The sequence below is a fragment of the Cucurbita maxima genome, unplaced genomic scaffold, assembly GCF_002738345.1.
Source record: "Cucurbita maxima cultivar Rimu unplaced genomic scaffold, Cmax_1.0 Cma_Scf00003, whole genome shotgun sequence".
Lineage (NCBI taxonomy): Eukaryota > Viridiplantae > Streptophyta > Magnoliopsida > Cucurbitales > Cucurbitaceae > Cucurbita > Cucurbita maxima.
In genome coordinates, this window is record NW_019272019.1 from 4,740,414 (window position 1) to 4,862,309 (window position 121,896).

Here is a 121,896-nt window from a genome sequence, read left to right on the forward strand (position 1 = left end):
ATGCAAACTCCAACTGGATGTGGAAGCTACAATACATGGTTTGAGCAGTTAGAACTAAAAACAGCTAACAGGTACTTTAATCAGAAAACAGTCATATTCAAACATTCCTTGCCAATATCTGTTTAAGAGCTAATATGCACGTAAGATCAAAAAATGAAAACAGAAAGATGTGTTTGAGAGAGAGAGACAACTAACTACTATATTAAGGCAAGGTAATCTAAAAAACAAGACAAATCATTGAACACCCTTCTCGTCCCATCAATCTCATACATACTGCAACCTTATGCCAAAGGGCTTTCCTTACAAGATGGAAACTCCAAAAACATTTTTCTGATAGAAATATTTTGTGACGTTCTTAATGCCCAGCCACCCAACTCACTGGGAGGAAGGGCTACTTCCAATCATCCAGACAACTCTCTCTTCCATGGACCTTCCAAAGAAAACCCCTAAGTATCTAAATAACTTAATCTATCATTATCTTAAATATTTATAGAAAATTGACAGAAAAGTCAGACAAGATTGATTGAATTGAGTGATAGAACCCAAATACAGAGAAATATAAAAGAGAACACAACTACAAGATTAACCATGTGTTTTGAAGTACGTAAACCCTTCCTTCTTGAGATCATTCTCGAGCCTTAATTCACTAACCAAAATAATTTTTATATCTTCTGTTGAAGATCCCACAAATATGGGGGACTTCACAGTCCTTATAAGATACATGGTTTACTACTCTCAATGTCAATTGATTTTGAGATGGTACCTCAAGTTTATCTAATATGGTATCTTAGTATATAAAGCTCAAACGGTATTTGATCCAAAAAAAAATATTGGGATCCGATAAAAGAATGGTGAATCAAAAGAGAGCATCTAGAAGGGCATGTTGAGAATTCCACATTGGAAAAATGGGAGACCTCACAATTTTAAATATACATGGTTTACTATTCTCATTGTCAACTGATTTTGAGATAGTGCAACATGTTTATCTAATATGGTATCATGGTCCATAAAGCCCAAACGGGTATTTGATCCAAAAAAAATTGGGATCTGATCCAAGAGTGGTGAACCCAAAGAGACACCATCTCGTGGGGCATGTTGAGAATACCACATTGGAAAGACGGGGAAATTTCACAATTTTATAAGATACACGGGTTACTCCTCTCTTTGCCAATTGGTATTGAGATGGAGCCCCATGTTTATCTAATATCTCCTTCCCCTCCCTCTATTTGTAACCTACCCCCATAATAAACTCCCAATCTAATTACTAATGTACCCATAATAACATTCATATCATTAAAGTGATCTTCGAGAGAAGGATGCAATTCCATTCATTAAATTTTAGCCATCATCCTAACGGATAACCAAAAAACTTCATAAGAGTTTTTTACAAAAATTAAAACTAAATTAAAAAAAAAAAAAAAAAAAAAAAAAGAATTAATGTAGATAAGCATCCGTTACATGCAAGTAAACAAAATAATCACAATCTCTCTCAAGAATACTTAGCATGACTATCATACCTCAAAAACTTCTTGAAAGCCACGAAATTGAACTCTTGAGCATGTAGATCGGAAAATGATGGACTCATCCGCAAGTCCACTGTCAATTTGAATCTGGTAACATATATAAACAAAAAAGAAAATTGCAGATGTGCAACCAAAATTGAAGTTCACTATAATTTACAAATAAAAGTAGATAAATACATGCCATGAAAGAGAAGTTGTGAACTCATAGTCCGCTCTAATAAACAACCAGAAATTACTTCATTTTTTACCCCCCAAAAAAAAAAAAAAAAAAAAAAAAAAAGATACACGAACTGTCATCAACATTTGAAAAGTTATGCACAATCTTTCTTGATTTAAAAGCCCACTCTAAGCCAAAATAAGCGCCTTTTCAAGTCAGGGTGGCTCTTGCCCCAAGTATCTCTACCAGAACTTCTGAACTTGGTAAAATGTCTTATATTATTGTTAATTCTCTCGGTTAGGATTTGGTTGTCCTCAGTATCAACCCATTTGCCTCTTCTGTATCATGACCTTGGGAATCAGTAGATTCCTTAAATATTTTTCTTAAAAAAAAGTGCATCTTGAGTTTTTTCATAAGAAACAAGAACTTGAATAAAATAGAGCCTTTATGTTTTTTTTTATAATAAACAAGAACTTGTATGATATAGGGTCATGATAGTATCTTCTTAATAAGAAAACTAATAAAATTTTGGAATCAATAATGCAAGTTTTATTATACAAGCCTCCTGTGTTAAAATTTATCAATTACAAACTGAAATATGCAAAATATTGAAAAAGAGAAGAGAAATATTGTAATGGGAATGCATTCTGACCTGTTCAGTGATAGAAGGTTCCATTTGACATGCCATCGTTCTGAGCCAAATAAGAGAGTATAGTTTGTGAGAATCTTCGTCAAGTGTTCCCACTAGCATTGCTGAAAGTGAATTCAATGAAATAAAACGAACACTAATTGGTTATAATGTTTTCACCAAAATGGGAAGGCTAAAGCAATAATCTTACAAGTGAACATAGTTGGAGTAGGTAACTAGAACAGAACAACTCAAATATATTCCCTAATCAAGTATTATTTAGCCAGAAAATTATATAATTACAGGGTAATCGTTGCACATCAGTGGGTCTGATTGCTTCATGAGCCTCTTGAGCATTCTTGACCTTTTTAAAATATTTGCGTGCACTTTCTGAGACGAAGTTATCCCCGTATCTGCAAACAGTAAGTTTTTTGAAGAATAAAAAAATTAGAAGCCTAAAACCTTATAGGATGGAGGGAATTCAAATTGCACCTTGAAATTTCAAATAAAGATTATCCCCAAGTGAAAGAACGCTACAGCTATAGTAAAGTTACAAACATAAAGAGCCTTCTTGTAAATCATTTGCCTAAAAAAGCTGTCACATAACTTTTCGTGCTTACAAAGAAAAGAGAAGTTGAATTTTGAACTTTCACCTTTGCTTAATCAAGGAGCGAATGTCCTTAACAGCTTCATCAGAGATCTGAAATAGGAAGTAGTTCAAGCAAAAATGTTTAGACCAGATGCACCTAAGATTTTTTAATATGACAAAACAGCATGAACCAGGACAAAAATGAAATGGAATGTCAACCAAATAACTAAGAATGAATAACCGATTGATATGAAGAATTATACAGGTAACATCAAAGAATGAATAAAAATCCCAAAACAATTAATAGGAAAAAAGAGACTACTGGCAACAAGATAAACCAAGCTGCCTTGCCAAAGAAATAACAAGAAATAGTAGGGAGGTATAGTTGAAGGCAAAAAAGTTCTTACATGTAGCCCATCTGTTCTTGGATAAGTTATTAAGCCAGCTGCCTTTCCATCAGCAAGTTGAATTCCCTCGTAAAGTTTCTGGGCAAGCTGCATAGAAAGTTATATAAGTGACAGGAGCATAAAATGCCCCCCTATATTTCTAAGTTGTAAGAAGTAAAGGAAAAGGAAAATATTAAAAATAAAATAAAAAACTACAGCGTTATAGTCTTAAATCATGCATGAAACCCCTCATACATTCATAAAAAAGGTGAAAGCAAAAGGCATCATACCAGGAAAACAATCAGAAAGTAAATTAAGGTCAAACTAATTCTAATAACATAAAATCGTAGTGGGAAAAAGTTAAAAGAAAATAGGTATATATATTCCACAATACGCACCATTTATAAAAGAAAATGGATTTAGATAAGAATAAGAGTAAAAATATGTCGGACAAGAATAATTCTATTATTATATTAATCTATTTGATATTGAACTTTTGGAGTGTCCTTCAAGTAACCTTTTTTGTTGCCACGGCACTTTTCCCCTCAACCTCAATTGGAGGTGTTTCTTGCAATAGTTTCCCTTCACAAGGGGTCTCATCTACCCCAAACCTTTAGTTCAAATTGTACACTTTCTATTTATGGCTTGATATGTTTTGAAGGGCACAAAAAGGAAGCCACCAGAAAGAACAGAATAAGAACAGATTATTTAATTGTTTCAACTTCATCCATTCCCTATCAAAAACAGAAACAAGCAATAAACAAGATTTCTAATTTGAATCCACTAGCGCAAGAAACCAGCAAAAGATTTTGACTTTCACAATAATGATATTTCCAAATCACATTAAAAATATCATTAAGGTCCAACGAAGATAACTCCTAGAAGATAGATGTGAAGGAAAACACTCCCAAAATCTAATATTAGAACAATTGCCCACTTTATAAATAACTCTCTGAATAAAACATCAATATCCAGTAACACATTAGCAGATACCATGTTATTAATAGGGGGAAATAATTATTTGGGGCAGACTGCTGATTAGAAGTAAAATTTTAACTCAACATGACTGAATTATCTTATATCATGGGGAACTTCAAGAGTCAAAACAAAATTACCATGTACCTTCATTGTGTAACTTGCAGGAAAATTATGTTTGTTTGCTGCATCTTGCTGAAGTGTAGATGTTATATATGGCATTGGAGGGTTTCTCCGCACTTTATTCTTTTTAGAGCTAAGAACTTGAAAATTTACTGACTTTAGTGCAGTTTCTATATTCTTTGCCTCTGTGGTGGAGCTAATTGCAAACTGATTTAACTTCTTAGAATCAAAATGGGTCAAATGTGCAGGGACTGTAAATTCTTCCACTGAAGAACAAGGATCTTTTTGGTTCAACTCAATGTCAATAGTCCAATATTCTTGTGGTTGAAATTCTTCAATTTCCAATTCTCTATCACATATTAGGGCGAGTGCAGCTGACTGAACACGCCCAGCTGATTGACAACCTGGTAATTTCCTCCATAATAATGGTGAAATATTAAATCCAATCAAATAATCTAAAGCACGCCGTGCAAGGTAAGCCTGAACCAAGTTTGCATCAATTCCTCTAGGAGATTGCAGGGCACTTTTGATAGAAGCCTCAGTTATTTCATGAAAAACAACCCTCGCTATGCTAATACCTTCATGTAGAGCATCCTGCTGCTGCAACATCTCAATTATATGCCAAGCAATAGCCTCGCCTTCACGATCAGGATCAGATGCAAGAATAAGGTTCTCTGCTCTGAGGAATAATACCACAGCAAAAGAAAAGAAAATTAAAACTTTCGGAATTGGAGGTAAGAGAAAAGAAGCATATTAGACATCACAAAATAAATGACAGAGATGCACAACAATGTCAACCATATACAAGAAGCAAACAAAACTTAATAAAGAAATACAAATGTGTGTGTGCGCGTGTAAACTTAACAATCCTTATCAAGTTAGCCAAAAATACAGTTGCATGCAGGCCAAGCTAGAAACAAAAGCCAGATACAGACCCATTTAAGGAAACTTTCATGCTCTTGAGATGAGTCCAGGCAGCAGAAGGAACCTCCCACACCATACTGAAGTCATCATCAGGTCTAACAGATCCTGACCTTGCAGCCAAGTCTCTAACATGGCCATGACTAGGTAGCACCTCAAACATATCACCAAGATAATTCTGAATAACCTTTGCCTTTGTAACAGATTCCACCACCATAACAGACTTCCCCATTGGGGGATATAGCTGCTTCAAAGTTGTTATTCCCTGAGATTTCCCCCTTGCATCCACTACAAGGTTTGGCTTCTGTGGCAACTTACTAGCATCTTTCTGAGCTTCTTTTTTTCTGCTAGAGTTACCTTTTTTCTTGTTAGATTGTTGTGTAGTTGAAACAGAACCTTTGGCAGTACCCCCCGATGATTTTTTCTGAAAAATTGCACTGTTAGTTAAAATAATGCAATGAGAAGGGAAAAAAGGATTAAAAACATCCATCAATTACTATTTGCTAACCTTCGGATTTTGTACAACATTCTTATCAACATTACTACTATCTAAGCTCTTTGACTGACTATCCTTGCATACTGCTTCAACATCTGAAGAATTGGTTGGAGATATAGCTTCCTTCTTTTTCTTGCTCCCAGAGTTCTTTTCTTTCAAACCCTTGGATGCTTTCCTAACGGATGAAGAAGAATTAGATGAAACTAGACCTGCCTCCTTGGTAACTCCAACCAACTGATCGCTTGAATTTGTTCCAACAACACTAGTGGAGCCTGTGGACCCTGAAGCACTAATTTGCTTTTTCCTGGATGTAGCAACAGGCTTGGCACCCTTCCATTTTTTATTCAATCCTTCAAATGGGAATGTACTTGTTCCATTACTTGCATATTTAACATTCTCATTCTCAGTTTTATTCAATGCTTCTGTAGATTGAGAAAAGAACTTCTTTTCAAAAGCTCTATAATTAGGAAATGTAGGTGTAAAAGTGCCATTTAACACCTGTCGCTTAGAAGCATTTGGGGATGCAACAGAATGATGAAATCCCAATGGTAAGCGGGAATGTAGAGTGAAAACACAACTTGGCCCATCACATGTACGACACTGCCCAGCCTTTGCACGTTCAGTCTTGACAGCAAATGTTACTCTGCTTTTTCTAAAAACAAGCTGAGAACATTTGGCGTAATTACAAACAGTGGAAAAAGGTAAAACGGGTATGCATTTGCTAGTATTATTTTGAGAAGTCCTACTCTGCAACTGTAACGCAAACACCAAACAAAATAACACATTATCACCATGATAAAAGAATGCTGGGCTGTTCCACAATATTTCGAAATAGAAGGTCAACAGAAGTAACTAAAAATTGTCAAATGGCAGAAATTTGCATGGCATTGAAAACATTAGAGCATACATGGCGTTGCAACTTTTCGAACGTTTTTTTTTTCTTAGGAGACATTAAATTTTAAAATTGTTCATAATAGTCCATTTCTAATATTTGCTGCAAGACAAATCCACAAATGGGAGTGAATGAATCTAAAAATTAAAAACTCAAATACGCGGGATGAAACTAAAAATAGAGATTGGCAGAAAACACATTATCTCACAGCCATAAAAACATAAATTCACTAGGCAACTCAAACACATTCAGAAAAAGAACAAGTAAGCGAAAGTAGCCAAAAAATCAAATGCCAGAAGTTTACGCTCGGCAACAAAAATTGTATTGACCGTTCAAGCATGTATAAAAATTGCAACTTTTCCAACATTTTCTCTAGCAAGATTGTATTGACTGTTGTCACTTAGTTTCTAAAAAAATTATACCGTTATCATTTTCTCTAGCAAGTTATATCTTGGTGTAAACGGTCTTACTTCCTATAGTTATACCTCTCTCATTGCAAATTGAGAAGAAGGTCTTTTGTAAACACCATGGGTATATCCCTTTTGTAAATTTCAATCATCAATGAAATTGTCTTTTATCAGAAGAAAAAAAAATTATACTGTTCATCTCTGATATTTACTGCGAACAGATGTCTAATCTGAATGTAAGAGTACGAAATAAACAATTCCAAAACAACATACTAAACAGCAAAGAAAAACTTGATGGCAAACATACTACCGCCGCGATAAAGATATAAATTCACTAGGCCACTCCAAAACAATTAGAAAACGAACAAAAGAGCGAACCAAAATGTCCAACACCAGAAGTTCGATTGGCGTTAAAAAAAAAAAAAAGACTTCAAGCCAGTATAAAATTGCAACTCTTCAAACGCCATAGAGATACATTACTGATCATTATGAAACAAGTTTTCATAAATTTCATAAAATTATGGTCTAATAAAATACTTGCTGCCAGACAATTCTCTAGACAAAAACGCAAGAGTTTAAATGTTTTTTTCTTTAAATCAGAAAAAAAAAAAAAAAAAACTGCATAGAGCAATTGGTAGAATATGAGAACCTTAGCCATCAAAGGACGGAGTCGCGAGAACGAAGCAGACGGAGTTGTTGAAAATACAGAGGAAGAAACAGCGTTGCTGGAAGTAGTGGCCATGAACAAGCTCCTCTGAAGCTGCCTCATTAACTCAGCAGAATCAAATGGCGAGCACGCTCGCTTCCAAGCTTCTCTCGGTTACGCTCTCACCTCCAAGTACAGAGAGAGAGAGAGAGAGAGAGACAGAAAAGGAAGTTTCAGAAACAACCGAGGCGCCAAGAAAGGGGTTTTTGGGTGAGAGAGGTTTTGGGATGAAGTAAAGCAGTCGCTCTCGCGCCACTGCATTAGGGTTTTAGGGCCATGTCATTTTACCTTTTTTTTTTTTTTTTTTTTTTTTTCTTCCTGACAATTTATTACTAAACAAAATTTCAAAAATTTTATTTTTTTATAAATACTTCTTCTATGACCAATATTAACATAAATATAATTCAATTAATATATGGTTATTTTAATAATATTTTACATATTCTACATTTTTTTTAATATTGAAATCAAGTTTTAAAAATTAATTTTTTTTTAAATTTGACTAACCATTTTAAATATTTATTAAAAAGTGCAATTGTAAGAAACAAATTAATTATTAAAGGGCAGATATATATTTGGATAAAATCTAAAATAAATTAATAAAGAAATCATAGAAGTTTAATTAAAGTTTAATTAAATTAAAATAACAAACAGTAAATAGAAAAATAAAGAAAATAATGCATCAATTCCCTAGTTCGATTTCAGAGTCGGGACCCGGGCGAATGCGTTTATCGCAGGTTCGCTTGAAGCCCTAAGGATCCATTTCGAAGACCGGAAATTACAGCGGCGACCGGCGCCGAGCTCGTCGGAGTCGTCGTGGAATCGCAAGAACGAAGAAAGAGTGCGAAGCAGCTCGGAAGCTTGTGTGAAAGACGACGCTGGTTAGTGTCGATATGTTCTGGCACTAAGCAATTTTTCCTTTTTTCTTTTTCTGTTATGGACGAATTTCCGTTATGTAGCTGAGATTTTGATGAAAAAGGTACAGAGAAATTATAGGATTTTTGTTCACAATGTTCTATAAATGATGTGCGAAAGTACTGCAAGCTAAGCGGTTTGTGTATGCTTGTTTTTGAGGATTTTACTTTTGAACTCTGAGGAGTAAGTCAAATGTAGTTTATTAATACTTACTTTCAATTTGGAGTTGTTTGATGATAAGAAATGGGGATGGGACGAAATTATAGCTTTTGATTGTTTCGAGGATGATTAATGATCTGTTTCTTTGCGAAATTATAGCTTTTGATTGCTTGGAGCATGATTAATTATCTGTTTCTTTGCGAAATTTGTGCCTGCAGACTGAAGATTTTGTGGAGATTGTTATCCAGCTGATAACTGATAGAGAATTCTCGATAGCTAATGGATCGGCAGTCTCAAGATTATGCAGCTGCTTCTGCTATGGCTTATGCCCAACAGCAGAGACAGGCAACTAATCTGCAACAGCAGCAGCCATTTGGATTTCATGGCCAACATCAACAATTTCCTCCATCTGTTCCGGGTCCTCCTTTCCTACCGCCGCATCCTGCTATGCAACAGTTCCCTTATCACCACCCTATGCAGCAGCAGCAGCCACAGCCCCACCCACATCATCCACCCCACCCCCACCTTCTTCATCTTCAACAGCAGCAGCCACCACCAGCTTTTGCTCCTCATTTACCCCCTCCCATGGGTCATTCACCTTTCCATGGTCCATATGATTCTGCTCCTCCACCAGTTCCACCTCCTTTAGACCCTGAGCTCCAAAAACGGATAGACAAACTTGTGGAGTATATCATAAAGAATGGCCCTGAATTTGAATCCATGATACGTGAAAAGCAACAGGACAACCCAGCATATGGCTTTCTCTTTGGTGGGGAGGGGCACGGTTACTACCGTTATAAGCTTTGGCTAATGACTCGCCCCCACCTTGGAGGACCCTTCAACCCTCCCTTTCCATCTTCATCCATGCCCATGTTGCACCCTCATCCAAATCCTATGACAAGTCCATCTCCCCTTAATGCTCCTCCATTGAATGCTTCTGCATCAATAATTGGGGGTCCTCAAATGCATCAAACTTCTTTTGCTTCTTTCTACGAGCAGCAGCACCATCAACAGGCTTTTGGAGTTCCTGGTCGGTCAGATTATGATCAATCTTCAAAATCTTTTAAAGGGCTTTCTGGACCTCTTCCTTCTGATGTTGCTTTGGAGCTCAACAATGTGCTTAGTAATCTCACTGGTGCTAAAGAATCAATTAAAGGTGCTAAAACTTGGTTCATGCAGCGGTCTCCTTTTGCTCCAGCCATGGCCGAGGCACTTAGAGACATGGTATTTAACATAGATGATTCCGAGAAGCAACTTCATATAATATACCTTGTCAATGACATTCTTTTTGAGAGGTACGCTATCATATGATTGCTTTCGTTATTGTTATTTCAAATCTATCATTTCTTGGTTTAGAGCATTTAGCATGCTGCAGTTCATGATTGTTGTTGAATACCATGTACAGCTTTCTTTGTTTTCTTAAACTTTTGTAAAGTAACTGCTCCTCAACTGAGGGATGTTCTCTCCTTTCTTGCTCCTTAATAGAATCACTTTGTTCTATGTTCTTCTTCAATGGTTCTTGAATGAGTGCGTCAATATTAATGAAGTGCATTGATTGTATTCAAGTTAATTACTTCGTTTCCTGATCACATTCAGTTGATGGTTCTGTTTGTTCTGATAGAAGTTCTATTCAATAAATCATCATTCGTGTTGACAAACTAATCTGATAGCAGTACTACAACATAACTATTTGAAGGGTGAGCTTTTTCCCCATTAAATTTTCTTCCAAATTTTGCAGCATGATGCGAAGAATCAACGCAAAGGACCTTGATAATGAAGCTCTAGCATTCGAACCAGTTTTAGGTTCCATGCTTGCAAGAGTATATCACAACCCTCAAATGAAGGAGGAAAGCCAGTTGAAATTACAGAAGTTGGTACAGTTCTGGGCGTCCAAGGAGATTTATGATCAGAATACTATTAACACACTCGAGGGTGAAATGATTAATGGGATACCAACTAAGGCTTTGCCGGGGCATCCAAAAGAGACACCAGCTTCAGTAGATTCAGCTGCCGGTAGGCCTATCTCGCATTTTTGTCTCTTGTTTTCTCTGTGCATTTGCAGAGTACTATTGTGAGATAATGATGTTTTCAGGTAAAATGGCTATAATCTTTGTTAAACTTCTTCTTGGTGCCACACAGGATTGACGTCGCATACAAATAACCTTACCGTGCACCAGTGGCAACCTGACAGGCAAGGTGCCATTCCAAGTTTTCCCGATCAAGAGCACCCCGATAAGACTGTTCCTGCAGGCCAAACGCTGCCAAGATCCGTGACGCCACAGCAATTTCTACCAAGTGCAATACCCACTGCTGCTTTTGTAAGCTCCATTCCCTTGCCAACTTCTGTACAACCACCAATCCAACAGCCCAATGCCCAATTAATGCCACCTCAGCCTGCTGCTGTGGGTGAAAAACTGCCACCATATCCTTTGTTCCCACCTGGTTTTATCCCTGGAATGGTGAGAAAAATGCAGATTGGAAGTGGAGTCCCATATTCTCCCATGAGCCCTTTGGATATCCCAACGATGATTCCTCCATCCAATATATCTCCCTCTGAAGTTCTTGAGAGAGTGTCTAAGTTCTTTAAAGAGATTGGCGAGGTTAATCCCTCAGAAGGGCCCATGAGTTCTGATTCCAAAGATGACGATTATGAGTACGAGAGAGAACCGCCCGTGCGTAAGGGTGGAGCTTGCATTCCTCCTCCTCCCAACCTTCAGGTTGACCCAGAGACGGGTGCTTATGCTGATGGAAGCGTAGATCGAAAAGGCTCAGGAAGGTTAGGACTCGGAGCATCGTCCAATCCAAACGAGGATAGTCAATATGATGATGTTTATACTTCTTACAGGAAGCAAAGAAGTACCAATTACCATACTTCTATGAGTGCAAGGGCCACAACAAAGTGAAAAGAAACGGATCAATTTATTACTAGGAGTGACCCCATAGTTTGAAACATGTAAGATACCAACTTTTTTCTGTTTACTTCTAAGTTTTGCTGAATTTATTCACCATGCTTAGTTCATTAGCCATCGGACTCGACCCGTTGAATTGTGTATTTAAGTTTTGATCTTAAGAATTGTTTTCTGAGCGGATAAGTCGATATGAAACTAGATTTGTTTCTTTAAGATTGATTCCTCTGGTAAATTGGATAGTGAATTTCGTCCTACAACAGTTGGCTCACTCCATTATTCGTGGAATTTCTTCTTAAATCTGTACTTGATAGAACTCAAAGGCATATCTTGTTTGGCAAAAGCAGATTCAATGTGACATTTCCTTGTCTTCGTTATCACACATTTGTATCTAAGTTTATAAGCATAACATGTGCATGTATTACCATTTTTTACAAAAAAATAAATAAATAAATAAATAGAAATATGTAAAAGTTGACAAATATGAAAAGAAGAAAAAAAAAAAAAAAAGTAGGAAACCATAAACAAGAGAATCAAGTTCATGATATGAACGGATATTGGTAGATATTTTCTTTGTTTGAATAATCAACTCTTCGGACATTATTTAGTATCTCTATCTATTAAGTCGTGCTCGAATCAGCTATTGATCAATTTTTACAGGTATATCGATAAAAATAGAATAAATCGATTGGGTCCATAACTTTAATTAAAAAAAAAAATATGGTGAGAGATATGATGCAAAATATATATTTTCACCTAATATTTGTTACCAAAACTGAGGAGTTTCGTGTAGAGCCGTTTGTGTCTAATTATATTTCTTTTACTTCTTATAAACAAAGAGTACAAAAATATCATATATCTCACCGACAATTATTTACTTTATATTAATTTTCAACATCTATTTAATATTTTGTGTTAAGGAGTTCATAATTTTTAATTATGTATTTAATAAATTATTAACTTATTCATTAGAATTTATTGATTTACAAAACACAAAATTATAAGTCTAAGAGTCCGTTTTATATAGGGTAGTCAGAGTTATTTTAAAAAATTCAAATTGATGACACGTTAAATTAGAAATAAAACCAATTATTTATAAAATTTTAAAATACGTCAAAGATGTATGGACGCAAAATTGAAAATTGATGGATAAATTAGACACAAAAAGAAAAATTAATGATATTCAATTATTAAATATACACAAATTTAAACCTTTAGACCCCCAATTGGTAACTAATCTATTTATAATTTTTTATTTTTAAAAATTATTTTTCAAATTTTACTAAAAAATAAATATTTAGTTTAAAAAATGTAAAATCTAAAAAATAAAATACAGTATAAAAATAAGAATAAAATTTATATTCAACACTTCTAGACAGAACTTGAAATTAGGAGGCTCTATGTTTCACTTTCAACTGCCAAAGTGAAATCCTGTCGGTTGAGATTCCAAACCCATTGACAGTAAAAGTTTTCCAATTCCTCGCCGTGTTTTTTTTTTTAATCGCTCCAAGGTAAGAATCACTATATTATTATGTCCAAGATTGGGACAGTCTTATGGGTAAAAGCTTTCCAATTCCTCGCCGTGTTCTTTTTAATCGCTCAAGGCAAGAATCATTACATTATTTAAATTTAAATAAACTGCCATCTGATTTTCTAAAACATTATTTTAAAAAACTGATAAAAATATTTTTTAAATTTTAAAATAAAATATTAATGTTTTCCTTCGGATTATTTTTTATTTTTATGAAAGTTAATAAAAAAAATTTAAAGATATTTTTATTAATTTAATTTAATAAATAATACGAGCGTAACCGAGTGGGACCCACTCCGTGCAAAGATCTTTAGAAATGCCCTAAACAATGGCAACAAAGCCACTCGTTATGGATCAAACTTTGAGATGGGAATCATGTGGCGATGTTGGGGACGATCGATCGCCTACGTTAAGTCTTAAAAGGCACGTGCTGTGTGTGTACTATTTGCATTTGTTATTTCGCTGTCACGTGCGTCATTTCTTTTATTAACCCGATATTGCCCCTACCATCTCTTAGACCTTAGACCCCTAGCTATAATTATTTACCCATAAATGCCTAAACAACAGAAATTATTAAACTATTTTCCATATTAAACTCTCCTTTGGTACATATATCGTCTAGTCCTGTCCTGTAATTAATAATCACCACCAGAAAAAACGCTGTCGTATTTAAAAGCTTTATTGGCTAAGAAATTGTAGAGTTCAACAAAAAAAAAAATTAATTAATTAAATTACTATTTTAACCCTGTAAATTATTAAAAATATTCATAAAATTTTATATTTTATTTCAAAAATATATATCTAAACTTTCAAATTTGGAATAATATATTTTTTATTCATACACAAAATACGTGTAAGAAACTTACGACATCCTCGCACGTGAATAGACTTATCTATCCTTTATAGATTTACCAAAAAAAATCATTTTTGTTTTTCAAGTATACCATTTTCTTAAATTCACGAATGATTTAAATTAATGACAACTCGAAATTATTTAAATTAATTCATTCCTGCTTTATAATTTTTTAAACCTTTTGAAATTATACTAACAAAAAAATTAATTAAATATTTACAAACCGTTGTCACATGCTATTAATGTTTCAATATTTTATAGAATAGAGTTGATACGTTTCTTGTGCGAGAATTTGCAAGGTTCGTATAGCTCAGGTAAAGATTTTAAGTTTGACTTGATAACCATTTTGTTTCGGTTTCTATTTTTTAAATCATACTTAATTTAATTTAACTTAAGTTTAAAAAAAATGAATGAATAAGAAAAAGAAAACGAGTTTATAAACGAGAACAATTTAAAATGTTAAATTCTTTATATTTATAATTTTATTGAATTAAAATAATATTACAATATTAAAAAAAAGGTATCGCATAGTTGTCCGGCTAAGTGTTGGGTGTGAGTGTGCACTCCAACCCTATGTGGGATGTTTCTAATCACATGTCGTGGAAGTACAGATCTCCTCCCATACCTAAAAAAAAAAAAAAAAAAAAATTACTCAATCACATTCATGTCGATTGGAGAGTAGAACAAAACATTTCTTATAAGGATGTGGAAATCTCTTTCTAATAGATGCGTTTTAAAACATTTCTTATAAAACTGTGGATAAAGCGAACAATATCTACTAGTAGTAGAATTTGATTGTTATAGTGGTATCAGAGTCATATACAAAACGTTGTGTCAACGATAACATTGAGCCTCTAATGGGGTGGATTATGATATCTCATATTGAGTAGAGATTGGAACGAAATATTATAAAAGTGTGGAAATTCCTCATTATCAAACGCGTATTAAAATTGTGAAACTGATGGTGATACGTATCAGGCCAACACATACCATATTTGTTAGAGGTGGGTCTATACTATTACAAATGGGGTATTAGAGCCAAACATTGAGTACCAACGGGGACGCTAGATCATAAAATGGTGGATTGTGAGATCCCACATCGATTGTGATGAATACGAGTGGAAGGTATTTATATGAAATATTAAATATTTTTCTAATTTGATGGGAAACATTTAAGGTAATTAATGTTTTATTTTTTAAAAATTTAAATTTTAGTTTGAGTATTATTTTTTTAAAAGTACACAAATTTGAATAAATTTTTGTTTAAAAAAATTAAATAAGTATATAAAGAATTGACAATTTAATTTGGGATATGGATTTCTTTTTCTTTGGATAACCACTTAAATTCAAAATTATTTTAATACTTTCGCATTTATAGTTTACAAAAAAAAAAAAAAAAAAAAAAAAAAAAAAAAAAAAGAACGAATATTCATTAAGATTCTGTACGTTTAAAACCAAATATAAAAATTTTTATTTAAAAATAAATAAATAAATAAAAAATGTCTCCCCTCATTTTCATTAAGCTATAGTAATAGAAAATTAAGAAGCTAAATAAACAATTTTCTCAAATTTAAAGATAAAATCTCGAGTTTAAGAAGTTAAATCCTTTTATGGGTGCTTTCGAGCATTGGAAAATGAAAGCACTTCGGTGAATATCGTCGTCCGTTTCATAATTTTAAAATGTGTCTATTACGGAGAGGATTTTACACTTTTTTAAGAATGTTTCAGCAAATATTGTCACCACTGACGAGTTACTTATTACCATCAGCCTCACGATTTTAAAATGTTTTACTAGAGAGAGCTTTTCATCCCTGTAACTAATGTTTTGTTTCCTTCTTCAATAGATGTGAGAACTCACCATCCATCTTTAGAGGTTAGTGTTCTCGTTGGCACACTATCCGATGATTGACTCTAATACAATTCGTAATAATTTAAGCTCACTGGCCGTCTTGATCCATCACTTATCAACTCACAATTTTAAAACAATTCTATTTAAAAGAAGTTTATATCCATATAAATAACATTTCTTTTCCTTCTCCAATTATAGTGACATCTTTCATTGGGATTAAAGAAGTGCGGTGGAAGAGAGAGAAATCTGAATCGGCCCCATGATCGAATCCGTCTGGACGTTGGATTAACAGGTGAGACCTGATTTTGACAGTCGGGTTCTTCACGTTCTGTAAATCAAAGGAGAAGATCCCTGTTTTTCGCCTTCCAATTCAAGAATCCAAGTAGGTCAATTCTTATTGACCATATTTCGTCTTCGTTTAGTCAAATTTTCTTCATCTTCTCCACTGTTTCGCTTAGTTAATCCATACGCTTCCTTTCCATTTCACTGTGATATCAAAGTTCTTGAGCTGTTAAAAAAGGCTATTACGTGACCAATACCCCACATGAAGCTGCTGATACCTTTCCTCATAATGTGGTTTCTTCCCCCACGTTGGGTTTTAGAGCGTTCAATTAATTACAAATGAGCCTCTCACTCTCTCTTCTTATTCTCTGCTACATTGATGGAATGATCATCGATTGAACGTTTTTTTGGCTTCGAAATGAGGTTTTGCTAGGAGCTTCTGTGATTTTTGTTTTTGTTTTTGTTTTTCTCGTCTTGGAGATTTGGATTCGTTTGTTTTTCTTTAGATCGTTTAGGGAATGGCTCCTAGATTGGGGTTTCTGTGTCGGTGGGGAAAAGAGAAAGATCCTCAAAAAGGAACTCCGGTGGTTGTGACGATGGAGAAGCCTAACTTCTCCGTCGTGGAGATCGACGGTCCCGACGCCGCATTCCGGCCGGTGGAGAAAAGTAGAGGCAAAAATACCAAACAGGTCACGTGGATTCTTCTTCTAAAGGCCAATCGAGCCGTCGGTTGCATAGCTTGGCTTGTTACAGTTCTCTGGACATTGTTGGGAACAATCAAGAAGAGGCTGATCTACCGGCAAGGAATCGCCATTGAAGGCGGGAAGCTGGGAAGAGGGAAGTTACTGTTTGGAGTTATTAGAGTTTTCTTAGTAACTTCCATTGGGATTCTTGCTTTTGAAATGCTTGCTTATTTCAAAGGCTGGCATTATTTTCAGCATTCTAATCTGCATATTCCTCAGGCTTCTGAGTTGCAAGGATTGCTTCATTCACTCTATGTTGCTTGGTTAACTTGTAGAGCAGAGTACATTGCTCCTCTCATTCAAACACTCTCTAAATTTTGCATTGTTCTGTTCCTTATCCAATCGGTGGATCGTATGATCCTTTGTTTTGGTTGCCTATGGATAAAGTACAAAAGAATTGAACCCAAGATTGAAGGGGATCCCTTCAGGTCGGATGATGTGGAGGGAGGTGGATACAAGTATCCAATGGTTCTTGTTCAAATTCCCATGTGCAACGAACGGGAGGTAATATTCGTTTCGATCGATTTCCTCTTTGTTTCTCTGTTTTAGTATGCCATGATTCTGAGTTCAGGATACTTCATAATTGTTTAGGTTTTCAGAGATTTGATTATCGTAGGAGAGAGGGAAAGTGAACATAGCATGTGAAACAAACAGGCATAGAAAACAAGTGAGATTATAATACATGACGCAATTATGTTGATGTGAGATCCCACGTCGCCTGGAGAGGGGAACAAAGCATTCCTTGTAAGGGTATGGAAACCTCTCCCTAACAAACGGGTTTTAAAACCGTGAGGTTGACGGCGATACTTAGCGATCCAAAGTGGACAATATATGCTAGTGGTGGGCTTGGGCGGTTACAAATGGTATTAGAGCCAGACACCGGGTGGCCCCAGTGAGGACGCTGGGCACTCAAGGGGGTGGGTTGTGAGATCCCATATCGGTTGGAAATGGAACAAAGCACTGCTTGTAAGGGTGTGAAAATCTCTCCCTAACAGACACGTTTTAAAACTGTGAGGCTGACGACGATACATAACGGACGAGAGTAGACAATATCTGATAGCGGTTGAATTGGGCTGCTACAATTGAAGTCGCTATTATAAGTTTTATAATTGGAAATTGAAGTTTCAGAAGATTAAGTTAGATTCCAAATATAACTGGTTTTGTGATCATTTCATGCAGGTCTATGAGCAGTCTATCTCTGCAGTCTGTCAGATTGACTGGCCAAGGGACCATTTACTCATTCAAGTTCTTGATGATTCTGATGATGAGAACATCCAACTGTTAATTAAGGCTGAGGTTGCTAAATGGAGCCATAAGGGGGTGAACATAGTCTATCGCCATCGATTAGTAAGAACGGGATATAAAGCTGGGAATCTGAAATCTGCAATGAGTTGTGATTATGTTAGAGACTATGAGTTTGTTGCAATTTTCGACGCTGACTTTCAACCTAATCCGGATTTTCTAAAGCTGACCGTCCCCCATTTCAAGGTCGAAATAACGAAAAACAGTTTTTCTCCCTGTTCTTTGTTTTTGTAATTTTTGTTAATTTTCCTGTCCCTTTCGTTTTTCTTTGCAGGATAACCCAGAGCTAGGTTTGGTCCAGGCCAGATGGTCGTTTGTGAACCGGGACGAGAACTTGTTGACACGCCTTCAAAACATTAACTTGTGTTTCCACTTTGAGGTCGAACAGCAGGTTAATGGGGTGTTCCTTAATTTCTTTGGTTTCAATGGCACTGCTGGTGTTTGGAGGATTAAGGCACTCGAGGAGTCCGGAGGGTGGCTTGAAAGAACGACAGTAGAGGATATGGACATAGCTGTGAGAGCCCATCTTAACGGCTGGAAATTCGTATTTCTAAATGACGTTAAGGTAATTGAATCTGTCACTTCATTAGCTTGAAGAAACTTCAATTATCAAAAGTTGATCGATCTGTATTAAGACAGTCGATTATGCTTGTTTTCGTATAATCTAAACATTAAGAACTTTTTGAATGTAAAATTCAGGTCCTTTGTGAAGTTCCCGAGTCCTATGAAGCTTATAGGAAGCAGCAACATCGTTGGCATTCTGGTCCTATGCAACTATTCAGATTGTCCCTTCCAGCAGTCATAAGTTCTAAGGTACGGTCTTTACGTTCGGGTTCAGATACTTTAACTATTAGTTGCATTCTGAAGAGACGATGCCTCAAATCTTCAATAATGCAGATATCAGCATGGAAGAAGGCAAATTTGATACTATTGTTCTTTCTATTAAGGAAGCTTATCCTCCCATTCTATTCCTTCACGTTGTTCTGCATAATTCTTCCTCTAACCATGTTCGTACCAGAAGCCGAGCTTCCTGTATGGGTGATCTGTTACGTGCCCATCTTCATGTCGTTACTCAACATTCTTCCATCTCCAAAATCATTTCCTTTTATTGTCCCCTACCTTCTTTTTGAAAACACCATGTCCGTAACCAAATTCAATGCCATGGTGTCTGGCTTATTCCAGTTAGGTAGCTCTTATGAGTGGATTGTGACCAAAAAGGCTGGCAGATCCTCCGAATCCGACTTACTGGCTGCTGCTGAAAGGGACTCTAAGATAACGAATCAAGCGCAGATATATAGAGGCGCTTCGGAGAGCGAGATTTCCGAGTTGACCCACTTAAAGGAGGGCAAAGAAGTCGTCTCTGCACCTGTCAAAAAAGTAAACAAGTTATATCGAAAAGAGCTAGCGCTCGCGTGTCTTTTACTTTTAGCCTCACTCAGGAGTCTCTTGGCTGCACAAGGAGTCCACTTCTACTTCTTGATGTTCCAAGGTGTGACATTCCTCCTTGTAGGCCTTGATCTAATTGGAGAGCAAATGAGCTGACTTTTCACACAAATGAATCCAAGATCAAGGTGGATAAACAGACGGAGGGAATTTAATCCTTGGCAATCAAAGATGCTGAGCCCGACCGACCTCAAATTGAACAAAACAGTCAATATCGGAGTCTTCTTTCTTTTGCACCACCTTTCATCATACTCACTAGTCACCACTTTCATTCTTCCCTTGCATACTCTCATACAGCATCTGTGATTGTTATATCATTCATAAGCCTTTTCAGCAGTTTCTTATTAAGTGTTTGTTATGCAAATAAGTTATCGTTTAGTATCCCAGTCACCATTAATTCTTTCTTGGGTGTAGTTTTGGAATTTCCAATACCCCGTTGTCCACAGGAACCGAACCGAACCAAACTATCCAGTTTGAATCAAGCTGCCTTTGTTGTTGTAGCCTCCTGATTTTGAGGACATGTAAGACAACAAAGTTCACTGTAAATGTACTGTTTCATCCAATTTATTAATATATATATATCATATTTTTTCTCTTCTACATGTACTAGAATTTAGTTGTGGTAGCACAAAGGACAAAGGTAGCGTCAGCAGGGCAAAGATGATGAGAAGAAGGCTAAATGCTTTGGGTGGCTAAGAATTTTGGTTCAGATACACCTTATAAATCCTTATTAGGATCTGATTCTTTTTTCTTAAATTTTTCTTTTCAATGTTGTACTGATTGTGGATGGTGCTTGCTACTGCTATTGTCACTGGTTGGTGGATTGTCACTGTATGGCCCTTTTTCATTTAAAACCTTTGTCCTTTGCCTCTATCTATTGACTTCAAGTCGGCAAGTTGGGACATACCTTGGATTCTCAGGTCAAAAGCGGCTTGTTTGTTCTAACTTCCTAGAGAATATCCATCTGGGAAAACCCTCATACATCATTACATCCTACGAAGTTAAAGAACATTTACACGACATTTAAAAGTAACAAATATATTCTTAAATTTTTATTTTTGTATTAACAATAGATTGAATTTTGTGTATAATAAAATGTTTATGTGAAATAGATTAATAAATTCTAAGAAATGTCAGACAAAATATTGAAGATCCATAAAATAATTAATACCCTGTTTAACACGAACTTTAAAAGATAATAATCCCTATTTTCTCCTGTCCAATAAATTACCATACAAATTTGTACATTATTATCGTAAACACTGCAAAATCAAATAACTACCTTTTAATAATGCCTGTATGAGCTCCATAAATAGAATGGGCTTATCTATCAATATCAACATGTCGGAATATATCAAAATAAATATTTTCATATAAGATGGACATTCAAAAACAGCCCTACCAATCTGAGTCCAAATTACCCGATAGGAACGATTTCAGCGCGCCCCTCTCCCTATCGGTCGAGAGCTATTCCAACAAACCTACAAGTTCAATTGTGATCCATATTCGGCGAAGCAAGATACAAATCTCAATTACATAGACCGTGCATAATTATGTAGGCAGAAAGACCTAGCAAGCTGCAAACTAAGATGAAGGATCAATTGGCAGGCATGGCGACTTCTGATGACAACCCACGGGAACTTATATGTTTCTCTTTGAGAGAAGTGGGGCTTTCAAGCAGATGAGAAATGAACACCAACGTAATAATATAAAGAATCATGGAAAATGGTATTCACCAACAGCAGGAAAATACCACTTACGTGCACGGAAGAGAACTCCCACTAGCATTCAGCTGGGAAGAAGTTGCTCATCTTGAGACAGTTCACTTAAAGACTTCGCCAAGAGAGCACGGCGTAGCAACCGACCCACCGTACAAGCAATTGCAATCAAGGGAGAAGAAAATTAACACGTATAAAAAAAAAAAAAAATTAAAATTTCAAAAGAATGACTCCTAGGCTTAATCACACCCCTCACCTAACCATACTTTGTAAATGCAAACGTCCTAAACCACACCATTATATATACAGAGAAAAAGATATGGTAATAATTGATATGGAATAACATCCTCCTAATGTGATGCAAATGCCATGAAGAAAAGAATGGAATGCTATGCAGATATGCCTAAAAAAGCAGATTTTCTGAAACAATCCCAACCCAAACTTCTGTAGAACAGTTTCATGTACCTGCCAGAAGCATTTGACGTCGTTCCTCATGCTTCAAGTTAATTAAAAAGGAATCCCATAAACATTATGAGAGCATGCAACACAACCGCAGAGTTTCAATCAAATAGTAGCATCTACAGTTGTAGCCGGCTGGGACCTACAACCTTTGAAATTGAAGATCCCAGAGCTGGGCAGTGTAGAACGAAATCCCAGGATAGGGCAGAAGCACAAAAGCAGTGAAGCAGAAGCAGACGACTAGAAGCAGAAAAGCAGTGAAGCAGAAGCAGACGACTAGAAGCAGAAAAGCAGTGAAGCAGTACGAGACGACACCTCAACAAGGAAAAAAAAAAACATACATCTTTAGCAGTGCCCTTCAAGACATTTGCTTTAATAACATTATCAAAAATAAATATGAACTAATGACATTTTAGCATATAGATTCCTACAACTATACTGAAGGGCAAAAAGAAAAACAATTCAAACAGTAGATAGAAAGGACTTATCCAAACTCAAAAGTAGAGGCTGAGGGCGTCGCCCGATTTAAAATGGTCTGTTACGAAGTCCAAGCACTAAAAACACATAGAACCGGAGTAATCCTTTAAACATCCTGTGTAAACTAAGGCAGGTTGAGAAGTCAGTGGTCCTCAGCTCCTGCTCCGACGACGATCCTTTATGCCATTTCTGTAAAAAATTTAAACAGTGTACAAATCAGAACAATGAATATAATTAAAACAAGTTAATGTTTGGAAAAGAGAACATCTGGATGAGCATGCAGAAGACTTACTGCAGATTTGGTGCACAATGAAGGTCCTTCACACAATTATGTAACAAAGAAGAACTAACTAAATCATCTACAACCGCTAGGGAAACAAAAGGAAAAAGAAACTGACAATACAGTATAGCAAACAAATTCTCAGTTAAAACCCACACCAAAAAACCTGCATCCTAAATATTACAGAACAAAGAATGCCTAAAGCTGGAGACATATTTTGCTGTAGCTATAGCAAGCAGACTAGACAGACAAGTTCATGGAGAAGGAATTAAATCTACCAAAGAAAATATATTAAAGAGCCTTACCCATTGGCATAAGGTAGCTCCTCTCTACCACGGTAGGGAGGTGATTTGCTATAGCTACGCCCACGAGGTGACAAGCTGCGGCGTCTTGGAGATCTTCCATGGGGACTGTAACTCCTGAAAAGGAATTAAAAGAGGTCAAAAACCCCAGAGCATATATAATACCAAAGGGAACTATTAACAAAATCCAAATGCAGACACAACTGGGAATAAAAACTAATTTGATACGTTCTAAAAACAAATAAAATAAAAGCTATAAATGCAAGATTTGGCCTCCATGTTCAAACCTGCGACCATAACTTGGACTCCGGCGGTATCGAGGACTGCGGCTACGTCTTCTACCAGCACCACCACCTCCACCGCCACCGCCACCACGTAAACGGCACTCACGAGCAAAATGGCCAGGCTCACCACACTCATAGCATTTCAGATCAGAACCGCCGCCAGAACGACCACGGCCCCCTCCACGGCCTCCACCACCACCTCTAGAATTGTGAGAAAGCTCAACTCTCCAGCCATTCTTCCCTGATTCAGAATTGACAATGTTAGTTACAAATGAATCAGAACAAAACCATAGTTTAGTGTAAATGCATGAACAAAAAACTAAAATAATATCAACCATCATTCAGCAAAATCATGGAAATCACAATGAACAAAATAGTTTGATTGTTATGAATTGTCATTCAACAGGGAAATATTAGCAATACATTGCTAAACAAGTTCGAGCACAAATATGAAGGCAAAGCTAACAAACCATTAACATATCATAAAAAAGAAAGTTGCTTTTACAATAGACTGAAGAACAAAGATCAATAAAATCATAGGAGATCCAGCTAAATGTATATACTAAAGTGAAGGGGTGCCAAAAGTTTGTAAATAAAAAATTAGACATAAAACCATGGAAGATCTCATCAGTGAATAAAGAAACAATAGTGGATAAGATGGCTTGTTTGAAGCTGAAAAGGCATTATGAGCTTAAAGTTGGTTCTCACTTATTCAAAGGACACACATGATTAACTAGTTGTAAGAGAAAGCGGGGAGGAGAAACAGAATGAATCAGTTACTGAAACCATTATTTAATATCATAGTTAAGAAGTGTGTGAAACAATGCACCAATGACTATAAAAATGATGAGTGCATCCAAATACAACACCATATACCAATATAAAAAAAGCAATACAAAAACCAGAAAGGCCCATACATACCATCCAATTCATGGATTGCATCCCGTGCATCTCTGGTATCATCAAAATCTATAAACGCATAACCTGGGGGTCTCCGTGCAACCCATACGCTGAAACACAACATTTGAAAATTGAATAACCAAATGATTAAAATAGATAAAAAAAAAAATGTTTAACTCGTCCTAACACCCAGAAAGTGGGATTTCCTTTTCCCCTATGAATGGTTTAACCCTGAATGAAAATCAGATTATGAATAAGGTAGTGTCAACAAACTTATAAAACTTGGTAAGATAAAATGGCAGAGAAATCAAATATACTTATCGATTAACCACGGTCCTGTGAAATAGGACTTAAGTTAATACTAGGAATTCTTTAACTCATAAAATTAATGGCGCCAAGCCAAATATAGGGGCTGGTAAGAATTTATACCAAGAGTTTAAGTTTTTAAATTTGCCACATATAGCTATGAACTTAGGCTAGATTTCAATAATTAACCAAATAATACGTATTGTCTTGTCTGGCAGATGATGTCTAACAATTAGCAATCGTCTTCAGAATCCAGCAGAAACAGATTGCAGGAAGAAGAACCAAACAGTTGGCCACGAAGTTAAATATACCACACCTTCGAATAACTCCAAACACGCGAAATTCATCTTCAAGCTCGCGCTCAGAGACCCTTGGATCCAAATTCCCAACATATACACGAGACATTGCTTTTCAAGAAACCTGAATCAAACAAGTTACCGAAAAAGAAATGCACAATCATTAACAGAACATCGTCCATTAAAGAACATAAAGACACTTCTATACACTAATTCACATATTATACTCCTAAAAATATTTAAAAACAAACAAACAAACAAGTATAACTTCTCCCGAGAAACCGTTCAACAAATGCCGACTCCCAGAATTCAATTACATAAAATCGAGCATTGATAATCCGATCTACTGACAATCAAACGCTTGGAATCTACAAGCAAACATAAAAATGATAAGAAAACGAATTCAGAAGAACATACCAACAGATCAGAACGAACGATGCACGTATCGAAAAAACCCTAGCAGGCCGAAGGGTTTGTGTAGGTGGGAATATTTTGGGTTTCGGGTACTAGAAAGCTTTTATATCCCTGCCAAATTTAGGTCGGACTTATTGAACTCTTCCTAATAATAGCCTGTATTTTTTTTTGTTTTATCCTATTTTCAAGTAGGATGAGATTATAAATTTACATTTTTATTAGTTATTAATGAATTGCATACCAAATTTAATTAATAACGGAGTTTGAAGATTTAATTTGTTAAGAAAAAAAATATATGATATAATTTTTACTTTATTTTAAAAATATAAAAGGATATTTTATTAAAAGTTTTTATTTTTTTTGGTAAATAAGTTTACATATTTTATTGTCATATTCCAAAATCTAATTAAAACGCAATGTTAAAATCTCATTAAAATATATAAATATTATATAAGTTTATCTTATTTTAATGACTTCATATTAAATAAAATCTTTCGAATCTAAAATAAGTTTTAAGTATCGTATGTCGACCTAATACTAATCTCAAAACTTTAAAATATTTAGGGTACAATGAGGAAGAAGTCAGGGACAACGAGGTCACCGAAATCATCGGGATAATCTATCATTGATTTGAAGGAGATGTTGAAAAGGTTTTGAGTTATCGTTTAATAATTATTAGTGTCGGAAGGGTATAAGATTTTAATTTATGATATTTGAGTTAATTATTTTATTTTTGATTAGTCATATTTTTCTTTATCGAAAAATCGAATAGGCTAAGATTTTGTCGGACCTGCCCATACGCACCTAGTAATTATATAACAGCGGTGTGAATTTTGTTTCGTTCAACTAGAATTATAGGATTGAATGGAGACTTTCATGGAATTAAATATGAGTAAATCTTATAAAATTTTGACAGAAAAGAATATATATATTACAACGTGACACACAATAAATTATTATATTATTATTATTATACGAATTTGGATAAAGTTGAACCTTATTATTATTATTATTATTATTATTATTATTTCATATTAGAAGACAGAAAGTAAATGAGCATAAATGGTCATACAATAAAGAGAGATGGGTATTTTCGTCATTTCATTAAAACATGAGCTTCCTACACGAAGGTGCAGTAGCACACTTCAATTCAACTTCAATAACTCTCTTCCATTACTCTACACGCAAATTCCCCTCATCGGAGACTCGGAGGAGAGGAAAAAAAGTTCCAAACAAATTGGAGGAGAAGAAATGGCCGATTCCGGCACTCAATATGATGTAATCGTCGTCGGCGCCGGCGTAATGGGCAGTTCGACGGCATACCATCTCGCTAAAACAGGGAACAAAGTTCTGATTCTGGAGCAGTTCGATTTTCTTCACCATAGAGGCTCTTCTCATGGAGAATCTCGCACCATACGCGCCACCTATCCGGAGGATTATTATCACAGTCTCGTTATGGAATCTTACGAGCTCTGGCGGACGGCGGAGGCAGAAATTGGTTACAGGGTATATTTTCCGGCGGAGCAGCTCGATATCGGCCATTCCGACGATAAAAGTCTCGCCGCCGCCGTCGATACCTGCAAGAAGCATTCGATCCCGCATCTGGTTCTGGATCGGGAGCAACTGGCGGAGAAGTACTCTGGCAGGGTGGAGATCCCGGCGGACTGGGTGGCGGTGTGGAGCAAGTACGGTGGCGTAATTAAGCCGACGAAGGCGGTTTCGATGTTCCAAACTCTGGCGTTCAAAAACGGCGCTGATTTGAAGGACAACGCGGAAGTGGTGGAGATAAAGAGAGATGGGAGTAGTGGAGGAGTAGTTGTTTCAGTAGCCAATGGGGAGAGATTTAGGGGAAAGAAATGTGTGGTGACAGTTGGAGCTTGGGCTAGAAAGTTAGTTAAATCAGTTGGTGGGATTGAATTGCCAATTCAACCATTGGAGGCTACTGTGTCCTACTGGAGGATCAAGGAGGGAGCTGAGGGGGAGTATGCAATCGGCGGGAACTTTCCGACGTTTGCTAGCTACGGTGACACATATATCTACGGAACGCCATCGTTGGAGTTTCCGGGATTGATTAAGGTAGCCGTGCATGGCGGGCATCGGTGCGACCCGGACAAACGGTCATGGGGGAGTGGGGGGCAGCTGCCGATAACTGCATTAAAGAAGTGGATAGAGGGGAGGTTTGGGGGGAGGGTGGATTCAAGTGAGCCAGTGTCGACACAACTGTGTATGTACTCAATGACGCCAGATGAAGACTTTGTGATTGATTTTTTGGGAGGAGAATTTGGGAAGGATGTGGTAATCGGCGGTGGGTTTTCGGGGCACGGGTTCAAAATGTCGCCAGCGATCGGGAGGATACTGGCAGATCTTGCATTGAAGGGGGTGGCGGAGGGGTTGGAGCTGAAGTATTTCAGGATAGCAAGGTTTGAGGAGAATCCAAAAGGTAATGTCAAGGGCTTTGCAGATCAAGTAAGGCTTCACTAGCACAGCTCCTCTGCAGTTTGTTGTTTCGTTCTTCTTTCTCTCTTGATTTAGAACATTGAATAACTCTTTCTCCTACTTGGCTTACAATAACAATATCCATCTATTTGTGATTCAAACATTTGAATTCTTGATCGATGATTCTGTCATTTATTTTTGACATTTTGTATGTTAAAAAGCTTGTCCTGCCAGAATGTCAAAAAAAACTTGCCCAACTACGTCAAGTAGAAGATTTAATACAGTTGTAAAATATAACACGGACACAACCATCCAGTTTACATGGAACCTAAAGTTCGTATTCACGAACAGTTGAACAAACCGAATTGTGAGCGCATGCAGATACAAATAGATAACTCAAGCCTAAGATAAATTGAGAAGAATGAAAAAGCTGGAAAGCCTTTTTTTTAGGCTTTGTAGCAAAATTTTGTGACAAGAATAGGCGTCTGGTACAATCTGAAAGTAAGGTTCTTCTGAGTGAACAAATTGATGATCTATACTTTGTAATAGACAAGAACTCTGATCTTTATTTGATGCAGCCAAGCACTGTGGGATTTGCTAGGAAAAAATGGGGGAAATCCCAGTTTCTTGGATGAACAAAACAAGGAAAAAGAAAGAAAAAAAAAATCATATGTCCACTCTAATGGTAGTAAACATGTACAAACGAATGAGGATCCTAATTATCAATTGAAAGGAAGGCCGAAGAGGGAACCCGTTACACGAACTCCGTGCTTTAATTCAAATCGAATATGGACCTGGAAAAGGGAGAAGGAAAAAGAGGACTAAGAATCTGCAGTGATATGCTATACAGTGTTTGTATAATTACAAACCGCCAAAAAAAAGATGAAAGCTAAATTACAAAAGTCACTTGCTACGAAAGGTGCAAAATTACCCTACACCTTTTATAATACATTTTAAAACTACTCTTAGATGGAAATTCGTTAGAATTTTAGACAAAAATTGGGATTTGAAACGTGTATGGCAATGACCTAGAACAGTGTGGTGATGTTCGGGTCCTGATTTCTACATTAACGGTAATTTAGAAACACTTACGAAAGGTATATAAAGTTGATGAGTAACTAACCAACTTGACTGCTCAAACTACAAATGTTGCAAGAAGTGCATGTAATATGGCCCAGTAGAATATAATCCCGAGTCGTAATGCAGGTTGCCGCATCAGTGCTCGATCACATGAAACCCTAGCAAAATTGTACACAAAAGCATGTTACACACTTGTTCGAATTTACATAAAGTGACTGAAAAGAATATCTGAATGCCTACCAAAGACCATCAATCATGTCTGTTGCACGTCTTGAAAATTTCGGAACAATTCTCGATGAAGCTAACGACTTGAAACCATGCACTACAATGGACGAGGATCAAAGCAACAGTAAGTTTAAGCTATCTGGGAAAGGAAAAGGTTGAAAGCAAGGAGATCGAAACCACACTAGTTTAGAATTTTACCTTTATCATCATCTTCATCCTCTAATCTATTACTACTGCTAGCAGGATCCATATCTATGGCAATTGCAACTTGATCGGTATTGCCTTTGCGCAAGCTTGGAACTTGTGGTGTAACAGAAGTACTGCTTGCAGCCCATTTGTTAATCTGCGCAAGAGTGCACAAGGTAGAATTTACCACAAGGTGCTTCAACACAAAAACGACAATAACAATGAATGAATAACTAAACCCTAAACCCTGAACCCTAAATAAAAGTAACTTAACATTACCATCCACGTGCAAACTAAACAAACGTGTAACTACAGTTAATTGAGGGGAAAACGAAATAGATGAACATGCACGAGCTATTTCAACAAATTCGTGCAACATAAAAAATTGCAAGAAATTATATTTGAAAGTACAAGCGACAAGGCAGGTCCTATTTATTAACTCACTTTCATGAGCCAACTTCACTCAACAGGATGTAAGAAACAGTATATACAACTCACCAATGGTTCGGATTCAAAGATTTCAGGGGCCGCACTGCTAGCTCTATTACCATCTCCAACATCTTCAAGCAAGTTTAGTTGCAATTCCTTACGTTTCAATTCTTCTACCTTATTCTTTTCAGCCAGCAACAATGCGTCCTTCCTCTGAGATACTGCTTGAAGATCCTCGATTTCTTTTAAGATTGATGTAATCTTCTTCTTGAGTACTTCCTTGCATTCACGTATGTCATTTTCCTGATCATCATGACCTATATGAGACAACCCCACCCGAGCTTCCATCATGTCAACCCATGTTATGACCTCATTGATATCCTCTGTACTTCTGTTGCTTGTTTGGGTTGCAACAAGAGCATCATTGGTACATCTTGTTACCTCTTGTCTCAAAAAGGAGACTTCAGCATCCCGATCTTGCAACTGTGCTTGAAGTTTTTCAACCTCGGTTAAGAGACTTTCTGATAGATGATGCAGCTCATCAAATTTCGTCACTGTCAAAGAGAGTTTTTTCGTGAGCTTCCCCCGGGAAGTTTCAATGCTCTCAAGTTCCTGATTCTTTTGCTTCAAGACTTTTTCCTTCTCCTCAATCTTGTTGGTCAAACCTTCCATCTGCTCCTCCTCCTCATCAAGTGCATGCATTAGGGCTTCAATTTCTGTGTCCATCAAGCAAAGGTAGCCTAAGTATTGATAATCGTGTGATCAGAGGATAAATCAAGGATTTAAGCACAATTTAACATACCTTGGTCTTTTGCTGCAAGCGAATCTGTGAGTGATCTGACCGTCTCCCTTAACTCATCTGAGATAGACAAACCATCTCGCATCTCCCTTAATCTCTGCTCCAGGATCTTCCTCTCACTCTCCATCTGTTCCGTTACTTTCTGCAACTCACGCATCTCATCTTTTGAAGCTTGAAGATCAAGTGAATATCTAGTTGCAGTTGCTTCTGCTTCCTTAATTTGACCAACAAGCTCCATGCAAACCCTTTCATTCTGGATGTCCTTTTCCTGAAGCTCTTTCTGCAGATTTGCTATTGCAACCTTCATTTCCTTTACATGACCATCGAACATTTCAGCTTTCAGACCGATAAATTCCCTCACTGTGATCAGCAACCTGTCGGCAATCCTCCCGACATATTCCTCAGACAACAAATGAGTTTTACCAATGTGTGAAAGTTGATCAGGTGTTGGGGAGTTTATATCCATTCCCAAATTTTCACTAGTCAAGTCATTTCCCATTAGTTCCCCTTTTCTTTGGTTAATTTCCTTAATCGTAGATGTGCATGCTTCAGAAAGAACCGCAATGTTTCTACATAAAATATCACCTTCCTTTTCCTTATCTTTTGCAACTGATTCCCTCTGTTGCACATCCAATTCTAATGCTTGTACCAACTCCTTTTGTGAAAGAACTTCTTGATAAAGTGACCCCAGTACCTTAGATAGAGAGTCGGATCGTTTATGGAATGACACAGAATGACCGCCTATCATTTCTTTCAGAGCCCCAATTTCCTTTATCGATTCTTCTAGATGCTGCATAATTTGACTATGTATTTCCGTTTCAACATTTTCATCCACAGGAGAATTAGCGTAGGAGTTCAACAAGGCATCCAGAGCAAAAAAGCTCCCCTAAAAGAAAAGGTGTCCTCGTCAATAAGCCCAATTAAACCTTTACTGTGTACAATTTACATTTCTAACTAACATTATTTATTGCAAAAACTACCATTAACTAGTTTTTATTTAACTAATATGTTTACAAAAGAATTGAGTGCATTCTGGAAGAAAGAGGCTAGAGACGACTACAGATGTAATGAAGCAAAACTTTAAGAGTTATCCTAAACCTATGTTGCTAAGTTGAGAAAACTAGATTTAACAATTTCAACAACTCGATTTATAGAACTAGCAACCAAACATGGATTGGTGTTACTAACCCAAACCCACACCTTAAAAACACAAGCCAAGAGGTTCCAAAAGAGAAAATCAAGTTTTAATTGTCGGAAACTTCGAAACAACACTGGACCCAAGGGGTGCTGACCTGGGGGTCAGGTAATGAAGATTATAAAACGGCTATTAAGGGGGGAACAGGTAAGTTGACAGAAGAACCAACGTACCTTGTCCTTCTTAACAACGCCAGACACAGTGGATGGAGAAGGATTGACCTCAGCAAGATCATTAGCTTTAGTACATGACTCAATAGCAACTTCCAGATTATAGAAAGCATCCAAATCCCTGGAGAAAGCATCTGCAAGTAAGCAATTGATCTCACGCAAAGCCTCCTTCAATTGATCAAGGCCAGACTTAAATCCCATAAATTTAGAAAATTGGTTCTTTCTTTCCTTCAAGTGCAGAGTAGATAACTTTTCCAGTTCTGAAAGAGCTTCAAGCTTGGAAGTCTCTGCTAAGTCCCTTTCCTTGGTCAATTCAGCAATCTCGTCGGAAGCTTTTGCTAGCTCTTCTTGGAAAGCATCATTTCTTTCCTGAACTTCATTCAGTTCTGCAAGAAGTAATTCTGCTGCTCTTCTGGATTTCGCAGATTCTTGTTCAGAAGAAACCATAGCTTCACGCAGATCAGAACACAGTTTTCCAAGTTGTTTCAGTTTCTCAATAGGATCGGTTTCATAAACATCCACATTAACTTCCATGTGAACTAAAGTGTTGATAATTGAGCTCAATTTAAATTCTTTTTCCTGCAAATTGTTTTTTGTTTCAGTCAACTGGTTCTTCAAAGACAGATTCTCTGATTCCAAGGCCTCCACCCGTCCTGTGTAAACAGAGAAATCCTTCAACTTCTGCTCATAACTAGCAAGAATATTTTCCTGAGACTTCATCTCAGATCTCAGATTTTTCAACTCAGTGGTCATCTCTTCAATGGCTTGTTTCAGACTGTCGCGTTGTTGAACCAAAGACTTCCCCTTCCGAACAGCAACGTTTAGCTTCTCTCTTATAGACGTTGACTTTTGCTCCTCCAGATTAAGCAGTTCCTGCAATTCATCTTTCTTTTTATCTATACTTTCAACCTTGACAACTAAATATTCATGCATCTCCATATATCGATCCCTCTCCTTTGTCACAACCATCAATTGATGCATTGCATCCTCTAGATCTTTCTTGAGAACGTTTATATCATTTTGCCAAGCAACATGAGCATCTACGCTTCTGGCAAGCATTTCTTCAGTATTAGAACCATTCGTAGTGCTCTCAGGCACAGCGTCCCGTAAAGAAAATGTTGTGTAATTTTGAACTAGCTTCATCACCATCAATTCAAAAAATTCAATACTGTTACCAGAAACCAAATCGTGCACGTCATTGTCTTGCAATACGTTACCTACTAAAGCCTCCAATTTCAGTATTTTACGTTCAGTAGAAATTAATTTCTCCTGCATATTGCTTAATTCATTTTGTAATACTATGTTCTCAATTTCATTCTCAAAACTTCCAAATGATAAATGGTCATTATGATGATCGATTATTTCCAACTTTTCAGAAAGCTTCTCCCTCTCAAGCAAGACTAACTGAAGCTCTGACTCAATGTCAGAAATTTTCTTCCGTGAATCATCCAGATCTGCAGTTAACGACCCACAATAGTTCTCTAAGTAGTTCACCCTTTGATGGAGAGAATCCCTATCATGACAAGCCTCTGAAAGGGATCTGTGTAGCCATTCAATTTTATCTTCTGGCTCCATGGACCGCAAGTGTGAATGAATATCAATCTTTTCTAGAAGCTCTTCCCATCGCTGCACTGCGTTATTCCTCTCCATTAATGACTGTTCAAGCATTTCATTTTGTTCAGCTAACCCATAAAACTTTGATTGGAGTTCCTCATATTTTCTTCTCAAATCATCCCCGACATTTGCATCTGGCTGCACTTCATCTTTCCAGGCATCTGTAATGACAAAATTAGCATCAGAGCCTGAGCCTCCTGCAACCGAACTTCTCTGATCCCAATCCGTATGGGGTATATTCTCACCAGCACTTGACTTGGCTAACCAATCAATCTTCTCAATAATGTCTCTTGAATGAAAATTCTCTGGCAAATCTAGTTCATCAAGAATCTCCTCAATCCTCTGAAGAACTGAGTCTTTAAGAAGGAACGATTCTCTTAGTGCAGTAGCAGAATTTCGAATGTAAGAAAGCTCAGATTCCAGTGCTTCAACACGCTCTCCTGCCTCTGAATAGGTATTAAGTTTTGTTTCAACCTCGTGAAGCCTAGTGTCTTTCATCTGTAACTCCTGCAAGCACCTCTCCAGTTCACTGGAAGTCTGTGCTAGTAACTGCTTGAGATTATCTCGTTGTACAATCAAACCTTTTCCCTTGGCAACAGCTATGCTTAGCTTATCCCTGATTGCAGACACTCGCTGCTCTGACTGTTCTAGTTCATCCACTTTATCCTTCAATTCAGACCGTAAAGCCATTAAGGCTTCTTGTGCCTGGCTTAAGCTTTCTTTGAGAAGAACAATTTCACATTCATGATCGAGAATCAAGGTGCTTAAGTCATGCACACTTTCCTGCAGCTCAGTCAATTTTATCATTACAGATCCACACTCTTCTCGAGATAAGCCTAATTGCAACTCAGATTCCCTGTATTTCTGTAAAACCAATGATACCATAGTTTCCAAATGAAAAGCAGGCATTTCAGCACGATCCTTCTCAGTATCTTCTAATAATAACACACTTTGAACATTTTTAATCAATTTCTGGATGCCAATAGGATCAAGGCATCTCTCCCTAAACTGAACAAATTCTACAGTCCTGTGTTCCAAGTCTAAGCGAAGTTTATCATTTAAAGATTCAAGTCGCAGTCTCTCGGTAATGCAGTCCTCCAGTGGTTTGATTAAGGCCTCAAAGTTGCTGTAATCTAAGGGATCACCCAGCATCTTCATTTGCATGTTCATGTCACTTCCACTGACAGATCCACAAGAAGCAATATAAAGATTTTGCAACTTACCATATATCCTATGCAGCATATCAACAGACAATTCAGTGCTTCTAAACAAATTATCATATTTTTCATTTACTTCTTCATATAACATCCTAAATGCTTCACCATGGGAGGCAGTCGCTTGAAGTCTCTCTCTCAGATCGTCGATCATGTTGACAGCATTTTTGACAGAAGTAGCAATGCAGCTAGGCAATTGGTCATTGGTGCAAAATTTGATGGCTGAAGTATTAGAATTCCCTAATGATTCATCAAGCTTGGCAATTGTTTCAGCAAGCTCCAATAAGAAAGAGTGCCAATCCTTCTCAAGTGTCATTCCCCTTTCAATTTCTCCCTCCTGCAGATTGTCTAACTGATTACATATCAAAGAAACCGTCTCATTTGAGCCTTGATGAAAATCACATAATTGAGACTCCAACTCAGTCAGTTTTAATTTATACCCACATAATCTTTCAGCAAGCTCACAATTAGAATTTTTATGGTGCACACCTTGTTGCTTTAAAGACTCTTTAAGAATCTCAAGTTCATAGATCTTATCACCAGCACCATAAACATGATGTTTTAAGCATTCAAATAAAATCGAGTGCTCAATGTTGGCCATCACCAAATCATTACTATGGTTCTCCAAATCTTCAAATTGATCCTTGAATTTGTTCAATGTTGATATAGCAACTTTTCGATGATCACGCTCTCCCTTGAGCAATACACTGGCCTTCTCGCTGTCCACAACCACTTGACGAAGTAGTACTCTCAAATTGTCCACAAGTTCATTTGATAACTTATATGGATCGTTAGATAACTGAGTTTCCGCATCCACCTCCTGTTCTTCAACATTTACCTTTGACTCAAAGGCTTGAATCAGTTTAGAAATAGCAGGGGCAGCCATTTTACTACCTGAGCTGCTAAAGGAGGCAGAATTGGACTGCAACCCTGTGATTTCCCTCTCAAGTTTCTGTAACATAAGATCTGCTTCCTCCAAGTGTTGACCCAAGGTTACAAGCTCAAGAGAATCATCAAAAATTTCCTGTTCAGTTACAATGACGGGTTTCCCACCAGCAAGAACTGATGAAGTTTCGTGCAAATTTTCCTTGAAAGTAATCTGAGAAGAATCATTTCCTTGGGACTTATTTCCGTGACGCCGGCCAGAGTCTGTATTTTCAGCCTGATCCTCATCATCTACGGATCTTGTTTGTAGAGACAGTATTTCACCGCAAAGTTCTTCAATTTTAAATATGTGTATATCGAGATTGTTGCTGAGAAATATGTTTTCCTCAGTGAGTTGGTCAAGCTGCGCTAATGCATCTTTTAAGTCACTCTCAAGCTTAACACGTTCCACATGTTCAGTTGACAGTCTCTCATCAAGAACAAGCAGCTCAGATGCAATTCTCTCATTCTCATGAAACAAACGGTTTTTATCTTCTTCAAGCTTAGTTCTATCCTCTGTTGCCAGTGCAAGGTTCTTGATTAAGTCCGTAATTTCTTCTTGTTGAGTAGCTACCAAGTTTTTACAATTGGAAAGTTCGACTGACAGTGTCCCATTCACCTGACACAAATGCTCTCTTTCTTCTTCAAGCTTTGTTTTTTCCTCTACTACTGAAGAAAAACTCCCCATTAACTTAGAATTTTCAACCTCCAGAGCCATCTTCAAACTCTTGAAGCTACTTATTTCTAATAATATCTTTTCATTCTCATTGATATACAACTCCTTTTCCTCAGCTAGTTTCCTTTTATTTTCGTTTTCAGAGGTGATAATACCATTTAATCTTTCATTCTCCTCTTCTAACACTGTTACCAAATGTTTGCAGTCATCCAACTCATTTCCCAGTCTGAACATATCTCCATGGAACTTTTCCAAGCTATTCTCTGTCTCACTAGTTCTAGTAGAAAGCTTTTCTATCTCAGCCTCTGCATTTAGCAGGTGATTTCTGAGCTCCTCCTTCGTTGTTGAAACATCCTTAAGTTCCGATCTGCAATGTGAAAGTTCATTCACGAGGCTCTGATTCCTCTCAAGAACTTCATTGAGTGAGGTATTAAGACGAGTCATGTCATTGGTTGATTTATGAAGATGGTTATCAAGCTCCAATTGTAGTTCATTCTGTTCATAAATTTGCAAGTTAAAGATATCTTTTGAGAAACTTGTTACAATCAACTCTTCTTTCATTCTCTCCAGTAAATCAAGAAATTTACTATCTTGTCCAAATGAAGAAAATGTCCCTGACGCATCCAAAGTTGAGGTCATATGTGCATTATGGGAGATAGCATTGGCATCTCCCGCATCAGATGTTTGTGAAGCCATATCATGGCCCTCGGACTGATCAGCAAAATTATCTTCTGGCATATATTGCACTTCACACCTGCTTGATTGTATCATATCTTCTGCATGAGCTTGACTTTCTTCTTTCCAGTCATCTCTACTACTACTTGAACTATTCTTCATACCTAATTTTTCTCCCGGACTAGAAATTAAATAACTGTTTGATTCAGTATCAGCACCAGATACAGATTTCACATCTACTGCAATAATCTCCTCTTTATCGCAGTATCTATCTTTAAAAGTAGTCTCAGCTGCTGACTCATTCATACCACCAGTCTCTAGCTTCTTGTCTCCTGAAAACTCTGTTTCATGGACTTGAACAGATTGCACCAATGCATCCTCCATGCCTATCAATTAAGAAACAAGAATATATTTAATTATAATGGATTTGTACTTGGTTTCCCGGACCCAGTTTATCTGAACAAATCACAACTAAAATACATTAGCAAATAAGTACCAAAGAATAAGAGGACAACCTACATCTTCCCTTGCTTGCAACAAAGATGCAGACTGTGAAGGCAATAGCTCTTCTTCCCTACAACCACCCCATACTTCAGCTATTCTTCCCTGCTGCTCCACAGAGGGAGAAGAAATTTGGGGAGAGGATTCGGTGGAAGACAAATTACAAATATGATTATCATTCTCTTCAGCATCAGTAGGAAGGGAAAGTCCAAACGGCATAAATCCAGCAGCCTCTGTATTTTGGATTGGATGTTCACAATCCTCCCTATACGCTATTTCCTGCATCGGAACCTCTGCCTGGTCAATGGCTGATGTTTCGGCTAAATCCATCTCTTGCTTAACAGAATCAGTGGAATGATCAATCTCTGCAGCCAAAGAATGTTCCATAGAAGGTGATGCTGAAGAATCTACAGTATCTGGATTACGATAAACACTAGGTGAAAGTGCTTCATCAGTGGAACAACTCCCAGATGGGGATTTAGCAGCAGCAGTCACAATGTCTGCATCTACATCATGCTGTTCTAGTTTACTAGTATTTTTTGATGAATTTCCTTGACTACCACCGCCTCGATTATCCTTCTTCTTGCGGAATTGCTGGAGCTGATAAATCGAGAAAAATAAAGGGGGAACATAAATTTCAGTCTTGTACAGTCAAGTGGTAAAGTGACTGGTGCACAAAAACCATTTTCCATCTAAGGAGACAAAGGTCCATTCCAGGTTAAAAATGATAAATCTCAGTCAAATCAATCTTTAGAGAGAGAGAGAGAACCCAAGTATCAGAATTTTTAAACCCAAGAATCTCCCAATCCATGTTTTTCGCCATTGAATTAGAAACTATAGCCCAAACCTAAAATAATTAATAATCTGGAACATTAAGGAGCCTACCAACTGAAAGTCACTGGAAACCCAAGAAAGGAAAAGAATGGGGTAAAGGAGAAAATAGAGCAAGCAGCAAAATTTTGCTTCCCAACTCAATTTACATTGAACACTTATGTGAAATTATGGGATACAGTAATGGAATACTATCACATCTTCCCATTCGACTTAATAAGGCGACACCTAACATTTAATTTAAAAAATGAAATAAAAGAAGCATGAACTTACCTTCTTCCTGCCTGCGGCGAGCAGATCGGAACGACTCTTGTTCTTGTCCATACGATCCACTCCGTTTTTTGCCCCCACACTTACTTAAATGTTAATCGTCAGTGAATCATTCATCTTTTCAAAGGCAGAGAAACTCTACAGAAACAATATTTCCTCATCAGAAACTCCCAGTTCATAAGCGCTGCATTCATGCTTCCACGCCAATAAAATAAAGCAAAGTGAAAGAAAAAAAAATTTAAAAATTTTAAAAAAACACGAACTAGTTTCAAACGCTAGATATCACCGCTTCGATTCAAACACAAATAACAGACCTCCTCCTAAACTATTCCACGAGTCGCACATCCCATTTCGCTTAATATTCTACACTATTCTCAACCAGAAACCACACAGAAGAAATCAGAAGCACCAATCCCACGGAATTGAAGCGCAAAACACGAAAAAATCAACAAAAGTAATAAGGAAAAAAACGAATTGGATGAAAGAAGGAACAGACCTTGATTGGAATCTCGCCAAGATCAACTCCAGAAGTTGGAGATGGCTTTGGATTGAAAAAAAATCGTCGTCTCCGTTCCACTCTCCCCTTCGTAATGCTTCGCTTTTTGCTTTCCAGATCTCACGCAAGCTTCGCTTTCGCGGGTGAAACGTAGAGCCGATGAACCAAATAAATTGTAATGAAAAAAAAAAAAAAAAAAAAAAAAAAAAAAAAAAAAAAAAAAAAAAAAAAAAAAAAAAAAAAAGAAAAAAGAAAAAAGAAAAAAGAAAGAAAAATATGTTGGTCTGTTTTTGCCTGTTTGGTATGCCTAATTCCTGTACTATACGACGTCGGATTTGCAGTATTGAGTCGTGATGAACCGGACCCGGCCGTCGGTGCGAACCCGTTTGTTTTGTATTTTAACAATTAAGTTTCCCAACCAGATACAAGATGCCCAAACTCTATTTTTTTCTATTTGTTGTTAATTGGGCCAAGACCACGATGACTAAAATCAGGCCTGTCTCGGCCCAATAAAGAGAACTGGCACACTAAGGAATTGGCCCAATTGGGCCGCTTGATTTTGCATCGGCCTTGAGATTATGGGCTCTGATTCCGTGGCCCAACTTGCACAAATCATTTTAAAATATTAAACTTTAACATTTTAAAGCTAAAAATTTATTTATTTTCTGATAAATATTATTATTGTTTTTTTTTTCTATGAAATTAAATCATAATTTAATTTTGTCTTAAATTCAGCTGAAAACTCGTCATAATTTATTGTCTTTTAATATCCAAATTCCAACGTATTTCACATTCCATATTTATATTTATTTTGTATTTTGGTGTGTGGTTATTTTATTCCTTTGTTTGTATTCACGCTTTGTTGGCACTGTGTAGGGGTATTTGTGACTTTTCACGCTCTTTTTGGCGGCTCATTTTGAGTTCTTTAATTATACTTGTTTTTATTTTTTATTTTTTAATAAAATATTCGAATTTATAATGAAATATTAAAATTAAAAACTTTGAATTTTAAAAAAATTATCTAAATTTACCAAATTTACCAAATATTTAATATATCTAAAAATCCACAGATGTTTTTTTTTTTTTTTTTTTTTCAGTACACAGATTTGAAAGTTGAACGTGTACCAAATATACACCAACTTTCAAATTTAACGACAAAAGTTTGAATCACTTTTAACTTGTTTTAAGGGAGCGTTTGTATTCTCAATTGGTAAGTTGTTCCGAGTTATTTCTTATAATTTCGAGATATCGCCTTTAATTTATTTACCTTGTCGTTTCTATATATATTTGACAATGGTATGATTTCACATATAGTCGGCATGTATTTCCTTTTGAAAGACGGTTACAACGGTTACTAAAATATCAATAAAAAATTAATGCCAAAAATTAAAAATATCTGTCAATACAGCGTTATCAACCAAAATATCTCCTCATGACATGCTTGTGACCCATAATAAAATTAACCTTAATATACGCTTAAAATCACAATTAAATTGAAAAGTATATATTATTATTCTCTAATTATATAATTAAAAAAAATTATAATTATTAAAAACATAAATTTTATAAGGACCTATAAGAAATTACAGCCTAAAATTTGGTCCATTTAAATTGTTTTAAAATAACGAAAAAGCCACGCAACTATTACATTTGTTGGTTTTGGCCCAAATCCCGTGCTTGCTTGACTATTTTATGACGAGTCAAACTTGGACACTTGTTGACCAAGTCCTCTCCGTTTCTCTTCTCCTCTCATTTATTATTTCGATTATTAAGTTACTTTTATTTTTATAAATTTAGTTATTTACTGATTAAAAAATATTTATTAGCATTTTTAATGTAATTTTGGAAATATATTCTATTTCACGATAAAAATCCTTATTATTTAATGAATTTGGATGAAAATTAACTTTAAAATTTTAATTTAACGTTTGTTGAAAATATTACATGCCAAAAAAAATTAAAATGTTAAGGATTAATGAAACAAATTAATTTTACTGTAAATGAATAAATAAATATATTCGAATTAATTAAATAAATATTATGATGATTAAGCTTAATCCCTCAATTAATTCAAAAGGTTTAGAGAAATTTATCACTTACTTTATTAAAAGTTGAGCTGCATCACAAAATAATTAATTATTAAATTAAAAAGAAAAAACCCGAAGTATTTTAGTTAATTAGCACCAGCTAATTTCCGGACATCTTTTAATGCTTTGTACACGTGGCAGAAAATCTTCAAATGCTTCACCAATTATTAAATAAGGGAATGGGAAAAAGTCGTCGTCAACTCTTTAGGAGAATCTCCACTGTCGGATCATCGCGAATAAATAAATATTCTAGTTCGATTTATGAATTTCTAAAATATTTATTTATTTTTATTTTAGTGCATTTTGTAGTAATTTTGCAATTTTAGATAAATAGTGTAATTAAATTTATAAATCTCATATTTAATTGTAAAAAAATAAATTAATTATCAAACTTTATTAAATTATTTGGTCTTAATAAATTTAAAAAGTTTAAATGTATAGTAAAATTAAATTATAAATCTTAATTTAATTTGTAAAAAAAGTAAATTAATTATTTTAAAAAAGTGGTTTGAATTTTTTTTAATCAAATCTAGAAAAATGTCTTCGGTGGACTCATGAACTTCAATCGGTCTCTTTTATTCTCTGTTCCGTTCTTATTTTCTTCCACGGTATGACCCACTGTTTATGTCTATGAACGGATCCCCACCGTTGGATCGTGAATCCACTTTCACTGCCAACCTGCTTAGCCGGTCACCTCTAGGGCTATTAAATCATCCCCAACCTCCACAATCATCTTACTTTCTCCGCAAACTAATCTCTTCTCTTCAATCTCAGTCTCGTAGTTCAGTCTTTTCGTCTCTGTTTCTATTATCGTTGCTTTAAGCTCTCAACCATGGCGGTCGATCTTGTGAGTTTTCCTAAGATTGATGATCAGATGGTTATACAGGAAGCTGCATCGCAAGGATTGAAGAGTATGGAGCATCTGATTCGTCTTCTTTCTCACAAGAAAACTTCAAACCATGGCGATTGCTCTGACCTAACCGATGCAACTGTTCTGAAGCTTAAGAAAGCGATCTCTCTCCTTAATCGGACTGGTCACGCTAGGTTCCGGCGAGGTCCGGTTTCTTCTGCCTTCTCATCGCCGATATCCGGTTCATTTCCTCATCTCTCTGTTCCTCAAGATCAGACGATGAATCTCGCTCCTTCTCTGTTTACTTCGCCGGCAACGATTTCTGCTCCGCCGCAGGCGAATATCATCTCGGCAGCGGCGAACTTGCCTCAGTCGCAGCCTCAGAGTTTGACTCTTGATTTCACCAGGCCGAATATTTTGAACCCTAACCCTAAGGGAACCGATTTGGAATTTTCTAAGGAAACCTTCAGCGTCTCTTCCAGTTCCTCTTTTAAGTCCTCTGCCATTACCGGAGACGGAAGCGTATCCAACGGAAAAGTAGGAACGGCCTTGTTTCTGGCACCGGCACCGACTGCTTCCGGTGGAAAACTGCCGCTCTCTGCGGAGGCGTGCAAGAAGAAGTGTCACGAACAAGATCATTCCGAAGATTTGTCCGGGATAATCTCTGGATCGAAATCTGGTTCCGGCAAGTGCCATTGCTCAAAGAAAAGGTAACGAACTGATTTCATCTTCTTCACACTTGATCTAACAAAATAATCGACGATTTCTGAGTGATATTAGGAAGAACAATGACCATAAGGTTTCTAACTAAGAACAGAGTCGATGGAGAACGAGTTGACTCGTCTGAGTCATTATAAGGAACGGTTAGCGAATTGGCACAGCACGCATGACACTGACACGATTAGGTTGTGGTTTAGTAATTTAGAAAAAAAATAATAATAATATTGAAAATCGATTTTGTTTTTGAACTTGGCAATAAAGCAATTTTGTCTCGTTCTTTTAGCCTTAATTGTTGACCGCTGACTTTTACTCACGTAGTGGGCCCTACCGCCGCTCTCATTTTACAACAGTTAAAAAAAAAAAAAAAAACTTAAATATTGACTGCCGTCTTTTTCTACAGAAAAAATCGTATGAAGAAGACGATTCAGATCCCGGCTATTAGTTCGAAAATCGCCGACATTCCAACGGACGAGTTCTCGTGGAGGAAATACGGCCAGAAGCCGATAAAGGGATCTCCATACCCGCGGTTAGTAGACGCTAAAAACTGCAACTCCACGCCGTGTCCGGCGGCGATTTATTGTAATTTACCGATTTTACTGAACGATTTTTCTTTTAATGATTTCAGAGCATATTATAAGTGTAGCACGATGAGGGGATGTCCGGCAAGGAAGCACGTGGAGAGAAATCCGAAGGATCCAGCGATGTTGATTATTACGTATGAAGGGGAGCACCGCCATACGCCGAGCTCGTTTCTGGAAAATAGGGCCGCCGGAGTGTCTTTAGCCTTGGACTCAACTTGAAGCTAGAAAAAAAAAAAAAAAAAAAAAAAAAAAAGGAAGGAAATGTTACTTTTGACTCTGTTATTATCTTTTCGTGGTGGTTGTACATTCAAAAAACTCAGAATGTAAAAAAAAAAATAAAAAAAAGTTTTTTTTTACACAGGGAAATTAGTAAAATGGCAAATTTGAGAGAATGAGTTTAATTTTTTTACCCATATATATATATTGATAGTTAAAATATTCTTAGTTTTTATTTAAAAAAAAAAAAAACTTCAAAATAAATATAATAACATTTCATAAAAATAATTTTTAATATTCAACTTAATTTTAAAAAATAATATTACATCATACTTTTTTTAATTTTAAAAATGGTTTAAATGTTTATATATTATTGAAGCAAAGGAATATAATCTCTATTTTCGTCAAATTCCTTTTTATTTTTTATTGAAACTAAGATTGTGTGTCGGGTTTGAGCGGATTGACGCATATCCCCCATGTTAATTGATTTATTTTAATAGGGTAGGAAATATAAATTGTTGGGGTGAAAATGGAAATATGAAAACATTGGGGGTTGATTTTTGAGGTATGAAAAGTCAAGAAAAAGGGGTTCTTTTGTGTTCTAGGATAATTAATTATAAACTAAGAATTAAATGATATATCTTTTTGATTGAATACTTTATTTCGCTTATTCCGAAATTGACTTTTTCTCCCAATTAAATATACCATTTTAGGCATATATTCAATATTTTAAAGACTATATATATATAATAAAAGAACCCTCCGATTTGTCTTTTCCACGTGGAGAGTTTGAATTAATTATTTTCCAACCGAGTTTTGGAATAAAAAAATTATAATTTATTTAAAAAATAAAAGCACATGAAGGGTAAATTGGGCTTTTGACTTAGTTGGACCATGGGCCATTTTTCTCGCCCAAGTGTTTGAATAAAAGGAGACCATAATTCCAAAACTAGCCGCAATTTTACTCTCTTGGGTTTCAATATTTGCACAATTTAACCTTTTTACCCTTGGTGGGGCAGAAACCAAAAGGAAATAATTATTATAAATAAATATGATTTAATTTAGTTAAAATATGGTAAAAATTATATTATAGATTTCATTAGTCACTAATTTGATGCAAATGGGGGCTTACATTTTTAGAGGGGGATTTAATTAAATAAAAGTATTTATAATAATATTTTTTGGGGCTTAGAATTGGACAAATTGATATTCTTTTATTTATTTATTTCCCATTAATAATTTTAGTATTGATTTTGTTATTAAATAATGTTCTAGTTGAGGGTAACCAGAAAATTCGATGATTTATTTTTGTTTTTATTGGATTTTGATTTGTTCACGCTACATCACTTGACTTTTATACCCCTCTTATTAATGTGTATTTTCCCCCCTTAAAATTCTTTTAGTGAGCTAATAGATTAAAGGTGGGAACCAAGTATTTGTATAAGAGTGTAGAAACCTCTCTCTAATAGACGCGTATCAAAATCGTGAGATTGATGGTGGTACGCAATGGACCAAAGCGGGCAATATTTTCTAATGGTGGGCTTGGGCTGTTACAAATGATATCATAGCTAGACATCGAGCGGTTTACCTACGAGGACACTGGGTCTCGAAGGGGTAGATTGTGAAATCCCATATTGATTGGAGAGGGGAATAAAACATGTCTTTTATAAGAGTGTGAAAACCTGAGAGTGATACGTAATAAACTAAATTGGACAATATTTACTAGCGGTGAACTTGGGTCGTTACATAAGGTGTATTAATTTGTATCATTAATCTTAAATTAGCGTTACCAACCTTTATATTAAAGAATTACCTTTTCAAAAGCATTCAGTTGAAAAACGGTAGAATAAAATTTCAGGCATATTTGACTGTACTTTAGAGAAAATGACAGTAAAATTAGTTTCTTTTATTAAAACTTTATTGACGTGTGGGAGTTTTTGAAACAAACTTTTTTGAACGGGTTACTTTCAATGTTTGTTAAGAGTAGTAGGTAAACTTGCACAAAAAAGGAAGCATTACTTTGAAGGTGTGAAAATCTCTCCCTAATAGACGCGTTTTAAAATCATGAGATTGACGACGTTATGTAATAGACCAAAATGAATACTATCTGCTAACGGTAGGATTGGGATGAGCTATTACAAATGATATCAAAGTCATACACCAGGCTGTGTGCCAACAAGAACGTTGGGCCCACAAGAAGGTAGATTATGAGATCCTTGTCGGAGAGTAGAGTTCTTATAAGGGTGTGAAAGCCTCCCCTTAAAGGAGATACATAACGGGTTAAAACGGACAATATTTACGATCGAAAAAACAATAAAAAATTACAAAAATGAACTAATTATTCTCTAGAGATTCTCAAAAGACATTTTGAAACCCAATCAAATTGAAAAGGAAACAAAGAAAGTAAAAGCAAATAATAGCAAAGTTTAAAGGAAAAAATTAATACATTGGTATATACCAACAAATATGCCTTGACCATTTAGGCAGTATCTCCAGAAAGGATAAGGAAATTTACATGGTGAATTTGGACTTCCTCGATTATTTATTTATTTTAAAAATAAATAAAACCACTTGATTATTAAATATTATCATACTATTTAATTACTCAATCATTATACTAACTTTAATCTGATTTAATTAAATATTATCATACTATTTAATAACGATTTAATCTACCAAATTTACAGCGGTAAAAGAAAATTACAGTTACGTACAAATACCATAATTTCAAAAAAGAAGGGGTAAAAGAGGAAAAGACAATCAGTAAGAAATGTTATTAATAGATTTTATTTTTAAATAGTTGAATTTCCACGTCATGGCGTAGATACCTAATAAACCGCAAGTGGACTCCACTATCCCGTCTCCCAAACACCACCCTTATTATTAGTTTTTTAATTTTAATTTATTTATTTTAAGGTTGCATTAATTTGTTATGTTTGAGGGTGCAAAATGTCTGCTCGTCCCTATCCATATTTTGTACCTATGTTTTATTTTGTTTAAGTTAAATTACAAAATAAATAATATTAGTAGAAATGTTGAGTCCCAAACAAAAAAATTGTGAACTTTAAAAAATGTAATTACATATGATCGTTAGACAATAAAATGTATTAGTTTTATTATTATTTTTTAATTATTGAGAAAAAAAAAAACTAATAAAATTATAATTAAAAATTTCGTTAATTTACGATTTTCTGGAGGAAAAAAAAAAAAAAAAAATCAAATTCCAAACGAAATCCTCCCTCAAAACTCTTAAAATATCCCTTTCTCTGAAAAGTTCACAGAGACCCCCTTATCCCCTACTAATCTCTCTCTCTCTACCAGAGAAGTCAGTACCAATCAGGCAACCGCCGCCGGTTGATGACAGCGAGCCCTAGTCCTTGGGCGTAGTCGGCGAGGAGAAGCAGAGCGGAGGAAGGTCGGAAGTCCGCCTCGCCTCACTAGTTAGACGGAGTCGATCTCCCGCTGTTAACTGATGGAGGTTATGTTCGGTCCTCCGACGTTCAACGTCGAGGTGGCGGCGGCCACGGCGTTTGACGGCGTCTCTCTTACGCCGGAGAATCCAGCCGCCGTAGTCGAGACTCAGAACCGAGGCCGGACGGGTTTTCGCGGCTCCGGATCTGATAGCTCGATTGGGGAAAATTCGTCGGGGAGTTCGTCGTCGATTGGAGTTCCTGACGGCGATTCTGATGACGACGGAGGCAGCGGTGAGGTTCAGAGCAAGTCGAAGGAAGGAGGATTATGCAGATTAGATTCTCTCGAAGACGCTCTTCCGATCAAGTGAGTTTCTCTATCTCTTAAATTTTTCCTCTCTTATAAACCAGAAACCAAAAATCGAAGTCGAGTCAGCGATTGAAATTTTAAACTTCCGATTAATCAAGTAATTTCGACGCTAATTAGCGATTTACAACTCTTTAATTTGATAAAATTTCTCCCGGAGGGGAAAATGGAATTGCAGAAGAGGATTATCGAGCCATTTCTCGGGGAAATCGAAGTCGTTTGCGAATCTATCAGAGGTGATTCAAGTGAAAGATTTAGAGAAGCCGGAGAATCCTTTCAACAAGAGGAAAAGGATTTTAATGGCGTCGAAATGGTCTAGAAAAGCTTCGTTCTACAACTGGCCAAACCCTAAATCGATGCCTCTGTTAGCCCTGGACGAAGACGAAGAAGAAAAGTATCACAAAGAAGCAGCTGCAGGTTCCGATTCAGAGGACAGAGATCGAGGAAGCGATGAAGAAGATGAAGAAGATGAAGAAGATGAAGAGAACGAACGACGAAGACGAACCCTAGGGCACAGGTTCCATGATCAGAAGCTCGTTAATGGCTTCAAATCCAAGAGCTGCTTTGATCTGCAGAATATGAACAGCGATAACTCGCTATGAAATGAAACCCTTAAGCCCTTGTTCTCGACTTTAAAAAATAATTCCTATGAACAAAATTAAATGAAAAAAAAAAAAAAAAACTTTTATTTTACTTTTTATTTTTATTTTATTTTAATGTTTCAGAAGTCCATGTAGATAAATTAATAAGTTAGGTTTTATCTAATTATCAGTAGTAATATATAATTATATTTAAGTGTCTGTAATTATCTTCTTCATGTTTTTTTTTTATTTTATTATTTTTGGGTGATATAAAATAATGGTCATTAAATTTTACCGACAAATTATTAAAATTTAAACTTTTAATTTCGTATTAAATAAATGTCTCTAATTAAATTAGCTAAACACGTTTAATATTATTAAATTTATTATTTTAATCTCTATTAATTTTGAGTAATCGTGTTTTTTTTATCGATTAAGTTTAATAATTTTACCAATTTTATTAAACTACTTCTATCTATATAGCTACCTATATATATTTGGGCTATTCTACTAACTCAATTAGCCATGTTATATGTATGCTTCCACGAGCCAATTCTATTGTTTACCAACCACAGGGGTATAATTGTAATTGTCCCCAAATTTCTACTAGACTAACAATTTCAATGTGGACGACTAAATTAAAAACAATCGATGCATTAAAAGCATACTTTTGGCCTAATATTTTACATAGGTCGATTGATAAGTAAATAGTTAGATTTGAGATCGTCTGAGGTGAATAGTAAAAAAAAAATAAAAATATACTAAAATAAAAAATTAATGCTAAATAGAGAGGGTCTAGCTTTACTTCGACAAAGTTTTGCACTGCCCAGTGACGGTTTATGGTACCATACTATTTGTAACAACCCAAGTTAACCACTAATTGATATTGTCCGCTTGGCTTGTTAAGTATCACGAACACGCGTCTATTAGAGAGAGATTTCCACATTTTTATAATGAATGTTTTGTAATTTTAAAAGACACATTTTAAAACCGTTATACTAGACAATACGTAACAGACTAAAGCAGACAATATCTACTACGATGGACTTAACTATTACACAATTATACCTATGACTAACAAAAAAAAAAAAAAAAAAAAAAAAAAAAAAAACTTAATTGACGAAGTGATATGAATTTGAAAAGGAAATTTTAAATTTTGTATTACCTATTTCTAAAAAAATCCGTAAATAATTAGAAATTTCTTCCTTTAAATTATGTTAAGTTACTAAATACTGTTTAAAATCGATCAATTTTAATATTTTAACATAAAATTAAAAACAAAAGCGATTGGGTTTTAATATTTTTTATTTATGGATTAAAACATGTATTTAGTAAAAAAAAAAAACGAACAATTTGTTTAGAATGTATGCTTTCCAATTGGGCTGGGCCTCGTATTACCCACAGAGTTGCTGTAAACCAGGCCCAGGGCTTATCCTACAAGATTCGGCCCAAGGGCCCAACCCAATGACACCGTACATTTACCGCCAAATTTTACATATCGTCGTTATCCACTTCCGTGCTCTCTCTCTCGCTCCATGGCCGATGGTTAGCTTCTCCTGTATCTTATCGGCACTTACAACCACCATTGGAGAAGATGCTATGGATCGTGTCATTCTCCTCTCGTCATTTGGTATGGAATCCATCCGACTCAATGAACGTATTTTCTTGTTCACTTCCTTCTCGCACGGCCGACGCTCGGCGTCGGATAGACTCTCCTCGGAGTCCCAATCTCAAACGGCTGACCTCTCGTGTCGTCAGACTCACCCGTCGGAAGCAGCTCCACCAGGTTTTGCTCGTTTCTGTTCTTTATTCACCTCAATCTACACTCATCTCGACTATTTGTTCGTAAGAATGTCAGAATAAATAAAAAAGGATTCCGAGTTTTGGTCATGTTATTGCTTGCTGTTGTATTCGAAGTTTCATTCTCACGCCGCTCCTTGATTAAGGCGAATTTGATAGTTTTCACTGTCATCTTCATTTTAAGTATCGGTAGTTCATGCGTTCTTATTGATTAAAACTATATAGTCTCACGTAACGGATTTGTGTGGAATAATATTTTCGACGTTAGAAATTAGTAGTTGCACGATAAGTGATGGTTTCCTTCGAAGTGTACATTCTCGGCATTTCGTGTTGGAGTTCATATTGTCATTTGCTTTCTTAGATATTTGAGGAAATCGAAATTGCCAAGAGACGTTATGGAAAGCTGAATACAATTGTTATGAATGCGGTCCTGGAAGCTTGTGTTCACTGCGGTGATATTGATTTAGCTCTGAGTACTTTTAATGAAATGTCAAAGCCAGGCAATTGTGGTTTAGACAACGTCAGTTATGGCACGCTATTAAAGGTACTTTATTGTAGCTAAACTATTATGAGTTTTGGATTCCTAATTGAGCTGTGTGGGAAATCCGTATTTGTGAGAATTATGTGGGAGAGTCGTGATTAGTTCTTGTTCCAGTTACGTCTTGGTCTTTTATTTGCCAGGGTTTGGGTGAAGCTCGCAAGATTGATGAAGCATTTCTATTACTTGAATCTGTGGAAGAAGGTACTGCTATTGGAAGTCCAACATTGTCCGCACCACTTATTTATGGTGTTCTAAATGCTTTAACCGAAGCAGGTCAGTTTCTACGATAGGTCACTTGTTAAACAGTTTTCTGTGCCGTTACTGTGCTTATCTAGGCTTCATGGATTAGAATAATGTCTTCAGTGTTTGAGGACTTAGTTTATGGTCAATTGATTTGTATTTACTTGAGATTAGTTAAGCTTTCTGGTGTAATATTTTTTCTTTTACTTATTTCGTCTACTGCTATTACTTATTCATTATCATTATAAATATGACCGTCCTCCACCTTAATTGATGGTAGTGAGCATTACACCTTCCTTTGTGTACTAGTTCTGATTCATTCATTCAAGTCTTGTTTTTTTAGTTAAGTCATTCAGCCTTAAATATTTGATACAAGTATATTAGTAGAATAAGTTTTATGTCAGCCACATTTTGTTGGAAATATGGAACACTTATAATCAGCATGCAATGAACGTAGCAGGTTGGGTTGGATGTCAGATTTGATCATGATATCTATGCCATTTATTCATATTTAAATATATTGCAGTGCAGTACAAAAGACTTCTAAATTCTTATAATTTTAATTTATGAGTTTGAACTGATCCCATATACATGGGCATGAATCAGACTAATATTCCTACTGTTTTTATTTTTAATTTTTAATTAAAACATATTGATTATCTCCAGAGGTCACTGTGTCGACTTGTGCAGATTTTTTTTAGGGTATATTTCTCTTTAACTTTTAATGATTGTATGATGCTTAATGATACCTTACAGAAGCTCAACTAGTTTTATCATAGTTTCTTTGATGATTGTTGAAGTTAAATGTTATGGAAGCAATGTTAGAATCAGATTTCGGGAATGGTTCAGCTCAAATGTTTATTATTATTATTATTATTATTTTGTTCGATGCATTTATTCTATCATGTTGATTTTTGTAGTGCAGGAGACATGCGCCGTGCCAATGGTCTAATAGCACGATATGGATTCTTACTTCATGAAGGAGGCAATCTCTCTATATCAGTTTACAACTTATTGATGAAGGTGTGCACACAGTTGTAGTTCTGCAAGATTATTACTAATGAGAAATAAAAATATTTGTTGCAATGTTTCAAATTATCAAAGTCTGACCTGGTGCTGCAATTGGAGATCCAGGATCCGGATTACACTGCTTAATAATTTTCTTCTCTTGGATTTTCAGGGGTACATAAGCTCAGGTGTTCCTCAAGCTGCTTTAGCTCTGTACAATGAGATGCTAAATCTGGAGTTGAAACCTGATAAGCTCACATATAATACATTAATCTCTGCTTGTGGGAAGATTAACAAACTGGACGCAGCAATGTATTTCTTTGAGGAAATGAAGGTCACGAACATGTGTTGAAAGGCCACTTTAGAGCCTCCAAATGTTTTTATTAGTTGGTTGAGGAATCAACCAGTGCTTATATTTTGTTCCTCACAATTTCATTCTTTACAGGAACGAGCTGGTAAGTATAATCAGGAAGATATTTTTCCTGATGTTGTGACGTACACTACTTTACTTAAGGTCGGTGAACTTTTCACCTGTTTTGCTTATCATGTAAATAGATTTATATTTTTCAAGTTGAATATGCTTAGGATTTATGGGTTTTGAATTATTTGAATAAAACTTTTAGGAGTGGACTCCTCTGAGTTAATTTTTTTGTGCCATATTTTTGCATCTCTGGGAAATGTTGTTGATTCTGGTAATATATAGTTTATGGGTGTATATATTGAAGTTTCCAGTCAAAGTGTCGGCTTGATGGATTTGGAAGCTTTTCTATGAACGATATTATTGATATGCAATCACTTTGACGAAGAGAAGCTCAGTCTTCGTAGAGGAAAATATAATCTCGAACAAGTTACTGCGAGAGTGATGCATAGACCTTCTTTGTTTTACCATATGACACTTTATCTGGAAATCTTCTTTAGTTACAATGGAAGCATGCAGTTCTTGTCCACGGAAAACATGCATCCAAATCAATTACTTTCTCATAGCCATAGGAGAATATTTACTCCCCCTCCCCCCATTCTGGTCTGACCCACAATAATTCTTGCATGTTCTAAAATTTCCTCGTGGGGTTCTAGGTTCTAGCTCATGTCAATAACTAGAGCTACAAGCTTGTGCATCTTGATTCACTTTTCTGACATAAACTTTCCACTCATTAATTAGTTTTTTTTTTTTTTTTTTTTTTTTTAGGGTTTTGGGATTCTGAAAGATGTCCGTCTTGTTCACAAAATTGTGCTGGAAATGAAGTCTTGTCATGATTTGTTGATTGATCGAACAGCATACACTGCAATGATTGATGCTTTGGTTAACTGTGGCTCTATAAACGGTATGATTTATACCCAACTAGTAATTGATGGGAAATTTTGGGATTGAATTGTACTGAGTAGACAATTTATCCATGGTAGCAGGTGCTCTTTCTTTATTTGGGGAATTATTGAAGCTTTCTGGATGGAATTTGGACTTGCGGCCAAAACCACATCTCTATCTCACTTTTATGAGATTTTTTTCCAGTAGAGGAGATTATAGGATGGTCAAATGTTTGCATAGACGCATGTGGCTGGACTCCTCTGGAAGTATTTCTCCTGGATTTCAAGAAGAGGCAGATCATCTTCTCATGGAGGCAGCTTTACATGACAATCAGGTACTACCGTTTACTTTTGAGTTTTAAATGTTTTTGGTGAACGTATGGTTTGTTGTTCCTTTTCTTCTTTTAGTGCTAAAAGTTTGCTACCTTTAAATTGTAGACCACAGCACATACATCCGAGTAGATAGAGATGGACTGTTGGTTGTTGTATAAGTTAATGAGCTAATACAATATTAGTTTGTCTAATTTACAATAGTTTATGCCACAATGAGATACAATATTAGTGTGTCTAATTTACAATAGTTTATGCCACAATGAGAGTCTGAATGGTAAAAAAAACAAGTACTTTACCTTATGTACTTGGTAAGATTTTAAGTGGCAAGTTATCAAAAGCCACCTGGAAGCAAAAATCTTCCTTTCATGAATTGTTTTTTGGTTGTTGGTGAATGCACAGTACATATATGGTCCTAATAAGAGTTTCCCTCTTGCCATTTCTCCAAATTGGTGTTTTATGTTCAGCTGTAAGGAAGAGTGGGAAAGTCTAGGCTGTCCGTCCGTTAATATTTTATGGAAGATCATAGACATTTTTGGTCCTTGTGCTTTCCATGGAATATAAGGAAGATTATTTGGAATCCTCTGGTGAGAACACGTTGGAGCTAACTAGTTCTTTGTGCTCTTTGTGGGCTTCTATTACCAACTTATTATTATTGTTATTATTTAGCATAATGGTTCCTTGCTTTAGTCAATCCAATTTGTTACTTTTTTGGTTGGCTCCATTGGATTTTCCATGAGTGGGAGGATATTTTATCTTTGCCACCTCTGAAATGTTTCTTTACAATCTTGATAAGATCCTGTTATTTTTAGAATCTGCAAACTTCCAAAATTGGTTAAATCTTCTTTCTTTTCTATAAAAATTTTATGGACTTTGTGATCTATGCTTGTCCTTTTCAGATTGATGTGGCAACAGAGAAATTATCAACAATTATTAAGAGATGGAAGGGAATCTCGTGGTCTAGCAGAGGAGGCAGTGTAAGTAGATATACCCTACTATCCTTAATTGTTGGGATAAAAAGTTTGCAATTTTGCAGCATGTACTTCCATTGTGAATGAATTTGAGGATATTTTCTCAATTCACCGTTTTTTCCACTCTCCGGAAAAAAATTATTTTATTTTATTTAGATCTGTGTGAACAATTATTACAAACTTCATTCTGGTTCTATTTTTTCATGTTTTGTTGGTGATAATCCCAAGGCCTTCTAAAGGCGTGACTCAGGGTAATTTATTTGGTCTCTCATAAACAAAAGAAGCCTAAGTTTCTTTTTAGTTCACCAGTTCAAAATTCATTTATGCACTTCTTCGGCTCTTCTATGCATATTAGCTTCTTGATGGACTTGACTTGAAGCTGATTATATGCTGTCTTAGAATTCAGACAATTTATAATACTATCTTATACTTTTAGAACTTCCAAGACGTCTATGGCCATGAGAAAATTTGCTTTTGAGCGGTCCAATGCTTGAAATGCTCGAACCTTTTTCCCTTCTCTGCATTTAAGCTTTGAAGCGCTAGTGTCTTTTATGAAACCCATTTTTATTCTATTAAGATAATATCTAATATTTATGTTTATTCTGACCCAGGTTGCTCTGCGTATTGAAGCATTGCTTGGACTCACCAAATCTTTCTTTAGTCCTTGCATATTTCCTCGGGTTTGAATTCTCTGATTTTACAGTGGTCTAGTTTATTTCATATCTTAAAGATGTCAAAGAAATGGATGCCGGTGATATAAATGCTAGGAATATTATTAGGGTATAGGGTTATTAGTAATTAGTTGGGAAGTTGTTATGGTGATTTGTTATAAATAGAGTGGGTAGGAAAGGTTGAAGGCATGCTTTGGTTTAGATGGTTTAGGCTTATGCGAACACGAGAGAGAGAGGATCAAACTACCTCGAATTACTTGGGTTATCTTTGGGATCTTTATCTTTCATATTTCAATACCATTTCAACTGTTTGGGTACTATCAGTGTTCTTATGCTAGTAAAGATGTTTGCATGCTTAACTGTGGACATTGTAAATGCTTAGCAGAAGCGTTTAATCATTCACTTCTGTAACTGTTAATGGATGTATTTAAACTTATAGTGGCAGGATGAGTTTTATTATGAAATTTCTAAATTGTAGAAAAGAGTAAACATGTTTTAGGACTTGAGTCCTAGATGTCTGCTATTACCATACATTTCAGTTAATTATTTAATCATATGGTAGTCTTCTCTTTAGTTTAATTGTACACATTCGTTCCAGGTAAATCCGGGTGCTCCTATTGAGAGTGTCATGATGCCATTTAAAGCCGTTCAGCCATTAAATGGAAGCTTACAGTTGAAGGAAGTGGTCATGCGTTTCTTTGACAAATCAGTTGTGCCTATCATAGACGACTGGGGTAGATGCATTGGACTATTGCACCGAGAAGACTGCTCTGAGGTGAGTGAGAATTTTTGTTGTCCATGTCGTTGGAGACAAATTACACCGTAGTGATAAAACTTTCTCTATAACTACACATGTTATGCTTATGTAATGACTATGTAATGACCCAAACTCACCGCTGGCAGATATTGTTCTCTTTGGGGTTTTCCTTTCAAGCTTCATCTAAAGGTTAATAAAACGTGTCTGCTAGGGAGAAGTTTCCACACCCTTATAAAAATTGTTTCGTTCCCTCCCCAACCAATGTGGAATCTCACAATCCCACCCCCTTTGGGGTCCAGCATCCTCGTTGCCACTCATTCCCTTCTCCAATCGATGTGGGATCTCCCAATCCACACCCCTTTAGAGCCCATCATCCTTGCTGGCACACCGCCTCGTGTCCACCCCCTTCAGGGCTTAACCTCCTCATTGGTACATCACCCGATGTCTGACTCTAATACCATTTGTAACGACCCAAACCCACCATTAATAGATATTGTCCTCTCTTCGGGCTTTCCCTCAAGGTTTTTAAAACGCATCTGCTAGGGAGAAATTTCCACACCCTTCCAAAGAAGGCTTCGTTGTCCTCCCCAACCGATGTGGAATCTCACGTTATAAATCAAAATGGCAGGAAAATTATACTCATTGTTTGACATGAAATCTTACAACATCTGTGTGCAATCACAATGGATGCTTGATTGAATAAGGCAGGCTTCCCAAGGAATATTTATGGATCATAGATCCTGTTTTTCACTCTCCGAAAATTCCTACAAATTGTAAAATTTTGTCAAAAAACCTTGTTAGTTAAGTTTATGAAGCTTATAACAAAACCTTCCGTGATAATGAAACCCAAGCTTTGATGGGCATGTGCAGCCTTCTAGTTATTGTGATCACGGGCTATTTGTTTGATTTTGATTAAGTGAAAGGCAAAGTTTTATACCATATACTACCTTGTATCTATTCTACGATCATTTAGCTGAATGATTGTGGATGTATATAAAAATTAGATACTTAATATTTGTTTATGGTGCAGTTGGAGGCTCCCCTTTGGACAATGATGAGAAGCCCTCCTCCCGGTGTTACGACTACAACATCGATCGGACATGTTGTGAATCTAATTCTACGAAAGAGGTACAAAATGATTATTATTGTAAGACATAGCAAGTTTAGCACATACGATAGCTCGAGTTCAAGGGCTGTAGGTGTTTTTACTATCGAGCAATTGTATGGCTTTATTTCTCCCATTCCCATGCAGCTTCAGCCAAACATTCCACATAGGACGTAGATGACAATAACACTCCACTTTTTAACTTAGCTTTACAGTAAATGTCTTTATGCGTATCTCTCCTTAGTTTTAGGTGCTGTGAGATAGTTTGAATGAACTTTTGAGCATTGTGTCTATTTTTTTCTTACCTTTAAAATGCTTCGACTTTGATGATAATATCCGTCCGTAACGGGCTAAAATAGACAATATCTACTAGTAGTGGGCTTGAGCTGTTACAAATGGTATCTAAGCTAGATTTCGAGCGGGGTGCTAGTGAGAACACTGGGCTCCTAAGGGGGTGGATTGTGAGATCCCACATCGGTTGGGGAGGGGAACGAAGCATCTTTATAAGAGTGTGGAAACCTCTCTCTAGTAGACTTGTTTTAAAACTGTGAGGCTGATTGACGGTAATACGTAACGGGCCAAAACGGACAATATCTACTAGCGGTGAGCTTGGGCTATTAGAGTAACCCCATACCATAGGGATGGACATCGGTTGCGTATAAATTTGATCATTCTTTTCAATCATGCCCGATCTCCATTTCCTCATCCTCGGTCTCATTTTCCTTTAGTGATTAGATCAATCAAAATCTCCCTTCTGCCTCGGTCTCATTCCTTTAGTGATTAGATCAATCAAAATCTCCCTTCTGCCTAATTCCATCTCTCTGATTATCATTTCAAGATGTTCAACTTTCATCTTCCTCACCTTCGATTTTCAAAAGTTACATTTTTGGAACTTATCACCCTAATTGTCATCAGATTTCGATAAACTCGATCTCGGTTTCTATTAATGGGATCTTGCAACTTACCTCATGTCTACCCATTCCTTCTCATAACTTCTTTGGTTTCAAGAATTAAACCCTCTGTGGGCTTCAGTTCTTGAAATGGTGACCTTTTCTTCACTTTCTTCTAGTCTTGCATTTGCTTTGGCAGGTTTAGGTCCACTTGCAGGCCACATTATTTACAACCAATAAATAATGTTGGTTGCCCCACCAACTGAAACCTTCAAACTTAATGAGCCATACAACCCAATCGAGAAAAAAAAAAAAAAAAAAAAAACTATAAACCCCAAAAGTCAACAAAAAAAATTGTTTAAATTCAAAAGTTATTAATGAGATAAATTACCAAATTTGGAAGTAAGTTAAAGCTCAATGGAAAGAGCTAAGCTTGGTGTTGAAGGGCATATAATATTGGACATCACTTTCCTCAAAGATAGTGGCAAAAAAATTATTGTGTTTTGAGAAATTCATTGTGAACATCTTTCCTCTCCTAACCCTTTCCCTCTCCATTGGGTAATATAAATCATGCTCAAGTGGACCATCACCCCTCCAAAAAAATTATGAATAAATGCTTTAAAATGGCAACAAAGTATGGTACAAGTAAGGTTGACATGTTCTTTGGTTCCATTTCCTTTATTTAATTAATGATATATTGTTTGTACAATTGTTTTACTTATTATGTTTCTTACCAAAAAAAAAAAAAAAAAAAAAAAAAAAAAAAAAAAAAAAAAAAAAAAAAAAAAAAAAGAAAAAAAAAGAAAAAAAAGTGAGTTTTAAAATCCAACCTTTCCTTACATACAGAGTTATATTACTCTTACTTACTAGTACGAGCATAGTCGAATTATAATTGATATGTTTTTTTTTTCCTTGAGATTTGAGGTTTAAATTATCATTCGTTGAATTAAACCATCTTTTTAAAAAAACTATAGTTTATATTAAGACATAAAAAGAGAAAACAAAACGAAAACTCCCTATGAGGGATTATATTAAAATCAAATGCTATTTAATCCAAAAATTTAAAGGGCCAGATGTGTTTTTTAAACCATTAAAAAAATATTAACATGTGGGATTCTCTATAAGCCATATTTTTTAATTTTAACAATATCCAAATTCCTAATAAAATATGGCCCACACGGAGCGGGATACTGGGCCCTCTAGACCACTCGCTAAACGGGCCGCTGGGAGCCCATTATCGAGGCACCGAAATGACGCTTATGCCCCCAGTGGTGACAAAAACATCCTTCCGTTTCGTACACCTTTAAATTCCTACAATAATTCAACTGACACTGATACTGACACCGTACTGGAATCGCGTAATCAATGATGGTTGAAACTTGAACAACGTTCCTCAGCCGTCGATCATCAACTGTACAGAACACTCCGATCCGACGGCCGATATCGCAGAAGCCGCCATTTTCTTTGTTCTTGCTGCTGCAGAACGGCAACATTCCCGAGTCTTCCGCTGAGCTTCCAAGTATCCCTCAGTATATTTACACACTCGAAGTCTCCACCTGTTTTCCATTTCGGATCTTCTGTTCTTCCTTTCCTTCTCTCTTTCACCGCCATTCTTGCTCCGAAGTTGAAGAAAAGCGTCTTCAAAAAGATATCATTCGTTCTTTTGTCCCTAATTTTCTCGGAAGAAGGTGAAGTTCTTCTATTCTTCTTTACTTCTTTCGGTTTATTCTAATGTTCAATCTGGTTTGGTTTCTGAAGTTTTTCGAATTTTGTGAAGTTCTTTTGGTGTCTTCCTGATGGATTCTGTTATGCACTCTTCATTTTCCTTAAGAAGCCAACTACGAAAGATCCGAATGCTTTTTAGACGTCTAAATGAATTTTGGCTACTTCCTTTTGTTTGGTTTAATCATTTTAACTTTTTCCCGCCCTTCCATTTCTGTTGATTGAGATACATTGTAACTGGATTGCTGTTCATGTCTTTAGCTTGGAACAGGAACATTTCGTAGAAAACAATCGAGCAAAACAATACACTGAGATCCACCTATGAGGATCGATTATTGCGTATGTCCTTTGGATTCTTTTGCTCTATTCTTTTAATGGTCCTCTTTTCAGAAATGTTCCTTGAAGATCAGATATTCGGTTCCTTTTGTGCATTATTGATTTTGTATCTGAGATATTCAATTGTGCGTTCTTTACATTTACTTGTCCTAAATGATTCAGGGTTTCTTCCTTTTTTTCTTTCTTTTTGTAGTATTTTGATTGTTTATCTTCTTTGGAGTATTATCCAATATCCATTTTGTACTGTTAGATACAATGTTTTGGTGTTAATCAGCTAATTATTCTTTCTTACTCAATAATTCCAAAAGCCTGCAGTTCTAGATTGTGACACAAGTACTGTAGGATCTTTTAAAATGTTGATTTTCTCTAGTTTACGGTGTATTATCCAATATCCATCTTGTTTATGTTTGTTTAACATCAAAAGAATTCATGTTAAACTAGGACGAGTCGATATCATGAACAGAAAACAGAAAAGGAAATAAGGAAGACAAAGAAGATTTGTGTTCTAAACTGATTAACGAGTGATACTTACCTTGTGTAATCACTGCTTTGTTCCCCTTGAGACAGAGCGTTTGAACACGATTCATCAGGAGGGTTCTAATATATAAATGTAATCATGGGTGCAGATTTGATCAAGTGCCAAAGTAAAAGCGCTTCTTGCAAATTTCCAAGTTGAGATCAACAGTTGTTTGGTTCAGTGCTGAAGATATTTCAGGTAATCTTTATATCTTCTCCACAAGTTTTTTTTGGATGTGAATTTGTGGTTTTTAGAGGTTGCTTTTCTTTTATCTCTTCATTTGGTATCTTCACTGTATTCTGTTTTTGTTAGTAGGGGCACTGATGACTGACCATTGGTCCAATGGAAGTTTTTCCACTTATAGAAACTCCTCATATGTTTCTTAATTGTTGCAGATTGGTTTATAGGTTGCGAAGAGTTTCTGATGGATGAGTATTGTAGTAAAAGAGTTCATGTGGGAATTGTTTCTAGGAAGGGACCTGGTGTAGTTTTGAGGGATAACACGAAGCAGAGGGATCAAAGTAATCGACACGGCGACCGACTTGGCTGCACTGGCAGGATATGCTCCAGTAGTGGTGCACAAGTTGGCTGTTCGAGTAAAGCCAGCTCAAAAGGACTATTCTGCAGCTCAAGTGGTAAAGAAGTTGTTGGAAGTTCCAGGAAATCTTTTCCAGAGCGTTTCGGAAGGCTATCATCTAAGCTTGAAACAGATTCATCTGAAAATGATAGCATTCAAGATGAGTTGGAAGAACTGGAATTCACCTCACCTCCTGGATTGCTCCATACAGGGGTTCATGTAAAATCCAACCGTTCGGTGCCTGCTGATGCCATGTTGATGGAAAGGGGAAGCTGCAGTATGAACTCTAACAATAAATCTAAGAGAAACACCATTCAAAGATATAAAGTGGACAATCAAGAAACTCATGCATCAATGTGGCCTAGAAGTCTTTGCCAGATATCAAACGGTGGTTCCAGTAGGTTCAATTCGAGAAACCTCGCATGTGATTCAGTATCTGAAGTAGTTTCATTAGATAGTTCTTTGCTGGATCAAAACCTTGTGAGAAGGAAGAATGTAACAAAGAAAATGATATATGATGGTGAGAACAGTTCCAATTCTAAAGAAAAGATAGTGAGTGGAACTTACCGAGGACAGAAGTGTAGTTATAGGCATGGCATCTCTATTTCTGATCAAAGACCGGGTCGAAATGTGTTTCACAAGCGAAATGTTCTTTCATCACATGGGACTCGAAGTTGGACGAGTGGATGTGGTGGGGCGAGGCATTCTCAAGGCATTAGTGATAATCTGTTGGTGCACGATTCACTAACGATGACTTCATGGACGCCTCGGACTAGTGTCTCCAGTTCCTCAAATGCTTATAGTTCACTTCAGTTATCTTCAGAATCACACTCCAGACACCGCATGACTTACCCTGAACCAGAGGGCTATGGTCAAAGTCTACATGCTGCAGAAGCTGGTATTTCGAGCACTTCAACAAATGTAAACAGTTTTCGATGTCGCAATGTCAATGGCATTGCCGAGGTATTCGACTTGTTTAGACTCCGCATCACTTTTTTATGGTCTGGGGAAAGAGTTATCACTGAATTATAAAAATTGCAGGTATTATTGGCATTGGAGAGAATCGAGCGGGAGGAGCGAACTTACGAGGCGTGTAATCTATTGCTTCCTTACGTTTTTTTTTTTTTTTTTTTTTTTTATCTCCTTAAGAAAGAAACGAGTTGTTGACATGTCTTCATTTTTGTCTTGCAGCAGGCCATTCTTCTCGAGATGAGTACGTTCCTTAATCGCCTGAACATCTATGATCAGCACAGAGACATGAGACTTGACATTGACAACATGACATATGAGGTAAGCTGAATACTTCTGCAATCTGCACTTATCATATGCAATAGTTTTGACAGCAACTTTTCTCTTAAACAGCAACTTTTAGATTTAGAAGAGGGAATGGGGACAGTAAGCACAGCACTGTCTGAAAAAGAACTGACTGAATGCCTTCATAGAAGCATCTATCAGTCTGAACCTGAAGGAGGAGGAATGGCCACGGGTTCGGTCGAGGATTTGAGCGACGTCAAATGTTGTATTTGTCAGGTTACCTTTCCGATCCTTCCTTTACTACTATTAACTCAGTCGATTCTAGCACCAGGATGCCGGTTGAGTTTCTAGATTGAATGAAGGTGAATAAAATTTCATTCTGGATTGAGAATAGCTTAGGCAACATATATATGCATATTCAACAAGGTTCAAGAAACTCAAATTATAGCTTTGGTCTCTATTTTCTTTGATCTTTACTGGAACAATCGGTCGAATCACCTGGTTTTCGGTCAAGCTACCGACCCGGGCGAGATTATTAACCATGGAACATACCCATAAGTCATATTTTTCAACTTTTTTTTCAGGATAATTTCTCTCATAGGAACTTGGGTAGTTTTTTTTGGTTTCTCAATTATAATTTAGATGTTTCTGTCAAAAAAAAAAAAAAAAAACATTTTGCAGGAAGAATATGTGAGGGGAGATGAAGTTGGAAGACTGCAATGTGAGCACAAGTATCATGTAGCATGCATTCAACAGTGGTTGAGGATGAAGAACTGGTGCCCCATTTGCAAATCAACAGCTTCATCACCCTTTCAGATGAATTAAAGCCATTTAACTTTATGTTTCTTTGTTCAAATTACATCTGTTTATTGGAAATTACTGATTTTATTATTCATATTAATTAATAAAATTAATGTAGTTAAAACTATTGTAAACTTTTATACCTTGTTTCAATTTTCATCGAAATTAGTTGATTACTCCATTTTAAAATACAATATCACGTATTGAGATTTCCGTTTAGATGGAGAATGGAAGAGAGAGTGGAGAGAAATTTCTCTCCGCTAGATGAACAAGACTGGAATAGGAATTATAACTGATGTGAGATCTCACAATCCCTTTGATTGGAGAAGAGAACGGAGAAGGGAACGAGTGTCAGCGAGGATATTAGACTCCAAAGGGAGTTGGATTGCAAGATCCCACATTGGTTGGAAAGGAGAACAAAATATTCTTTATAAGGGTGTGGAAACCTCTCTATAGTAGAGACGTTTTAAAAACCTTGAAGGGAAGCCCAAAAAGGACAATATCTGCTAGCGGCAGACTTGAGCCGTTACATTATAGCTGTTGAACTCGAGAAAACTATTAACTACCTCATTTGTACTTCATTGATGCATCAAAGTCTAAGCCTAAAACACCGGATTTGCTTATAGAATAAATGTGTACTCCTTCCTTTGACTAGCTCACAAACAAAAGGAGACACATTGACATCAGATATTGCCTTACATGAAGCAGAAAGAGAAAGTCTAGACACAGCTGAGTGAGTAAAATGAAACCAGAATTAGTTGACCATGCTGAACAACAAAAACGAACAATAAATATAAATGGAAACTAAGAATAGGATAGCACAGCACAGCAGGTCAATATCGGAATTTTCAAAGAATTCTGCATGCCACTGTTGGTATGGACAACATGGAACAAAGACTGCAGTTTGATCATCTCTAAGCTCAGGATAACAAAGTTTTCAAACATATTATACCAAATATAGGATCATTCGGCACGATAATAGAAATTCGATTTAAGAAGATATAAATTAGATGAGAGAACCATCTCGTCAAAACCCGAAAGTATGTTCTTCCTCGATCAGAAGTGTTCCTAAGCCAACGGAAGATTAAGGCTTTCTTTTTTCTTGTTCAACATCATGTAAATAATGTAGTTTCAGAAGTATTGACAGAAATAGAATACTTTTAATCAATAACTTGATTTTTTTTTTTTTCAAAAACAAACCTTACATCAAAGATAGGAGCCAAAATAAAACTTGTGACGTGATATGTAAGAAGAAAAGATAGTGTGTCATGTTGACATGCTGTAATAGCTCAAGCCCACTGCTAGCAAATATTTTCTTCTTTGGGCTTTCCCTTCTAGGCTTCCCCTCAAGGTTTTAAAACGCGTCTGCTTGAGAGAGGCTTCCATTCCCTTATAAAGAATGCGTTGTTCCTCTCTTCAACTGATATGGGATCTCACAATCCACCTCCCTTGGGAGCCCAACGTCCTCGTTGGCACACTTCTCGGTGTCTGGCTCTTATACCATTTGTAACAGCTCAAGCCTACCGCTAGCAGATATTGCCCTATTTGGGTTTTCCCTTCTAGGCTTCCCCTCAAGGTTTTAAAACATGTCTGCTAGAGAGAGATTTCCACACCCTTATAAGGAATGCTTCGTTCCCCTCTCCAACAGACGTGGAATGTCACACATGTACTTTGCCACTTCACCTGGATTGCTTCATAAATTCCTTCCTTTGTACATTACAGACTCTGAAGTTCATATTGTTCAAAGCAATAGATACTTTTCATAACATGACTACAATACAGCTAAAAATGAAGAAATTTTTTTTACTGACAAGCAAGCTATATATCATAAGAAAAAAAATGGCAAACCTCTTAGAAGAAAACTAAATCAATAGTATGATGATAAAACAGCAGACATCACAAGAACAGATTAGTACAATGCTTAATAGTACTTTAGATGCAAATATGCTTTGCAATCAACGCACTAGAGCCCACAGAAGTTTAAATTATTTGAGCAGGAAAGAAAAATAGTTATTTCTAGAAGGAGAAGATACCTTTCCGTGGTATTATGACCTTGAGCCTTGTCTACTCCAAACTTCAATCATTACGTTAGCTTTTAGTAAGAATTATCTGCATCCAATTGGGCATAGTATCTGTAGAACATTGATTTGTTCAGTAGCAAGCTGGATATCGATCTCGTTGCAAACATCTTGAAATCAGGCTGTGCTGCTCCTGAGATGAACTTCTCACACGCATACGTTCACATTTATCTGGAGGGGGCAGCTGGCACTATTCACATCGTGAAAGTGGGATTAAAGACAAGAGCAACATGATTATATATTGGATAATCATATAGTTGAACAGGGGACCAAACTACAAAGCGCATTGAAATGGATGTTAATTTGTTATTGATATTGAAATTCCAATAAATTCTCAGATTCTAAAGATACATACAGAGCACCTGAAGCTCTCACCCAGGTGATTCATCTTTCACCAAGCTAAACGACAGTATTCCTGCAAAACTTTTTTGATTCTCTCAAAAATAAGTTACATGAAAAGCTAAGTTACATGGTAGTGGCAAATGGGGCCAATATGAATGCTAAAAATGCAACAGAACAACCTTTTACGGGCATTCTGGCTGAAAGCTCCCCCTTTCTTAGTCGAGTTAATTCAACTTCCTCGATGCAGCAGGCAATGATGTCACAATATTTTAGCATGAAAGCTTGGAGCCTGAACCAAATGGGAGCGATCAAGTACACCCCAGGAAGAAGGGAAGAACGGGAAGACATCCCAGGTGCGTTTAAAAGCCCGAAGGAACAGAGATCAGCCTTGGATGGCAGAAGAATAAATAAAACCTTTGCAACCGCTTATTCCTCAAAGGCACGCATACTAATTTTCTCCAACAGCAAAGGCCAATCTTCCCCAAGCTGCTTTGGATTGAGCTCCATAGCAACTTTGAAATCCAGCAATGACACTGAGCATTCAAAACTCTTTTCCTCCAAAACTTCAGATCGCCCGTTGCTATTCTGTACACGTAGGTGGTTAGTAGGCCACATACCATTTATAACCTTCCCTTGATTTTGTTGCTTCTGGATCGGGTGCCCTGTATGTTCAAATGTAGACCTTGTTCTCACCAACTCAAGGCAAGACTTTATCAATTGCTTCAGGTACACATCAAGAGTATTATTCAGGATGTTAGGACATTCCAAAGAAACACCTTCAAGCCCTTGTGCAGTTGCAATTTGTTCCATGCGTTTTCTCACTGTCTCTGAATCAGACAATCCAATACTGTCATAACAACTCAGAAAATCGACACAACTGCCACTACTGCTGACTGGCAAGGCCTTGCGTGCCCCACCCACACTCGCTGAACAAAATGGAATACCAAGAGGTGGAAGTAGAGGACCTCTAAGGAAGCTTAAGGGATCTGATTGTTCCACCTCCTCTCCTTCTTCAAGAATGGATGCTTCTGTTGGACGTATTCTTGGTTTTCCTGACGGCCGCTGAACTGATCCATCTATGTCATTCTCAGGTAGCTCAGCTACTGCTTGAAGTTGCTGTACAGGCCTCTGATAGTCACACATGGTTACATTACCATTCTCTGTAATAACTTTCCTATCTTCAGTACCAGTTGATTGATACGAAAGACATGCTGTTTTTCCATTTGGACCAAGCGGACTCGGCCTATCCCTAAACTTCCCGCGTAAGACAGATCTACCCTTCCGTGGGGACACAGGCAGAACCCCATTTGTCCAAATTGGTATACTCTGATTCTGATTTGGAAAGGCAGATCCAGTTTGTTCAGGGGCATCTTCTCTGCAAGGAGTATTGTTCGAAGCTTGTAGCACAGATTGTGCATGTCCTGATACATTTATAAGTGGTGGGGTCTTGGCTACACATGCATTCTTCAAAATTGACCTTATCAATTGATTGTGGAGCTGAATATTCTCCCTTCCAAGCACACGAACGCACAGCTTATCAAACTCAACCTTGCTCAGCTTCTGACCCAAGAATTTACTCAAGTAGAAGAAGTACCGCTTGGACTTGTCATTTCCAAGTTTTTTAACTATCTGAGCTTTCAAGTCGCCTAAATCAATTCTGGAGCTTTGCTGAGATTGCATTTCTCCAGAGGCCGGTTGGGTTCATACACCGTAAACTGCAGCTCCAACCCCAGAATTGTCACTCGAATTGAAGCTGAATTGCGGTACTGTACCAATACAAAATCCCCCAGAATTTATACTTCCTCGTCATTCAGGACAAATCAAGTCTGAAAGGCCGCACCATTTGGTAAAAAACAAAATATACACAAACATATATATAGTACGTGCACCAAGCAAAAAAGAGCGGGTTTACAGCAGCCTGAAATCATAATTCCAGCAATGACTGAGTAACATTTAATTCGGAAGGATTCCGCAATCAACAACAGAAGCAACAAGCAGTAGAATGCAAACCCAGATCTATACTCCCAAAACCAAAACCCTAAAGATCAAAGCAGCTAAAGTCACTAAACCCCACAGCGAAACACGAGAAAAATCAAGGCAAGAAACTTGTATTTATCATGGCGCAAAATCAAAGCCCTAAGTTGAAATTGAAAAAAGAAAACCAAAACCCGGATCGGTCGAAAAACAAAAAGAAACACCACCTACCTCGAAGGCGAACGCAAGAGGCGCGAATTGCAGCAGAGCAGCAATAGAGGAAACCCTCGTCCGTTAGGCGCAATTGAGGATGTGAGGAAGTTGGAAGTAGGAAATTGGAAGTATAATGATGGAGATCAGTAAAGTGTATGAGAAAAAGCGGAAGTTGGGGGTTCGAAAACGAGATTGAAGAACAAGAACACGGATGAATGATGAAGAACAAGAAGAAGAAGCAGAAAGGAAGCTGAAAATCATGGAAATGGAAGGATGGTTTGTGGGTTTAGAAGGAGATTGTATGAACAAGCTCTGACCTCAACGAAAAAAACTATGAAAGATTTGCAGCGAAAAACCAAACTTCACTCACTGGGTCCCAATCCCCCCCTCCTACCTTCGCCTTCTTGCCTCTCTCTCTCTCTCTCTCTCTCTCTCTCTCTCTCTCTCTTTTTTTTTTCTTTTCAATTTTACTAAACAAAATACCCTAATTTTCCTTTATTTTTGGATTTTCATCAAATTTCTTCCAACAATTTAATTTCCCTAACTTTTAAATTTACAATAATTAATCTTATTATTTTAACATTTATTACACTTTAATTTTTACTCGGTGGAAGTCTGAGTTGTATCGTAGTCCCAATGTTGGCTGATTATTCGAAAAACCGATGAAATATCATTGGCTTATCGAGCACTTATCTTATCGACGCATAAATTATTTATTTATTTATTAAAATTAAACATCAATTTTTACATATATAACTTATAAAATACTATAATAAAATTTAAAGGAAAAGAAATATTTTTTTACCTATTATTTGTTTCTTTCACTTAATTTGTTTTAAAATTTGTAATTAATATTTTTAAAAGTCTAATTTTGTGTCATGAATTAATTTTTTTTAATATAGATTTTTTTGGAAATAAAATTAAAATTTTAAAATACTATTACTCCAAAATTTTAGAGATTATGAGACAATTTAAAATAAAATTTTGAGATAATATTGAAGTAGAAATCATTGAAAGACGTCGAATGAAAATTAGGATTTAAATCGATGTGATGGTGACTCAAAAGAAAAAATTTATGTCATAGCGTTTTAGGTCATCCCCACACCGACCTTTTAACAAAATTTTCCTGACTTTAAAGGTACTTTTTAAGGGACGTTATTTAATTATTTTATATTATGATCTAATTTAAGCATATTGTAATTGGTTCAAAAATATATATTATGGAGCGGAATGTCACACGCCACGTAATAATTTTTAAGTTAGGATTGATGCAATATCATTCTAACCAAAATAATAATAATGATAATAATAATAATTATAATGATTTAAATTTATCACATGTATTCAATGGATCTATCTTTATTAATTAATCACTCTTCCCAACCGTAATAACTGCCGAGCTGCAAAAGGGACAAAAAAAAACTGTCCCATTTTGGTAGTTAATTTCTTTATTTCTCATTTATAGTTTATTTTCTCACACTGTTTTTCACGTAAGAGTAAGGAAGGTAGTTGATTGATTGGATTTTAATTAGTTTTGTTAGTTATTGCTTTGCTTTTTTAACTTCATTTGGTTGGAGATCGTCGAACAGAAACCAAATTAGCTGGTTTAATAGTCTTTCTATATTTTATCGAACAACACTTTATTTTTTAACTATCCTTGCTGGCACACCGCCCGGTATCCATTCCCTTTGGGACTCAGCGTCCTCACTGGCACACCACTTGGTATTTAGTTTTGATACTATTTATAATAGCTCAAACTCACCACTAACAGATATTGTCATCTTGGTGCTTTCCCTTTTAGACTTCCCCTCGAGATTTTAATACGCGTCTGCTAGTAAGAAGTTTCCACTTTTAACGATCTTAAAATGAAATTCTAACGAACGGTCTAAATTGATACCACGATATAACCCATAAACGAAAAGCCTTGATTTTAAACATTCCTCTCAGAAATTTTCCATAACTTTAATACACAAAGCATCTTCGGTGTGGCTTATTCAAGCTGATTCTATGATCTAGCTCTATACAAAATCCATACAACTAATCAAACTACTAATGATACAACAACCTTGCTTTTTAGCTATGGTCAAAAGTTTTATGTTCAATGTTTGGTTCCACACAAAAATTCAACACAAACTACACTCTCGTTTCCTCCCACGTCAGTTTCTTCGTCTTCCTCGTCGTTGATGCGTCATTCTGCCGCCCGTCTTCCCTGCTGCTACGCTGCTTTGTGAACTCGGCTTCTCTACTGTATTAACATTACCAGCACCATTTTTTCCCTCGCTAGAGGAGATTTTACAGTTCTCATTGCCTTCTGATACAACTTCACCGATATCACTTCCACCCGATAGAGCTTTATCGCTATCATTTTCGTTCACGTCTGGGACCTCCATGGACACTTCACTTAATAGTTTGCATCGTATCTCTACAGACGACCCTTTCATCTCATGGTCGCAACCTGATGAATTGTTTTCTTCCACTACATTGTCGATATCGTTCTGTTCTACAACAAGCTCCCGCGAAGAACTGCAACGCAAGAAAAGAAACTCAGCTATTGCATAATATTTACTTGGATAGAGCGTCAGGAGAGACGAGATGCACGGGTACCTAGGTACCGAAGGAGAACCATTGGGCAGCCCTGCAACTTCGTGCAACGCAGAGCGTTCTCTCTCATTTAAACTTGAACTTGATGCTGCACGGAAAAACAAATACAGTTCACCACCTAATTGTTAGCGAAGCATATTCTGCAGTAGGAGCTGATCAAAGGTTCATTTTTTCAATTTTCGTTATAATTTTTTCTCTCTTACCAACGGGAAAACAATAAACATTACAGTTTGACAATCATGTAAACCAGCTTGTTAGCACTCTGATAAATCCAGTGCAACTACTGCTTAATCCTACAACTGTCAGAAAAACGAAGAATGTAAAACATTTCGATAAATTTATCACGTACCTTTTCTCTCGGCGGGAGGATCAGTTTCCAAATCCTGCAAGCAAAGGAAACAATTGAACTGTATCAAATATCTAGTGGGATCGATACCACTCCACTAAGAGATGAGGTGATACCAAAATTTTCATAGAACAGACACTAAGTTCATTTGCAAAAGTCTGATAGATATCTAGTCTTATTTACGTATATCGATATCGAAAAGGGGTGAAGATCACCCGACAAAAAACCCGGGCAATTTAAGAGGACGGGTCACTCAAACTCACGTCACTGCTCATAGATACCAAATACAAAATTTAACTGTCAGATATGCAATTTTTCCATTTTGCTCCTCCTAGAATATAGGTTCAGTGTTGGAGATCCAACAAGGCCCTTCAGGGAGTCTGTTACCTTATCCTGTTGCAGAACGATGCTGGTTGTACCAAGTAGGCAAGTTTTGTTTTCCGACACATCTCGAGTGGTCTTTGACTCTGTGAGGGTGCGAATAAGGTTCACGATGTTTATGGAGTTCCAAATTACAGATAGAGAATTAAGACATTTTTCATTATTTTTTGACAAATGTAAGTACATTGTTGGACTCATAGAAATGCGTACCTAATAAGTTTTGAATGACAGTATTGTCGGGCGACCGATTCATTGATTTATCTATCGACCTTACAGCATGCTGCATTTTATCTCCACTAGCAATTTTCGGGTAGTCATAACGTGCAGAACTCGAATTACTTTTGTGGTCTGAGGCAAATGAAGACCAATCAAGCTTGGCAGATGGAGTTCTTAGCAGTTCCTCAGTTGCTTTTAATCGTATGCGTCGTATTTCCTCCTGGATTTTCCATGATCCACTGGCAGGAGATTCCCTTTTCACCTGCACTCCAATATCGACAAACAAAATGACGAGTTGTGTTGTAGAAAATTACATGATCATGTTCCTACAAGCATACACAAATTATACTACCAGCCAATGTTGGTCGGTCCTCTAGGTGCTATATTTACTACACGATTTCGAAAAACTTGAAAAAGTATCTATCAATTGAACTTTCAACTGGTAGTGACTCGAAATGACAACCATACTAAAAAGTTGTAGCATAGAGAAATGTTCTGGAGAAGCATAGTGAGTGTAGTTTAATAGATAAAATGGTACCTTAGACGAAGATAGTGGATTTCCACTAATTAAATATGATGTTTCTTCTTTGAAAAGTTGTAACCCTAATGGTGAAGGAGACTTGAAGTCAAAATTATTCGTCGAGGGAGATGCCCATGGAGGACGTGCCCGCATGTATGATTTGGCTACATCTACAGGTGAGCCCATCTCTTCATCATTAACCTGTAGTTACATAAAAAAAATATCTCTTCATCATTAACCTGTAGTTACATAAAAAAAAATATCCAGTTTACATCAAGTACTAAATAAACTATATGATCCCGCAAAAAAATGACTAGTAGAATAACTATTATACACAAGTTAATAAACACGTGCAATGTGATCGAATCGAGAACAAAGTGTAATTAAAAAATTTATTCTCTCTACCCTCATTCACACTTTAGAAGCAAGTCGTTCCTAGGAAAATTTTGATATTCCAACCACAAGGACACTATTATGTTTTCTTTCACTTGTTCTATTTACTTTCATATCAGTCTAACCTAATTTTCAATTGATTGAAAATATCGGCTGAAATTTAGCTCGATCAGCCAAAAGCAAATCCAATGTAAGAAACCATTGAAAAGACATTGAGTAACAACTAGAAAGAAATATGCCACATTCAAGAATAACAAAAGAAAGAATCACCAACCACTGGCAAATTTGTGGAATTCAAGGTGCATGACCTGTGATCCAATTTCAACGTCGAAGTAGACCCCAGTCCTAATCGTTTTTCGTTCAACCATTTTTTTGCCTCGAGAATCGCTGTGCTGCAGATTGCAGGCCTGCCATCATCTGTGTTTATTTTTACACATCTTAGTCTGGTAATAAAGTTTAAATTTCTCATTAGGAAAATATACTCCCTAACATTTTTTTTTTTCTAAATGTTGACACAACTAATTATTTGTATAAAATTAAAATTCTGGTTCAAAGGAGATTGGAAGATAAGTACCACTATCAACGGCTCTGTTTGATATCTCAGTCACCCTCCCTGCAGCCTCACCTTTGATGGTTTGACATTCTACAACCCTTGATTCAATTATCTGAAATAACTTGTCACGCTCCGCCCTGCTTGAATGAAAGTGAGAATGATATGATCCAAAAGGCACAAGTAACAAATAATCGAAGTGTATCATAAAGTGGTAGTTGAAAAAACCAAGCTCATTATACTGTCATTTGTCAAGCATGACCTAAACTATTTAACAACGAGACCATCATCACCGAACATATAGGACTATAGTTTCCTGAGAGCCAGAAGGATTAAAGGAATGGCCACAGGGAACGAGTGCATAACTTATTTCAGTATTGTTGATCACAAAAACAAAATGGAGATTGTTTTTTTCAGATTTCAGACAATTACATAAGAGATGTTGAGAGCAATTTATATGTCGAACCAACAGTATGGCTTGATGATAGTGAAAAAATGGATAGAACTACGGCATGAAACAATGAACAAGTTCATACAAAACTCCTCGAAAAAATTATTATCGTACCTAGAGAAGGTCTCCTGCATCAGTAGCTGTTCAATTATATGTTTGCTATCTTTCTTCTCTGGTGGGAAGTCCTTTCTTAATAAATTGTCCATCGCCAATGTCTCATTCTTCCAACATAAAAATGTCAATCAGACACAATGCTGAAGTCTATAAATCAAATACCAAATAATCCATTGTCTTACACTTCAATTTTTTCACATATATTTTATTCATATAGCTATCGTGTTGACTTAAGAATCTATTTCCCATTCATATATTATGTTAAGTTATATACCCACATAGCACTAGCTGACCCTCAAACCATAAGCTCCAGTATAATGTTGCATCACTTAATCATGAAAATTCTTTCTTCCAACATAAAAAAGTGTTAAAAGAATATAATACTGCAACACTCAAATCACGTATCAAATTCGATAGCAGGGTCTGCTAGAAAAATATTGAGATATTTGTTATATTGGCCAATAGTGAGACAAACACCCATGCAAGTTCATGATTTAAGGTCTATATTTTTTACCTTCTTCACTCTTTCAGCTCGATTTTCATCATGAACATCATCTTCAACATCATCCCCTGTTAAAATAGGATATAATAAGTCTTTAAAAGAGCCACATAAGCAAAACTAAAAGCTGAGACCTTGCCACTCAAATGAATAATCAAACAATACAACTCCTATTCATAGAACCATGCAAGGCCCATATGAATGTAATATACAACATAAAAGATGTATGATTAGTCATCAATTTAGTCCAAGTTTCAATTGCAAATGAAATCACATATTTTCTGAACGTCCTAAGCAGAAATATGTCTATGATAAACGATATCACTGAAGAAATAAGTCTGAATGTAGATGGCTAACATGTATGGGTGATGTATTTCACTTTCTAACTTTTCAACATTTTTCAACGGAAAATCAAGAGAAATAGTGGTGGCAGCAAGGAGTTTAAGATAAGGGAACCAAATTCCTCCCTTCCTCTTTGTCATTGTAAGAGCCGTTCTTCGTAGCATGATCAGTCAAAGAATGAAACGGAATTCTGGGAAGATTTTTGAGTCGGTAATAAAAGGGTTCGTACAATTCACTTATAAGTCAATGATGATATAATTATCTTTTAGGAAGATGGCCGTCAGGTATATATTTAATGTAAAGTGATTTGAGATGGCCTCGGTGCTAAACACCAAATTGAAAAGGTCATGCCTGAGAATCTTGAGTATGCAGCTTCACCGGTGTTTGCTCCTACATGCCTAAATGTCATGGCTTGCTCGGAAAATGAAGAAAGACTTGTCAAAAATCGCCGGTTGGGTTGACTTCTGTATTTATTATTGCCTTCATTGCTGCTCCTCTGGTAGATATTGATAGTATTCGCGAACCTGTTTCTAGATCTCTACTTTACGAAAACAATATTATCTAATGCCATTATCCCTACTTCTGCAGCTATCGGTCGTTAGTTATTCTTTCAGGTCTGTAACTTGTCACATGAGTTTGAATTTCATATTTCCGTACGTAGAAAGAAGTACAAATATCTTCATATTGGTCAACCCACGGTACATCTTCCTTTCCAGGACTTCGAAAAGGTACTTTTAGAATACCAACAACAATATTGATCCAGGCTCTAATATCGGCCTTATTACTTTTAAGGAAAAAATGCAGCATTCTCCAATCAAACCAATGGAAAAATGGTTCTAGCCAAGCAAACTAGGAGTTAAGGACTCCTTCAGATCGTCTTGGACTTCCAAATTTGTGCCCTGAAGTAAACCCTAATTGAATCTCACCAACTCTTACAAATGCCAGGGCACTAGAAAGTTTCACTGCTCTTCAGTCATCAAAAGATTTCCTAAGGCATTTTCTATACTTTTTCGTAGCTGGTTCTAATTGTGGTGTATTCAAATAAGCTCCCAGAAGAGAATCTAGATCCTTGATTGTAACTTGTCTCAAAAACAATGAAAATGCTGTTTCTTGTTCTAAAATAGATCAAACTGAGTTCAATTCCCCTTTTACTTTTCATTTCCTTAAAATGAGCTTACAGTTCGAAGCACATCATCAGCCACTCCTAACCCTAAATACGACAACTAATCCATCAGCATAGTTCGAAAGAAAATACACCAAAATTCGGTTTAAATTAAGCCAACCTGAATCACTGTCCGAAGAGGAGGACGAGGAGTCGGAAACGAAGGCGGAAGATAGCAACTTTCCGGCGCCGGAAGCAACGGTACGAGTAGGCGATAAAATGAACTTGGAGATCCAACTAGGGTTTCCTCCAGAGCCCAAATTCGAAAGCCCCGGACGCTCATAAGGAGTCTTTCTAGTTCCAGCTCGCCTAGCTCGAACAATTTTCCCGCCGGATCTTGACCCTGCTGCTTCGCTATATCCACGAAAAGACGCCATGGAAGTTCACAGTGAGGAATACCTTGCTCGCTCAGGCGAGAATGGGACTTTTCCAGTTACGGAGGGAGAAATGGCCAAACCCGGGAGAGTAATTGAAATTTGACAATAATAACCTTTGTTAAATTACGATCTTGTGCTACACGAAGGGGCTATATGGTAAATTACATTTTGACCAATGAATTTTTTCGAACATTCAACCGCCTTCCTTTTTTTTTTTTTTTTTTTTTTTTTTTTTTTTGTTTCTCTGCGTCGCCGTGAATGGTAACATGATAATATTTGCAAAAGGGGCTTAACGTTCGACGTTTTTACAATAATTTCTAAATGAGGGAGTGAATAATAAATTTTAGGTTAAATTAATTTTAAAAAATATTTTTATTATTATAGTTTTAATGGAAATAATTGATTTCAAAAATATATTTAAAATTTTAAAATGGTTTAAAAAATACATTTTGATTTTTAAAAATATTTTAAAAATACTTCTAAATTTCAATAATACTATTGAGCATTATTAAAAGAAAAAAAAAATTAAAAACACCTTTAACCATTTTTAAAAACTTTTTAAAAAATATATTTACGTTAATACCACATTTTAAAAATAATCATCAAATTTGTAAAATAATATTAAAATATTTATAGATAATAGTTTTAAATAATTTAAATTTGGCGATAAAGAGTTGTAATTAAATAATTGTTTAGGGCAGTTAATGTACTTTGTGGTCTCTTTGAGGACTAGTTGCAATAAATCCTAAATTTTAGGGTTCTTTTTGCAAAATTTTATTTACTTTAATAAACTAATGATAATCTTTTTTTTTCAAGTTCTCAAAATAGGGACAGAGCCCTTGTACCAAATCGGACTCGAACTCGAACCAGAGCTCATTTGCTCGGAATCCATGGCGACGGTGACGGCGGTGACGGCGCTTGTATCTGTGGAAATCGGATACATATATTGAAACGGCTTCGGCGGCGGCATTATTTCAGCGCTCCCTTCCAACATCTTTACGACCGCCGACATTGGAGGTCGATCCTCCGGCGTGTCCTGTACGCACCAGAGAGCCACCATACACATTCTTTCAATCGCCATTTTCCTCTCTCCATCCTCTTCAACATTACATTCACCGCTCATATTCACTAGTTCGCCCTTATCAAACCGCTCCCATATCTGAATCGGAAACCAATCGATGCTCCCGGACGGACTGACTTCGGCGTTCTTCCTCCTTCCGATCATCTCAAACAGCACCATTCCGAAACTGTATACATCGCACTTGAAAGTCACCGGAAAATTGAATCTCAAGAGCTCCGGTGCTGAATATCCCGGAGTTCCTCGATATTCTGTGAGAGATACGTGTGTGTTGTCTCTGTTGCAGAGATTCGAAAGTCCGAAATCGCCGATTTTCGGTGAGAAATCCACATCTAATAGAATGTTCGCAGGTTTGATATCGTAATGGATGATTCTTCTATGGCATTCTTCATGCAAATACGCGATTCCTCTAGCGGTTCCGGTCGCGATTTCCTGCAATTTCTCCCAATCGATTTCGTTCCTGGTTTTTCCGTACAAGAATCTGTCGAGCGATCCGTTCTCCATGTACTCCAAAACCAGCGCGCTCATGAATTCGTCGTAACAGAATCCGTACATCCTGAGAAGATTTCGATGCCGCGTTCTGCCGATTGTTCCGATTTCCGCCATGAACTGATTTTCAGCTTTTTTGTCGGAGTTTCTCTTGAGAATCTTCACTGCGATCTTCAATCCGTTAGGGAACTGGCCTTTGTAAACATCACCGAAGCCGCCGGATCCTAGCCGCGTTGCGTAGTTGTTCGTGAAGACGTTGAGTTGCTGAGCGGTGAATCTAATCGGATATTCGTCGGCGATTTCTCGGAGGAATTTATCCATTTCCGGTGCATCTTTTTCCAAAATCTCTTCCGGCGCCGATTCCAGATCCGTCGGTGGAGTCGATGTGTTTCTCCATTCTCTTACAACTTTCTTGGCAAATTTGTAAGAGAATATGCCAATCACCACGAGAATGAGCAATCCAACCACAGAGCCAACCACCGCTGCAGGCCAAACAATTAACCTCGGCTTTTAATCTCAGGAGTATATCGATATTCTGGCAAGAAAGACGACGATTACAGAGTACTCACAGAAAGCGATTACGATGGACATTGGATTTCCGCCGCCGCCGCCCTGCGCCGATGGCGTGGAGACTCTGAGATACATCAAACAAATCCATAAAACCTAATTAGCTAAAGCATTGTTTCATCAAGCTTTCCAGTAAGATCGAAAAATTGAAGTGAAAAAGATGAAGAGATTATTGCAGAGTACTCACTGGCAGACTACGATTATTATTCCGATCAACCACGCCGCCATTGAAGCCATGGAGGGAGAATTTTGAAGATGAACTTACGGAAAGAGAACAGATAAAAGAAGAAATAAGTACACGCGGCTTGGACTAATTCTCACAGATTGAAGAACTTGGAAGGCGTAGATTATTCTCCGGTGGATTTTTCCACTGCAACCGAAAGATCGGACGCCGCCATTCAATAATTCTTCGGGAAAAGAGTTTCCGGGAAGGTACCTTAAAAATTGAGGGACTAAAATGTCTTTTTCTTAAATCTGACGGGTACATGAATGCAATTTCAAAAACTTAGGGGCTAGAAATGTAATTATAACTAAATTTTATAACTAAAATGTAATTATAACTAAATTTTATTTATTTACATGTTATACGAAATTTAGCAAATGAATTTGGCTGAGAAATTAAGAAGTCCAAATTGTCGTTTTTTAAAAGTACAAGGATCAAAACATAAATTTTCAAATGTATATATACTAAAATGAATAAAATTAAAAGTATATGGATCAAAATATAAAATATCAGGTTAGGAACTTTTAAAGAGAGTTTGTGATTTTTTGAATCGAGTTATATTGAACCGTGTTTAAATGAGACCTCGAGAAGTCAAAAACGTACCTTAAACGAGCCAAGAGAAGAAAATGAGATACCCATTTACCTCGTGCAAAATAATTAATATAAAAAATAGTTTAAATGATAAAAATCATATATAATTTAATTAGAGGAGACTTTTTCCTACAATGTATAGTTTAATTTTAGCTATATACTCCAAAATTTAAAAATAGTAAAAATAAAAATAATATATATATATATATATATATAAGGACTGCAATGTTCTGGAAGAAGGCCCATTAGCACAATCTACGGCCCAATGAAGGCCCAAAATGATGGCCCATAATTGCCAATTGGTCACACTAGAGCATTCGTCTGTTTAGAGTCGCGAGCCGTCGGCAGTCGGCGCCATATTACTTCTCTTTGATTTTTCTCCCTCTCTTCATCGGTTGCTTCGTTTCTCAGAATCGGGTGATTGAAGTTCGAATCAGAACTGCAGAGAGGAGTTAGCGTCAGAGATTGGGAAGAGAAAAGATGACGGGGCTAACATGTAATGCTTGTAACAAAGAATTTCTAGACGCCGAGGAGCAAAAGCTTCACTACAAGTCCGAATGGCATCGATACAATCTTAAGCGCAAGGTCCTCTTTCTATCTCTATCTGTAAGACTTGTGTTATGCTGATAATTGAGCGCAATCGGTTTGGCTTTCTGTTGGCGCAGGGGGTTTATGTCTTTTGTTCTTGAGATAGAATCGTTTTTTTCTTTTGTTGCTGATTTCATGTTCCTTTCTGTTCGGGTGTTGGTATTGGCTTCCGGCGCATCGTTGCCGGATTCTTCTGAGTCGGACGTCAGTATTTGCTTTCTTTGTTAAAAATCTTGGTGTGAATGTTTGATATCTTGGTATGAATATATAGAAATGCCGATGATTACGCGTTTTAAAATTTTTTATAATAAGATCAACTCAAGCGATTGTTCTAAAGCATTATTCGTATTGTGAGATGGTTAGTCTTCGAATTCTAGTGACTCTAGTTGCTGTCTTAATCAGTTTTAGGGAATTGGTCTAAATATGGCGTGCATTCAAGGGGTTAATTATCCTTTGCTACTTACCATAGTATGTACTTGTTCATATGGAGCATAATATTCTTTCCAGACTTGCAATATATCCAATAGATACCCGAAGTTTTTAGGGACTCTAATTTGTCTCCTTGGTGGTTGTTAAGCAGTAACATTCATTAGATTTCATCTTGTTGTAGATACTTATAAGGCCATAGGCGTTCCAAGGGATAACGGTTTTGTTGATAATTGATGTTTCTGTAGTATTTCAGTGTTTTGGAATATACAGGATGTATAGCATTTCTTTGAAAATTTACCCTTTCTTATATCATTTATCTGATGAATAAATCAGGTAGCTAATGTTCCTGGGGTGACAGAGGCATTATTTTTAGCTAGACAATCTGCTGCTGCTGCACAAGAGAATGCCAAATCAAGAGAGACCTCGATGTTATACTCTTGTGGTCTTTGTAGCAAAGCTTATAGGAGTGCGCAGGCTCATGCCCAACATCTTAAATCTAGGAGTCACATTACCCGGGTTTCGCAAGGAAGACATGATCAAGAAGTTGAAAAACCAATAATTAAGCCCCTTCCTCAGCGGATTTCCAATAAGGAACCCCAACAGAGTGAGGAGGAAGAGAGTGAGGAGGAGGAGTGGGAAGAAGTTAATCCTGACGAAGACATGATCGATGAGGGTGAGGGTGAGGATGAGGACGATGATATTGATGCCATTGAAGTGGACTTCGATCCATCATGCTGCTTCATGTGTGATCTAAAGCACGACACCATTGATAATTGCATGGTCCACATGCATAAGCAACATGGATTCTTTATTCCTGATGTTGAATATTTGAAGGATCCGAAAGGCTTCCTTACATACCTCGGGCTGAAGGTGTCGAATTGAGTTGCCTTTTTCATTGGTTCTTTTTTGCTCAATAAAAACCAGAAGTTGATGTACTACTTTGCATTTTTCCAGGTGATGAGGGATTTCAGGTGTCTGTACTGCAATGATAATCGTCTTCCTTTTAGCTGCTTGGAAGCTGTTAGGAAGCACATGGAAGCAAAAAGCCATTGCAAAGTGCATTATGGCGATGGAGACGAGAACGAAGAAGTAGAATTGGAGGAATTTTATGATTACAGCAGCAGGTGCTGCTTATCCTTCTATTTATTGAATTTGCAGTTCTTACAGCTCTAAATAAAACATGATTTCTGAATTGCTGCTTTTCATTTTCTATGGTTTGCATGTAGTTATGTGGATGGAAGCAACCAGCTGGTACCATCAGGGGCTGGGGACAATTCTGTAAAACTTGGTAGTGGTGGAGCTGAGCTCATCTTAGTTCAAAGAACTAACGACCGACAATCGACCAAAACACTTGGTTCTAGACAATTTCTACGTTATTATCGTCAAAAGCCACGACCGTCTCCTGCAAATGATGCGCTCTTAACTGCTGTATTGGCAGCAAGGTATGTTCTGCTCTTTTACCATGAGGGCCTGTAGCTATTATAAATTATATTTGTTTTAAAACCAACCGAAGGATTTCAAATGAGGCTATGAAAAGAAAATCACCGAGGGCAATTACAAAAATCCTTAGAAATTAACTACTTGACACCCTTAAAAAGGCTCTACAAAACAAGGAAAAAAATAGTACCTGCCATCCAAAGAGATCTTCCCTTGTCTCAATCATGGTGGGTGAAGTGAAAAAAGACTTCCTCAATCATCGAGGAGCTCGAAACAATACGTTCTTTTTACTGAATCAAGTAAGTTAATGGGCGAACAAAATATTGACGAGAGATCGTCGTTTGAGTTGCAGGTACAGGAGCATGGGATTGGCAACTGTCCAGTCAAGAGAAACGATGATCAGGATGAAGGTGATGAAAGAAATGAATCGAACCGGGTTGGAAGCTATGCGTACCAAGATCGGTTTGAAGAACAACGTAATCCGAAACCTGCCAAAGAATGTACCACACTAGAGTGTGGTATTTTAGTAGCCTTACATTACATCTTTTTAATTTAAAATGCTTATGATAGAAAGAACAGTCTGCTGTGCAGCTTAAGTGTGCTGAAATCTTGGGATTTTTTGTGCTTGTATTCTCTTGACACCACAAAATTTTGATGATCTGCCATTTTTTTTTTATATTTTGCAAATTAAGAATTGTTTTTTCCTACACGTTTGGAAGAAGGATCAGGTAGGTTGTATTTGCTTCATAATAGCGAATCTGTAATGAATTTATTCTGAAGGCCATCAGTGGAAAATTTCAAATCTGTGTAGAAAATTTTATTTAGTATCTCAAATCTGTTAAATTTGTAATTTAACTAACTTATTCAACTAAAATTTTAACCTCGATTCCTTTTTAAAGTGAATCAATTTAAACTCCCAACTTTTTATAACTTTTTATAATTGAATCAATCGTCCTCCTCTCCTCTAAACTTTTTATAACTTTTTATAATTGAATCAATCGTCCTCCTCTCCTGCCATTGTTGGGCATTGGCCAGAAATGTCATGTATTAGTGAAAATGATATACGGACAATGGGTATCTTACCATCAGATAACGATACTCATCTTCTAACATTATCGACCTTAATAAAAGGGTTTGAATCAATATGACTTCTGGACTAATAAAAACTTATTCCAACTAAATAAGCACGTTGCAATCTAAAACAATCTAAAATTCCTCAAAAGCGCTATTTTAAGAAAGTCGTTCTAAAACACTGAAGGTAAGTAACCAATAATTTGATATGCATACACGCAAAATCCCTTAGAAATTATTATTATATGTACTCCAACTCTAATTTCCACTACTATAGATGCTCATACGGCACCATCTTCTGCAGTGAAGCTACTCTACTACGAATAGCACATAACTCATTCAAAATTATGCCAAGAAGTTTACCTCAAATACAACACATGATCATTCAGGGTCTCCAATTAGTTGGGTTACAATGCCGACAGCTATGGTTCTGCCCATTGCTCTCAGAAATACTCGCCCGAGAGCTCGACTAGTTGAGAATGTTTCAACACAAACTGGGCTTTGTAAAATAACCTAATAACAAAGAAAATCGAAAACGTGTTGCTGCAAGTGTAATGGAGAAAACAATCTGGCAAGTTTTGATAGAAACAGAAAGTGATACGTAAACTTGGTTTTCACCTCAATCACTGCACTCTGTTTAGCACTTAGAACACGCGGTGCCTTCTTCGTGACCTTTCCCGTCTTCGAATCAAGCAACGACACTATCCTTGCAACTCTAGCAGCCTCCTTTACATGTTGTATATGAACTTCCAACTGTTGATTGAAAGAACTGGGATCAATACCCAATAATAAAAGGGAAAAAACAGTATCGAAAAAGAATCCAAGAATATGCACCTGAGATCCTATTAATATTGGAGTTGCAAGTTCCAAGGTTAGAATCTTCAATTCCAAATGTTTTGCAATAGCAACAGGAAAATCAGGATGACATAGGACACCCCCAGCCATCACGCTACTTGCATCAACTCCTTGTAGACTAACAGTCACATTGTCCCCCGCTCTTGCAATTTTGCAAGCCTGAGAATTGCGTTCTAAAGTGCGCACAGTGCCTTTATCTCCAGATGGCATGATTAGAACCTACACGACACCGAAAAACAGACAAACATGACATTTGAACTTCTAGAAGTTTGAAAAATGTTAAAAGGAAATTACTATTGTATTAATAACAGCCAACTTTGGACCTTGCAGGTAACAACTGGAAAATTTTACTTCTCCATAAACTCAGCTTAGAAGTAGAAGCATGTACCTTAGATCCAGACTGGAGAGCTCCAGCTTCCAGCTTGCCAATGGCAGACACTTGTCCTAGTGAAAGCGATCTAACTACATCACATATCGGCATAAGCAGCGGCTTAGAGAAATCTCTAGCGGGTGGTTGAAGGGAATCGATTGCCTCCAATAGATTAGGTCCACGATACCTGCATACAAATTATTGTTTGTGAAACCAATAGAACAAGCAAAGACATCTGAAACGTAGGAATGTAGTTTAACCCCCGAACCAACCGGAGCAACAAGATAGATTGGTTCAGTTACTTCCCAATAGCCTTCAGTTAGAGTGTCAGTTTTACTCGTTTGGTAATTAGCACATTGGTTGGTCAGGAAACCAAACTGACCAACCGAGTATTTCACCTAGTATTTGGCAATAGTAGTGACCGACTGTTATTGAAGGAAGCTAGGTTTAGGGGAGCTCTAGAATAAAAAAAGGATAATCTTCCTCCAGATAGCATAGAGTAGAAAAAGCTCCCCAATTTGTTTTTATCAAAATAAATGGAAGAAACGTCCTTTTAAGAAAATTATAGGGTAAATAAATGATGAAATATCACAGACTCCATTATTCAATCAATCTTGCTTCAATGGGCTGAAAGGAAGGAAGAATGCATGCGCACTCACCAGGACAACAATTGAGCATCAGAAGGGGCATTCACCAGATTCTGATTTGCCATGGCACTCAACGGAATCCAAGTCAACGATGAATCTTTAAAACCACAAGAACGAAAAAAGGTTCCAAGTTGCAGTTTAATGAAGTTGTAGCGATCTTTGGAATACTCCACCACATCCATTTTGTTAACGGCAACAATTATCTGATCTACGCCAAAGCTCCTGATTAACTGCACATGTTCTCTTGTTTGCCCCTTCGAGCTGTCCATACCGGCTTCAAATGCACCAACAGATGCATCTATAACAAGAACTGCGGCATCAGCTTGTGTTGCCCCAGATATCATGTTTGGAACAAAATCTTTATGGCCTGGGGAATCGAGTACAACTACATGATATCTTTTAGAATCAAAATAAGCGACACCAACAGTCATAGTTATTCCTCTCTCTCTTTCTTCTGCACTCTCATCCAGTGCCCAGGCATAAGCAAAGGACCCCTTGCCCTGAGACAAAATATCATTAGTCAGTCATTAAGTAGAGGATGACTGAAAAAATGCATAAGTTTTTTTTTTTTTTTTTTTTTTTACCAAGGACTTTGCTTNTTTTTTTTTTTTTTTTTTTTTTTTTACCAAGGACTTTGCTTCTTTTTCATATTTGTGCATTTCTTTCTGGGATACACGTCCCAATAAGTGCAAAAGTCTTCCTGAGAGAGTAGATTTTCCAGAATCAACATGACCAACCTACAAAATGTTAAATAAAATAGTATTCATATGCCTTTCTATAAATTGATAAAAGGCTTAAAAAGATACTTCAAAATAATTCACGAGACTGCACACTTATATGTAGACTTACTATAGCAAGATTCAGCTGAGTCAAAGTATCTACAGCTTTATCAGGTAGCATCCATTTATCAACCTTGTAAGGCACATTTGATGTTTTTCCTAGCCCACTAATATAATTTGCATAGGCAGATTTGACATTTAGAACCATGTTGTTCAAACTACCGGCAAGACTTTGGGGCTTTTCCTGCTCCACAGAACGGTTACTGCTCTCATCCATGCTTTCAAATTTGCCTGCTGATTTTGATGTGGAAGTGCTTGATGACCTGTTATCACGTGATCGTGAATTTTTCGTTATACTAATTGACGTATTATGCTCTTCAGTGACCACTGTACTTTTTCCAATTGTTGTGCTCCAGTTGTCTGAACTTTTGGTACTCAGCTGTGTATTTCCTACACTGCCTAATTTGCCCGTCGGCAATACAGCAGACGATCTATGTGCACCTTTTGAAGCCAATACTTCATTATTTGCACACTTCTTAGTGACGTCTGAAGATAATATTGAAGAGTTGAAGTCGTTGTGGCTGACTGCTAGAAAATGGTGAATCATCAGAAAGCAGACTTTTTTCAGATGGTAACATTAGGAGCAGAAATTCCAAAGATATCTATTACTTAATCGAGATACAGGTAGACTGAATAACCAACCACGGAAATAGAAACATTGGAACAGAAAATTCATCCTTCTAACTGAAACCAAGTTCAAGTTGGCAGCCAAAACCAACCACTAGATGACACATTTTAAAGCCTAATTTTACCATTGATTGATCGATGTACTCCTAATATAACATGAATAACAAAAGATGTCAAAATATTGTGGTACATTGGATATCAGCAAGTATATTGTGATGATTGAGTAATGGAAATGATCAAACAAAATTGACAACAATGGTATTTTAGTTCCACTTTCATCATCTCCAAAATAAGTTAAATAATAAATAATCCAGATCTATCAATCGCAGAAGGGAATGAACTGCTTTTGAACTTGAAAATAAAGGATCCAGAAAGACTTTAGAACAGAACCAAATTGAAGCGCAGTGGGGAGTAATCAATCATCTAAGAGAACGGAAGAAGAATTGCTTTGGAGAATGCATACTAGAGGTAAATTTGTCCTAGTCATTCAAGAAGACTGTAGGAAAACAGCCAAACAGTTACAACTAGACTCACAATAAAGTATCACAAAACACAGTAAAAGCATTGCTTTACTACATACAAAACCACAGAAAATAAAATTTTCCCCTGCGAATGAATGTGGGATAAAGATGCAATAATAGAGCTTTTTGACATATAGGCAGGTAAACCCACCCCCGGCAGTACGTTTTTGATAAAGGGGTCTTAAACTATCACTCACTTCCCTGACACCCAATTACTTCGGGGACTGGACACTAAGAAAAGATGCTTAAAGTAATTAACTTGAACCCTTAAACCAATAGATGCAAGCTATCCCTCATGTTCTTCAAAGTAAAAAGATTTTCACATCTATCAGATGTTTTGACAGATGCACACACATCAAATCTTTCAAGTGTAGGTCCATGGTTTTGTTGCTTTCTCTTGGTTAAATAGCAATTTAATTTTTGCTTCTCAACTATTACTAAAGCAACAACAAAATCTGCAGCCACCAAAGTATACCTTTTAAATCAACTTTGGAGGAACGCAATCCCTTAGAAACCACATCATCTGGGGATGGAATATCAAACTTGAAAGGGACTGTATAATTCCACATGAATGAGGTTAGATATCTAATGCAGTCATGAACTGAAGATGTTGTTTAGCAAAGAAAAGATATCTTTGAATAGTTACTTGAAGATATCTTAGAGTGATTACTTGTAGATCAGAAGTATTTTGCAATTATTTTTTGGATGTCTTCAAGGGAGCAATAGATATCGTTTTGGATTTCATTATTGCTTAGAAATACTAAACAACATCATTCTGGCTCTAGATAGTGAAGAAGCAGACCACAAAACAACTTGCTCTAATTTTGTGGATCCACATCTTACTGAAACAATGGGTAAAGTGCAAACCTATATTAGTACGGACATGACTATAGGTACTAGAAGCATTATGGACTTCATGCAAATGGCCCCGGATATTCCCAATCTTGAGGATGTTATCTTCTCTTTCCTCCAAAAATTTATCGTTCTGCTCTTGAAATTTTACTTCCCTTTTGGGTATCTGATTTGGTGACGATGCAAAGAGAGACTTGGCCATTTTGGATACTCCAGAGTCTTTGCAAATGTTCTCAACTGCATTGAAAGAGATCTAATCTATGAAAGGTGAATGAGCTAGGCAAGGGAAGTTTTTAACAATCCAAAAAATTAAAAGAAGTAATATTCAAGTTCTCTTGGAGCTTCCAAAATCAAACCAAATGCTGATTCCTTTGCCTAATACGACAAATCTTAATTCTGAAAAGTGGAATACTGAATGCAAAGAGGGAAAAAAAGGAGAATAATGAATGAAAGAACGACCATAAGCGAAATAGCACAAAACTCAGCCATAACAAAAGCAGTTGAATCCATTTATATAGCACTTGTTTCCCTTTAAATAGTGAACAAAATCATGTTAACAATGTGTGATTAAGTACCTGTTCCATCATCGTGATTATTTCTGTCGTTGACCAAAGGGATGCGCAGAACTCCACATATATCACAAGCAGTAAAACTGTCTTCATTGTCGTAAGTGCAGATCGTGCATCGCCAAAGCTTGTGCCCCTTTGTTCCTTCCTTAGCCTCAGGTGTCTTCTCTGTTATCGTAAACAAAACCCAAACATTTGGTAAGACAGAAAAGCAACAAAATATCACCATATGATCGTATTGCAAAAACGACAATTCAGAACTGGACCAACACCGGTGTACTCCAAATTTATTGCAGGCTGTGCTTACTATAGCCCGTCCAAATAACGGGCCAAGAGTTAAACTACTGTTCATCACCAAATCACTGCTCGCCAATCATCTTTCCACCCTTCATTTTAATTGATTACATGGCGACAATGCTCCACAAGTCATTTAGTCTATATTATTACTTCAAATAGCTAAATTCAAAAAAAAAAAAAAAAAAAAAAAAGTAAAAGGAGTCGTGGAAGATACTAAAATGAAATGTTATCAGAGAGAGAAGTTCCCTGCCTTTTTCTTCTACGTCGAAGTCATTGTCGTAATAATCATAATCGTCGTACTCGTCGTAATCTTCATCGAAATCCAACCCGTAGCTCACCTTACGAGGCATTGTTCTAGCAAGGAAGGAAGATAGATGTATGTCAGAGCTACAGGTTGTTATTATATATATATATATAAACATTCAATCCAATCCTGAAATTCCGACATGGGACGAAATCTAGGCTACCTTAATTATACGATACGTTCTGAGTTGATAATTTAGCTACTTCATCATGCAAGAATCTTCCTCGGATGGCGAATCAGATAACAATCACCGCCTTCGCAACTTCAAGCAAGCAACCAAATGTATGAAAATCACTTCCAACTCTGATCATGAGCTGCATATACATTTCCCCATTCTTCACTTGAACGAAGCTACGCCGCGTAGCAATAAGTTGAAATCAGCCGAATCGAAAATTTATCCTTCACCCCGTAAAACTTGTAGAATCTGTTCTTCAGACAAAACTACACACAACGAAAAAGGAATCGCGTGTTTCCATTTCCCAATTTTCGATAAATAATCGCAAGAAAGGTAACGCCCTAAGAATTAGGGTTTACTGGAGACGACAAGCAATCAGAGAATCTTCATGTATCGGTACAGGCATACGAGAGCTCCAGCTTCACATTCAGGCTCCTCTTCTTCTACACATTTTCCCCCATCTGCTGGATGTGAAAAAAAGAACCAAAAAACAAAACAAAAACTATTTATAAAGGTATGGTCCGAAAGCCCACTTTGTTAGCGGGTTAGGGCCCATATTCCATTATTTTATTGGGCCTGTGAGGATGTTGTTGGGCCAGAGACCCAGCCCATTTTAAGCCCAAATCAGCAAATCGAGTAAATTAGGTTAATACAAATTTGTAATTATGATTAGTAAAATTCTATATACAAATTTTTTTTAAAATAAAAATAAATTCAATAATCAAATAAAAAATACTCTTTTTTTTTCATTATATTTGACTTAATATTTGCATCGAGAAAAAATTATCAAACTATTTTTATTGTTTATTAATTTTAAAATATTTTATAAAATTTAAAAATAAAGTTTCTTATATTATGTTCCCATTTATGATTTTAACACATAACAAAATATTGTATTATTATAAATAGAGACAAAATAATATAAGATGTAAATTTTTTAAAATTCATTTTATAAAAATTAAATTTATATGAAACTTGATTTTAAAAATTAAATTTCACTATATAATAAATAAATATAAAAATAAAATTACCAAACACGCTTTTTTATCCAAAAAAAAAAAAAAAAAAAAACTTATTTTTTATTTTGTTTTAAAATAAAAAGGTATATGCGATAAATTTGGATGGACCGAGAGATTGGGCTCTGTGGGCTTTGCAGCTCATCGACATTGCCGCTCACAAGATCGGGCGGGAAATCTGAGAATCAGTGGCGGGAAAATGAAAAGCTTCTACTTCATAGGTTCATAACTGCATAGCAATTCTTCACCCACTCTCCGTTGTTGATTGTTTATCGAGTTGTTAATCACAGGGTTTTAAAGAATGTTCTCCAGCAGCCAGTTTGATTCCGGCAGTGGATTTACGTTTTCTCAGACCAATGACTCTTCTTCGGCGAAGGTTAGTCGATGCTATAACTTCTAAATTTCTGTTTGATGAGAGAATATTTTTGAAACTAAGGGATAGAAATGGTTATCGAGGTATCAATACTCCTTAAAGTTGTTGGATAGCTTGGATCCGGCGAGAGCAAAAGTGCAAACCTAAATCGCTTTTATATCGCCGGAACGATGATCGAAACGGTGTTAAAAGTGTAGAATCAGGATCAAATTCATTTGTTTCGTCCTGTTATTTTCGGCTGTAGACAATTTTTTTTCTTGTCGAATTTATGATACTGGATCAAGCACTAGCGGAAACCGTGAATAAGATGGCAATTGATGACTGTTTGTAACGATTTCTACTATTTTCCATTTTCATACATTTTGAATTCTTCGATGCAGAATCGAGAAACGCCGGGCCTGGTTCCGGCAACTGTAAAACAGATAAGCGAAGCTTCGCATTCTGGCGAAGAGAAGGCCAACTTCGCAATCAACGGCGTTGACATTACAAATGTATACTTCCTTGTTTTCTTTCTCACTTTTAAACACTGTTACAGAGTATTTTTTTACAAATAATGACAAGAAATTGCAGTACTGAATCAAACGTATGTTAATGTTATCTGTCAATGTAGTAATACTTTCTTGTTCACTAGAGTTATTCACGTTTGCCATTGATTTTGGGCCTCTTTCCATAAAGCTTTCCATAAACTAAATTCTTAGGTTTCTTTTCTGTGGTTCAGTCGCTAGTGGATTCTTCTACCTTTGACCGAAAAGGAGTATAGGCATTATGTTAGCGGAATGTTGAATATTTCAATGCCAAATACTGTATTGATCTGAAATCACTGCAATGTGTAAAAAGTGTTCGACCATATATTTTCATATATAGAGTAAATGTTAATGTAAAAGTAACATGTAACTTTTCCCTTCATGAAAACTATCATTTCTTAAAAGGCCGTGTTGATGAACGTATTCCTGACTGGATTCTCCAGATTTGATCGTTTGTGTATGTGTATTTCTTGTAGTATATAGTTTTTAGGTTTCTACCGATCCTTGTCTTTTCATCTGATTAGCTCTGCACACAGACTATGAATGAGCTCTCTTTGTTGTAACTACTGACATTTTAGTTATTGGAAAAAGGTTACAATCGTTGGGAAGGTCTCTGAGAAAGCTGAAAGGAATACGGACATCACATTCATTGTAGATGATGGAACAGGAAGAATTGGCTGCAAAAGATGGTATACTGTTGCCGTTTCCTAAACCTTTAAACTAAACCTTTAAACTAAACCTTTATTTGGGTCGTGTAGCTCATATTACTAAAGAATGCATGTCAAAATTTATTCAGGGTAAATGACACTTTCGACACTAAGCAAATGGATGAAATACAGTAAGTTCTTGTTTAATTTGATTTTCTTGTGATGACAAATACTATAGTTGTCTTAATGACTCTTCCTTTGATTTTTTTTTTTTTTTTTTTTTTTTTTTTTTTTTGGCACAGAGATGGAATGTATATACGGGTGAATGGGCATTTGAAAATATTCCAAAGTAACAAGCAAATATTTGCATTCTCTGTAAGGTATGATGTTTGTATTCTCTTCAATTTATTTTCACGCGTTTGGGTACTTCTTTGAAGTTAAATGTTTTACATAATACGCTATCATTCTACTTTGTGTTTTTTAATTGCATATTGAAACTTAAGGATTGCGAATTAAACAAGTTGATGTAGGTCAATGCCATATATGTACTACTTCACTGTTATAAAAAATAGCAGCAAATATACCACCTTATGTAGGATCTGTTCAATAGGGTCATTGATTCTTGGGTTCTAAAATAAATAGCAGCATAGAGTCTACTTGATTTCTAGGTAGAATACTGAGGAACTGTTGTACAATGTCCTTGAGTTCTGTTTGACGGTTGTGGAGAGAGGAACTTGTTATTGTCATCAAGGAACGAAGAGCCTAAGCAGAAATGGATAGGATCGGTACCAATAGGCCGGTTTTATTCACATCTTACAAACAAGTGAAGCCGACCATTTTATTCATTGTACTCGTAAATTGCAAAGTCCACATGCCAGGATAACAAAACTTGTTTTCGAAGTGCTACATTAGATAATCATTACCTTTGTTTATAAGATTGTTGATGGTCTCGAGGAATGTGTCATAGCAGAGTAATTGTGAGATCCCACTTCGGTTGGAGAGGGGAACAAAACATTCTTTATAAAAGTGTGGAAACCTCTTCCTAGCAGACGCGTTTTAAAAATTTTGAAAGCTTGAAAGTGAAAGTTCAAAGAGGACAATATTTACTAGTGGTGGGTTTGGACGGTAATTATAATAGTAAATATTAGATGGGTGCTCTTTCAAGTTTGATATTTGAAATTCTCAAACTTGTATTTCAATGGATTTGAGAAATTTTCTGAAAGGGCATTAACCTCTCACTTTGCCTTCTTTCATGAAGTAATTATTGGGGTGTTGGAAACCGTCTAATGCACAATTTTCTGTTCCTGTTGTATATTTGACCAACTAAAAAGATGATGAACTTGGTTATATGTTTTGTCAGGCCTATTACAAATTTTGATGAAATTACCTTCCACTTTATTGAATGCATACATGAGCACTTGCGGAATTCCAAGTTACAGGTACTGGTTGCTGGAGCTGACTTGATAGCTGTGCTTCTAACTGTATTATTTTTTGTGATTGAAATTAGTTAATTAATGAATATCAGAATTCTCAATTCATTTGTTCTTAAACTGCTAGAATCTCAATGGAGTTGGATCAACACAGTTCCAATCCTCGGATTCAATTGTGAAGACTCCAATGCAGAATGGCTCGAGTGGATATCAGACAGCATCTTCAGTTTCAGTACTAGTAAGAGTCTAACCACGATTATTATTGGCAGTCTGAAATTTTGCACGAAATTATGTGGTTTATGCGCGAAGTGAACAATATCATATCCACAGTACTTAATATCTTGCGTTGGGATTCAAATCTAATTTGTTTTTGCAGCCATCTGAGCAGCACACTGTTGATGTTAAGAAGAATTGTGATGACTTGATCCTCGACTATCTTCAGCTGCCCTCCAGCGTGTAAGTTGTCCCAAACCAAAATTTCCTTTTCCTTTCTGGATTATTTTATTTGCTGGCTGGTTACTCTGCATTATCCTATATGGGATTGACTTGAGCTTGACTTATGTCCGGAAACAAGGTGGTTTTTACATTTAAAGAATTGAATTCCATCCATCAGATGTGACTATGAGTCATACATAGTACTTGTTAACCCTCTGTGAATAGCAAACAAGACGTTAGGTCGGTGGTTGACTTTTAGTCACAGGTCACTTCTGATTATTGGTTACATAGACACCCACACCCAGTTGGCCCTTGGCCCAATAATAAGGGGACAAGGTATGACCTTAGGGTTGTACGGTTCAATTTTCATGTGGGCCACCCATATTGCAATCTTCCAAAAAAAAATTTAGTGTCCTTGAGAGATCTATTAGCTCCTAAATACTGACGGTATTGTTTAGGATGGTTGTGAGAGAAGTCTAACATGACTAATAAGAAATTGTTTATGGGTTTATAAGTAACAAATGCATCTTCATTGGTATGAGGCCTTTTGGGTAAACTAAAAACAAAGTCGTGATAGCTTATCATACTATCGTGAAGTTACGTGGTTTCTAATAGGGTATATTAAAAAAAATATAATTTTGGTTTTATATCTTAATTCTTCTTATTTAAATTTAGTAATTATAGTTTGAATATATTCTAAAATTCGCCCATTACAGTGCCAAAGAAAGAGGGATACACAGAGATGAACTTTCCCAACAACTAAAGATTCCAATGGAGAAAATACTGTATGCCTTCTCCTTCCTCCACCTCCCTTCCTATAATATAATGGTTGCAATTAACTCTTTAATTATTTTGTTTTTTGTTTTCAGTAACTCCATAAGGTCTCTTGAAGATGAAGGTTTGATATATTCCACCATAGATGAGTTTCATTTCAAGTCTGCTGCATAGGATTCCTAACTTTGTAGGTTTTTATTTCTTTTCTTTTATTATGCCTTATGCCTTATGCCTTAGATATGATGCACTAATTACTTCAAACTCTTATCTTTTTTTTCTTTTTTACTGCCCCTTTCTAAAACTCTAGAATTCAATGTATATGGTGTTTTGAAGCTTTCTTCGTCTAAATACATAATTTTAGGAGGAAAAAGAACTTGGGTGATGATAGGTATAGTATAGTAAAATGAAAATGAAAAGTATGGTCGATCAATTAGTTGTTCGATAACCCTCTTGATTCATTAATCAAAAGTTAAACAAATTTATTAGTAAATATTCATTATCTCGAACATAAAGATATTACTTTTTTTACCTCAAAGTTATCGAGATGAAAAATTTTTAAAACCCGTTAACCACCATTGGTAAATATATATCTGGGGCAGGTTTTTGGGGGTCAAATTTTGAAATTGAGTGAATTTTTTTTTATATATAGAATTTTGTACTGTATTTAGAAAAGGACCCTTCCTTTTACTTCCAGTTGTTATTTTCTTTTGGAATTAAAAAATAATAATAATAATAATAATAATAATAATGGATGGGATTGATATCCTTCACATTCTCCCCTGGCTTCACTGCCTTTGAAAGGCTATCAAAATCACGACGGCCCCTCGTCCACGTGGCAGTTCGCACTTGGCCCTCACGTGAACCCCCCTTTCTCCCTCCCGGGACCTCACAGCTCAGCATCACCTCCTCTTTTTTCCTTTCTTGTTTGGGGACATCGTATCATTCAAACCACTTTCCATCACTTCCTTTCGTTTTCTTTTCTTTGGGTAAATTTCTTCTCATTTATATAAACTTATATATATATATATATATATATTTTTATAATTTGTTAATTTATTACTACTTACTGGACCACCCTAGCAGTTAATTAATGATTTAAATACAGTATATCTCATTGATTGAAATCACTTTTAAAACGCCATAATATTAAAATATTATAAATATTATAAATTAATTTTTTTAAAAAAATAAAAAGTATGGTTTTCAAATTGTCAACGATTAAATTATTGGCGATATGGCATTGGACAAACATAGGATCTATCTTTTATTTCAATTATTTTTTAAATTTAAAAAAAAAAAAAAAAGAGAGAGAGAGAGAGAGAGAGAGAATTAAAATAAATAAAATTAATACCAAAAAAAAACAAAACAAATAACCAATTTTGTTCTACAAATATCATTACTTTCCTTTTTCTATTTTTCAATAAATTAAAAGAAAATATACTGTAAAATTTTTCTCATTAGTCTCCGGTAAATTTCTCGACCCATTCTTTAGGCTTGGACCCATTAATTACAAACACTAATAAGTATCCGAGTGAACCAAAATTTCATTAAATATTATAAATTTAGATCAAAGTTGAACTAAGCTACCGACTATGAAGCTATTAAACGAAAAATATTATTACATCATCGTAATAAAATATTATTTTTTGAAAAATAAAAATAAAGATAGAATTTATTAAATAACTTTGATTCCTATGAAGAGAAAGCTCCAGGGAGAGTTGAGAGCATATTCTACGTACAGAATGAAGATTACAAAGGATTATTATTACAGAGAGAATAAAAAAAATGTAAATAAAAGAAATTAGGGCTCGCGAACGTGAAAAACGTTAGGGTTCTTGACGACGAGATCGTACATGTAAATGGAGTTGAATTTGGAGAAGTCCATTGGGAGCGAAATGAGATCAATGGAAGATCGCTTATGAAATTGGAAGAAATCTGGATCGCCTTCGTAATATCTCTCCCATCCTAGACCTTCCAGAATCTTCTGAAGAAATCCGTAGGATGTGACCGGCTGGCCGGAAGGAAGATGAACCAGAATCTTCTTTCTTCCGCCGCCGTTGTGGTGGTGGTGGTGGCCGTCGGAGGAGTAATCGCCGCCGGCCTGAGCGTTTTCAACGAGGCGCATCACACCGTTGGATCGGAATACCCAAACGCCTGACATTTTGGTGATCGGACGGTTAGTGTGAATTGAAAATGTGTTTGTTTTGCTCGTTTGTTTTTCGGAAAGGAATTTGATTTAGGGGTTTATTTATAGGGAGAGAAAGAAAGAAGAGATGGGGGATTTGGATTCCAAATGGAGAGGGTGGACTTGGAATCTTTTTAGACTCGTATTGTGGGGCCCACTCCACGTCACCACCCCCCCCCCCCGGNCCCCCCCCCCCCCCCGGTATATTTTAGACGCCTTTATTTTATTTAATTAATTAATTTATTAATTTATTTTGAATTTCTACCTTAATTCTTAATTAGGTTATTTTAATTTGGGATTGTGGGACCCACTCATTATTTATTTTGTTTTTTTCTTTAGTTTAAAAAAAATGAGTTTCATTTCATTTTAATATTTGTACGTTCAAACATTTAAATTTAAATTTTAAATTTGAAGTTAATTTTCATTAAAAAAATATATATATATATATATAAAAGAGGGAGAGAAAGGGAATTTGGTCCCAAAAGAAGATCACGCGCTGTCCACGTGAAGGGATTGGGTTGTTGGTGGGTAATATGACCGAACCCGATTTCACTTTCCCATTCCATCATTGGATTTCTCTCTTTTTCGGAACTTTATTTTATTTTTTATTTTATTTTTATTTTTTTAATTTTTATATTCTCCTTTCGTTATTATCCATTGTTTATATCCATTTCTCCCTATCCTCAATAATTCCTTATATTATTTTTAAAATTAATATTATGATGTTTAAATAAATTTATGAATTTAATATTTTAATCGAGTGGAAATAAAATGTTATATTTTTTTATTAAAATTTTAAATTTAACATTGTTTTTTTAATTAAAAATTAATTGTTAAATAAGTAAAAGGTTGTATATATCTTGTGAAAACTTCTCTGGTCAAAAGTTTATTAATTTTTTTTTTTTTTTTAAATATGTAAATCGAAATTAACGACAACGTTTAAACATAAGAAAAACACCTTTGTTTGGATGTCTCTTGGTTGAAGAAATGGATATTTGTCCCTTTCATCCTACATAAATAAATACTAAATAAATAAATTATTGCAAAATAATAATAATAATATATATATTTAATAAAAATAATTTATCTAAAAAATATTCAAAAATTCAAATTTATATCTATTTTTAATTTTTAATTTTTTTTAATCTATTAAACACAAAATTAAAAATTTAATAAAAAAAAATTATGAAAAAGGGCAAATAGGCAAAGAAGAAAGCATGTTTAAGCATGTATAGAAGGGTTGGGAGAGGTTTTGTTGAGTGGAAAAGGGGCAGACAAGAAAGGGCTTAGCCAATCATATGTCTTCCTCATTGGTTCTTTCTAACAAACTCATTGCTTCTCAATGCCTTCTAAACTTCCAACCATTCAATTTATTCCACCCTAAATCATGTACTTCTTCTCTTCCAATCCTTATTAATTTATATTTTGTTCGGGTTTTTAACCATTTTAAATCTCCTCGGTAACTATTTAGATCTACTTGATAACGAAAATAATAGTAAAAAATGGACAACGGAGATAATATCAAACGGGTCTTTGATTAAAGTTATTCTCGACTTTATTTATTATTACTACTAGTTTAGTAACACGTGGAACAGTGACTTTGACTGTTATAAATGGTATCATAGCTAGACACTAAGTGGTGTGCCAGCAAGAACGCTGGGCTCATAAAGGGTGGATTGTGAGATCCCACATTGATAGGAGAGGAGAATGAAACATTCTTTATAAGATATGAAAATCTCTCCCTAGTAAACGTGTTTTAAAACTGTAAGAATAACGATAATATGTAATAGATCAAAACGGACAATATCTAGTGTACTTAAGTTGTTATAGTACCCATAAAACATTTCTACCATGATGAAAACTGTCCGTCGACATCTTATCTACAAATGTTTTAATATTATTTTATTTTTTAAATAAAGTATTAATGTTTTCGCCTCAAAATTAATATATATATATATATATATATATATATATATATATATATATTAAATTTAAAAGTTTAAGGTATTATTAAAATATTTATTAAATAGAAGGGTAATATATATATATTTTAAATTTAAAAGTTTAAGAATATTATTAAAATATTTATTAAATAAAAGGGTAAAATTTGAAGATGTTTTTTTTTTTATTAATTTAGATTTTGGAGGATAGGAAAATAGGATGTTACCCACATGGCATCACATGGGGCTATGGTCCCCACATCATGCATGCACACACTCTCATCCATTTTAAGGAACCTCTACCCCACAACTCTACTTCTTCTTTTCTTAATTTCAATCCTATTTTCCTTTTTTTTTCTTTTTTTCTTTTTAATTTTGTGTCAAATTTGACGGAAAATTATTCTCTCTCAAAATTCTAAAGTCGTTTTGAAGGTGTGAACCGTCCCCATTTGAACGGGGATCAGAAGCACGAAACTTATTCCTATCTTCCTCTCATCCCAATTTTACTTTGACCTATCACATACGATGTACATCGAGAACTCTTAGTGTAACAATCCAAGCTTACCACTAGAAGATATTGTCTATTTTGACTCGTTACATATCATCGTCAACTCCACGGTTTTAAAACGCGTCTATTCATAAGAATATGGGATCTTAAATGGATTGACACACTGCTTAGTGTCTAACTCTAATACCATTAATATCGATTCAGCCTCACAGTTTTAAAACATGTCTACTACGGAGAGGTTTTCACACTCTTATATGAAACGTTTCGTTCTCTTCCCCCACCAATGTGAGATCTCAACTTCTCTCACGCTTTAAAACTATGAGACTAACGGCGATACGTAACGGGTCAAAAAATTTATGGAGCGTTTGATCGAAAAGCTTTGAAGAGATAAAACGATAATATAATATATTTGGAGGAATAACTTTAGAGTGATGGGTGAGTGGGAGAAATGAGTATATTTTGAGTGTATGGCTTTAGACATCCAAAATTCGAAGCCCACGAGGGAGTTTGGTCGTTTTGTTATAATTTGTTCCTCTTTATGTATGCTATGAAATTGACCAATCCAATTTATCCATTAATATCAAAATAAATTTAATCCACGTGGTTTTATTTATTTATTTATTTATTATTTATTATTATTATTATTATTTTTTTTTTTTTGTGGTGCCAAATTCCCTTTGCCTTTTTGTTCATTATTGTTATTCTTTGTATTTCTTTTAAATAAATGTATTGTTAATATTATCCACTGTTTATTTATTTTTATTTTTAAATAGTTGACATTATCCAAAATGGATTTCCAATTAAATTTATGTTGAAAGTGATGTGGGAATTTTATTTTGGACGTAAATTATTCTCATGGATTAAAAATTAAAACGTGTGAAAATTCATATATTTATGAAGAAATTATAAAATTAAAATAGAAATGAGATTAAATTGGTTAAAAATAAAATAGGGGTAAACATGGAATAACCCAAAATCGGCTTGCATGTGTCCTAGGTTTTCTTGGTGTCGGTGGACGTGTTCTTTTATAAATTTCATGCCTTAATAGCGCACCTTAATAGTGCTCAAATGAAGGTATGTCTCGATTATTGGATCGATTTTAGATAAACTGTCCAAGAGATGACATCCAAGTCTCGAGATGAGATTGAGAAACATCTGAGAGTCATCGTAAATGGGTTTCAAGGACAACATTGAGGTTGCCCTTTGATCCTAGAGGTTGGTATACATAGTCGTTATCTAACACAATAAGCAAAAAGACTTGACATAAACACGATAGACATGAGAGAATGCACGCCTCAATAGTACTAAAATGGAGGTATGATCAGGATGTCTCGAATATTGGGTCGGTTTTTTATAAAGTGTCCAAGAGAGCAGTCAATGACATCTTAAGTCTCAAGATGACACTCCTCTCGTTTTACAAGTGTCCTAGGTTTTCATGGTGTTGATGTGTTCTTCAATAAAAGGGTTTTCAAGGGCACCCCCGAGATTGCCTAATCCTAGAGGTTGGCATATACGATATACAAAAATAACAGTGGATACGAGAGAGTTCATGCCTCAATAGTACTCGAGATATCTCAATTTTTGGGACGGTTTTCGATAAGCATGTCAAAGAGAGCGAGCGATGAATGATGACATCATGAAACATCTTGGAAATTTTTTAATGGTTTTAACTCATTTTGGTTTTTAGTTTTTAATAATTAATTTTAAGTATGGGAAGAAGAGTAAAGAAAGTAGAGCAATCTCATTGAAAAAAATATATTTTCCGCTAATTGCATTACGCAATGGAGCGGCATACATAATTCAAAATTTTTCAATCTTCAAAGCATAACCGCATTGGCTTCTAGAACTCACAGAGCCAGAAACACCGAGATCACAGCCATAACAGCCGCAGCTCCGATGAAGCTACCGTGTGAGGCACCGGATTTATCGCTAGGTGCTGGAGCAGCCGCATCATCCTCACCGTCGGCGGCCTTCGGTGGAGACCTTGCCGGCGAATCGGCAACAACCTTCGGTTTTTTGGCGGGAGGAGCCCTAGCCTTTGACGGAGTCTTAGCGGAAGGAGCCGGTGCCTTTTTAGGAGATCCGACGGGAGAAAACGACGCCGGTGGTGGTGATGATGGAGAGGAGCGAGGTGGCTTGGCATCGATTCCAGGAACCTGAATCGGAGATGAGATCTGAAGAACACAGATATTGTACGGCTGTGCGACGACGGATTTCACCAATCTCGAATCGAACTGAGTTCCTCTCACGGCGGATCCGAACGCGATCTCGCCTTGACCAATCTGCGTAACCTTAATGAAACCTTGCTGATTCCTGGCAGCGCCGCTTGCCTGAAACAGAGTGGTGAGAACGGTAGTATTATCGGAAGACAATCTAGCAAGCTTCTGAGCATCGTAGTAATCGAGAATAACATGAACGCTCAAGATCCTTCTCAGGACGTCCAATGGCTTTCCAGATAGGCCAGAAACGGCGCCGTTGTCGAGGGCGAGGATAGTGATGGTTTTACGGCTGTTAATGTCACCGGCGAGATTTGTTTGTGTGAGGACATCGTTCAAATTATTGAAATCGGGGAACTGGCTTAGGAGCTTAGTGATATTGAAAGCGGAGGCTGCAGAGAAGAGGAGGAAACTCAAAAGCAGGGCGGCGGAAGTGGCTCTGGAATCCATTGTTATTCGGTAATTGTTGATTTTTTTTTTCTTTTTGGTATGATTTTTGTTTTCAATGGGAAACCGATGAGCTTATTGATTTACGATTGAGATTGAGATGGAAAGGGGCTTTTATAGCATGGATTGCTTCAGTTTGTTTGGCTGGGAGTAAAATTCTCACTCGAATTTTCTTTTCCGGGAAAATCTTGAATTAGTTGATAGTTCTTTCAGACTTATTCTTTGAAGCCATAGTGGATCATGCTTTCTTACCGAGGACAAAATCATATCTGCTAACCTAATTTTGATCTTTAGCAACCATTTAATTCTAGTAGTGCTGCCAAGTAAACATACCTGAAAACATGCCAATCATATATTTTGAAGTTAACAAGGGTATCATCGTAGTAATAAGCAGTTTTGTATTGACGAACACAGCGATCACAAGTAGTGAAGCAAATGGACGGGGTGAGAACTGAGAAAGGAAGCAACAAGGATGATGCTCATATTGAAAGAAAAGCTGTGGATGGAAGGATTCTAGCCGGGGATGGTTTCTTCTTCGCCCTCCACCTAAGCTAACTGGAAAAGGCCCAAAGCCAATCACAAAGAACACTGAACGTTCATAGGGTCTTTCTGTATACAGGTGTTGTAGCAGTCCACAGAGTTGATAGGGCATGTTTCGTTTGCTCTTCTTCTTTGGACACGTTTGGCATGGTGCTAGTACCTTGTTCAAAGAAGTTTTTGGTGGGATTGACCCAAAACTTTCACTACTACAATTACCTATATTTGTTTGAATACATAAACTTTTATGCATGATATTTGGAATAAGTTGTGAATACGATTTAGCTATCCTAAATGAATTGAAACAAGAATTTTTGCTAATTAACATACAAATGGGATTCAATTGATTAAAAATAAAATATTGGTAATATGGAAACAAATATGTTTGCTAACTTATATTTTACTAAATTTGAGACAAATATTTTAATGAAAATGTATTGCAAAAATTAGTTAGGGCCCTATAAAGGGATGCCCCATATGCAAAAATGACTTGACATAGAGATAAGATAGTTCATGCCTCATAGTACTAAAACAAAGATATGATCAAGATGTCTCAATTATTAGGCGAGTTTTCCATAAAGTGTCTACGAGATTAGTTAATGACATCTTAAGTCTCGAGATGACACCTGATAAATGGGTTTCCAATGTTATAAGTGTCATGGGTTTTCATGGTGTCGGTAAGTTGTTTTGTAAATGGTTTTCACGGATCAAGTTCCAGATTCGATATGGAACGACTTAGTATTTCTTCATTCATTCTCATCCAATCAAAAACAAAAAAGATTTTTTTTTTATTGTTCAATGGGTTGATTTCTTGATTCATTGTAAGATAATTAAAATCTTTCTTATCGATTTTTTCAATTTGTTGAAAATTATTACCCCCAGTTTTAGTATTTTTATTACTGTTCGTGTCAGTTTCAATATTGATCCAGGCTCTAATATCGGCCTTATTTTGTTGGTACGTTCTTTTGTAAATGGGTTTTCAAGGACAACACTAGGATTGTCATCCAATCATAGAGGCTAGTATACATACTCGTTATCTAATACGGTATGAAAAATAATACCATAGGTAGGAGTCAGTGAGTTCATGCTTGAATAATACTATCTCATTTTAATAGTTTTTAATAATTAATTTTAATTATGGGAAGAAGAGTAAAGAAAGTAGAAATCTCATTGAAAAAAATTATATATTTTCCGCTCATTGCATTACGCAATTGAGCGGCATACATAATTCAAAATTTTTCAATCTTTAAAGCATAACCGCATTGGCTTCTTGAACTCACAGAGCCAGAAACACCGAGATCACAGCCATAACAGCCGCAGCTCCGATGAAGCTACCGCGTGAGGCGCCGGATTCATCGCTAGGTGCTGGAGCAGCCGCATCATCATCACCGTCGGCTGCTTTCGGTGGAGACCTTGCCGGCGAATCGGCAACAACCTTCGGTTTTTTGGCGGGAGGAGCCCTAGCCTTTGACGGAGTCTTAGCGGAAGGAGCCGGTGCCTTTTTAGGTGATCCGACGGGAGAAAACGACGACGGTGGTGGTGGTGTTGGAGAGGAGCGAGGTGGCTTGGCATCGATTCCAGGAACCTGAATCGGAGATGAGATCTGAAGAACACAGATATTGTACGGCTGTGCGACGACGGATTTCACCAATCTCGAATCGAACTGAGTTCCTCTCACGGCGGATCCGAACGCGATCTCACCTTGACCATTCTGCGTAACCTTGATGAAACCTTGCTGATTCCTGGCAGCGCCGCTTGCCTGAAACAGAGTGGTGAGAACAGTAGTATTATCGGAAGACAATCTAGCAAGCTTCTGAGCATCGTAGTAATCGAGAATAACATGAACGCTCAAGATCCTTCTCAGAACGTCCAACGGCTTTCCAGATAGGCCAGAAACGGCGCTGTTGTCGAGGGCGAGGATAGTGATGGTTCTACGGCTGTTAATTTCACCGGCGAGATTTGTTTGTGTGAGGAAATCATTCAAACTATTGAAATCGGGGAACTGGCTTAGGAGATTAGTGATATTGAAAGCGGAGGCTGCAGAGAAGAGGAGGAAACTCAAAATCAGGGCAGCGGAAATGGCTCTGGAATCCATTGTTATTCGGTAATTGTTGATTCTCTTTTTGGTATGATTTTTGTTTTCAATGGGAAACCGATGAGCTTATTGATTTACGATTGAAATTGAGATGGAAGGGGGCTTTTAAAGCATGGATTGATTTAGTTTGTTTGGCTGGGAGTAAAATTCTCACTGGAATTTTCTTTTCCGGGAAAATCTTGAATTAGCATTAGAAATCCTTTGGAGTTCCTTGATTCTGAAAATTAATTACTAAATATAGTATAAATTTTCCTCTGTTCTTGGCTTCAAGCTAGAATGTTGTGCATTTAAACTGAAAAAGGGCGGGAATGTTGTGCATTTACCATTTTACCCCGTACATGAAAATCCGATTCAAACTGAAAAAAGGGAGGGAACGGTGAGATTATGTGCGTGTGTATATATAAACCAAGTTAGAAAGCTAACTTATAATATATTTAGAATATATTTCTATTATTTTTTTATGTGCTAAATATTATTGGATTTATTAAGCTACTCTAGCGATAAAGATTGAAAACCGTAGTTGAAATGAAAACAAATAGCTTTCTCATCCTTGTCTTGCCTCGTTCTCTATGCTTATCTTGCCTCGGGAACATCTTTGAGTTGAAAGTAAATATTGAATCAAAATGTGAACTTGGTTTATAATGACGAGAGAGCAAATTCTGACCGTTCCCAAATTCAATTTAATTAGATGGAATTCTACGTCTTCCCGATAGAAATGCTGACCCAATGGAAAAAAAATTACATAAAAGGTAAACGTGGTTGTAAGGTATAAATTTGTTTTTTTAACGTAATAGTAAAAATGGTTGTAAGGTTTAAATTTGTTTTTTAACATAATTTAAGAAAACCAGAAACAAAAAGTATAATATTTATCGAACCAACTAATTGACTTGACAAGTTAATTTTTACGATCACAACCAATTTATTAATTATAACATAAAGTTCAATAATCCATGAACATTGTTTAAAAAAAGAATTTTCTTGAAAAAGAAACAAATTTTGATTGATAAGAGAAAAAAAAATTAACCTATGATCCAAAGGAATGACAATTGGAAGACTAAAATTGGTGTGAATGATTGCTGTGAATGATAAGAGATTCAACCGTTGAAATTGAACAAAACTAGAAAGAACAACAGAATGTAGATCAAGTTAGCCGGGCTCGACTTTAGGAATATCATGGTGTTCACTCAGACTGACTAGATATTGATTGAATTCGTGAATACGATCCCGATGAGATTTTCTAGCCATCTTCGCTATTCTTTGAACATCAATTTTCTCTCATTGCTGAAGATATCGCCTCTCCGCAAGGGTTAGCATATCGTTCATGTTCATGTTCTCTGTAGAACAATCAAACAATGAAGCAGCGTTCATTCCTAACAATCTCCAAAAGAGAAAGATACTGATAAGCTAAATAAAATAACTCGATCAAAGGAATTCAGTAAATTCAATCGAACCATAACTCTGTTCCATATATATCAAATTCTTGACAATTTAGACTTAAAACAATGTTCAATCGTCTTCTCTCTCCGCCTGAGAAAAATTATTAAATTGCTTCTTCGGCTTCTTTTTCTTTCTGATTCCATCTCCTCTTACGCTCAAGGCCTTCCCCTTCAGCCTTAACTTCCCCATCACCATATTCTCGTACTCCGACATTTTTGCCGATTACGATCGATCGAAACTTGTGAAATAAAAGTCGAAATTCAAAGATGGTAAGACTTTGAACGGCAAAGATTAATCTACTACACCAAAAATGCGATCAATAAACAAAAAGTTTTAACAGCCCTAAAATCTGCTAAAAAGAAAGAAACAGTAGGATCGTCATGTACCTTGAGAACTGGTTGGAGCGAAGGCTCTCGAAACTCATCGAACTCTACTCTCAGACGACAAACGATTCTTCCGGAAGCTCAACGATTACGCTAATTGGAAACGGCCTTATTTTATAATAACCTTTGAAACTTTCTGGACCCGCCAGTTAATACGTCGTCGTTTTATAGTCTTTTGACTTCTCTCAATTTTTTTAATAATAAAAATATATAAATTAGTAGGTTAAATTACAAATTTAGTCTTAAATTTTGTACGGGTTAATTAAGTCTTCCTATTAGGGGTTGTGCAATAGTGGGCTGCTTGATTGACTATTTAGAAGGCCTCGAAGACCATCTTCAATGGTTTGCATGTCAGCAGCAGCACCATCTGAATCACGAAGGCTAACCTCAATGGTAGGTGCTGGGTAGCATTGATTCTTGGAACATAGGACATTCTCGGTGACGGGTTGACACTAGGTTCCTTTTAAAAAAGTTCACTAACCTACTAAATACAATATAAATAAAATTCAAATTATATCTTATAAAATAATTAATTTAAAAATTTAAAAGATTTATTAGATATATAATTAAAAATTTAAAAATAAAAACGGCGTTCGTATCGACTAATAAAACGGTCGTTTTGAAAATTACGGCGATTTATTAAGCGGGAAAATCAAGTTGGAGGCAGAATAGTTGCCACGTGGACATAATCCAACCGTATCAAAGTAAGTCCTTTTATAGGCTATTACAGAGCCACGTCGAGAGCCAAAGATGTTGCCCACGTGTCAGCATCTCAGCTACTTAAAGCTTTTTTTCTACCACAAATTCCATTAGAAAAGAAAATAAAAAAAAGAAAAGGATCATGAACACTCTCCGGATCTCATTCTCGTCGTTTCCACTGTTGAAGACACTCCCCAATTCTTCCTCGTTGAAACCGGCCCAAATCGCCGCAAATTCTGCTCACCGTCGAATCTTTGTCATGAATTCTAGCTCGAAGCTTGATTCTAGGTCGTCTTCGTCGTCGATATGTCAAGTTCCGGGGCTAGAATCGGAGGAGATGGACAGGATTGCGGAACAAATGTTCCGGCGGTATGCGTCTCCTTCTTCTTCGAGTGTTAAGAGAGGAAAAGGAGTGGCCATTGTATGGTTCAGAAATGACCTCCGTGTGCTGGACAATGAGGCCCTGTATAAGGCCTGGATTTCGTCAGAGGCTGTGTTGCCGGTGTATTGCGTTGATCCGAGACTTTTTGGTTCTACCTGCTACTTTGGATTTCCTAAAACTGGAGGTTTGTTTCTGAATTTTTTCCTTACTTTAGTGACCGATGATCATGTAATTTGTTCGGAGTTTATATGTTGATTGGCTTGTTGAGCTCTGAATTAAATAGTTTATTGTTCTGTTTCTTGTTATTGATCACGAAACTCTTCTGTTCCGTTATTTTTTTCGTGTAACACTTATTTAGACTAGTTAAGTGTAATGGTGGGAACTATTAGAGGTCTGTTCGTTGCCCGTCGAGTTAGGGCCATGTCTTTTCTTCTTGGACGTAACATTAGTGAGGCGACTTTGGAAGAAATTCATTGCGATGTCGTCATATGATCATGTATTATGCTGGATTTTTCAAAATGTTAAGCTATTAGTTGAATCACTGATTGAGATTTCAGCATTTTGGAATTTATGCTTGTATATGGGGCAGAGCAAGTCTTTCAACGATCCTACAATTCCTTCCTTCCTTGCAGCATTGAGAGCTCAATTTATTGTTGAATGCTTGGCTGATTTGAAAAGGAATTTAATAAACCGAGGTCTTAACTTGCTTATTCAACATGGGAAGCCTGAAGAAATTCTCCCTTCTCTTGCTAAAGCTCTTGGTGCCCACACAGTTGAGTAACTCCAATAGCTTTCCTTGTTTGTTTGAAGGGCTGCTCCAATATGGCTTTTGGTTAAATATCTATTCATTTGATCAGGTCTATGCTCAAATGGAAACTTGTAGTGAGGAACTATACGTTGAAAGAATGGTAAGCAAAGGACTCAAAACAGTGGTGCTATCACCAACCTCAGAGAAGTCTGCCAAGCCAAGCTCTGCTAAAAGCCTTACTTTGCAACTTGTTTGGGGCACCACGATGTACCACATAGATGACCTTCCATTTGATACCAACAGTTTGCCTGATGTCTACACTCAATTTCGTAAAGTACCGTATATTCTCTATATAGTTTTAGGTTCGTTATNCGACGACGGATTTCACCAATCTCGAATCGAACTGAGTTCCTCTCACGGCGGATCCGAACGCGATCTCGCCTTGACCAATCTGCGTAACCTTAATGAAACCTTGCTGATTCCTGGCAGCGCCGCTTGCCTGAAACAGAGTGGTGAGAACGGTAGTATTATCGGAAGACAATCTAGCAAGCTTCTGAGCATCGTAGTAATCGAGAATAACATGAACGCTCAAGATCCTTCTCAGGACGTCCAATGGCTTTCCAGATAGGCCAGAAACGGCGCCGTTGTCGAGGGCGAGGATAGTGATGGTTTTACGGCTGTTAATGTCACCGGCGAGATTTGTTTGTGTGAGGACATCGTTCAAATTATTGAAATCGGGGAACTGGCTTAGGAGCTTAGTGATATTGAAAGCGGAGGCTGCAGAGAAGAGGAGGAAACTCAAAAGCAGGGCGGCGGAAGTGGCTCTGGAATCCATTGTTATTCGGTAATTGTTGATTTTTTTTTTCTTTTTGGTATGATTTTTGTTTTCAATGGGAAACCGATGAGCTTATTGATTTACGATTGAGATTGAGATGGAAAGGGGCTTTTATAGCATGGATTGCTTCAGTTTGTTTGGCTGGGAGTAAAATTCTCACTCGAATTTTCTTTTCCGGGAAAATCTTGAATTAGTTGATAGTTCTTTCAGACTTATTCTTTGAAGCCATAGTGGATCATGCTTTCTTACCGAGGACAAAATCATATCTGCTAACCTAATTTTGATCTTTAGCAACCATTTAATTCTAGTAGTGCTGCCAAGTAAACATACCTGAAAACATGCCAATCATATATTTTGAAGTTAACAAGGGTATCATCGTAGTAATAAGCAGTTTTGTATTGACGAACACAGCGATCACAAGTAGTGAAGCAAATGGACGGGGTGAGAACTGAGAAAGGAAGCAACAAGGATGATGCTCATATTGAAAGAAAAGCTGTGGATGGAAGGATTCTAGCCGGGGATGGTTTCTTCTTCGCCCTCCACCTAAGCTAACTGGAAAAGGCCCAAAGCCAATCACAAAGAACACTGAACGTTCATAGGGTCTTTCTGTATACAGGTGTTGTAGCAGTCCACAGAGTTGATAGGGCATGTTTCGTTTGCTCTTCTTCTTTGGACACGTTTGGCATGGTGCTAGTACCTTGTTCAAAGAAGTTTTTGGTGGGATTGACCCAAAACTTTCACTACTACAATTACCTATATTTGTTTGAATACATAAACTTTTATGCATGATATTTGGAATAAGTTGTGAATACGATTTAGCTATCCTAAATGAATTGAAACAAGAATTTTTGCTAATTAACATACAAATGGGATTCAATTGATTAAAAATAAAATATTGGTAATATGGAAACAAATATGTTTGCTAACTTATATTTTACTAAATTTGAGACAAATATTTTAATGAAAATGTATTGCAAAAATTAGTTAGGGCCCTATAAAGGGATGCCCCATATGCAAAAATGACTTGACATAGAGATAAGATAGTTCATGCCTCATAGTACTAAAACAAAGATATGATCAAGATGTCTCAATTATTAGGCGAGTTTTCCATAAAGTGTCTACGAGATTAGTTAATGACATCTTAAGTCTCGAGATGACACCTGATAAATGGGTTTCCAATGTTATAAGTGTCATGGGTTTTCATGGTGTCGGTAAGTTGTTTTGTAAATGGTTTTCACGGATCAAGTTCCAGATTCGATATGGAACGACTTAGTATTTCTTCATTCATTCTCATCCAATCAAAAACAAAAAAGATTTTTTTTTTTATTGTTCAATGGGTTGATTTCTTGATTCATTGTAAGATAATTAAAATCTTTCTTATCGATTTTTTCAATTTGTTGAAAATTATTACCCCCAGTTTTAGTATTTTTATTACTGTTCGTGTCAGTTTCAATATTGATCCAGGCTCTAATATCGGCCTTATTTTGTTGGTACGTTCTTTTGTAAATGGGTTTTCAAGGACAACACTAGGATTGTCATCCAATCATAGAGGCTAGTATACATACTCGTTATCTAATACGGTATGAAAAATAATACCATAGGTAGGAGTCAGTGAGTTCATGCTTGAATAATACTATCTCATTTTAATAGTTTTTAATAATTAATTTTAATTATGGGAAGAAGAGTAAAGAAAGTAGAAATCTCATTGAAAAAAATTATATATTTTCCGCTCATTGCATTACGCAATTGAGCGGCATACATAATTCAAAATTTTTCAATCTTTAAAGCATAACCGCATTGGCTTCTTGAACTCACAGAGCCAGAAACACCGAGATCACAGCCATAACAGCCGCAGCTCCGATGAAGCTACCGCGTGAGGCGCCGGATTCATCGCTAGGTGCTGGAGCAGCCGCATCATCATCACCGTCGGCTGCTTTCGGTGGAGACCTTGCCGGCGAATCGGCAACAACCTTCGGTTTTTTGGCGGGAGGAGCCCTAGCCTTTGACGGAGTCTTAGCGGAAGGAGCCGGTGCCTTTTTAGGTGATCCGACGGGAGAAAACGACGACGGTGGTGGTGGTGTTGGAGAGGAGCGAGGTGGCTTGGCATCGATTCCAGGAACCTGAATCGGAGATGAGATCTGAAGAACACAGATATTGTACGGCTGTGCGACGACGGATTTCACCAATCTCGAATCGAACTGAGTTCCTCTCACGGCGGATCCGAACGCGATCTCACCTTGACCATTCTGCGTAACCTTGATGAAACCTTGCTGATTCCTGGCAGCGCCGCTTGCCTGAAACAGAGTGGTGAGAACAGTAGTATTATCGGAAGACAATCTAGCAAGCTTCTGAGCATCGTAGTAATCGAGAATAACATGAACGCTCAAGATCCTTCTCAGAACGTCCAACGGCTTTCCAGATAGGCCAGAAACGGCGCTGTTGTCGAGGGCGAGGATAGTGATGGTTCTACGGCTGTTAATTTCACCGGCGAGATTTGTTTGTGTGAGGAAATCATTCAAACTATTGAAATCGGGGAACTGGCTTAGGAGATTAGTGATATTGAAAGCGGAGGCTGCAGAGAAGAGGAGGAAACTCAAAATCAGGGCAGCGGAAATGGCTCTGGAATCCATTGTTATTCGGTAATTGTTGATTCTCTTTTTGGTATGATTTTTGTTTTCAATGGGAAACCGATGAGCTTATTGATTTACGATTGAAATTGAGATGGAAGGGGGCTTTTAAAGCATGGATTGATTTAGTTTGTTTGGCTGGGAGTAAAATTCTCACTGGAATTTTCTTTTCCGGGAAAATCTTGAATTAGCATTAGAAATCCTTTGGAGTTCCTTGATTCTGAAAATTAATTACTAAATATAGTATAAATTTTCCTCTGTTCTTGGCTTCAAGCTAGAATGTTGTGCATTTAAACTGAAAAAGGGCGGGAATGTTGTGCATTTACCATTTTACCCCGTACATGAAAATCCGATTCAAACTGAAAAAAGGGAGGGAACGGTGAGATTATGTGCGTGTGTATATATAAACCAAGTTAGAAAGCTAACTTATAATATATTTAGAATATATTTCTATTATTTTTTTATGTGCTAAATATTATTGGATTTATTAAGCTACTCTAGCGATAAAGATTGAAAACCGTAGTTGAAATGAAAACAAATAGCTTTCTCATCCTTGTCTTGCCTCGTTCTCTATGCTTATCTTGCCTCGGGAACATCTTTGAGTTGAAAGTAAATATTGAATCAAAATGTGAACTTGGTTTATAATGACGAGAGAGCAAATTCTGACCGTTCCCAAATTCAATTTAATTAGATGGAATTCTACGTCTTCCCGATAGAAATGCTGACCCAATGGAAAAAAAATTACATAAAAGGTAAACGTGGTTGTAAGGTATAAATTTGTTTTTTTAACGTAATAGTAAAAATGGTTGTAAGGTTTAAATTTGTTTTTTAACATAATTTAAGAAAACCAGAAACAAAAAGTATAATATTTATCGAACCAACTAATTGACTTGACAAGTTAATTTTTACGATCACAACCAATTTATTAATTATAACATAAAGTTCAATAATCCATGAACATTGTTTAAAAAAAGAATTTTCTTGAAAAAGAAACAAATTTTGATTGATAAGAGAAAAAAAAATTAACCTATGATCCAAAGGAATGACAATTGGAAGACTAAAATTGGTGTGAATGATTGCTGTGAATGATAAGAGATTCAACCGTTGAAATTGAACAAAACTAGAAAGAACAACAGAATGTAGATCAAGTTAGCCGGGCTCGACTTTAGGAATATCATGGTGTTCACTCAGACTGACTAGATATTGATTGAATTCGTGAATACGATCCCGATGAGATTTTCTAGCCATCTTCGCTATTCTTTGAACATCAATTTTCTCTCATTGCTGAAGATATCGCCTCTCCGCAAGGGTTAGCATATCGTTCATGTTCATGTTCTCTGTAGAACAATCAAACAATGAAGCAGCGTTCATTCCTAACAATCTCCAAAAGAGAAAGATACTGATAAGCTAAATAAAATAACTCGATCAAAGGAATTCAGTAAATTCAATCGAACCATAACTCTGTTCCATATATATCAAATTCTTGACAATTTAGACTTAAAACAATGTTCAATCGTCTTCTCTCTCCGCCTGAGAAAAATTATTAAATTGCTTCTTCGGCTTCTTTTTCTTTCTGATTCCATCTCCTCTTACGCTCAAGGCCTTCCCCTTCAGCCTTAACTTCCCCATCACCATATTCTCGTACTCCGACATTTTTGCCGATTACGATCGATCGAAACTTGTGAAATAAAAGTCGAAATTCAAAGATGGTAAGACTTTGAACGGCAAAGATTAATCTACTACACCAAAAATGCGATCAATAAACAAAAAGTTTTAACAGCCCTAAAATCTGCTAAAAAGAAAGAAACAGTAGGATCGTCATGTACCTTGAGAACTGGTTGGAGCGAAGGCTCTCGAAACTCATCGAACTCTACTCTCAGACGACAAACGATTCTTCCGGAAGCTCAACGATTACGCTAATTGGAAACGGCCTTATTTTATAATAACCTTTGAAACTTTCTGGACCCGCCAGTTAATACGTCGTCGTTTTATAGTCTTTTGACTTCTCTCAATTTTTTTAATAATAAAAATATATAAATTAGTAGGTTAAATTACAAATTTAGTCTTAAATTTTGTACGGGTTAATTAAGTCTTCCTATTAGGGGTTGTGCAATAGTGGGCTGCTTGATTGACTATTTAGAAGGCCTCGAAGACCATCTTCAATGGTTTGCATGTCAGCAGCAGCACCATCTGAATCACGAAGGCTAACCTCAATGGTAGGTGCTGGGTAGCATTGATTCTTGGAACATAGGACATTCTCGGTGACGGGTTGACACTAGGTTCCTTTTAAAAAAGTTCACTAACCTACTAAATACAATATAAATAAAATTCAAATTATATCTTATAAAATAATTAATTTAAAAATTTAAAAGATTTATTAGATATATAATTAAAAATTTAAAAATAAAAACGGCGTTCGTATCGACTAATAAAACGGTCGTTTTGAAAATTACGGCGATTTATTAAGCGGGAAAATCAAGTTGGAGGCAGAATAGTTGCCACGTGGACATAATCCAACCGTATCAAAGTAAGTCCTTTTATAGGCTATTACAGAGCCACGTCGAGAGCCAAAGATGTTGCCCACGTGTCAGCATCTCAGCTACTTAAAGCTTTTTTTCTACCACAAATTCCATTAGAAAAGAAAATAAAAAAAAGAAAAGGATCATGAACACTCTCCGGATCTCATTCTCGTCGTTTCCACTGTTGAAGACACTCCCCAATTCTTCCTCGTTGAAACCGGCCCAAATCGCCGCAAATTCTGCTCACCGTCGAATCTTTGTCATGAATTCTAGCTCGAAGCTTGATTCTAGGTCGTCTTCGTCGTCGATATGTCAAGTTCCGGGGCTAGAATCGGAGGAGATGGACAGGATTGCGGAACAAATGTTCCGGCGGTATGCGTCTCCTTCTTCTTCGAGTGTTAAGAGAGGAAAAGGAGTGGCCATTGTATGGTTCAGAAATGACCTCCGTGTGCTGGACAATGAGGCCCTGTATAAGGCCTGGATTTCGTCAGAGGCTGTGTTGCCGGTGTATTGCGTTGATCCGAGACTTTTTGGTTCTACCTGCTACTTTGGATTTCCTAAAACTGGAGGTTTGTTTCTGAATTTTTTCCTTACTTTAGTGACCGATGATCATGTAATTTGTTCGGAGTTTATATGTTGATTGGCTTGTTGAGCTCTGAATTAAATAGTTTATTGTTCTGTTTCTTGTTATTGATCACGAAACTCTTCTGTTCCGTTATTTTTTTCGTGTAACACTTATTTAGACTAGTTAAGTGTAATGGTGGGAACTATTAGAGGTCTGTTCGTTGCCCGTCGAGTTAGGGCCATGTCTTTTCTTCTTGGACGTAACATTAGTGAGGCGACTTTGGAAGAAATTCATTGCGATGTCGTCATATGATCATGTATTATGCTGGATTTTTCAAAATGTTAAGCTATTAGTTGAATCACTGATTGAGATTTCAGCATTTTGGAATTTATGCTTGTATATGGGGCAGAGCAAGTCTTTCAACGATCCTACAATTCCTTCCTTCCTTGCAGCATTGAGAGCTCAATTTATTGTTGAATGCTTGGCTGATTTGAAAAGGAATTTAATAAACCGAGGTCTTAACTTGCTTATTCAACATGGGAAGCCTGAAGAAATTCTCCCTTCTCTTGCTAAAGCTCTTGGTGCCCACACAGTTGAGTAACTCCAATAGCTTTCCTTGTTTGTTTGAAGGGCTGCTCCAATATGGCTTTTGGTTAAATATCTATTCATTTGATCAGGTCTATGCTCAAATGGAAACTTGTAGTGAGGAACTATACGTTGAAAGAATGGTAAGCAAAGGACTCAAAACAGTGGTGCTATCACCAACCTCAGAGAAGTCTGCCAAGCCAAGCTCTGCTAAAAGCCTTACTTTGCAACTTGTTTGGGGCACCACGATGTACCACATAGATGACCTTCCATTTGATACCAACAGTTTGCCTGATGTCTACACTCAATTTCGTAAAGTACCGTATATTCTCTATATAGTTTTAGGTTCGTTATCTTCTCTTGCATTGTTAAATGTGTTTCTCACAAGATGCTTTTTCTCTTGATGGGCCACCAAATTGCAGTCTGTTGAAGCTAAATGTGCTATCCGAGATTGCATTAGACTTCCAGCTCTTCTTGGACCTCCAGCAAGCATCGATAATTGGGGATGTGTTCCCTCGCTTGATAAGCTTGAGCTTCAACCGCCAAGTGTATGTTTATATTTTTTGAATAATCAAGTCTGCTATTTGTGAGTTGATGATTGATTCGTTTTCTTCAGGTTGTTAAGGGCATGAGGTTTATTGGGGGTGAGACCGCTGCTCTCTCTAGAATCTATGAGTACTTCTGGAAGAAGGTGAAATTGTATTTTAAAAATCTAAATACGAACAATTTAGCCATTCAAATACACACTCTTAATGATGAATTTAGCCATTTGAATCTCTTTTGATTCTGACTCTGAAGTATGGGCTAAGCAATTTCACGTACATCGCCGATGTTTTGCTATTTAGGATTTACTACGGATCTACAAGGAAACAAGGAATGGGATGTTAGGACCTGACTACTCTACAAAATTCTCTCCATGGCTAGCTTCAGGAAGCATTTCACCACGTCTCATTCACGAAGAGGTTGGTTTTATTGCATTTCCTTCAATGTGAATGTGTTTTGCATATTTCAAGCCTTGGATTCTTCCCTTAGGTAAAGAGATATGAGAAGGAAAGGGAAGCAAATCAATCTACTTATTGGTATTCACTCTTTTCTTTTCATAATACAGCATCATTACTTATTACCCGTTGATCATCTTAGTTACCTCATGGTAACAAGGAAATAGCATCTGGTCCAATTATTCCATTCCCAACAAAACATCGATTGAAAGCAAATCTTGTATGCTTTGTTAATCTACATTTGCCATTTCAGGGTGTTGTTCGAATTGATATGGAGGGATTACTTTAGGTTTCTTTCAGTCAAATATGGCAATTCTCTTTTTCATATAGGTAAGGGTTGTCAAAGAATTTTCAGATTTTCCTGGATTTCCTGTACGGTACTACCATATTTCCTGGTGCATATTCCCTCTTATGTCAGTTTCTTTTCACAGGTGGCCCAAGAAAAGTGGATTCCAAATGGAGTCGAGACAAAAATTTGTTTGAATCATGGAGAGATGGCCGTACAGGGTATTTTTTCCCCCTCTCTAGGATTGATTTTATGTTCCCTTGAAGTCCAAGAGTGTGTGTAGATATTGCTTTCACATTTCATTAGAAGTTTGTTCCATATATGATGTACTATAATGTTCTGAGCCTCCAGGTATCCTCTAATAGATGCAAATATGAAGGAATTGTCAACAACTGGGTTCATGTCGAATCGAGGACGGCAGGTATTTTGTCGTTCTACAGATGTTGTTCTGCACAATGAGTATCAAAGCCTTGCAAACAAATTAAGCACTAAATTACACTTAAATGGATTGAGTAACAAATGTACCGATGATTTGTTCTTTCTACAGATAGTATGTTCCTTCCTTGTTCGAGATATGGGTATTGATTGGCGTATGGGAGCTGAATGGTTTGAGACATGCCTTCTGGATTATGACCCTTGCTCCAATTATGGAAATTGGACATATGGAGCTGGTAATTCAATTTCCTTCTCAAATATGGAAACTCTGTCCTTAAATTCCCATTTTTGTTTTCCCATTTTATATTTCATATGAAAATTTTAATCCATTCACTTATTGCACATCATCTGAAACTCCAAGAATGAAGGTTAACCAGTTCATGAGTTGGATTGGGCCTAAGACACATTTGAGACTCAATTCTATTTTTTATCTGTTTAATCCAAACAATTTTTTATTTATTCAAATTTTCTAAAAAATTTAAAATATCTATTTACGTCCTCTCTATTTTTAGGTGTTGGGAATGACCCTAGAGAAGATCGTTACTTCAGTATCCCCAAGCAAGTAAGTACAGATTTTACCCTAAATAAATTGTTGACATTGTGAACAAACGCAAGCACTTTAAGGTGCTGGACAATGCAAATCTATTAACTTCTTCTACGAACGAACATTCATATTCACTTGATTGTATGCCATTATCGGTTCGCATCGAGTCGAGAATTATGGCGATAGTAGAGGAAACAAGATCATAGCATGAGTCCATGAGTTCTGCATACATAGTCTCTCCCTGAAAAATGATGTATCAACACTTTGTATGAACTTACATAGTATCAACTCTTATTTTTTTCCTTAATTTCAAGAGTTCTTGGAGTGAACAGTATTAGAGAAATTGATTGATTATTACGTGTAACAAACTAAGCCCACCACTAGCAGTTAGTGTCTTCTTTGGACTTTTCCTTCCAAGCTTCCTCTCGAAGTTATTAAAATGCGTCAGTTAGGGAGAAGTTTCCACACTCTTATAAATAATATTTCGATCTCCTTCCCAGTCGATATGAGGTCTCACACTACAGATCATTGCATTGCTTTTCGAATTTAGTCACTTGAGTCATAAAAATTGCCTTGATCAGCCAACAAGTTCAAATGGGTTCCCATTGTTTCTGTTTCTTGAAAATTTTGACAATAGTATCATTTACAGGCACAGACATACGATCCCGAGGGCGAATATGTAGCGTATTGGTTGCCGCAGCTACGAATGTTACCCAAAGATAAGAGGCATTTCCCAGGAAAAATGCTGTACATGGAACAAGTAGTAGCTCTGAAGTTTGGGAATGCTGGAAGGCCCCAAAGCCAAGACTATGCAAGAAGAAAAAACTTTGGGGGGAGACAAGCAAAGGACTTCAGAAGATAACAGTGTTCAAGGAAAGTAGGTACAATCCATAATTCTCAACACCTTATCTCCATTCAACAAATACCATTGGTTCTTTTCTTGACCAAAAGTTATAAAGTAATCTTGAGGAAGCTTGTGCTTTCGAAACTTATCTCGATTCGTTGATCCTTTCGAAACTTTTTTCGGGGCAACTACGAGTTTGCAAATGAATTATAGGCACACGGAATTCAAACAAACGGATGCAAGGTTTATTCGGCTTTTATTCCTTAGTTTATAAGAAATAATTAAAAAAAATAATGAAAATTATTTTAATAATTCGACTTTTTTTTTTTTTTTTTGGGTCACACAAACTCGTATTTTCTTAAACAAATAACATGATTTGAGATTATTAGAAAATTATTCTCCAATTTATTCTTATATTTTAATATTGTCATCAAGAATGCCAACAAGGCTCATAAAAGTCAAGACCTATTGACAGCACCCAATTAATTAGCAATATAGTGATTGGTTTATTTTTAAATTCATTAACTTATTATTATCAATAAAATCGAAAGAGGAATTAATAATATAGTGATTGGTTTATTTTGTTCAACAAATATGAGTACGAAGGTTAGATAGGTCTATTGAGAACAGGGCACAGAGACGGAGAAGGTCACTCAGTACGGAGATGAGAAAACGTTCCTTGTTTCCATTCCTACCACCTATTTCATTCTCTATTTTAGCAAAAATTTTGGATTTCGAAGGTTCCCTCAAGGAATTAATGGGAATCGAGTTTTGATAAATTTATTATTTTTTAAGTAAATAGTCATTTTTAATGTTTTTTTTTTTTTTTTTTTTTTTTTTTTTTTTTTTTTTTTTGTTCATTCACTATATTATTAGAAATTGAGTTTAAATTTTTATTTTCCTGATAAAATACTTATTTTTATAGTAATAAACTAATAGTTAAATGAATGTGACGAAAGTAATAATTAATTGATCGGATAATTTATTTATTTTAAAAATATAAAAAATTTACTTAGGCGGTAAAGTTGGACTCAACGCTGGTTAAACTTTATTTACTGATCTCTAAATTGTTGATTTAAAATTGGTTAAATATAAAAAATCCTTTTTGGCGGTAGGACCAGCCCCTAATCCTCCCAACTGCACGTAGACAAATTAAAATAAATAAATAACAATAATAATGATAATAATAATAAAGGGAAATTTTTTTAAAAAAATATATGAAACTTAGGGATAGAAACAAATGGTGAAGATGAAAAGGGAGGAGCTCTCAATTTTGAAGCCCTTTTGAAAAACTTTCCTTTCCCCTCGGCAAGCTTACTACGCGAAGAATTCAGTTCCTTTCTCTCTCTCTCTCTCTCCATCTTTCTGGTTGATTTTCTCGCAGCTTTACGTCTCCAGCACGGTCTCTGTTTTCCATTTCATATTTATTCTCTCTCTGTTATCCAGAGAGGAGAAAGGTTGGTGGAGTAATTCATTGAATCTATCTAATCCGGATCGACGAGTTTCAGGTATGTTCTAGATCTGTTGCTTTCTCCTTTTTTTTTTTTTTTTTTTTTTGCGTTTGCCGACTGTTCGCCGGATGTTTCGCATCTGGTATTTACTTTGTTTGAGGAAGTGAGGCTCGTTGATCAATCGGTGTGTTTGTTTGTTTGTTTGTTTTTTTTTTATCATTTGATTACTTGAATCACTGGCGAATTGGTTCTTGTGTGTATTGAATTGTTTACGGATTTAGATTCTCGTGTGATTGTGGTTGTGTTTATGAAAAGTGAATTTTTCAGGTATATTTGGGATATGGCTGAGGATAAAGCCGCTGGAGAAGGTGAAAAGAAGGATACTGTTGCGGATGCTGCCGAGAAGAAGAAATCCCCGGGGATTTTCTCGCGGCTTTGGAGTGTTATCTTCCGTGTACGCGGCGATGATTTTGAGAAGAGGCTTCAACACATTTCTAAGGAAGAAGCCGCTGTGCTTGCTAGGTTGAAGCGTAGAGCCCTAACCTGGCGGCGAATGGCCAGAAATCTTATTGTATTTTCTGTCATTTTTGAGGTGATTGTCTATTTTTATGGAGCATGGTTACTGTTCAGATTGCTTTTACTTTTCCAATTGCACTAGTTTATGTCAATGTGATTGAATTGCATCCTACATAAGTCTTCTTTGCCCGTCCAACGCTGTTTATCTTTTTATAATGGGCATACTTTTGAATGAATTCATCTGCCCCCCATGAGGATTTTTTTCAATGATTATTTTTATTTTTTCCTTTCAGATTATTGCAGTTTGTTATGCTATCATAACTACAAGAACTGTAGATATGAACTGGAAGATGAGAGCATTCAGAGTTTTACCCATGTTCCTTTTGCCTGCATTATCAACGCTGGCTTATACCACATTTCTTAGCATCACAAGAATGTGTAAGTATATCCACTTGATTATCTGTGTTTTTCTTTTATTGACATTATATCTACGCCATGCACTTTATTTTTCCCCTTGATGTATTTGGTGTTCTGTTTGTTTATTGCTGCGTTGGTTGATTTTCTTTCTTGTTCATTATCGATGGTATCAATGATTAACCATACATGTAAACAAGTGCTGGAGTTGGTAAAAAAATGCATCTAATTTAAACAGATTTACTTGGTGTTGGCACATGATGCCTGGACATGAAGATGAAGCTCAAGGGCCAATGCTGGAATAAGAGTAATTCTTCATCGAAGAGAATGATAGTTCAGATAATTTGCTTTCTTCTTAAGCATCTTGTTGCCAAGAATTAAACGGCATCTTACTGATGACCGCAGTACTACTTAGCGTTTATAGGTTTTCTGTTACCTTGTACGGGATCCATGATTCTTGTGCCTGTCATTTGCTTCTAACAATGAACATTGTTCGCTGCATATGTAGAGTCATACTACAAATTTGGTACTTCGGCAAACATGGATGCTTGGAATTCTGAACTAGCATCCTTGTGAGTTTGGAGTGGCTTGTATCTTTTGACTGAAACCCATTTTGAGATTTTTGAATTCTTGTTTGTCCTGGATTTTAAAATCTAGCTTAAGTGTTCGTTGAAGTCATGATGTTAACTTTCTATTGGCATATTGGAATATGTTGTCACAATAACGAGTCTCTGGCAACTTTATAGGTGATCAGAAGGACCAAAAAACCCTTGAAAGGCTGAGAGCTGAGAGGCAAGCTAAAATTGATGAACTCAAGGAGAAAACTAATTATTACACTACTCAGCAGCTCATCCAGGTAATGCTGTTTTTCCAATATTTTTTCCCCTCGTTTATTTCTCGAGTTTAGCATGGCATTTCTCTAATCTGTGTTTCGCCTTGCTTCCTATTGTTGCCCTTCTGTCTGTCTGACCCATATCAGTTTTAACCTTCTCGGTGTGTTCATTGCAGTCTAAGCGCAATTTCCCATCTTTATAATAACCAAGTATTTTGACGTAAAATGACTGATATTCGCTAATATTCACGTAAACTGACTGATATTCGCTATACAAGTTGTAACCTTTTCGTTTTAATTTGGGATGGTAAATGCAATGTTCTTTTAAAGTTTGCTTAAGCACCGGAAACTTTCTCCCTTCATTTTGATGACAAAATAACACCACAGTCTTATACAAGATTATCTCATTGGATTTGAAGTACAATTCTGATGAATTATGCTGATGATTGACCTGTCGTTTCTTTAGAGCTTTTCTGCTGGATTGAACAATATAGCCAAATTTGTGCAGCCTTTTTTTATTCAAAACCCCACGATGTCCTTATTTCTGTACCCCTTTTTCTTTTACAGAGGTATGACTCTGACCCTGCTGCAAAGGCGGCAGCTGCAACTGTATTGGCTTCTAAGTTGGGAGCAGAGTCAGGCTTAAAGGTTCATTTGGGCGACGAATCCAATCTTAATGTTCCATTAGGGAAAAGCAATGATATTGAACTTGTGCCTGCTGGTGGTGGGCTTCGGAACAGAAAACAAGGTCACTCCCGTTCCAGTAGCGTAGGCAGTGCCTCATTGCATCATTTTGATGAAGATGCACATCGTCCTGCTGTATCAGAAGGTCCTCATGCTTCTGAGCATAATCAGTTGGTCGTTGATCATTACAATCCTGAAGGACTAGGTGCAAATAACGGAGGATGGTTAGCTCGAATCGCTGCATTGCTCGTTGGAGAGGATCCAACGCAGTCCTATGCACTCATCTGTGGAAATTGCCATATGCACAATGGTGAGCGTTCCTATTCAACCCTATACAATAATACTCTCTTCTCACAATCTGAAAATTCACGCACTTCTTCCCCTTCCATATCAATCTGAATCAACCCTTTTTTTAAAAAAATCCTTTGTAGGGCTTGTCAAGAAAGAAGATTTCGCATTCATTACGTACTACTGCCCACATTGTCATGCCTTGAATCGATCGAATCAATCAGAGGAACGAGTTTCTGGGCAGGGTAGTCCAAGTGCTGGTGGTTCTATAGAAGCATCAAGAAGCGCTAGTGACCCATTAGTACTCACCAGTAATGTCAATGCAGAAACAATTTCTGAGATTCAGAACACCATAAAAGAAACAGAATCTGGAAACGAAGTTAGCGATGGAGTAAAGGTACGCACAGCTGAAACGACGTAATTATAATAATACATCACGAAACTAGAGTTGTTTGATCATTGATTGCATTGCTTGGGCTTGTTATCCCTTGTTCATATTGTGGGCGTTATTGAGAGAAACACATTATCTTCATAGTTTGCTTCCTGCTTGATTGATATCTTGTAAACTGGCACCGTTGAGGTGAGTTAACTTTGTTCTTCTTTTCTTCATTTTATTGCCTTTCCCCCCTTAGAGTTGCTGGTGTATACATAATAGATTACATGGATTTTCTTGTAAACATGTAAAACTGTTGAGTTTTGACTTTTAATGGAAGTGTCTAAAAGATCATCATACTTCTAGTTTGTTTATTTATTTATTTATTTATGAGTTATGTTTTACGAGAATGTACAAGTCAAGTTTGGTACACCAAGCCCGTTGCACAAATCTCTTGCTTTCAAATAGGTTATTCCTTATCAGCTTGCCAAACAACAAAGATTTGAAGAATGACTGTCTTGTTTTTTAGCCTACGAAAGAAAAATCCATTAGAACATATAACACAGTCGTGAATGGGAGAATGAATACGGTACCATAAGGAGGAATTTCTCGTTCTTCATGTCGAAGGAGGAGGTGTATGGTAATACCTAAGTTTAGGATAA

The 121,896-nt window shown here is 36.4% G+C and overlaps 23 protein-coding genes and 1 pseudogene across 48 annotated transcripts in view; 12 read left to right on the top strand and 12 right to left on the bottom strand.

Annotated features, from left to right (window-relative positions):
* Window positions 1–8,019, bottom strand: part of LOC111476696 (DNA topoisomerase 1-like) — a 14,024-nt gene extending 6,005 nt beyond the window's left edge. Inside the window, exons 1-9 of one of the 2 annotated variants that reach the window (XM_023120476.1) lie at window positions 7,747–8,019; window positions 5,811–6,461; window positions 5,317–5,726; window positions 4,406–5,060; window positions 3,305–3,391; window positions 2,962–3,008; window positions 2,612–2,721; window positions 2,333–2,433; window positions 1,518–1,610 (exon numbers count right to left, since the gene is read on the bottom strand). In XM_023120476.1, the coding sequence (XP_022976244.1) occupies window positions 1,518–1,610; window positions 2,333–2,433; window positions 2,612–2,721; window positions 2,962–3,008; window positions 3,305–3,391; window positions 4,406–5,060; window positions 5,317–5,726; window positions 5,811–6,461; window positions 7,747–7,866 (2,274 nt within the window). In that variant the 5' untranslated portion in view covers window positions 7,867–8,019. Of the gene's footprint in view, window positions 1–1,517; window positions 1,611–2,332; window positions 2,434–2,611; window positions 2,722–2,961; window positions 3,009–3,304; window positions 3,392–4,405; window positions 5,061–5,316; window positions 5,727–5,810; window positions 6,552–7,746 lie in introns of both variants that reach the window. The other variant, XM_023120474.1, reaches the window with a different exon arrangement.
* Window positions 8,020–8,480: 461 nt separating this feature from the next.
* On the top strand, window positions 8,481–12,054 carry LOC111476699 (calcium homeostasis endoplasmic reticulum protein). The gene is made up of 4 exons (XM_023120479.1): window positions 8,481–8,684; window positions 9,096–10,172; window positions 10,616–10,890; window positions 11,017–12,054. Exons 2-4 carry the CDS (start codon window positions 9,157–9,159, stop codon window positions 11,778–11,780), a joined length of 2,055 nt encoding a protein of 684 aa, XP_022976247.1. The 5' UTR covers window positions 8,481–8,684; window positions 9,096–9,156; the 3' UTR covers window positions 11,781–12,054.
* Window positions 12,055–16,230: 4,176 nt separating this feature from the next.
* On the top strand, window positions 16,231–20,386 carry LOC111476567 (probable xyloglucan glycosyltransferase 5). The gene is made up of 5 exons (XM_023120280.1): window positions 16,231–17,545; window positions 18,221–18,529; window positions 18,618–18,908; window positions 19,043–19,156; window positions 19,241–20,386. Exons 1-5 carry the CDS (start codon window positions 16,817–16,819, stop codon window positions 19,883–19,885), a joined length of 2,088 nt encoding a protein of 695 aa, XP_022976048.1. The 5' UTR covers window positions 16,231–16,816; the 3' UTR covers window positions 19,886–20,386.
* Window positions 20,387–21,136: 750 nt separating this feature from the next.
* LOC111476499 (serine/arginine-rich splicing factor RSZ22A-like) lies at window positions 21,137–25,351 on the bottom strand. Of its 3 annotated transcripts, XR_002717083.1 has the most exons (7): window positions 25,230–25,314; window positions 24,829–24,932; window positions 24,228–24,316; window positions 23,310–23,547; window positions 23,026–23,139; window positions 21,970–22,629; window positions 21,137–21,611 (listed from the first exon to the last, which is right to left on the bottom strand). XR_002717083.1 is itself a non-coding variant. In XM_023120179.1 (6 exons), the coding sequence occupies exons 2-6, from the start codon at window positions 24,915–24,917 to the stop codon at window positions 22,593–22,595; spliced, it is 567 nt and encodes a 188-aa protein (XP_022975947.1). In that variant the 5' UTR covers window positions 24,918–24,932; window positions 25,226–25,351; the 3' UTR covers window positions 21,137–22,592. The 3 variants fall into 3 exon arrangements, 2 of the variants coding, with proteins under 2 accessions (XP_022975947.1, XP_022975946.1); XM_023120179.1 differs by having other exon boundaries at window positions 21,137–22,629; window positions 25,226–25,351; XM_023120178.1 differs by having other exon boundaries at window positions 21,137–22,629.
* A 962-nt stretch (window positions 25,352–26,313) lies between these two features.
* LOC111474391 (probable sarcosine oxidase) lies at window positions 26,314–27,822 on the top strand. The gene has a single exon (XM_023119500.1). It carries the CDS (start codon window positions 26,474–26,476, stop codon window positions 27,701–27,703), a length of 1,230 nt encoding a protein of 409 aa, XP_022975268.1. The 5' UTR covers window positions 26,314–26,473; the 3' UTR covers window positions 27,704–27,822.
* Window positions 27,823–27,937: 115 nt separating this feature from the next.
* LOC111474373 (golgin subfamily A member 4-like) lies at window positions 27,938–39,111 on the bottom strand. 2 transcript variants are annotated; one of them, XM_023119488.1, is made up of 10 exons: window positions 38,944–39,111; window positions 38,451–38,585; window positions 37,361–37,946; window positions 31,746–37,231; window positions 30,381–31,263; window positions 29,648–30,294; window positions 29,162–29,306; window positions 28,979–29,060; window positions 28,782–28,896; window positions 27,938–28,452 (listed from the first exon to the last, which is right to left on the bottom strand). In XM_023119488.1, the coding sequence occupies exons 2-9, from the start codon at window positions 38,499–38,501 to the stop codon at window positions 28,794–28,796; spliced, it is 7,983 nt and encodes a 2,660-aa protein (XP_022975256.1). In that variant the 5' UTR covers window positions 38,502–38,585; window positions 38,944–39,111; the 3' UTR covers window positions 27,938–28,452; window positions 28,782–28,793. The 2 variants fall into 2 exon arrangements, with proteins under 2 accessions (XP_022975256.1, XP_022975261.1); XM_023119493.1 differs by lacking the exons at window positions 38,451–38,585; window positions 38,944–39,111 and having other exon boundaries at window positions 37,365–37,460.
* A 2,634-nt stretch (window positions 39,112–41,745) lies between these two features.
* Window positions 41,746–43,517, top strand: LOC111476813 (probable WRKY transcription factor 11). The gene is made up of 3 exons (XM_023120626.1): window positions 41,746–42,590; window positions 43,001–43,126; window positions 43,226–43,517. The coding sequence occupies exons 1-3, from the start codon at window positions 41,863–41,865 to the stop codon at window positions 43,398–43,400; spliced, it is 1,029 nt and encodes a 342-aa protein (XP_022976394.1). The 5' UTR covers window positions 41,746–41,862; the 3' UTR covers window positions 43,401–43,517.
* A 3,136-nt stretch (window positions 43,518–46,653) lies between these two features.
* On the top strand, window positions 46,654–47,939 carry LOC111476326. Its single transcript, XM_023120001.1, has 2 exons — window positions 46,654–47,174; window positions 47,353–47,939. The coding sequence occupies exons 1-2, from the start codon at window positions 46,870–46,872 to the stop codon at window positions 47,774–47,776; spliced, it is 729 nt and encodes a 242-aa protein (XP_022975769.1). The 5' UTR covers window positions 46,654–46,869; the 3' UTR covers window positions 47,777–47,939.
* A 1,341-nt stretch (window positions 47,940–49,280) lies between these two features.
* LOC111476245 (pentatricopeptide repeat-containing protein At5g10690) lies at window positions 49,281–57,660 on the top strand. 2 transcript variants are annotated; one of them, XM_023119993.1, is made up of 13 exons: window positions 49,281–49,541; window positions 49,917–50,099; window positions 50,237–50,369; window positions 51,262–51,359; window positions 51,517–51,678; window positions 51,790–51,858; window positions 52,531–52,666; window positions 52,749–52,981; window positions 53,876–53,953; window positions 54,559–54,627; window positions 55,217–55,393; window positions 56,406–56,503; window positions 57,570–57,660. In XM_023119993.1, the coding sequence occupies exons 1-13, from the start codon at window positions 49,350–49,352 to the stop codon at window positions 57,634–57,636; spliced, it is 1,695 nt and encodes a 564-aa protein (XP_022975761.1). In that variant the 5' UTR covers window positions 49,281–49,349; the 3' UTR covers window positions 57,637–57,660. The 2 variants fall into 2 exon arrangements, with proteins under 2 accessions (XP_022975761.1, XP_022975759.1); XM_023119991.1 differs by lacking the exon at window positions 57,570–57,660 and having other exon boundaries at window positions 56,406–56,754.
* A 1,025-nt stretch (window positions 57,661–58,685) lies between these two features.
* Window positions 58,686–62,719, top strand: LOC111476272. 5 transcript variants are annotated; one of them, XM_023119994.1, is made up of 8 exons: window positions 58,686–59,058; window positions 59,148–59,431; window positions 60,055–60,143; window positions 60,341–61,485; window positions 61,564–61,611; window positions 61,714–61,812; window positions 61,885–62,052; window positions 62,458–62,719. In XM_023119994.1, the coding sequence occupies exons 4-8, from the start codon at window positions 60,370–60,372 to the stop codon at window positions 62,599–62,601; spliced, it is 1,575 nt and encodes a 524-aa protein (XP_022975762.1). In that variant the 5' UTR covers window positions 58,686–59,058; window positions 59,148–59,431; window positions 60,055–60,143; window positions 60,341–60,369; the 3' UTR covers window positions 62,602–62,719. The 5 variants fall into 5 exon arrangements, with proteins under 5 accessions (XP_022975762.1, XP_022975764.1, XP_022975765.1 ...); XM_023119996.1 differs by having other exon boundaries at window positions 59,354–59,431; XM_023119997.1 differs by having other exon boundaries at window positions 59,364–59,431.
* A 1,665-nt stretch (window positions 62,720–64,384) lies between these two features.
* LOC111476715 lies at window positions 64,385–67,602 on the bottom strand. 8 transcript variants are annotated; one of them, XR_002717158.1, is made up of 4 exons: window positions 67,203–67,602; window positions 65,177–66,915; window positions 65,011–65,070; window positions 64,385–64,845 (listed from the first exon to the last, which is right to left on the bottom strand). XR_002717158.1 is itself a non-coding variant. In XM_023120505.1 (2 exons), the coding sequence occupies exon 2, from the start codon at window positions 66,675–66,677 to the stop codon at window positions 65,424–65,426; it is 1,254 nt and encodes a 417-aa protein (XP_022976273.1). In that variant the 5' UTR covers window positions 66,678–66,763; window positions 67,203–67,602; the 3' UTR covers window positions 64,942–65,423. The 8 variants fall into 8 exon arrangements, 4 of the variants coding, with proteins under 4 accessions (XP_022976273.1, XP_022976272.1, XP_022976270.1 ...); XR_002717157.1 differs by lacking the exon at window positions 64,385–64,845 and adding an exon at window positions 64,899–64,929; XR_002717155.1 differs by lacking the exon at window positions 64,385–64,845 and adding an exon at window positions 64,912–64,929 and having other exon boundaries at window positions 65,011–66,915.
* A 1,486-nt stretch (window positions 67,603–69,088) lies between these two features.
* Window positions 69,089–75,197, bottom strand: LOC111476624 (protein KAKU4-like). Its single transcript, XM_023120386.1, has 11 exons — window positions 74,881–75,197; window positions 73,271–73,326; window positions 72,757–72,863; window positions 72,216–72,331; window positions 71,916–72,058; window positions 71,267–71,449; window positions 70,723–70,990; window positions 70,519–70,598; window positions 70,135–70,168; window positions 69,789–69,873; window positions 69,089–69,707 (listed from the first exon to the last, which is right to left on the bottom strand). The coding sequence occupies exons 1-11, from the start codon at window positions 75,134–75,136 to the stop codon at window positions 69,341–69,343; spliced, it is 1,695 nt and encodes a 564-aa protein (XP_022976154.1). The 5' UTR covers window positions 75,137–75,197; the 3' UTR covers window positions 69,089–69,340.
* A 651-nt stretch (window positions 75,198–75,848) lies between these two features.
* Window positions 75,849–77,707, bottom strand: LOC111476631 (rust resistance kinase Lr10-like). The gene is made up of 3 exons (XM_023120394.1): window positions 77,458–77,707; window positions 77,273–77,337; window positions 75,849–77,185 (listed from the first exon to the last, which is right to left on the bottom strand). The coding sequence occupies exons 1-3, from the start codon at window positions 77,505–77,507 to the stop codon at window positions 75,948–75,950; spliced, it is 1,353 nt and encodes a 450-aa protein (XP_022976162.1). The 5' UTR covers window positions 77,508–77,707; the 3' UTR covers window positions 75,849–75,947.
* A 698-nt stretch (window positions 77,708–78,405) lies between these two features.
* LOC111476633 (cytoplasmic 60S subunit biogenesis factor REI1 homolog 1-like) lies at window positions 78,406–81,241 on the top strand. Its single transcript, XM_023120398.1, has 5 exons — window positions 78,406–78,669; window positions 79,435–79,971; window positions 80,056–80,225; window positions 80,328–80,543; window positions 80,891–81,241. The coding sequence occupies exons 1-5, from the start codon at window positions 78,565–78,567 to the stop codon at window positions 81,048–81,050; spliced, it is 1,188 nt and encodes a 395-aa protein (XP_022976166.1). The 5' UTR covers window positions 78,406–78,564; the 3' UTR covers window positions 81,051–81,241.
* A 533-nt stretch (window positions 81,242–81,774) lies between these two features.
* On the bottom strand, window positions 81,775–88,142 carry LOC111476605 (HBS1-like protein). Of its 9 annotated transcripts, none has more exons than XM_023120337.1 (12): window positions 87,651–88,142; window positions 87,434–87,537; window positions 86,896–87,054; window positions 86,336–86,557; window positions 85,944–86,021; window positions 84,331–84,845; window positions 84,108–84,218; window positions 83,494–83,981; window positions 82,853–83,021; window positions 82,444–82,683; window positions 82,228–82,362; window positions 81,775–82,122 (listed from the first exon to the last, which is right to left on the bottom strand). In XM_023120337.1, exons 2-12 carry the CDS (start codon window positions 87,531–87,533, stop codon window positions 81,991–81,993), a joined length of 2,349 nt encoding a protein of 782 aa, XP_022976105.1. In that variant the 5' UTR covers window positions 87,534–87,537; window positions 87,651–88,142; the 3' UTR covers window positions 81,775–81,990. The 9 variants fall into 9 exon arrangements, with proteins under 9 accessions (XP_022976105.1, XP_022976104.1, XP_022976107.1 ...); XM_023120336.1 differs by having other exon boundaries at window positions 84,331–84,848; XM_023120339.1 differs by lacking the exon at window positions 85,944–86,021.
* Window positions 88,143–88,809: 667 nt separating this feature from the next.
* LOC111476648 (replication protein A 32 kDa subunit A-like) lies at window positions 88,810–93,231 on the top strand. Its single transcript, XM_023120416.1, has 10 exons — window positions 88,810–89,054; window positions 89,432–89,542; window positions 90,167–90,264; window positions 90,372–90,413; window positions 90,525–90,602; window positions 91,583–91,661; window positions 91,780–91,890; window positions 92,029–92,108; window positions 92,804–92,872; window positions 92,957–93,231. The coding sequence occupies exons 1-10, from the start codon at window positions 88,980–88,982 to the stop codon at window positions 93,033–93,035; spliced, it is 822 nt and encodes a 273-aa protein (XP_022976184.1). The 5' UTR covers window positions 88,810–88,979; the 3' UTR covers window positions 93,036–93,231.
* A 937-nt stretch (window positions 93,232–94,168) lies between these two features.
* On the bottom strand, window positions 94,169–95,113 carry LOC111476674 (flowering-promoting factor 1-like protein 2). Its single transcript, XM_023120451.1, has 2 exons — window positions 94,656–95,113; window positions 94,169–94,209 (listed from the first exon to the last, which is right to left on the bottom strand). The coding sequence occupies exon 1, from the start codon at window positions 95,020–95,022 to the stop codon at window positions 94,663–94,665; it is 360 nt and encodes a 119-aa protein (XP_022976219.1). The 5' UTR covers window positions 95,023–95,113; the 3' UTR covers window positions 94,169–94,209; window positions 94,656–94,662.
* Window positions 95,114–99,216: 4,103 nt separating this feature from the next.
* Window positions 99,217–100,160, bottom strand: LOC111476649 (fasciclin-like arabinogalactan protein 14). The gene has a single exon (XM_023120417.1). The coding sequence runs from the start codon at window positions 100,158–100,160 to the stop codon at window positions 99,342–99,344; it is 819 nt and encodes a 272-aa protein (XP_022976185.1). The 3' UTR covers window positions 99,217–99,341.
* Window positions 100,161–101,856: 1,696 nt separating this feature from the next.
* On the bottom strand, window positions 101,857–102,993 carry LOC111476651 (fasciclin-like arabinogalactan protein 14). The gene has a single exon (XM_023120420.1). It carries the CDS (start codon window positions 102,787–102,789, stop codon window positions 101,971–101,973), a length of 819 nt encoding a protein of 272 aa, XP_022976188.1. The 5' UTR covers window positions 102,790–102,993; the 3' UTR covers window positions 101,857–101,970.
* A 942-nt stretch (window positions 102,994–103,935) lies between these two features.
* Window positions 103,936–104,439, bottom strand: LOC111476197 (annotated as a pseudogene).
* A 1,001-nt stretch (window positions 104,440–105,440) lies between these two features.
* Window positions 105,441–107,066, top strand: LOC111476213 (cryptochrome DASH, chloroplastic/mitochondrial-like). Its single transcript, XM_023119989.1, has 3 exons — window positions 105,441–105,874; window positions 106,323–106,462; window positions 106,548–107,066. Exons 1-3 carry the CDS (start codon window positions 105,451–105,453, stop codon window positions 107,064–107,066), a joined length of 1,083 nt encoding a protein of 360 aa, XP_022975757.1. The 5' UTR covers window positions 105,441–105,450.
* Window positions 107,067–108,970: 1,904 nt separating this feature from the next.
* Window positions 108,971–110,107, bottom strand: LOC111476650 (fasciclin-like arabinogalactan protein 14). The gene has a single exon (XM_023120419.1). The coding sequence runs from the start codon at window positions 109,901–109,903 to the stop codon at window positions 109,085–109,087; it is 819 nt and encodes a 272-aa protein (XP_022976187.1). The 5' UTR covers window positions 109,904–110,107; the 3' UTR covers window positions 108,971–109,084.
* Window positions 110,108–112,554: 2,447 nt separating this feature from the next.
* Window positions 112,555–116,909, top strand: LOC111476620 (cryptochrome DASH, chloroplastic/mitochondrial). The gene is made up of 13 exons (XM_023120379.1): window positions 112,555–112,988; window positions 113,437–113,576; window positions 113,662–113,886; window positions 113,992–114,117; window positions 114,186–114,260; window positions 114,415–114,531; window positions 114,602–114,648; window positions 114,821–114,897; window positions 114,999–115,074; window positions 115,205–115,274; window positions 115,401–115,524; window positions 115,801–115,850; window positions 116,482–116,909. Exons 1-13 carry the CDS (start codon window positions 112,565–112,567, stop codon window positions 116,692–116,694), a joined length of 1,764 nt encoding a protein of 587 aa, XP_022976147.1. The 5' UTR covers window positions 112,555–112,564; the 3' UTR covers window positions 116,695–116,909.
* A 984-nt stretch (window positions 116,910–117,893) lies between these two features.
* LOC111476632 (uncharacterized protein At2g24330-like) lies at window positions 117,894–121,593 on the top strand. 2 transcript variants are annotated; one of them, XM_023120397.1, is made up of 6 exons: window positions 117,894–118,184; window positions 118,443–118,719; window positions 118,937–119,081; window positions 119,804–119,913; window positions 120,457–120,883; window positions 121,005–121,593. In XM_023120397.1, the coding sequence occupies exons 2-6, from the start codon at window positions 118,468–118,470 to the stop codon at window positions 121,280–121,282; spliced, it is 1,212 nt and encodes a 403-aa protein (XP_022976165.1). In that variant the 5' UTR covers window positions 117,894–118,184; window positions 118,443–118,467; the 3' UTR covers window positions 121,283–121,593. The 2 variants fall into 2 exon arrangements, with proteins under 2 accessions (XP_022976165.1, XP_022976164.1); XM_023120396.1 differs by having other exon boundaries at window positions 118,455–118,719.
* Window positions 121,594–121,896: the final 303 nt, after the last annotated feature.

What these genes read in the sequence shown, in the direction of transcription:
- LOC111476699 (XM_023120479.1), top strand. Translation starts at nt 9,157, where the DNA reads ATGGATCGGCAGTCTCAAGATTATGCAGCTGCTTCTGCTATGGCTTAT. An exon ending in AATGACATTCTTTTTGAGAG is followed by an intron (nt 10,173 to 10,615) that starts GTACGCTATCAT and finishes CAAATTTTGCAG; the next exon opens with CATGATGCGAAGAATCAACG. An exon ending in TTCAGTAGATTCAGCTGCCG is followed by an intron (nt 10,891 to 11,016) that starts GTAGGCCTATCT and finishes GGTGCCACACAG; the next exon opens with GATTGACGTCGCATACAAAT.
- LOC111476567 (XM_023120280.1), top strand. Translation starts at nt 16,817, where the DNA reads ATGGCTCCTAGATTGGGGTTTCTGTGTCGGTGGGGAAAAGAGAAAGAT. An exon ending in CCATGTGCAACGAACGGGAG is followed by an intron (nt 17,546 to 18,220) that starts GTAATATTCGTT and finishes CATTTCATGCAG; the next exon opens with GTCTATGAGCAGTCTATCTC. An exon ending in TATTTCTAAATGACGTTAAG is followed by an intron (nt 18,909 to 19,042) that starts GTAATTGAATCT and finishes TGTAAAATTCAG; the next exon opens with GTCCTTTGTGAAGTTCCCGA.
- LOC111476499 (XM_023120179.1), bottom strand. Translation starts at nt 24,917, where the DNA reads ATGTCTCGTGTATATGTTGGGAATTTGGATCCAAGGGTCTCTGAGCGC. An exon ending in GTGTTTGGAGTTATTCGAAG is followed by an intron (nt 24,317 to 24,828) that starts GTGTGGTATATT and finishes GTTGTGTTTCAG; the next exon opens with CGTATGGGTTGCACGGAGAC. An exon ending in TGCAATCCATGAATTGGATG is followed by an intron (nt 23,548 to 24,227) that starts GTATGTATGGGC and finishes ATTCTGAATCAG; the next exon opens with GGAAGAATGGCTGGAGAGTT.
- LOC111474391 (XM_023119500.1), top strand. Translation starts at nt 26,474, where the DNA reads ATGGCCGATTCCGGCACTCAATATGATGTAATCGTCGTCGGCGCCGGC.
- LOC111474373 (XM_023119488.1), bottom strand. Translation starts at nt 38,501, where the DNA reads ATGGACAAGAACAAGAGTCGTTCCGATCTGCTCGCCGCAGGCAGGAAG. An exon ending in TCGCCGCAGGCAGGAAGAAG is followed by an intron (nt 37,947 to 38,450) that starts GTAAGTTCATGC and finishes TCGATTTATCAG; the next exon opens with CTCCAGCAATTCCGCAAGAA. An exon ending in GGATGAAGATGATGATAAAG is followed by an intron (nt 29,061 to 29,161) that starts GTAAAATTCTAA and finishes CGTCCATTGTAG; the next exon opens with TGCATGGTTTCAAGTCGTTA.
- LOC111476813 (XM_023120626.1), top strand. Translation starts at nt 41,863, where the DNA reads ATGGCGGTCGATCTTGTGAGTTTTCCTAAGATTGATGATCAGATGGTT. An exon ending in TGCCATTGCTCAAAGAAAAG is followed by an intron (nt 42,591 to 43,000) that starts GTAACGAACTGA and finishes CTTTTTCTACAG; the next exon opens with AAAAAATCGTATGAAGAAGA. An exon ending in AAGGGATCTCCATACCCGCG is followed by an intron (nt 43,127 to 43,225) that starts GTTAGTAGACGC and finishes TAATGATTTCAG; the next exon opens with AGCATATTATAAGTGTAGCA.
- LOC111476326 (XM_023120001.1), top strand. Translation starts at nt 46,870, where the DNA reads ATGGAGGTTATGTTCGGTCCTCCGACGTTCAACGTCGAGGTGGCGGCG. An exon ending in GAAGACGCTCTTCCGATCAA is followed by an intron (nt 47,175 to 47,352) that starts GTGAGTTTCTCT and finishes ATGGAATTGCAG; the next exon opens with AAGAGGATTATCGAGCCATT.
- LOC111476245 (XM_023119991.1), top strand. Translation starts at nt 49,350, where the DNA reads ATGCTATGGATCGTGTCATTCTCCTCTCGTCATTTGGTATGGAATCCA. An exon ending in TAACTGTGGCTCTATAAACG is followed by an intron (nt 52,667 to 52,748) that starts GTATGATTTATA and finishes CCATGGTAGCAG; the next exon opens with GTGCTCTTTCTTTATTTGGG. An exon ending in CAGCTTTACATGACAATCAG is followed by an intron (nt 52,982 to 53,875) that starts GTACTACCGTTT and finishes TGTCCTTTTCAG; the next exon opens with ATTGATGTGGCAACAGAGAA.
- LOC111476272 (XM_023119994.1), top strand. Translation starts at nt 60,370, where the DNA reads ATGGATGAGTATTGTAGTAAAAGAGTTCATGTGGGAATTGTTTCTAGG. An exon ending in TTGACAACATGACATATGAG is followed by an intron (nt 61,813 to 61,884) that starts GTAAGCTGAATA and finishes TCTCTTAAACAG; the next exon opens with CAACTTTTAGATTTAGAAGA. An exon ending in TCAAATGTTGTATTTGTCAG is followed by an intron (nt 62,053 to 62,457) that starts GTTACCTTTCCG and finishes AACATTTTGCAG; the next exon opens with GAAGAATATGTGAGGGGAGA.
- LOC111476715 (XM_023120505.1), bottom strand. Translation starts at nt 66,677, where the DNA reads ATGCAATCTCAGCAAAGCTCCAGAATTGATTTAGGCGACTTGAAAGCT.
- LOC111476624 (XM_023120386.1), bottom strand. Translation starts at nt 75,136, where the DNA reads ATGGCGTCTTTTCGTGGATATAGCGAAGCAGCAGGGTCAAGATCCGGC. An exon ending in GAGCTGAAAGAGTGAAGAAG is followed by an intron (nt 72,864 to 73,270) that starts GTAAAAAATATA and finishes TTATGTTGGAAG; the next exon opens with AATGAGACATTGGCGATGGA. An exon ending in ATGCAGGAGACCTTCTCTAG is followed by an intron (nt 72,332 to 72,756) that starts GTACGATAATAA and finishes TCATTCAAGCAG; the next exon opens with GGCGGAGCGTGACAAGTTAT.
- LOC111476631 (XM_023120394.1), bottom strand. Translation starts at nt 77,507, where the DNA reads ATGGCTTCAATGGCGGCGTGGTTGATCGGAATAATAATCGTAGTCTGC. An exon ending in ATAATAATCGTAGTCTGCCA is followed by an intron (nt 77,338 to 77,457) that starts GTGAGTACTCTG and finishes GATGTATCTCAG; the next exon opens with AGTCTCCACGCCATCGGCGC. An exon ending in GTCCATCGTAATCGCTTTCT is followed by an intron (nt 77,186 to 77,272) that starts GTGAGTACTCTG and finishes TTTGGCCTGCAG; the next exon opens with CGGTGGTTGGCTCTGTGGTT.
- LOC111476633 (XM_023120398.1), top strand. Translation starts at nt 78,565, where the DNA reads ATGACGGGGCTAACATGTAATGCTTGTAACAAAGAATTTCTAGACGCC. An exon ending in GATACAATCTTAAGCGCAAG is followed by an intron (nt 78,670 to 79,434) that starts GTCCTCTTTCTA and finishes TGAATAAATCAG; the next exon opens with GTAGCTAATGTTCCTGGGGT. An exon ending in TTACATACCTCGGGCTGAAG is followed by an intron (nt 79,972 to 80,055) that starts GTGTCGAATTGA and finishes GCATTTTTCCAG; the next exon opens with GTGATGAGGGATTTCAGGTG.
- LOC111476605 (XM_023120336.1), bottom strand. Translation starts at nt 87,533, where the DNA reads ATGCCTCGTAAGGTGAGCTACGGGTTGGATTTCGATGAAGATTACGAC. An exon ending in CTCAGCTGAATCTTGCTATA is followed by an intron (nt 84,219 to 84,330) that starts GTAAGTCTACAT and finishes AACATTTTGTAG; the next exon opens with GTTGGTCATGTTGATTCTGG. An exon ending in GATGCTCAATTGTTGTCCTG is followed by an intron (nt 83,022 to 83,493) that starts GTGAGTGCGCAT and finishes ATTTGTATGCAG; the next exon opens with GTATCGTGGACCTAATCTAT.
- LOC111476648 (XM_023120416.1), top strand. Translation starts at nt 88,980, where the DNA reads ATGTTCTCCAGCAGCCAGTTTGATTCCGGCAGTGGATTTACGTTTTCT. An exon ending in ATGACTCTTCTTCGGCGAAG is followed by an intron (nt 89,055 to 89,431) that starts GTTAGTCGATGC and finishes TCTTCGATGCAG; the next exon opens with AATCGAGAAACGCCGGGCCT. An exon ending in AAGCAAATGGATGAAATACA is followed by an intron (nt 90,414 to 90,524) that starts GTAAGTTCTTGT and finishes TTTTTGGCACAG; the next exon opens with AGATGGAATGTATATACGGG.
- LOC111476674 (XM_023120451.1), bottom strand. Translation starts at nt 95,022, where the DNA reads ATGTCAGGCGTTTGGGTATTCCGATCCAACGGTGTGATGCGCCTCGTT.
- LOC111476649 (XM_023120417.1), bottom strand. Translation starts at nt 100,160, where the DNA reads ATGGATTCCAGAGCCACTTCCGCCGCCCTGCTTTTGAGTTTCCTCCTC.
- LOC111476651 (XM_023120420.1), bottom strand. Translation starts at nt 102,789, where the DNA reads ATGGATTCCAGAGCCATTTCCGCTGCCCTGATTTTGAGTTTCCTCCTC.
- LOC111476650 (XM_023120419.1), bottom strand. Translation starts at nt 109,903, where the DNA reads ATGGATTCCAGAGCCATTTCCGCTGCCCTGATTTTGAGTTTCCTCCTC.
- LOC111476620 (XM_023120379.1), top strand. Translation starts at nt 112,565, where the DNA reads ATGAACACTCTCCGGATCTCATTCTCGTCGTTTCCACTGTTGAAGACA. An exon ending in GCAAATCAATCTACTTATTG is followed by an intron (nt 114,649 to 114,820) that starts GTATTCACTCTT and finishes TTGCCATTTCAG; the next exon opens with GGTGTTGTTCGAATTGATAT. An exon ending in ACTTCAGTATCCCCAAGCAA is followed by an intron (nt 115,851 to 116,481) that starts GTAAGTACAGAT and finishes TATCATTTACAG; the next exon opens with GCACAGACATACGATCCCGA.
- LOC111476632 (XM_023120397.1), top strand. Translation starts at nt 118,468, where the DNA reads ATGGCTGAGGATAAAGCCGCTGGAGAAGGTGAAAAGAAGGATACTGTT. An exon ending in TATTTTCTGTCATTTTTGAG is followed by an intron (nt 118,720 to 118,936) that starts GTGATTGTCTAT and finishes TTTTCCTTTCAG; the next exon opens with ATTATTGCAGTTTGTTATGC. An exon ending in CTACTCAGCAGCTCATCCAG is followed by an intron (nt 119,914 to 120,456) that starts GTAATGCTGTTT and finishes TTTCTTTTACAG; the next exon opens with AGGTATGACTCTGACCCTGC.